The 109,128-nt window shown below is 49.0% G+C and overlaps 2 protein-coding genes across 2 annotated transcripts; one reads left to right on the top strand and one right to left on the bottom strand.

The window, feature by feature from the left end:
• Positions 1 to 4,495: 4,495 nt before the first annotated feature.
• CAPN14 (calpain 14) lies at positions 4,496 to 28,490 on the bottom strand. Its single transcript, XM_054728520.1, has 21 exons — positions 28,269 to 28,490; positions 26,843 to 26,912; positions 25,588 to 25,706; positions 25,317 to 25,453; positions 24,657 to 24,831; positions 24,011 to 24,076; positions 21,992 to 22,077; positions 19,488 to 19,562; positions 18,268 to 18,431; positions 17,076 to 17,239; positions 16,561 to 16,569; positions 14,421 to 14,626; positions 13,428 to 13,464; positions 12,877 to 12,933; positions 11,245 to 11,302; positions 8,332 to 8,396; positions 6,978 to 7,046; positions 6,256 to 6,334; positions 5,528 to 5,644; positions 5,124 to 5,179; positions 4,496 to 4,621 (listed from the first exon to the last, which is right to left on the bottom strand). Exons 1-21 carry the CDS (start codon positions 28,488 to 28,490, stop codon positions 4,496 to 4,498), a joined length of 2,157 nt encoding a protein of 718 aa, XP_054584495.1.
• Positions 28,491 to 44,570: 16,080 nt separating this feature from the next.
• Positions 44,571 to 69,831, top strand: EHD3 (EH domain containing 3). Its single transcript, XM_008162264.3, has 6 exons — positions 44,571 to 44,797; positions 54,593 to 54,769; positions 58,627 to 58,724; positions 65,604 to 66,016; positions 66,690 to 66,854; positions 69,304 to 69,831. The coding sequence occupies exons 1-6, from the start codon at positions 44,571 to 44,573 to the stop codon at positions 69,829 to 69,831; spliced, it is 1,608 nt and encodes a 535-aa protein (XP_008160486.1).
• The last annotated feature ends 39,297 nt before the right edge of the window (positions 69,832 to 109,128 follow it).

A 109,128-nucleotide genomic window follows, 5' to 3' on the forward strand; every position in this document is an offset into this window, starting at 1 on the left:
ACTAGGACAGCCCTCCTGAGGTCACACTTCAAGGAGTGGCTTGATTTGTCCAGAGAGGATACCTGGAGGAAGAAGAGGAAAGTCAAAATGGAGTATGAAACTGTGTGTGTCCCAGAAATGCAGTTCCTAGGAGTGACCATGCTCTTTAAAACAAGTTGTTTAAAAATACTATGCTGCCCAGTTGAGTGCCTACAACATATTGGCATTATTTAACCTTCACAGTAACCCAGTGATGTGGGCTCCATTTTACAAATGGGTAAACTGAGGTCCAATGTCACACGGCTAGGATGTTCCTTCCCAACCTCTCCTCACTTCCATTCCTGTTGGATTTTGTAACAGGAAGTCCTCAGGACCCTGGAAAAGAGGTGGTAACTCAGGACTGGGCCAGCGACCCTGAGGGCCATCTTCCCAGAGCTCCCGGAGATGGACACACGGTTGTTCCAAGCCAGGCTGAGCTGGCCCGTGGTTACCTGCCCATAACTCACCCAACTCACTTCCTCCTCTTTCCCATTATAAATATAAACACATCTGTTTCGTTGGGGAAACATCGGATTGAAAATCCCGGAGGCTAAAATCATTTCTCTAACCCAGCGTGACAGCGGCAGGAAAGCAAGCGGTGCCATTTGCAGTCAGCGGCTGACTGCCCTGCCCCGGGCCCCACCTAGAATCTGGAAGGCTCTCTTTTGGTGACTGACTTTTTATACAAAACAGGAAAGAAGAAAAACATTAAAACCGGGGCTGAAGGAAGGACAGGTATTTTAGCCCCTCGTAGGATTCTTTCCCCTTCCCCTGAGCTTTTGAAAACCTAGGCCCGAGCTCGCCCTGGTGTGCTCTGCCTGTTGGGCTGGACTGTGGTCGACCCAGCCTCCTGGACTCCCTGACTTCGCCTGTGTCGGTGCCTGAGGGCTGATTCCTCGCTCCTCCTTCACTGGGCTTCTGGTGTGCACACTTCCCACTTGTCTTGGTCATGAAAAACTTGGCTTTCCACTTCCGGGAATTGCTGATGTCCAGCACTCAGACCTTAAGCATGACTTCATCCTGACCCTGACCCTTCTATCCTGTCCCAGATATTTACTTGTCTCCCCCCTCCCCCCATGACCTGGAGTGACAAAAGAAGGGACAGGTATATTGGGGTGGGGAGATGGCTTTGCCCCTGCTCACCAGGACTCAGTGTAGAGAGTGTTGGAGGGAATCGTGGGTGGAGGTTCCTGAGTCGCCACAGTGATACATAGACTCGGGGTGCCACACGAGTGGCATAGGAGGGCAGTTCCGAACACCAAGAAGTCAGACTTCACTTGGATGCAGATCCCATCTGCACCAAGCAACACCTTCACCCTGTAGTCCAAGTATCATGAATGGACTAATGGTCCCACCTCCCCAACACCCCCAGACCCCGAAAAATCCAAGATTGGATCAAAATAGTAGCTATTTAATGAAAACAACCATTTACAGTGGTAGAATCTAAAAACAGAGATACCAATAAAAAAAATGGACTTTAAAATCTTTTAAAGACTATAAATACATGATTATCATTTATAAAATCAGTAATATCTCATGTATCTAACACTTGAGGGCAAACCATTTTGCATTTTATCATTTGGAAGAAATAAAGATTTCTCTAAATAAAATACTTTTCTATCTCTTTAGCCAGGTGTGGAAAGTGCTCCCTCCTCCTACAGCGGCCATCTATCAGGCTGTGAAATTTGCTTTAGTTCTGTCAATGGACACGTTTTATCTCATTCTTCAGCCTTTTCCTTTAGTCTGCTAAGGACTTGGAAACCAGATAGCCATGTTTGTTAGGATAGTTTGTAAATTAAGAAAATTTAATGAATGGCTGGAAGGTGCTAACCTATGAGTAAAATGCATGGGCCTTGGGAAATGGCCTTTGATCTGGTTTTCCACTGGGGTTCTGGATTGGTAGGGATGCTATGAAAGTGAGGTGTCACTATAGTTTAAAAAATCAGATATACCGGCCATCCACTGATTAACCCTATGATGCAGCATGGATTTGTATTCTTTGAAGTAGGTACATGAAGGATTTCTGGACTGATTTGAAATGGATCTGATAGTCCAGAAGTCAAGTAAACAGACTGACACCTGTCACATACAGGAAGACCTTTGAGAATTCAGGTGTTTTAAATCCCTGGTCTTTCCCCTCTACTCCCAAATCCAGTCATCTGGAGATATTGTCAGAAGACCACCCAGTGACCTGAGATTCCAAAGCCAGCCCATTCCACCTGGACCCTGCCAATTTGGTTATTTTCTGTGTTCTTGAAATCTCAACATATCCCCAACCCCATACCCAAACAGTTGAAACGTAGCCCGTGCCTCCACCAGTTTGTAAATGCTGGTACAGTTTGTCTAAGGACATAGCATTTCCTCTTCAGATCTTGAAACGCAGACTATTACCCCAAATGTGATGACACTTCTAAGGTCATTTAAATTGGACAGCCACGGGGGCAGTGTTGTATAGAGGTTAAGACACCAACTCTGGAATCACATTGCTTAGGCCACATCAGGTAGCATCTCTGCGTGTGACAAGGTTGTAGCCATAGGGAACAAGAGCTGGTCTTTACAAGTCCAAGGCAGTCTTTGCTACCTCCCTTCCCTTTCTGTACACTGGCCATCCGAAGGGGAGATCTACAGAAGAGAAGTCTTCCCAGTGGAGGCATGGTCCGGAAGAACAGAAAGTGAGTAGAGCATCGGTGTTGCCTCCCGTGGGCCATATGGAGAGTCCTCAGTGAGGGCAGGTGACGCTCCAGCCTTCTCAGCAGTACAGAGTCATCATCTGCCACTGGACGTGATGGGGAAGCAAATTACCGTCAGTGCAGCCCGGCCTCTGACCTTCCGTTAAAGGTGCTTCGTTTCTCAGCCTGACACAGAACTTGGGCTTCCTCCCCCTCACTCATGAGAAGCCATGGAGACAGGACATTAATGAATGGTTTAGCCAGAGGGACCACACCATCTGGTAATAAGTATAAATCAACCTGAAACATAATCAACCTTGACTTCTCATGGTGCCTGTGAATGATGATAGCCGAGATACAGGCTGATTCTGTATTCAGTTCTCAATGCCGCCCCCCCGCTCCCCCACCCCCATGAACTCAATTTGGCATGCTCGTGACAGCTGTGTGTGCAGGTGTGTGGACTGACCGGGTAGCAGAAATCCATTAGAGCACATTCTACATGTTTACATTTATAGGCCCATTTGTCTGACAGCTTTATGTGGGTGTGATGAATGGCGCCTCTAATTCACATAGAGGGGACTTCTGGAGAAACCACTCCACGGGCCAATTACATCCGGATGATAATGCTGCTGCTGGTGATGATGAAGATGATGATGGTGAAGTAAGTTACCAATGGTGTCAAAGAAAACCCCAGAGTGAAATTCCAACCAGTTGGCTGCCACTCCCTGGAGGACTCCTTGGATGGCCCTGAGGATCTCCTCCTCATGAAACCAGAAATGGTCAGAGCCGGAGAGGTTCTTAGGGAGCACCTAGCCTAGCCCACTCATTACTCACACAGGGAAGCAGAGGCCCAGAGATTTAACAAGCTTTGCTAGTTACAAGGGTGCTGTGAGTTCAACCAGGTCTCAGCCCAGTCTTCCTTCCATTGTAGCACCTGGCATTGCTAGCCTGCTCAGGCTGTGGGCTGTTTCAATGGCCCACTCATGCTGTCTCATTCTCCCAGCTCAGAGCCTGCGCTGTGGAAGCACTGCTTGGGATCAGGAAGTGACCTTGCGGATCATAGGTGGGGACGGGCTCATAGGAGTCTAACCATTGCCCCTCAGCTGAATCCCACCTTCACACTTGAACATGGGAGTGATTGAGGGGAAACACATGCTGAGGGTCCCTTTATCCTGAAAAGATATTCCACAAAATGGACATGTGAGGTCAAAGAAGAAGCCCCAGCTTTTAGTAGGCCCTTCCTAAGCAGCTCAAACAGGATGTGTTTTCGAAAGGAAGAGCAGACTCCAGACTGCAATGTCTTTGCAGCAAACTCCACCGAGCACCACATCTGGCACATAGCAGGTGCTCAGTAAACCCATGCAGTTTGAATGATCAAGGAAGACAATCGGTGTCAGGCACAGATGTGTCTTCTCCTCAGCATATCACCTCATTCACTCAACGAACATTTGTCAAGTACCTACTATGTGCAAAGCACTGCATGAGATTCGAGATAAGGGCTCAGAGACTAAGTTAGCATCTCTTCCCATATGGGGAAGGCTAAACCAACTCCTGGAATGAGGTTTATTTCTGGCTTGTATGTCCTGATCATTTCAGACTCACAGATTCCTCATATGCTCTACATTCTAGCCAGGATTGTACTCGCCGTTCCTTCTGGCCTGGGCCTTTCCTGCTCTCCACTCTGGCTGCCCTGGCTCTTTCTCATCTTTGAGGTTTCAACTTCAATGCCACCTCTGCCTGAAAGGCCTTTGTGGAACATGCTACCTAGACCGGCTCTCCTGTGACTCAAGCTCATTGCTGGCCCAGGCTCATTGCTGGTCCAGGTCTTCACCCTCTGGGTCCATGCCCTCTGCAAGTGACTCTGAAGTTCCTCCCATGACAGAGGAGAAGGCCAGTTCCCCATCTTTTGGAAGTGGGCTTGGCCACGTGACTTGCTTTAGACAACAGAATGAGCTGCAAGGCATGTTGTCCCCGGGTGTGGAGACCTTGCATATTTCAACTCACTCCCCTTTGATACTGTCATTGTCCTGAGAAAGGCAAGCCTTCCTCAGTGAAGGTGCCAGAAAAGCCCCCGCTCACCCACAATCACTAGCCAGATAGCTGAGTCCCACTGACTCCCAGCATGGGACTGGGGAGCTAAATAAGTGCTGTCATCACCACTGAAGTTGTGTGGATTTGTCACATGGCATGATCATGATCATAGTCATTGGGTACACTGAGTCAGTCTCTTGTTCCCTTCATATGTGTGAAGCACAGAGTGTGTGCTCAGTACATATTTGATGAATTAATTAATTCAGTGCCACATCCTGAACTCAGTAGAATAACGCCCCCCCCCCCCCCCCCCCGCCAAACCCCCTTTTCCTTCACAGGAACCTGGCCCTGCAGTGGCCTCTCTACCTTAGATGATGTGATTCAACCCCATAGAGAAAGTCTTACCTCTGACTTCTGGAGGTATATCCCTTTGCCATCTTGGGTTAAGTTTTGGAAGACACCTGTGAAAATGCAGAAGAAAGAAACACAGCTAATATGTTTTGAAAATGTTATGAACTCGTTACCCCTATAGGTCCCCTCACCTGGGAACCCAATTGTGGAACCACATGTGGCCACACTTATTATAAGTGAGCTGCCTCAAACCTCCGCCTCTGGAGAAGGCAGGGTGCAAGTGAGTGTGGGTAGATGCAGCTGGGACTGGCAGGCACGTAGCCAGTGTCCCTCCCGGCTCCCTGGCCTGCTGTTTCTGCACTGGCAGCTGTCCTCCCTCCTGCCTGAACTGGGGGCAGGGGGGCAATCCAGGAGCAGTGCAGAGGAAGCCCCGCCCTCCCTGCTTCCCAGCAGCTCACTCTCGGTCTTCTCCGCTCGCAGCATCAAGAGGACGAAGCTGACAAAGTCCATCTGGAGCTTGGGGCCGCCGTAGCGGATAAGCATCAGCAGGCAGATGTCATCGCTGAGCACGATTCCTGCAGTGAACACAGACTCCTGCCCTCGGTGCCGGGGACCTCACACCCAGCTCCCCTCCTATTTGAGACCCTTTATTTAAATTGTCCCTTCTCTCCTGGGCCCTGAATCCTGAAAGCATGGGGATCTTCCTTTATGGGCTTCATTGTGAATTGTTTAATTATTTAGTCCATTCATTTTATCTCCACTCCCCATTCCTGCTCCCCTTGGGCAACCAGCACGAGGATCTTTTTATCCAGAGGGTCACTGGCCTTCAAGGCAGGGGGGCAGTCTGTCAGGGTCAAGACCCTCTGCTTTGGTGCCTGGTGGTCCCCTATTTAAACCCCAGGCAGTTATCTAACTTCCCTGAGCTTCACTGTTTTTCTTCTGTGAAGTGGGGGTGAGAACAGGGCATTGTTGAAGATTAAATGAGAGCGTGGATGGGCCACCCCTCAATAATTGTTAGCAGTGGATTATAGTGATAGTAACAAATGTTTCTGCTGTTTGTAGGTCCACGTGTTTGGATCTCTGGACTCAGGGAGTAACTGTGCATTAGAATTACTCCAGAATGCCATGCACTCTGCCCGCCCCCCTCCTGTGTATGCCCTCCAGCACCAGGTGCCCTCAGGCCTACCTGCACCCTTCATGGCAGCCCGCAGCTGGGAACAGTTCAGGCATCCTGACTGGTTACTGTCTTGCTTGTGGAAAACCGCCTACGAAGAACCGAATGTTGAGGGAGCCAGGCATTTCCAAGCACCACCCGAGAGCCCCTCTGTGCCAACAGTGTCTACACTGCAGACACAGTTGGGAGTGTAGGCTCCATCGGCAGGGCCTGCTGCCAGGATAAGAACACGGTGGAGGGTCCATCCAGGATCCCACCACCTCTCCCATCTCTTCTTAAGCCTCTGAGAAAGGGAGCGGTCTTTTGGTCACAGGGGATAGACAGTCTGGGTATGCATAAAGGTGTTTAATCTCAGCCCAATATCCAAACTTTGAAGGGCTTCCAACTTTATGACTCAGGAGACAGGGGGGAGAGTTGTGAGCAATGATTGGAAAAGTAGGAAGGAGCCAGTTTATGAAGGACTTCAATGCCACGCTAAGGAGTGTGGACTTCCTCTGAGGGCCACGGGAAGTCATATGATCTCCTGTGGGCTTTAGAGAGTCAGGGGACTAGTGCAACAGGCTTTCCGCGGTTGCCAGGGAGAAGGAGGGCTCACTGGAGACAGAGTAGAGAGGATAGGGTGAGTAGTTGGGTGTAAAGGGCTGAAAGGGAGAGAAGTAAGTACCTTACAGACTTCGCAGGATTGCCTTTTCTGCAGCATCCTGCAAGGAGGTGTGGTCAAGACGTGTTCTTACCTGATAGAGCATCAGCTGCTTCCACAGGTCCCTGAATTCCTGGATGCTCACGGTGCCTGATGCATTAAGCTGGCAGCAGGGTTAAGGTCAAAGCTGCGAGGGGAGTTTCACCTATGCCTCTGGAAGCAGGGATTGGCCCTCCGTACAGCAGTGTGCAAGGTATGGACAGCCCTGTTCAAGGTCAGCTATCTCTAGTGGCCTCCCCTTGCCAGAGAGTCCAGCCTAGGGCTCCTGGCCCTTGCTAGAAAGGACAGAAGGAGCTGGAACACAGCAGCAAGGGAAGAAGTGCTGATGGTAGTGGCAACGGTGGCAATGACAACAGCTACCATGTATTTAGTGAAGCCGGATGTTTTGACATGGCCAATTTGAGGTGATTTAAATTTTAAAAGCACATCGTGACATTTTTGCATTATTGCTAAAACCACGTTATGGAAGGAATCAGGTGGCTCAGGATGCTTCCTATATTCAGTCATTTTATGAAAAGTTAACAGCTTAGTGGATGGCCTTGTCATGGTGTCCTGATACCCTGGCATTAGGGAGACAGGCTCCTTTGTTGGTGGGACTCCTTTTTCAACTGGCAGGTGAGACAGGTGTCCACTGGCCCCTGTGACAGACGATCAAAGCGTCTGATTGCATCCAAGTTCCTGCAGCTGGAGACAAGGCTGGGATCTGCTGCAATGCTGGGACACCTGACCTTCATCCCACTCTGTCCACTCCCTTTGCAAAGTTTCTGCAAAGACTGTGCTTTGTATTTGCAACATTCCCCACCCCCCTCCCACACACACATCCATCCTATGTGCCTATCTGTAGTACGGACAGCCAAACTTTGCTTAAAGTGTCCCCTTAGATAGGCAGAAGGTTTGCTAGGAAAACCGCAGGGCTGAGAACCAGGAGAGCTGAGTTCCAGCAAGTTGTTGAACTTTCTGAGCTCCAGGCTTCTGACCTGTCAATGGGGGCAGCCACTGCCTGGTCACCAAACAGAAAACTTAGGATCCTGAACTCTTATTAAATATCCTATAAATCAGGAAACTAACCACCACCCTGCAGCTGCCTCATCGGCACTATCAGACTATTGTTATCAATAGTTTATGTTGATCACTTTTTTGAAGACAGACCTGCCCCCAAGCACTTCACAAAGCTTGTCCCATTTGCATGCTCACACTGACCCCTACCGACCAGGCTTGAATCCATCTCACGCTGTAGATGTGGACTTGCAGGCACTCTGAGGCTGAGTGACTTGCCCAAGATGACCCAGCTGGTACGCACTGGGGTTGGGATTCACACCCAGGCAGCCTGGCTCAGGGTGGAGCTCTCAACCAGCAGCGTGTTTTCTCCCACAGACCAGTAAGGATACGTCCAGTAGGGCCAGGATGCCCTGGCAGGCATCGAGGCTGAAGAGGGGCTGTGAGCTCCCCAGACCTGGAGAGGAACAGGAAGAGCACATGGGGGCTGGCCAGGATGGCATGACATGGCCGTTTTCTAATGGGACCAGACAGTGCTGCCTAGGCCAGCCACAGGTTCCGGTAACCATCATTGATGTGGGAAGGGAAGAGACAAAGAGCCATGGAGAGAGGGGACGCTTGGTGGTGATCCTTGCACCCAAGTTGCATGTAAATCCCTGTGGAGAACTAATCGTAGCCCGGCGTTGCTTACACAGTGGGGCAGAAGAACTCACCCCATGCACCCAGCAGGGGCCAGCATCAGAGAGCTATGGAGAGAGATCTGAGAGATCAACTTGTTCAAGCTCCCACCTAAATTAGGGCTGCTTTCCTCAGATGTCTTGACGATGGTTAGTCAATTATGGGTGCTCACATGGATGGCTAGTTCCATTCAGGAGACACTTCCTAAGTTAATTCCAAAGGAAGCTCCTACGCATTCCACTCACTAGTCCTCATTCTGCCTCCAGAAAAGCATAAATGGGTATTTGTCTCCTCTCCACATTTCTCCAATGGTTCTCCGGACCATATAGTTTCTAAACTCTCATCACCTTCTTCTAGACCTAGTGAATGGAGGCCTTTCCTAGGAAAGGGCCAGCATTTCTCTAAAATATGGTACCAAGCCTGGATCGCACCCTTCAGGTGCAACTTGGTTAAGCTGAGTATATATGAAAATGGGTCTATCACTTACAAATTTTTCAGTCTGCATTTTCCAAATTATGTTTCCAAGGAAGATTTTCTGCACACAAAGAGCTTTGAGTTCAAATTTGAAATAATTTGTATCTATAGGTGCTTTTCTCCATTCACTGGACACCTTAGTACATGATACATACTGAGGGGCCAACACTGAAATTTTGATTGACACAGAATTTCCCAAGAGCGATTGACCACAGAACCTACTCCCTTCTCTTTCATGGAACACTTACTAAAACCTCTTGGTTTCTAATGTTTCTTGGAACACAATTTCAAACACACAAATCTAAATGCTTCCATTAGATACAGCCTAAATCTGAATTAGCGCATTTAATGGCAAGAATTTAAAACTACCAGCTCATGTTAAGCTCGAGGTCACCCAAATTAACCAGATATGGTTCCCATCAATTGCCACAAAATGAGGTCTCTTCTGTAAGGAACGTGTGCAAATTTATTTTTTTTTAAATAATTTTTTTAAAAGTAACAAAACTGTAGTTTTGAATGATCATCCTGACTTCATTTCATCTTTTGGGTTAGGGCACAGCTTGTAGTGAATGCTCTGAATTTCAATTCTGCTGTCTACGATAACGATTCCTCCCAGCACTGTGCCAGCTGCACAGCTGGTCCACCTGCCTTCCACGTCTGCCTCCCAACCACTAATAAAAGTTGAGGAAGTGAAAGCAGGGGTGGGGTGGGGCGAGGGGGTTGAGGGGGAGGGTAAGGGCAGAATCCAAAGATTTCCCTCTAAACATCTAGATACTCAGCTGTAACCGAGAATGATCCCTCTGGTTTTATATTTATACAACTTAGGGGACTGGTGCTAAAACTTGTGAAATACATCTCATATTGCAACTTTCAAAGCCACACGTCATCCTTTATTGTGGGAGACATTACCAAATACTTCACCAAAGTTCACAGTAGTTCCCTGACCTATCAAGCCAGAACCTTCTCAGAGGAATGAATGGAAGCAATCTGTCTGTATATTCCTTGGAAAATCAATTTGCATACTTGTGATCAAGGCATTTGAACCATTTTTTAAAAAATTTTATTTCAGAGAGGAAGGGAGGGGAGAGAAAGATAGAAACATCAATGATGAAAGAGAATCATTGATCAGCTGCCTCCTGCACACTCCCTGTTGGGGATCGAGCCCGCAACCCAGGCATGTGCCCTTGACCAGAATTAAACCTGGGACCCTTCAGTCCACAGGCCAACACTCTATCCACTGAGCCAAACCAGCGAAGGCAGCACTTGAAACATTTTTAAAGTGCATTCTTCTAGGTAATTTCCCTGGAATTTTTTTTCCAAGTGGGGCAGAGGGAGAACTCTTGTATCCTATCATTTCTAGAGTCTCTTCTTCTGGCTCTTGTACCCTAAGTACACTTTGAGAAACCATCTGGAAGTTATTTCAAGCCCTGGGTTATACAATACCCTGGCCTGTAACTTGTTTGGGTTTGAAGTCTTGTTTTCATATAAAGAAGAAGCAATCACAGATGTGAGGTAGAAAATAACCTTTAATTTTTTGGCTTACTGTTTTTTCATTTTGAAGTTTATTTTCCTCCCTGGAGAAATCACGTTAGTCTCACTCAAAATATACTTATAAATTGCTTTTATATGAACTTTAAGCTTTCCTAATGATGTATCCCAGGCTTCACCTAATGGCCTCCTTACCACCTGTTTGTAGCCCTCCTAGGTGATGTGCTTCCTCCTTACAGGTTGAGCCACTTAAATATGAATTCATCAGAGCGCCCCCTAGTGGACTTGTCAATATTTAATATTTATTTGCCCTGTTGAGGAAGTGGGCATAGTTTTTCCACATTGAATTTATATGCCAAGAAGGAAGTACTCAGCTATTCTTCTCAAACTAGGAACATAGCAGAAATCTTCATTTTCACTGCCATTCCTCTCCTCACTCATACTCAGCAAAACAAACAAACAAAAAAGAAAACTAGTTTCCAAGCTGCATAAATTCACTTACTGCTCTATCGGACCACAGGACCCTTCCTGGTGTAAGACACAGCTGCTCAGGGGACCCGCACACAGCAGTTCCCACATCCCACCAGCGGAAAGGGACACAGACCCAGAGTTCAGAATGGTGGTGTCCCTGAGTCCTGCAGGAGGCATGGCTCCAAAGTACTCACCTGACCAGGTCAGCTGGTTCAGGATCCTCTGCAGTTGAGCTGCATTTATTTCCGGACACTGGAGTGAAAACGGAGGGACGGGAGAAAAATCATCATTATGGGAGGCTCCCTAGATGCAGAGGGGCCCAGCTCACAGGGGCTGGGGCGTCCTCTCCAGCATCCGCTCAGCGTGGCACAGATGCCATTTCTGGGCGGAATAAGTGACACCATGATGTTGCCCATAAGGAATGTGACTAGTCATGGAATTGGATCTGGAATTTCGTAAGAACTTTTACAATAGTTTTTAACTGGGTGCCAAGCCCAGAGCACCCCAGCCGGGCAGGACTCTTAAGAAATAGCCTAAGAGAGCAGTGGCTTTCCATCTGGGTTCTATAGAGATGCTTCATGAGCTGAGCAAACAATTTGGTTTAAATTTCACTCCTAATAAAATATCTTCAGCCAAGATTCCAGATTTTAATTTTAGATTCGTCAGAAGCAATTCTTTACATTAGCATTTAACTTGAACTTATGTTAACAAAATACAAAGATCACAAATTTAAACTTATCAAATGGATACATATTCATAATATACAATTTTTAAAAATGTTTAAAGTATGTTCTTATTGATTTTAGAGAAAGAGGAAGGGAGAGGGAGAGAGAGAGAGAAACATCAATAGACTGCCTTCTGCACGCCCCCCACGGGGGATCAAGTTTCACAACCGAGGAACAGAACCAGCAACCTCTTGGTGTATGGGACAAGGCTCAAACAACTGAGCCACACTGTCCTAGGCAATAATATATAACTTTAATCCATTTCAGATATATTGGTATTCCCTATGAGATTTCATTACATAAAAGGGCGGCAGCAGAAAATATTTGGAAACCCCTGGCATAGAGAAAAACTTTTATAAACAACACACGTTAAATTTTGACATACCGCCTCTGGCTACATTAGCAAAGCACCAGGGGTGAATGTGAGAGAAGATGGGAGGGCAGGAAAGATATTAATTAAATCCACAGTGTTACTAACATGCTCTTCCATTTTTAATGAAATCGTGCAGATGTCAGACCCCAGATTTCCAATGTATTTCTCGCCCCATTTCCAAGTAGATTTAGTGTCCTGCAGGTTAGGGACAGACAGGCCTCTAGAGCCCTCCACACTCCCCGCTTCCTCTGGATCTGGATCAGCCCAGGGAAAAAAACTCAAGGAGACCAGGTGTGTAGCCCTGGGCCCTCCACCTTCATAAGGTCCTCTTACCAGGCCCACCCCCTCTACAAAAAACCACCCAAGAGGTCTTTCTCTCGGGGCTCCCCTTAATGTCCCTCCCCAGGCCCCCAAGGCTTGTCATTGCCATGCCTCCCCACTCGCACTACTGAGTTCTGACTCTGCTATATTCCATTTTCCCCTACAACTAATTAGTGTAGCTTCCAAGAACAGATAGACATTCTACAGGAGCCTTCGGGAGATAGCAGCTCCATGCATTTGTCTAAAGACTGAGGACTTGAATAGAAAGTGGCAGCTTGGAGAACAGGTCACCGTAAATCACAGTTCATACACAAAGTCAGGCAGATGCAAACACAAAGCCATGCAGTTATCTGCTCCTCTTTGCCCCTGCTCTGCCCACTTCTGGCTACCACACCTCTTCAACTTGCCTTTTCAAAGAGTTTGGTGAAGACTTCATCATACCCTTCAGTTTGGTCTACTATTTCCTACAGGAACAGACACATAGAAAGATGTAATTATTCACCCGGATACACGCGCTCTCGTACACATAACTCATGTCTCACAGCTCCCAGGCTTCTGAGATCCAGAAGTTTGACCTTGAGCACTGTCTTAAATTTTCTACCACAGCATTCACACAGCCCTCATTTCTCCAATTCTTGCTGCCTTTGGGGAAGTAGCAAACAGTGAAATGGGCAAAAGAAACACCAGGTAGAGAGAAGCAGAAGGTAAAGGTATAACTCATGCCCCTGGGGCTCTGGGCCCTTGAAGACAGGACCTGACCAGAAGGGCAGTTCTCTTGGTGCAAAAACAGCAGAACCTGGGTACTCTTAGGGAACAATAGATGATGTATCCTACGTGCCACAGAGTAGGGTCTGAAAGATCTGAGGACTTCCTCCCCAGCCCTGAACATGAGGGGAGAAACCCAGCACCCTGACTTGGTAAACAGTCCCAGCCATGCGGAACTCCACAGACTACTTACCTTAGAGAAGACAACTCCGGTATTGCTGCCAATTTCACTGAGGGAAAACAAAAGAAAGAATTTCTTCTTGGGGATCATCTTGGGAACCTTTTGGCCAATCTTCTCCCTCCCCCGGGGAACTCTTCCCAGATCTTTAGCTGATGCATCATGTGGTCCTGTCCAGCTCTCACACCTCACCTCCCACTTCTCCATGAAGTGTAGGTCCAGACACACAGCATGCACACTGCTTACATCTCCCCACATGCCTGGAGCTGTTTCTCATCTCATGCCTTTGCTCACGCCAAGCCCTCTGCCCAGCACACCCTTTACTCCCCCTACCCTCATCTAATGATTCCTACTCATATTTTAGATGCTTGAGATCAAGTCAAACTATCAATGGTCAAAACATAAAGAAAAAAACTGGATTCTAAGCATCAAAGGGTTGTCATGTCAAAACAATCATAGGCCAAATACTAAGTTTGGCTGGGATGTGTACATATTGGTTTACCTGCACACACCCATGGTGTCTGGGCCTGCCGGATAATGACAGCCTCCCCTCATCTCAGCCATCCCTGTCATCCCTTAGGAATTACCACCTCCTGAAAGCCACCCCTGCTTTCCCCAGGATCATGGAAGGTTAGCTGATGCTCCTTCTTCATGCTCTTCTAACACCTGTGCAGATAAATGCTTCCACTGGACACAGGATAACAAAAATAACTGCTCTTGTGACTGTGTCCTTTCCAGACCTTGAGCTTCTGGAGGACAAGGGCCATGCGTGTGCCTGTTCTGTCTTTTTCTCTGTAATGTCTAGCAGTGTTCATGTGTTAGTAGGAAGAGAGTGGAAGGAAGAAGGGAAGGATGTCCTCCATGTAGAGAGCTGCCCTGCTCTCCTGATCTCCCGATCTCTCTTCTGTATTGGCCACAGAGACCCCCATCTGCTGCCTCCCCACCTCACGCTCCTGATCGTCCCCAGCCCGAATGGGCCCGACCTCCGGGAGAGGCCTGTGCCCTTACTAGAAGATGTGCTTCCTGGAGAAGACTCTGAGGACGAACTCCGACTCCTGCCAGGCCTCCGATGTGCAGGGCACAATGAGGTATGTCCCCGGCTCCAGCCACAGCTCCTGACTCACTTCTTTTTCTGGGAGAAATGCCTCAGGAAAACTCAGGGGGTTATTTTGCAAGAAGAACTCAGGGGGCAGTTTCTTCTGGTCATCATAGAACTGTAGATGGAAGACAGAGGGCACCAGTTGAAGAGATTACCCCAGGCTTGTGGCCAGAAGCCAGGAGTAAGGTGGCCTCTTATCTGCCAAATCCCACCTGCCCCAGTGGAGGATGGGATGAAAGAGTGAGCAGCTTGGAGATGAAGACAGAACATATCGGGAGTGGGCACCTTTGCTGGAACCCTCTGTGCGGCGGAATGAACACCTACCAATTGATTTGCTATAACAGTGAAAACAACATCCTACACAAAATAAAGTGAGCAATGTCACTGTGCCTGCACTTTCCAAGTTCAGTCATCTGGCCAAAGCCACCCAGTTGGTAAGAGTCCCAACACCCATGTTCTGTACACTTCCTGAGACTGCATTCGTGCATGTGATGCAAGTTCAAGGTTGTTTATGGTCACAGATGCAGATGCATCACCTATCATCTTCCCACCATCATAACAGCTACATACAAATAAACTGGACTTTCACATCATCTCAGTGAAAATTGCCTCAAGGGAAAGGAGGACTGGACAGGAGCTCACAAGATCTGAATCAGGGCTCTGGTTCTGACATTGCCTGGATGTGTGTTTTGTTTTTATCTTATATTCATATTCTCTCTCTCTCTCTCTCTCTCTCTCTCTCTCTCTCTCTCTCTCTCCCACACACACACACACCCCTCCACCCTCCCTCTTTTATTTATCCCTTTTTCTCTATTTTTCCTATCTTGCTCCCTCTTCACTTTGCTCCCGCTCAGGGCTGTGGAGGAAGAGGAGGTCCATATGGGGCATCCTTTACAGCTGTTAACAAAGACACTATCCATCCAAGCCAAGACATATTTCACAGATTGCACTCAGGGCTGGGGACACAAATGTCTCTCCTGATGGCATACGCTTTCTTTTATCAGACAATGAGAACTACAGAATCATCCTGTTGCCATCTTGGCCTTGGCTGCTAGGAATCACAGAACTAAATTTTATAATTAGCCATACTAGCTGTCCTAAGTTTCATTTTCCTGATAGAATCAACTGCTTACTTATCCTTCATTTATTTATTACTTTTTTCTTGCCTTTTAAGTTCTTAAGTGGCTCACAGTTTTGTTCTATTTGCAGTTTTATTGTAGTTGACCCAAATTCTGTTTAGAAATAGTCCTGGTAGAAACATTTTTTTTCTTTTTAGATGAATAGGCAACTTAGGGATCACTCAGTGTTCCCACAGGAGGAAACACACACACACACACACACACACACACACACACACACACACACAAAACTGACCCAAGACACCCAATGCAAAATGGTTTCTTTATAAAAATCCTTTTACATTGTTTAGTCCAGTCTGAGAAAATTGCGGTTTTCACTCCTGTGTTCTTTGGGAACCAAAATAATCGCTGCCACCCTGCAGAGGCTGGGCGGGGTGGCCCATGCCTCCTTCACGGAGCCCTCCAGGCTGTCACTGCACCTGAAATGCAGAGTTGTTGTCCTCTGCTCACATTTCTGTCCCATTTTCCAATCCTTTGTCCCTTGTCCCCAAGGAGGTGGGCCGCATGGCCTCCTCATGTCTCATATGTTATAGATCTATTTTACTGTGGGTTTCATAACTCAGGCAAGGCTGTGATTTATCAGCTTTCCTGTGCTGTGACAGTCTTTGATATTGGCCCTAGGTATTTATGTAGGGATTTAATAAATTCTAAGATTTATGGGTTCTGCACCAGCTCAGAGACCTCCCTGTAGGGGCATAAGGAGTTCTTGGGGCCCTTGGATAGGAAAGAACAGCAGAAGCTCATCACCCCACCCCCACCCCGACCCCTACACAGAGGCAGTTGCCATCCTTGTCAGACGTTCTCAGAGCTCCTTGGAAAAGGCTGCTCCGGTCAAACCAAACCTCACAATGGCTGGGCCACAGGTGGCATCACTCCAAACCAGGGCCAGCTGGTCAAGTGTGGAACTCACCCTGCTCATCTGAAAAACAAACAAAGGAGGCCTCGTTTGTCAGTGAATCCAGCTCTTCGCCAGCACAGACTCGAATGGAAGCTGATATATAAGAAGACTCTACCCAGAGACCCCTTCCCTCCCGCGAGGCCTTCTGTTCCAATGACATTTTAGCCCACCATCGGAATTCTGGAAAAGGCCGAGGGAAGGCAACCCTGGCTTTTTCAGAGACAAAAAGGAAACCAGTATCGATTGTAAACTATGTGCCGGACACAAGGAGAAGGACTGCCACGTGGTCTTTTATTCTGCTCTTTGCATAAATATCATTGTCCCCATTTTACAGATGAAGAAACTGATGCTCAGTGCAAGAACATGACTTGTCCTGGATCACATAGTCATTGCTGAGGGACAGAGCCAGGATGTGTGCCCAGGTCTGTGGGTAGACAGACACGGATAGTGAAGAGGAAGGGAAGCAGGAAGAAAGGACGACAGCCGGAGACCCCATGCAAGGCCGCGTGCCCCAGCATCCCACTTACCCTGAAGAGGTAGAAGCCGATGGCGAGGTGAGGCTTCCGGTTGCGGTGCCTGTGCCTGGGCTTCTGGAGCAGGGACACCAGCACGCTGCAGGGCATCAGGAACATCCTGCTCTCCTGGGGCCTCCAGACGGACAGCAGGAACTGCGGGTTCCTCCAAAATGTGTCTCGGGCTGAAAACAGCAAGTGAGACAAGTCCTCAGCTCCGCCAGCATGTGGCTCCCCCAACACTGAGAGGTGCATAGATCCAGGCATCTGCCCCAGGATTCCCACCCGGAGGTTCATCTGGATAGAGTCGGGGTCTCCTCAGCCTCAGTTATATCCACCCTCCCATCTCACTGCTACCACCCAGTTCTTCTACAGACACACGGGCTGAGAGTTATTCTCACGGTGCCAAGCACAGGCTTCCTGTCCCATAAGCAGCTGCAGCCTGAGTAAGTGACTCTTCAACTAACTGGGGAGAGCGTGCCATGGCCCCCAGGGCATCTGCATTCTAAGGGAACCAGGCCTTAGCTTGAGGGCAGCTTCAGCTCGGGGGGACCACTCTGGTGGGAGGGGGACACCAGAGTTCAGGCCTCCACAGCCCGCTGAGGTCATACTCTACAGGTCCTTCCTTCCAAAGGGATCACTCACCACCTCCATTGGGGAGAACGGGACAGGGGTCCCCAAAGCTTCCATTTTGAGAATTTAGATGTGCTTGTCTCCTGTCATTGAGGACCTAGAAATCTTGATCCCTACCAAATTCTAGGTCAGGTGGGCCGGATGCAGATGACATAATTACTAGACCCACCCTTCCTGTTAAGGGGTGGTTACTTCAACCTATCAATCACCTTGACCTAAAACCAAAACAAGATGCAGCCCACCCTTTTACCATGTGTGCGTGCCTGTGGCCTCCTGACGCTAATTAGGAAAAGGCCCCTCTGGAAACGCAGCCCCAACGGGCTGGCAGCTTGACTGAGATTTCCGCGCCCTTGTGCAAATTAGGACCAAAGGTGCCCCATCTTCCCAGGGACACAGCCCAGGGCCAGAGCAGTCAGCTTGGCCAGCAGACCCCCTCGCCCCTTAGCCAGATGCCCTCTGCAGGGCACAAGCTGCACAGCCGTCCACAGTGGCTCTGTCCCCCCTCTCCCCCTTGCCTGGGAAAGCTACCACTTTAGACCCAAGAACCCTGGCCAGCTCCTGAGCACACACTCACCGTGGTGCAACTTTATGGGGCCCCCAGCTGTGGTCCCCTTCTCCCATCTCCCCTCCTGCGCGGTGTACGACCACTTCTGGCCCACCTCGTGACTCAGCAGGCCTGGGGTCAGTTTACAGATGACCAGAAGCTTGAAATGTACTTTAAAGTCCTGAAATGTCATCCTGGAGAGGAAGAGGGAACCGCACAAAGACACATGAGATGATGTCTAGTTATCAGGACCAACGGGGAGGCTGGAACAAAGCAGCGGCATCCCAGGTCTCTCCCATCCTCCATGCCCCTGTGCAGAGCCCAGCAGGCCTTGGACAGGGGAGTGGGGCTGGCTAGACCAGTGTGAGGGTCCATCACATGTTGCTGGAGCTACCGAGAAACCCCTTCCTGTGGCAGGAAACAGCCTCATACGACGGCTCCCGGAGCAGAATGTTGCTGTTTTGCTGGTTGCCCTGATAAAGCTGAATTGAGGCATTTATAACCAGTCAATTGACTTATAGATGTTCAGCAACCTGTTCTCAATCATTAATGGATAAAAATCTTTGCTCCTATTCTCTGCTTTGCAATCAAGGCATGCTAACTGAGCTGTCTGATGCTCAGTTCACTTATCTGGAGTTGGAAGTAACAGTATTTGCAGGGATCTTGAGTTCAGTGACTACTTCAAAAGAGAGAGAGGGTGGCAGCCAGCTGGAAAGGACGGGCAAGAGGACTCCTGGGAACAGAGCGGATGTTAATAGGAAGGGTGAAAAGCAAAGGCAAAGGGGAACAGAAGAGTCTCATGTCAGACAGCCAGAAGCAGCATCAGCTCAGGGCATTTGGGTGACCCTTCATAATAAGAGGTGAGTGGCCTTGGAGTCAGTGGGAGTAGTGCAATTTGGCTCTGGAGGGCACAGATGAGGTGGCTTATAGTTTAGCAAGACTTTGCAGTCCCTTCTTTTCTCATTTCCTTTCTAGGGCAGGAAAGGCATAACCTTGAGATAGAGTGTACTGAGTGACACAAGAGCAGAGCACCCGCTGAGCTCCGGGCCAGTGGTCACTGCTCTTGTCACAGAGATTGTGACTGTGTGTTTGCAGGGGCTGTTTGCCCTGCTAGACTGTGAGCCCCACAATGATCTTTTTAGTCTCTGTATAGGAGATGCCTGGCATACGTGGGGTACCCCACAAATATTTGCTGGATGGGTGACCAAATGTCAGCCAGAGCATTTGTCCTTGGTCCTTGAGTCAAATACCAAAATTCTCCATCATCTTTTTTTCTCAGCAGCACCATCTTCTCCTTGGGGCTCAGTAGTTCCCATGTACTTGAGCTGAAAAACAGAAAAGAAATATTTTCATGGGGAATGAAAGGATTGTGGAGGACATGCGAGAAATTCTTCAGTAAATGTTCTATTTGCTGAAGGGTTGTCATTTATCCTCATCTTCATGCTGCCTTTGCAGACAACTAAGTCTCACATCCTACATTATAAAAGCAATATGTAACATTAATGGAATGGATTATTCACTATGAGCCAATTTCTGGGCTAGGCTCTTGACGTGCTTTATTTCAGTCAAGGCTAACAACCTTACAAGGTAGGGGTTCTTATTGCCAATTTAGAGATCAGGATACTGAGGTTAAGAGATTAAATCACTTGCTTGAAGCCACAAGGCTATTACATGTCACAAAGCTATTTGAACCTATATTGGAATTATTTCTTTTCAAAGCCCATCATTTTGGACTTCTATTTCTGGCCATGAAGGATAAGGCTCTCCTGTATCACTTTCATACCATAAACAACTAAAACAAAATATAAGGAACAGCTGTTTCCAAACATTAGATGGCAGGCAGCACAGGATCGGGACCCCAAGAGGAAGGGAACAAAGGAGGTGAGTCCTAACATTGCCTAGACTTCCCTGGGCAGTGATGCAGAAAAGTGGACCCCAAAAGGAACACAGCAGTGTTGCTGAGTGTAGGAGACAGAGTCCAGTGTTCAGAAAGGCCAAGACAGCTATATTTTGCTGGGCAAAGTGCCTGAGAGAAGGGGACTACGTAAGGAAGTAGCTCCAGAGAACTTCATAGGGGCTCCCTGGAGTCTTTGGCTGAAATCAAATTTGTGCATTCATAAAGAAATCCTCCATGAGACTGGACTATACACAGAAGAATTTCCAGAGCTGACACAAGGCTGGGAATCATTTAAAGTCCCACCAGCCAGAGTTGAAAGACCTTGTTGACTATATGGGGTCTTTAGTAGAGATCCCAGAGGGTCAACACCTTAATAGTGGGGTCAGATTATCCCTGAAATAAAGATTTCTCTAACTCTGCCTTAAAAGTGCTTTAAAATAAAACTTCAAATTATCCCTAAGCAATTTTAAGTACCTGCCAGAAAAATAACTAACATCCTTTAAAGGAATGCAATAAAATTCAGCACTCAGAAACTTAAATTTACAATGTCCAGCATCCAGTAAAAAATTACTAGGCATATAAAAAAAGCAGAAAATGTGATCCATGACCAGGAATAAAACAGGACAAACAGACCTATAAATGAGAGAGATAATGGAATTAGCAAATAAAGACATTAAAACCCATTCCATATTCTCCAGGTTGTAATGGAAACTATGGACATAATGATGAGAGAAGTGGGAGATATTCTCAAATGGAATCTCTAGAATTAGAAAATGCAGTATCTCAAATGAAAATATACACTGGATGGGATTAACAGCAGATTAAACTCTATGAAATAAAATCCCATCATTTTATTTAATCCTCACCATACCTCTGGCTCAGAGAAATGAAAAGCTTGTCCAAGATCACACAACTAACAAAAGTAAATTAATTCATCACCCATCTCTAATGTATGTACTTGTTCTTCTGTGAGACAGACTAAAACCATTGTCATGATGCTATATTTTGGTAACACTTTAAAATTTATATATCTTTGTGTACCATTTTCCACATAGACCAGCTCCTCTGACAATTCTCTTTACTTGTGCATAAGGAATCAAGTGCAGCTCATTCTATGAGGAGTGGAATTCAACTTATTTTTCTGAACCTTCATTTCTTCATCTATAAAAATGATTAAGTGACAATGGGTATGTGGGCATGTTTCTGTCCTTTAAAGTGTTATACATGGTCAGGTATTATAAATCTTCATAGCAAGAGGGGGAAGGACTTTATCACTGGTCTCCCTTTCTGCCTGTGCCCTATAGCCAGTCTGTAGTCTGTAAAGCCCCCATCCCTGTAGAGTTGTCTTTGGGCAGAAACAACCTAAGGTCACTAAATAGGACCAGAACATAGAGCCCAATTCGGATCTGTCCACCTCTGACTCAACAAGCCCAGTAGTGCATTGAACCATGCCAGGGAAAGAACACTGTACTAGACAGCAAAGATCTTGATTGTGTCATGCTCTGAGACCTTAAATAATCCACTTAGTCTAAGCATCAGTTTCTTCATCCATAAAAGCAGCTAAAAATACCTACCTTATAATAGCATTATTTGGAGGATTAAATGAGATAAAAATTCAAAGGACTTAGCACAGCGCTGGCCAGTTCTTAATAAACATTTAACCTTAATTACTATATAAATGAGAAAGCAATCTAGATATCATTAAACCTTTTATAAATGTGAGAGATTGACCTTCACAATCTGAAAACTTTCCTGATCCAAGGGAAGAACACCTTGGAATTTGTGTGCAGATGGCAACCTCCTTTGTAGGCTTCACCTACCCCTTCCTCACCCTCCCAGCCCATCTCAGAAGTTCACCTGTCACTCCAGTCTCCTTTCCATTCCACCATCCCCCAGGGGTTCCTCAGCTTGACTAGATATTCAGGCTTGTGGTGGCAGGTCACCTGCACAAAATGAGAAGTGGTTTAGGGGGCTGGTCTGAGTGCCAAAGGCAAGTGCTACAGATATCTGGGTGAGATTCACACCTGCAAAGGAGACTGAAATGGAAGATCAGAGTCCCCTGAGAGTTGGCAGAGGCGAAAATGGCTGTGCTACATATTGGCTATGAGACGTAGGGCAAGTTACTTAACCTCTCCATGACTGTTTCCTTATCTGTAAAATGAAGCTAAGAGTCACATCTGTTATAAAAGATTGAATGGTGGCCCCCAAAAGAAGTGTCTACCCAGAACCTACCAATGTGACCTATATGAAAAAAGGGCCTTTGCAAGTGCAATTAAGTTAAGATTCTTGATATGAAATCATTGCCTTAGCCAGTTTGGCTCAGTGTATAGAGCATTGGCCTGTGAACTGAAAGGTCCCAGGTTCGATTCTGATCAAGGGCACATGCTCAGGTTGTGGGCTCAATCCCCAGTGGGGTGCTTGCAGGAGACAGTCGGTCAATGATTCTCTCTCATCATTGATGTTTCTATCTCTTTCTCCCTCTTCCTTCCTCTCTGAAATCAATAAAAATAAATAAATAAATCACCGTGGATCCAGGTGGGTCCTAAAGCCAATGACAAAATAAAAAAGGGGGGCTGGAGGGAGAAGACACAGAGGAGAAGGCCATGGAAGGCCACACAAAGATGGAAGCAGAGCTTGGAGCTATGCTTCCCAAGCAAAGGAAGGCTGAGAGCCACCCCTCACTCTGAGAGGCAGGAAGACTTCTCCCCTAGAGTCTTTGGGGGGAGTGTGGCCCTAGTGATGCCTTGATTTCAGACTCTGGCCCTTAGATCTGTGAAAGAATACATTGCTGTTGTTTTAAGCCCCCACGTGTGATTAGTTATGGCAACCCTGGGACACTAATACCTACTCTCAGGGATGTTGTGAAGACAGTGAATTAACATTTGTGAAGCAGTTAGGACAGTATTTAGCACATAGTATGTGCTAAGTTTTGTCAAGTATTGTTAAATAAATCTAAAACAAAATATTAAAATAAACATACAAATGTTAACGAAAAATAAATTTTGCTAAATAAATATGAAAATAATGTCAAGTTCTTGGTACACACACACACAAATGATTGGTGGATATCTAGGAGGAAGGAGAATTCAGGCATGAGTTGAGTTTGAGAAATTTGAAACAGAATTAAAGGAAATTGGGGGACTTTTAGTAAGTGAGCCTTTCTAGGGAATATCAGAGGTTCTTTAAGATTGAACCCACTGATTGCTTATCTCCACACTTTGCTCATGCTGTTCCCTCAGCCAGGAATGCCCTTTGCTCATATAAATCCACCATCTTTCAGGGACTATTTCAGTGTCACCTCCTCTGGAAAGCCTTTGAATGTCTTCTCTCCTAGCTTCTGCACCTCTAAAACCTTTCACCTATGCTTTCTGCTCTTAGTTTCCATGTTCTTCCTTATCATTTTCAGATATGGTTTGTCTCCATACTTGACTGTAAGTTCTCTGTAGGCGGGGTCCCTGTCTGATTCCTTCTTCAATGCTTAGTAGAACTCAAAAGGTAGATAGCCATGGGAGGAAACTGGGAGACTGCCGAAAAGGAGCAAGTAAGAAAAAAGCAGGAATCTGGAGTGAAGTGAAGTTCAAGGAGGGTTGTGAGGCACAGCAGGGATGGATGACCAATTGACTGGGGCTTCCCCATGGAATGGGACGTTGGGATGGTGCAGTGATGATGGCAAAGCCTAGACCTAACACTTGACCCCAGAAAATAGGTACAGAGGTACGGGGAATCCCACTGGCTTTGGCAGGCACTGGAGGACCCACCAGAGAATTCACCCCAGATTAAACACAGATAATAAGATGACCCCAGGTTTTGGAAAGAAGCCCTAGGAGAGAAAGGGGCGCTGAAGGGAAACAGGGGCAGGGGCGTGGTTCTACCCACCTTCCTGATTCCTATGAAAGTGTAGGCATGCCCATCCACCAGCCCGTTCTCCAGCACCCTCTCGTTCTGTAGAAACAAGAGAGCACTGTCAGTCCTGCTTACCCAGGGACCTGTTTGGCTGGAGCAAGCGTTAGGAGGAGGGGGTGGGAGAGACCCACGCTGCCCTCTGTTACCTTACAGTTTTCATAGCTCTTCAGCACCCACAGTCTTGTTCAAGCCTGCAAGTCAGGGTACCACTCTGCAGGGATTGTAACCACTTTACAGAGGATGAGCTCAGATTCAAAGCCACTAACTTAGTGCGTAAAGTGACACACGGTCGCTGGTGGAGGCACAGCTGAACCCAGGGATCCCTGCCTCACCTCCACGTTCTTGGTTGTTATTAAATTAGACAGTAAGAACCAGCTATGCTAATAGAATACCTCACATGTGGTCAACACTTAACTGTCAACTCCCTTTTCTGCACACTGCCTGTGCTCTATGGTGGCCTTGCCTGCCCTAAGGTGCTCAAGGTGAACATCAGGATGGTAGGTGCAGGGGTTGGCGAAAGTCTTGGGGCTCCCACCGAGGTGAGAAAACAGAAACTGGTGGCTGAAGAGGGTGGCAGCAGAGAAGGAGGACACCCTGCTGGCTCACAGCCGAGTCTCACCCCTGAGTGGGTCTGGCAGCCGATGAGGGTTCTGCCATAGGTGGCTCGGGTTAGGATGTCCCAAAGGTTTCCAGGCGCTTCTGCCAGTTTGATGGTCACTGTCACCCCACCGGTGAAGTCCAAAAGGGCATCAGACACCTGTCCACGCTGCAAGTCCTCATAGGAGCCACAGAGCCTGTCCGGGAGGAGAAAACATAGGCAGAGAAGGAAAGGGGCATTTATGCTGCAACTTGGGATGGTCCAAAGGAGCCTTGCTTGGTTATTCCCTGAGCATGCATCTGCTAACCCTTCCCCCAACCCCAGGGCAAAGGAGGAAATATATGCTCAGAATTCTTATCCTGTGAGCAACTCTACCCATTAGTGAAGGCAAATTCCTGAACATTTGTTCAGATGGGGTTACCCCTACATAAAAGGCTTTGGATATGTCACATATATTCACTGAGTCAAGTATCTCACTTCATAAATTTTACCTGCCTCGTCTTGCCTTCCCTCAACATTGATGAGAGAGACAGAGAGAGGGAGAGGGGAAGGGAAGGGAAGGAAGGGAAGGGAAGGGAAGGGAAGGAAGGGAAGGGAAGGGAAGGGAAGGGAAGGGAAGGGAAGGGAAGGGAAGGGAAGGGAAGGGAAGAGAAGGGAAAAGGTTTCCCATGGTTGTCTTACTTAGCATAGGCCTTTTCCAGAAGAGCTCCCCAGAACAAGTTCTTGAAGATGGAAGAGACGAAGACCAGCTGGCCAGCTTCATTCACGGGCAGTCGGTCATCTATTACCACAGGAACCCACCTCCCAAAGTGCCAGAACTAGAAGGAGAGAGTGCCCACTGGTGAGTGAAGATTATGGTGGAACATGGTAAGCCCAGGAGACAAGGACACGCCTTTTCCAAGAACCTTCTTTCCTATGTCCCACCCGACTGGGGCACCAGGAGGACACTCACCCGGAACTGGAAGATGCCAGCATAGTTCTCGGTGAAACTCTGATTCAGCGGGACGACCTGGCTCAGGATGTCCTGGTGCAAAGTCAGAGCTTGCAAAGCAGCCAAGAACCAGCAGTCACCTAAGCCAGACAGCACACGGTATCTGCATAGATGCACTGCACAGGCATGCCCACTCTCCAGGTGTCTGCATGGATGTACTGCACATGCATGTATATGCTACAGGTGTCTGCATGAATCTACTGAGGATTTGTTACATGCAAGAAATGCCTGGTCCAAATTGCTATCCTTTCTGGACTTGTAGCCTAATTTAGAAGGGAATTATGTACTGGGGAGGAAGAGGGTGATTGAGAAAGTGTGGTGCGGCAGGGGGGCGGTGGGGGGGGGCATTGTCTGGAACCCAGACTTGACAACAAGAATTGAGCCATATTCCTGGACGAGCTTTTAGCCTCTCAAATGTTCCATCCTCAGGAACATGGACCCCAAAACAACCAAACTTTCTGTCTCTGTAACTGATTTATATTCTTCTGGGAAAGCCTCAACCCTCTGGACTCCATTTCCCTGTCTGTAACATGGGTATCACTACACATGTGCCTTCTCTCATGGCCAAGGGTTGTTTCTATTACTCTAAAAAGAAGCTTGGCTTGAGAACAGGCCTTCCTGGACCCTATTCTGGGGCATCTAGTGACAGGTGTGCCAAGAAGGAATCATTACAGGGACTAAAGTAGAGTGAGCACATCTTCCCAAGACAAGACTTTAGACCTGTAAACTCATAATGAAGATTATCATCTGGCAGGGTTTTTTTGTTGTTGTTGTTGTTTTTAATCCTCACTCGAGGATATTTTTCCATTGATTTTTAGAGAGTGGAAGGGAGGGGAGAGACAGAGAGAGAAATGTTGATGTAAGAGAGACACACCAACTGGCTGCCTCCCACACATGCCCCTACCAGGGCCAGGGATCAAGCCTGCAACCAAGGTACTTGCCCTTGATGGGAATTGAACCCTGGACCTTTCAGTCTGCAGGCCAACACTCTATCCACTGAGCCAAACCAGCTAGGGCTATGATTAGGCAGGTTTTGACATTCGCATGCATCCTGGTAGGACCAGTTGTTACCATCTTCCCAGCAAAGGACACAGCATGTCGAGGTAGAGTTCGGGTGGCCATTTCCCCCATTAGAATCTCTTGATTCTCCTCTTCCCCTTAGCCAGGCCAGGCTCCCAGCTACTAAGTGTGTGAATCAAGGGCTGTGCAGACTTACCTAACAACCCCTGGCACAGATCCAGCCTTTTGGCCGTGGCAGAATAGAAGTGGGGGTTGACGTGCAGTTCCTGCAGAGACAGATGGAATTGTCCTTCTGACCAGAAGAAGCTCCTGGAGCCACAGTGACCATTGGGTCCCCTATGCCCAAACTGGACATATGGGGACATCAATATGGAATATATATATACATACACACATACATATACACACACATATACATATATATATATATATCATGGCTGTCCCAGAAAATCTGGCATACAGATTCTGTCCATTGTACCTCTCATTCCTTCTTAAAGCTCATGTAAGTCAGGTCCTGAAGAACTCTGTGTGGATATTGAGAAATAGCACTTGTGCCAAAAATACCTTTTCTTGGAGTTTCTATTAAAAATGTGAGTACCTCTTAGAGGGGGTATTCTGTTTTCCTAGAGATCTTCTCATTCTTTTTCTCCTACTTCTTCCTGCCCCTCATCCCACAAATAATTGCCTCTTGGGCTTTCTGTGCTGAGATGTGGCCTGGGATGGGGTGAGGGATTTAGTGCTCCGGGACCTGCACTCAATCCCTCGGTCTTTGTGGACACAGCCCACTCAAGGTCAGTTGCATGACAAACTCTGTATCAGCAGTTCCCAAGATTTTCAGGGAGAAGTAGAATCATGACTGCCCTCCAGGAGGTGCACTGGGAATCTTACACATAGTAGGGATTTAATAAGTCTGGCTTTGATGGCGATGGCTGATTAGGGAAGAGAAAAGAGGAGAGTTTGTTGTACAGGTTGATTTCACTAAATGTGCTCTGGGACTTACATGTAAATCAAGTCTGGGGGAGATTAATTGCTTTTGAACACATTGAAAAGTTGCCTTTTAAAGAAATTGTTGAAGCATTTATAAACTGAAGAATACTTTTGTATTGATTAATAGCTTCTTTATTCTTTTCTAATTTTATCTTTATTGTTTAAAGTATTACAGATGTTGCCCTTTTTTTCCATTGACCACCACTCTCATTGCCTCCCCAGGCCTTCACCCCACTATTGTCCGTGTCCATGGTTTTAATTTAGATGTCTCATGAGGCTGATTTGGGGGGAGTGGCGTGTGAAATGTTAAAATGTGTCCCTCTGGCAGATGGCACTGGCTGTGACTCAGGATGCCTGGCCATCTCAGAGGAAGCTAACCAGTACCACCTTACTGTATTTGGCTGCAGTTGCTCTTCCTATTTCTGGCCTGAGGGGGGGCTACATCTTAGACCCCTCCCAAGATCACCCCTGTTTTTTTCCCCCGGAAAATGGGTGTGTGGGGACTTACCCAGTTCCCATCTCATGGGGGTCAATGGCAGTAAGACCGGGTATCCGGAAGCCCTGAGCCCTCAGAAGGAAGGTCTGGGTTGACACATTTTGTGTGTTTGTTTGGCAGTCCCCTCCCCATCCCTTACCGTTGGCCTCCTCCACTGCAGGTGCCCTGGCAGCTTCTGCAGCAGGTGCCCGCTGCCGATGGAGCTCAGGGTGGCTGGGAAGGTGTCATCTTCAAAGAGGCAGCCGTCCCTCAGGCACCTTTCCTTCAGCGCCTCATAGTCCTGTCTGGGGAGCTGGGAAGAGGCCCCCACCGTGTCCTGCCCTAGCTTCCAGCTCCGTTGGGAAGATGACCACAGAGGCATAGCCAGGTGTGGATAGGAACCTAAAGGATCTTCCTGGATGGTCTCTGTTGCTCCTGAAACAGAAAGCAGATGTTCCATTTACTTACTTCCTGTTAATGCTTTGTCATCCCCACAGAGAGGAGGAGGAAGATGGAGAGAATGAGAGAAAGAGAAATTAGCCTGTGAGAAAGAAACAAAATGTAGATGCACTAGAAGCAGCCTGGAAACATGTCTGTACCAAGACATACTCCTATATATTGTAGGGGTGACCCAAGGGTCCTCTCCATTTGTCAAGATTTTGCTTATCCTCCAAAACCCACCTTGAGCCCCTCCTGCAGGAAACCTTCCTTGGGTGCCTGGCCTTCAATGATTCCCCCTTATCCTGACTGTCTATGGCCTCACCATTTACCGCATAGAATACTGCCCTCTAAGGTGCTTCTCAAATTATCACTAGTGAAGGGCCTGTATTCTTTTATTTCCAATTTGTCACAAAAATTTAACGAAAATGAATTCATAGAAAAATGAAATTTATAAAAGGTATACAAAATACAAGCCCTCCTTATTTTAAAAAAATCAGATTCAATAGAAGTAAACTTACTGCATCTCATGACAAGCCGTGGTGCCTTGTGGGGCTCATCACAGGACCAAATTTCAGAATGAGGCCACACACACAAATATCTTCCTTTTATAAGTATTCCTAAGTCACCTTAAGGAGGGTCTAGACCCAGATGTGGACAGTGGACAGTTCTTACAAGTCTTCTGTATGTTACAAGCTGGGGGTGAAATTGGCTCACTCCCAGATTGCCACAGCTCTCTGCAAAGGACCAGATGGCTCTTGGTCATATTTGGAAATTCATTTGAACTGTTATACGTGAACCGCATGGAGCAGGCCCATAAAAATAAGACTATGCAAATGAATAGGGGAAAGCTAACTGTGGCACAAGATATTAGAGTGTGTCGCCTGAAGGCACGCTGCCTGTGCCTAAGAGTTCTTTCCTTGCCCTCCACCCCCCACCCCCCGAGGGTGTGAAGACTCTTCGGTCATGTTCTTCACATCAGGATCCATTTGCACTCAGCAAAGAGAAGGGCAGAGACTCGATCTTCACTTTTTCTGTATTGGCTATGCTTGTCTTGTGTACAGTGTTAGGTGCTAGGGAGAGCTTTGTGGTGGTGAGAAAAGAGGGTATCCCTGGTACTCATGATCCAGAGGAGGCCTTTGAGTGCTAACCAGCTGGTAAGACACCTGAGTCTGTTCCATGCCTTGAGTCCTTGCCCTGATGTTCGGTTCATTCAGATATTTACTGAGCACCTACTACGTGATAGATACTGTCCATGCTAGACATATACATCTGGCCCTTGGTGCACCTAATAAGGATAGAGTGTGGAAAGGAAACAAAAGACATAAGAACCATGTCCCTGCTCACAGGTGCTATGAATATGTAGCATTCTCCTAGGGATGGCTGATTTCTAGAGAATTCTGGTATCTTGCCACACACCACTAAGTTGTCTGAGGTGAAATTGGAACAGAAAACTAGACTCCTAGCGCAATGGCTCTGTCTGCATGATAAAAAGCATCGGATAGAAAACGTGATCAATTCCACCTTCTTGACAGTTGGAACAAAAGAGCAAGACTAACTATGGGCCCTGCCTGATTTATCTCGGTTACAGATTGCACGTCTTCTGTGTAATAGATGGTGCTCGGTGGGCATGGAATGCTAGAGTTAGAACTAGAAAGCCCAGGAGATGATCAGGTTTGCCACCTCTTACCTGTGTGGCTGTAAGCAGGCCCTTTACCCTCTCTAAACTGGTTTCTTTGCCTGTAAATTGAAGATGACACATACTGTGTCTACTCTCAGGACTCAAAAGAGGTAACAATGTGAAGTGACTTGCAAAAACTTTAAAGCAGGATTGGCAAACTATGGTCCCTGGGCCAAATCTGGCCCACCCCTAGATTTTGTAAATAAAATGTTATTGAACCATAACCATAGTTACCTGTTCATGTACTACCTATGGCTGCTTTTGCAATACACAGCAGCAGAGTTGGATAGATGCATCAGAGGTCATTGCCCATAAGCCTAAATATTTACTGGCTGGCCCTTTGCAGACAAGTTTGCTAAAAGCACTCTCTAACTCAGGTAGATGGCTGTCGCATGGTGCTAGGCAGAGGGGTAAGCTCCAAGTAGGAATGCACAAAATAAAATGTGGTTAACTGCAGCCATCATTAAGAACTTATTTTATTGCAACAGAATTTTATCTCTAATTGATTCATTGATTTTTTTTTTTTTACAGATGCTTCACATTCGCATGTTACTTTCGTGTCACAAATAGTCTTGAAGGCGTGAGCTGCTTTTTCTCTCTACAATCTCCTATTCATGTTTTAGATGTGATGACAGCAGACCTTCCTGGGCAGAATTTCAGTGGTTTCGTGGCTGCCGATTATGAATAGGAATTCCCCCCACCCATCTCTAAGTACAGACCATGACCGGTTCATAAAAGAGGAAATGATTTTGCCAAATTAATGGTTTAAAAGGACCTCGAACATTTTTACTACTTAAATATTTGTCTACATTTGATTTCATTTTTAACAGAAGACCCAAAGCACTGATCCTCATTTGTTAGAACAGACATTTGCCTTTCAGGAAACAATGAAGAATGTGGCCCGACTATGAGCTATCAAAGGCAAGACTATTTTTCGTTGATTTTTTTTTTCCCCCCGAATTCTCAGAGCCCGGCACTGTATCATGAATTAAACAGAAGCTTGATAAATGTTTGCTGACTGGCTGACTAAACAAATAAATAGATGGGTGTTTCGTCATTTGTGAAATGTGAAGAATGATAAAGCCTGCCTGCCTGCCCCTCCTGACACGAAGCTGAAATGAGATAAAAGATGTCCACCATTTGGCACCTCTCTATTGTTCTGATTATGTCCCTGAGCACTGATTTAGGTTGAGGCTTGTGTTCAGAGGCCTCCTTAACATCCCGCCCCCCTTCTGATCCAGACTTGTTTTGGGGCTCCTTTCTGGGAGAGGAAGTTCTGTGGGGTCCAAGGCAAAGAGCCTGGTTGAAAAAAGTAAAATCAAGGTCAGCCTTCAGGGAGGGAGTCTCCAAAGAGAACATGCTCCTTGGGAGAGGACTAGGAAGGTAAGAGGCAGGAAGCCCCTTGCCTTGGCGGGTGATGCTGGGGGGTCCTCCGGGCTGACTGAATGCATATTTGGATATAAAACCTTGGCTGAGGGAGCTCCCTACCCACTCTCAATTGCCCTGTCTTCCATCTGACTCCATGAGACACTGCGCAGCCACAAATCTCTATAGAAGCGCATACACCTTGACACTCCCAGAGCCTGTGTGCGCCTCGAGTTGCCACGTAGAGAAGACAGTTTGCCTTGAGCTTAGGAACATTCACTTGGCCTTGTGTGGAAGCCAGACCTGGCGTCACTCCTTGCAGGTAAACCTCAGATCAGGCTAGAAGGAACTTGGTGGTCACTGTATTCAGTGCCCCTCTGTACAGGGAAGACCTCTGCGCAGGCCCAGTGAGCTCCTGGCTAGCTCAGTAAGACCAAGGTGAGCCCTGGGCATCTCTTTGGCATATCCTCTTCTTTTCTTACCTACCGGCTCCTCTAGCAGCACCTCGATGGGGTCACTCTGTTCCCCTCAAGCCTGCTTCTGTCTACAGTCGTCCCCACCCAGGAGACACCAGCACCCTAGAAAACAAGGGCCCCTACCTTTATTTCTCTATCACCTTCCACACTTTTAAAGGACCAACCTTTTGATTTTTCTCCTTTCTAAACATTTCAAAACACATTTGGATAGGAAAGAGTTTTAAAACAGATGTAAATTCATTCCTCTTGTTTTTCAGGAGTATTTGCATCTTAAAGGGTCGGACATTGAGCTGCCTTACTAGTCAGACTGAGGGAGCTTTCCTCCTGTTCCTAATTTACCATCTGAGTGGCCCTGTCACATCACTCCCCTCAGATCCCACAGCTCATGGCCTCAAACCCAAATGGTCAGGGTCTCAGTGTTCTGGCCCCTTTCTGTATAAACGACCTACAGCTCTAACCCGAGGTCCCTTTTACCTGCACACAAACAAGACATTTCTTGCTCCCACTGGTTTGAATTGCATCCATCCTTCAGAGCTCAGTTCAAGTTTCCCCTCCTCCCCAGAGCCTTCTCTGGCCCTCCAGCCCACTTTCTCTTCTCCTCACAGCCAAGGTATCTCACTGATATACAGATGTTTGCATCTCAAAAAAGGTATTCTAAGGGCCTCTGAGCTTGTGTGACTGTCAGAAAGACAGAACCAAGCGGCCAGGAAAGAGCAATCCCGAATCAGTTATGACTTAGCACTTGCCCTTTGTTCAAGTGCGTGAACTAGGGAGAAAGTGCAAGGTAACAGTGCACCCTCCACTGACCCCCCTCCTACTCCCAAAGCTCAGTCCAGGACTTGAGGAATGGATGGCCTTGCATCTTAGGCTATGATTTATGCTACTCCAGAATATCAACCTATGCAGTTAGAAACCCAGGCAAGGCTTTTCAAAAGGTAAGTCAATCAAAAACATCGTTTAGGAAAAACTATTTGGTAGTAAATACTAAAGCTAAGCATATATGTCTAGATCTAGATCTAGATATACATCTGATATATATATCCCATGACACAATAATTCCATTACTGGGTATTACCCAATAGAAATGCTTAAATTTATGCACCAAAAGACATGTACAAGAATATTTATAATAGCATTATTCAAAGTAGCCCCAAACTGAAAACTACCCACAGTCCATGAACATGGATTATATATTGGGGTACAGTCACACAATAGAATACTCTACAGCATCAAGAATGAACAAACAAGAACTTCATGCTACAATATGGATGGAATTCACAAACATAGTACTGAGTGAAAAAGTCTAGACACAGAAACTCTATGATTCTCTTTACATAATTTTTAAAGAAAAGCAAAACCATGTGTTAGAAATCAGCCTAGGATGACCCTTGGGGTGGAGAGATTTATCACAAAACCAATTATACCACTAACAGTTAAATCAATTCTATTATTCTCTATTGATTGTTTTGATGGTCAGGAGAGGGGTTTAGAAGGGAACTGGTAGATCCAGTTCATTTGAACAAGGCTTTGTTGAGTGCTCCCCAAGGGCCAGGTGCTGCCCTAGAGGGGAGGGGTACATGATGAACTAGAATTTCTGCCTTCAAGAGTCACAGGCCAACAGCTGGACTCTCACTCTAGAGAGAGCCCTCTTCTCTTCACGGCCAAGTGCACACTCTGTTGAATGGCCGGTTCTCAACCCATCCAAGAATCATTTCTAGACTTTTCTAGAGTAGACTAGAAAGTCAAAGATACTCTCACCCTGTTGATTCTGGGAGATCTCCCCAGACCCCAAAACCTAGGTCCACCCACTAGCTCAACTAAGAATACAGTTCCAGCCCGAGCTCCGTATCTGACTATATTTGACTTTTCTGGAACAGAAATGTTAAACACATATCTAGCCTGAATCCCACCTTAACAAGCAATGCCTCCCTCTGTCTACAGGAGAGGACTTGTTCTAAGCTGAGCAGACTGCTTCCTCCAGAGTCATCCGGAGCTTCAATTAGTGGTTTCAGTTGCCCAGAGGCCAGCAAACTGCTCAAACCAGGGTGATTTCTAGCTTTCTCATCTAAGCAAGGGCCCCTTCAGCCCCCAGCCCCACAATGATAAGTATTATGTGAGGGACCATTTCGCTCTCAACTTCTCATCATTGTCATCTTCACATCTGATTTCACAGAGGAAGTCAAACCAGCCTCACTGCCCATTAACACTCAAAGAGCAACCTTTCTCCTGGAATATTAGGATCCTACAAGGCTCAGGCCACCTCCAGACCCCTTCCAAAATTGAGGAGGCTCAGAAGACTCCTGGCAGGGTCTGAGCTCTAGGAAATGACAATACCTGGCATTATCAGTAACGCCACCAAATGACCATTTAATAGAAACCAGAGTTGACGGGACCTCAGGGATCACTTAGGCCAGTGGTCAACAAACTCATTCATCAACAGAGGCAAATATCAACAGTACAACGATTGAAATTTGAGAGCCAAATTTTTAAACTTAAACTTCTTCTAATGCCACTTCTTCAAAATAGACTCGCCCAGGCCGTGGTATTTTGTGAAAGAGCCACACTCAAGGGGCCAAAGAGTCGCATGTGGCTCGTGAGCCGCAGTTTGCCAACTACAGACTTAGGCCACCACCACCACCAATCTCCCTTATGTACTGAGAAGACTGAGCCCAAAGGCCTGAAGTCTATCCCTTCGGATCACACTGATAAGCAATAGCGAAGCCGAGAACAAAAGTCACATCTCCAGACTCCAGGGCTTTTTTCAAAAATACTGTGACCTGCAAAGTTCAAACCAGGGCCAGTGACTACTTTTCTCTCACCTCCTGAACCCAGATTCTGCAGAGACCCCTGGGGGCTCTGGGCTGCATTGGACACACCCTCAGAGCTAAAGAAATTTACCTGCACAGGTGATCTTGCTTCTTTAAGCAACTGGACAGGCTCTAGTCCCAATGCAGTCAAAAGCACACTGCCACAGACCACCCTTATATATATGGTCCTTCTATGCACAAGGGCTTAGCCAAGAGTCTGAGTTCCAGCCTCCAGAGCTTTGGTTCCTTCCCACTGTGTGTTCTCTGGAAGGGAGGGGAGCCCTGGGGCTTTGTGATGGCATCATACAAATCTAATGATTTCCTTAGAATAATAGCCAAACAGAGCTTGTGCCAGTAATGCCTTAACAAAAATAGAGTTAGTCACCTTCAACTTTCTGTTATGACATTCTATGACTCCGTTTGGGACCTGCCTTGAGCAAACATTTGAAAGTCAAGTTTGTCTCTGGCTTCTTGACCCACTTCGGGGATGAGTGTCCCACTTCCTGGTACATACCTTTCAGAGTCCAAGTGCCCTACTGAAGCCTGCCCTCCCCACAAACCTAGGTCACTCACTAAATATCTCCTTTCTTTCCCTCCAATCACAATTCTCATTCATCGGGGCACTGAAAAGCAATTTGAACTAGTTCTCAAGAATGTGTGAGTTGCTCACAAATCCCTAACCTTAGCATAGGCATTCGCACCTTTTAAAATAAGACTCACCCAAATGAATCCCCGATTATTGAAATTTCAGGCAGTGAAACAATAAGTGAAAAAGTCCAGTTGAGAAATATGTTAGGTGCCAAGTATATTAAGTAGTAACTGCTCACAAGTGTCCATTTACGCTCACAAGCGTCCTCTGTGTTATTTCATTAGACTCACAATAAAAATCAACTAAAACTGTTATGTGTCCAACCCAACTGTAAATGGGGGAAGCTACTGAAATACTGTGGGTAAGCTCCGAATACTCATGCATTGATTCCATGTTTTGCAGATATAAGACTAAACAAGAAAATCATGAGATATTACAGCTCTGGCAAGGGTTACCTCTGGCCACTCTATAGGTAGGGACGTGCAGTCCTGGTGGCTATGGCAGCACCAAAGCTTCATAAAATCCATTGGCAGGTTCTACTCTTCTCTGATGTTTTGTCCCCACTTGATTTTTGTTCAGTTGACTGTATGTTTTCAAAACTAGGATCCAACAAGGTAAAGAGAAGGGATTTGATTTGTGAATGGGAGAAAGGATAACACCAAGTTCAGCTGAATGAAAGAAAAAAATGGTTGTTCCATATATAACTTTCAAGCATTAAAAATTGATCCTCAAACCAAGATAATAAAAAGAGGCTTTGTGGGCTAGCTCATAATAAAAGTCGCTTCCAAGGTTCCAAAGTAAATTCTAAGACCTAAGTTATTAATTCCTTCACATTCAAAATATTTTCAGAGTATCCTGAGAAAAATAATCTTTAAGAAATTCACTACGGCCCTAGCTGGTTTGGCTCAGCGGATAGAGCGTCAGCCTGCGGACTGAAGGTCTCAGGTTCGATCCCTGTCAAGGGCGCATGCCTGGGTTGTGGGTTCAATCCCCAGAAGAGGGCATGCAGGAGGCAGCTAATCAATGATTCTCACTCATCATTGATGCTTCTCTCTCTCTCTCTCTCTCTCTCTCTCTCTCTCTCTCTCTCTCTCTCTTTCTCCCCCTCCCTCCCTCTCCCTTCCACTCTGAAATCAATAAAAATATATTTTAAAAAATAAAGAAATTCACTATGAAGTTTGGAACTATAAACAGAGAAGCTATTTTTTTTCACAGGAGGATGTTTTCCTCTTATCAGAATTAGAATTCAAGGACATTTATTTCTAATCTGTAACCCAAGTGAACTCATATTGACACAGTATGTTATATCTGAGAAGGGCTCAGAGATTCACTGAAAGCCACACCATCGCAAACGCAGGGCAGGCCTCAGGACACGGTGGTCTGGGTGAATGTGAAAAATGCAGAAATACACCAGATCAAGCTTCAGGCAGGCCTGCAGGCAGCATCAGAGAGGGTCCAAAACCACATATCTGGATTCCTGGAAAAGTGGCAGAGGTAGGGCTGACCTCAGCCTCATAGGAACGGGAGTCCTAGACAAAGAGCCCATAGTGGTGTTAGGATGCAAGGGAAGAGCTTGGTCATAGAAAACCAAACAAGTAAAGAGCAAACTTATTGAAACAGACTTCAAGGGCTCATTAACTACTTAAATTGGGTCCTGGGTATTTCCCCAGACTTGCCCACTAAATCTTGGTTGGAGAGAGTTGAATGGAAGCAGAGCAGGGTCTTCCTCCATCATCCTCCCTCCTGAATATTGTCTTCTCTGGTCTCTTGGCCAGGGGAGCAGGTTTGTACAGCACTTGGAGTCTTGCTGGGGCAATCCCTGGGACACATCACAGGTGCATAACATGTCAGTTAGGGGAGTGGTACATTTTGGTATTTCTCTAGCAGGTTCATGAAATGTCCATTAATCTGGCACTCTCACCACCCCCTTTTTTAACCTCTTTTCTCCCATGATCATTGGCAAGTATCTGTTCACCGCATATATGAAAAGATTAATAACAGTTTAATTGTCAAGTGTCATTGATTCAATTACAAAATATGGAACTGGAAGCATAGAACTTCATTTATTAACAATAAGCCACAGGATTGGGGTGGGGAAGATCCTTCTGGCATGATGAGCCCTCTGGGTATGCCCAGAAATCACATAATTATGAAGTTATGGACTATTCCCTCACACAAAGACTGACCAAAGTGAAAAAAAAAAGAAAAAAAAAAAAGGTCTACAGTATGGGGTTTTTTTTGTTTCTTTTTTAGTTCCTAGTCTGGTTTCTGACAGATAAACATGGTGTCTAGACGTTATTTCTTTCAGAGTCTCATAGTGTACATCTCTTGTTTTTAGCCTCTATCCTTAATTGTGTTCTTGGCATTATTAAACTTGTTCAAATCAATATGCAATTCCAAAATGTATTTGTCACCATTCCTCTTCCTGACCCTTCCTTTGTCCCTGACATCATTTCCCCCTGAGTGTCTTCCAGTTCTACCTCTATTTATCTGTCTGGCTTTTTGGTTTGTTTGTTTACCTTGTGACCTGACCTGCCTTTCTTGGCAGGAAGTTTGCCGTTAGGATACTCATGTCAGGGAAAAGTGACTGCTGGGAAGAGCAGCGTGGTTTTCATGTTTCCTTCCAAGAGGTGATGGCAAGATTTCTGTTAGGAAAGAAATCCCAACAAAAAAGGAAAGAAAGAAAGAAAGAAAGAAATGAAAAAAGTTCTGGTGGTAAATAAACCATAACTAATCCCAGGGGAACAAAAATAAGAAAGCCATGGTGCCTGATACCTCAAAGATCAAGCAAGGATCTGAATAGCGTCCTAAGTCAGCAGCATCCCAGCTAGGATGCTGACTCCAGTAGTATCTCCCGCTCCTGAGTTGACTCATGCAAAACCATCTAATGTGATGTCTCTGTCAGGGTCGCCATCAAAGGAATCCCTCACATTAACAATCACATCTATCAGCCATCCTCACCTCGCAATCTCCTCACATAAGGCACTTCTCTATCCAAATAACAACAGGCTTTCATGGAGAAGTTGTGTGGGCTAAAGCTTTCAACAGGAACATGACCGATTCATGCTGAAACATGTTTTCCTGCTACAGTTCCGTGGAAGAGGCCGTGTGTGCCTTTCAAAACATAAGCGATTGAATATCCCTTTTACTGAAAGCATAAGTTCTGACAAGCTTTTGGGTCTAGGCTCTCGGGAATGAAATAGCAGCTCTAAAAGCATTAGTCACCGAGAGGACCTCGTATCTGGCTTCCCACGTGCACGGTGGGTTTTGCCTTGATCGGCCCTTTCTGGAATTGGTTGCATTTGTGTTCTAGAAAGAGCTTACCTTTGGAGCCAGATAAACCTGGGGTTTGAACCCAACCTCACCACGTATTTGTTGGAGAGCCTTGAGTCATTAATGTACCTCGAAGGCCCTCGTTTTTTAATATCTACAATATAGGAATCATAGCTACTTCGCAAGATTAGTGGAAGAGTTCAACTATCTACATTGTAATGAATACAAAACATTTAGTCCAGTGGATGGTACATAATGAGCACTCAAAACTCATTTTGTTAAAAGAATAATAATGATTATTTTATAATGATAGCCCGGAGACAGGAATGTTTAAGATTATGGACCGGAGGATGGTAATTGAAATCTTGCACATGGATAATGTCACAGTAGATATAGGGTGCGTGAGTAATAGATGGATTGCTTTTGGCTCATTCCATATCCGTAGTTTTTGCCCTCCCGTGTGACAGCCCTTCGAATATAACTTTGAAGATTTTAGTTCCTTTAATTACTCACAACGCAACATAGTAACTGTTGTCCTCTGCCACATCAAGCCATATCTGGGGTATATGAATCAGTACAAGACCTTACACTTCTTAAAAATGGTGGTCCATCCCCCGCTCTGCCTCATTTTTGCTACTAAGCTTCGGTTTCTCTATCTGGGAGAATAATGGCACTTTGCACTGTCGCTGTGAAAATGAAATGAGTAATCTATGTGAGAACACCCAGCGTAATGCCTCTCATATAACAAGCTCTCAGCCAGCATTGATAGTCGTCATTTCCTATGCTGTCCTCATGCAGCTGGCACCTCATAATTATTTTGGGCAACTACATCTCAGTGTTGACTCACATTGAGTTTGCTGTATATTAAATCTCATGTCTCTTTAACATGTGAATTCTGTCCCATCCTGTAAAGGAAGCAATTTTCAACTGCTGAGCCACAAGAATTTTTAAAACATGTACTACCTGACTATTTAGTCAGGGACACTGGCGTCTTTTCCCTTAGATTGTCAAATTTAAAAAAATGACAGCCGTCAACACAACAATTTGTCCTGTGTGAATGTCCTGTCTTGAATCATAAATATGTCATGTAATAGACTTGGGTCTTATTGGTCACATCACATAATAAGGTTGCATCTGATTGGTTAATTCTTGGCACCAGAAATCCTCATATACAAGTATAGGCACCTGATTTTTTAAGAACATGATCTCACTCATGTGTGGAATACATATCTATCAATAATTACTTTAAATGCAAATGGATTAAATGCTCCAACCAAAAGACATATGGAGGTTGAATGGATAACAAAACGAGACCCATACATATGCTGTCTACAAGAGACTCGCTTCAGATTGAAAGACACACACAGGAATGAAAAAAGATATTTCATGAAAATGGAAATGGGAAAAAAAAAATCTGAGTAGCAATACTTAGAGCAGACAAAGTAGACTTTAAAACAAAGGCTATAACAAGAGACAACAAAGGACCCAGCAATTCCACTTCTGTGTATTTATCTGAAGAAACTCAAAACACTAAATCAAAAAGACATATACATCCATATGTTTATTGCAGCATTACTTACAATAGCCAAGATATAAAGCAGTGTTCATAAGTGGATAAAGAAGTGGTGCATATATACAATGGAATATGATCCAGCCATCAAAATTAAAAAAAAAAAAGTGAAATCTTGTCATCTGCAACTACATGAATGAATCTATAAGGTTTTGTGTTTAGTGAAATAAGACAGAGAATACCATTTGATTTCATTTATATGTGAAATCTAAAAATCAAAATAAACAATCAAGCAGACACAGAGAGCATTTTGACAGTTGCCAGATGGGAGGGGCTTGGGAGAATGAGTGAAAAAGATGAAGGAATTAAGAAGTACAAATTGGTAGTTACAGAATAGTCATGGGGATGTAAAGTACAACATAGGGAATATAGTCAACAAGATTGTAATAATTATATATGGTGTCAGATGGGTACTAGATTTATCATGGTGATTACAGTAAGTGATATACATGTCTAATCACTGGGTTGTACACCTAAAACTAATATAATATTGTATGTCAACTGTTATTGAAAAATAAAAAATATTATTTAAAAAATATCTAATTCTTATTGCTAGTATACAGAAATGCTGCATTATTACTTGGCTCCTTTTTTTAAAAGATATATTTCCAACTCTACAGGATCGAGAGCTTGATGTGTCACTGGGCACTCAATAAATTAGCTATTCAGGGCTGATGTTCATTGGTGTACAATATCATGGCTGTACTGGTTACTAAAATATTGAAACATTTCTACAGTGGAACCCCCTTTCTTTCCCTCTGGTACCTTGGCCATCCTGGACTTTCCCTCCAGACTAACCCACACCTCCCCAGTTCCAGTCACTAGTAATGAGGTTTAATATATTTTCTTATGTTTATAGGACATCCATGTTGCATCTTTTATACAAGTATTGTTTTTGTCTTTGCCAAATTTTTTTTGTTGGAATGTTTTTTTCTTATGAATGTATAGGCATTTATTATATACTAGAGGCCTGGTGCACGAAATTAGTGCACAGGGGTGTGTGTCCTTCAGCCCAGCCTGCACACTCTCCAATCTGGGACATCCCTCTCACAATCCAGGACTGCTGGCTCCCAACCGCTCGCCTGCCTGCCTTCCTGATTGCCCCTAACCGCTTCTGCCTGCCAACCTGATCACCCCCTAACCACTCCCCTGCCAGCCTGATTGATGCCTAACTGCTCCCCTGCCACCTGATTGCCCCTAACTGCCCTCCTCTGCAGGACTGGTCACCCCTAACTGCCCTCCCCTGAAGGCCTGGTCACCCCTAACTGCCCTCCCTTGTAGGCCTGGTCACCCCTAACTGCTCTCCCCTGCAGGCCTGGTCCCCCCCAACTGCTCTCCCCTGCAGGCCTGGTCCCCCCCAACTGCCCTCCCCTGCTGGCCATCTTGTGGCGGCCATCTTGTGTCTACATTGGGGCAGCCATCTTTGACCACATGGGGGCAGCCATCTTGTGTGTTGGAGTGATGGTCAATTTGCATATTACTCTATTATTAGATAGGATTTTAGAAGCTCTTTTGTTGGTTTTATGCATTGCAATATGTTTTCACTGTCTTTTGTACTTCTATACCCAACTCAGCCGGGGCCTTAAGCCCTGTTCCACTGGAAAGGTAGGTGTCTATTGTGCTTGTTCTATTCCCATCCATGTGAGTTATTAAATATTTTTAATATTATCTCTTATGCTTGTATACCAATGCTAACATAAACACCAAGGGTAAGTTATTAACCCAAGTGGTGTGTTTTTTTTAATATTTTTATTGATTTCCTAGAGGAAGGGAGAAAGAGATAGAAATATCAATGATGAGAGAGAATCATTGATTGGCTGCCTCCTGCATGCCCCCTACTGGGGACCGAGCATGCAATCTGAGCGTGTGCTCTTGACTGGAATCGAACTCAGGACCCTTCAGTCCACAGGCCGATGCTCCATCCACTGAGCCAAACCAGCTAGGGCTCCAAGTGGTTTCTTACCCAGAGGTGCAGAGAGCTCAGAAGGAGATGATCAGCTCTGGGGTTCCAGGAGGAAGCAGGAGATCTGAACTGTAACTAAGGAGATTCTAGCTAGCACCCATCTCTGATAATTCCTGCCCAAATCCCTGTAGCTTCACCAAGTCTACTCCTCCACTTGGAGTTCCCACAGGCACCTCAACCACACATGTTTCAGGCTGAACACATCATCTTTCAATGCTAAATCTGCTCTCCTCCTGACTCCCCTAATTGGTGGAAGAGTGTCTGCAACTATCTTCTCCCTCACAGTAGAAAATTCAGAATCATCTGAGACTCCGACTTATCCTCATTTCCTCTCTATTATTGCTCACCACGATCTGTCATTTCTATGCCATAAAAATCTCTTGAATATGACCTCTTCCCCAATCCCGATTACTGCTGTCTCCTAAATTTTTGAATAGTTTTCTAGCCTGTCTCTTGGCCTCCAGCCTCGTTTGCTCCTCCAGTCCCTCCCCCACACTGCTACCAGCATTAGCAGTCCCACCTGGCCCATTAGCCTACTGTTTCTTCATCTATGGAAGGGAGTGTGTGGGAGCCATCTGCCTTGGCATGGAGGAGGGTGAGAATGGAGCTAATATAAAGCAGAAAGACTTCGAGTTGGTTTTATTATTGCATTGAAGCTCTCTATAGACAAGTGTTCCTTTTGCCTACACTGGCCTACAACTGTTCCCACCCCCATTCTTGTTGGTATGCTGCTGTAGATAATAGGATCTGTCCCACAGAGCTGCCCTGAAGGTCAACGCAACAGTGCTTACTGAGAACTTAGCCCAGGCCCTTGCACGGGGTGAGCACTTAGTTAATGCAAACGATGATTAGTAAAAACATTACTCCTGGTTCCTTATCCCCTATATGATTCCTGTTTGGGCAGGCAAAGCCTTTCTGGCCTCGGATACTCCCTTCCACCCTCCCTGCACCCTATTCTCTAGCAAAACTGTTTATTCTGCCTTCACCAAACCAAGTTCTTCCGTGTTTCCATGCCTTCGCAGACGCCCTTTACTCTGCCTGGATGTCTTCCCTCTTCTCTGCAGATTCATCATTTAAGATCCAGGTCACAGTCATGCTTTCTGTGAAGCCTTCCTCAAATTATCCAGACAAAAGGAATCCCTGCTCCCTCCCCTGAGCCCATGGCTCCCCGCTCATTTCTCCTCTGTGAAGGGAGCGTCTGTATGTGCTCATCAGCCTCGTATCCAGTCACCAACACTGGTGAGCCCATATTACCGGCTCAGCATTGACAGGGATTTCGCTTTGTTTGTTTTATTAGAAGGAATGAACGTGAACGGTTTTGACTTCATCCTAGACCTAGCAAAAAGTTTGGGTAGCTACAGTTTGGGTCATTTTGTAGAACCTGGTATTGGACTCTTCTTTCCATGCCCCAAGAAAACTATTCCCGTCTAGGGTACCTGTCATCTTAAGGAATGGAACTCAGTACCCGAGGAAAGCCCTTTTGCTAGTAAAAGCAGGGAGGGTGCTGAGCAGGTCAGCTCTGTCTTCGCAGCTGCCCCTGAGAGGGCGCTGTTCCCAAAGTAACCTTCCCAGGCCTGGACTGAAATACCGGCGCCTTCCCCCAGGATTCAGCATCCCCGGCTTCCCAGGCAGCAGCCGCGGGTCCCCAGCGGAGCATCTGCCCACAAACATGGCTGCGCCCTGCTCAGCTTCCCCTCGCCGGGACCCGCCGGCCGGGCCGGCCTTGCCAGTACTCGGGGACTTCCTCCGGGAGCCGGCTTCCTGCACCGCTGGCATTTAAACCGGCGCCTCGGGCTGCGGACGCCGAGCTGACCGCGCGGGCTGGAGCACCGCCGCCTCCCCCGAGCGACTGGGCTGGGCAGGAGCGAAGCCGGAGCATCCCCTAGCTGGACCCGGGTCCGAGCTGGAGCGGTCTGGGGGGAGAACCCCGGACCCCGGCATCTGGCAGTTCAATCGCAGGTTTGACTTTAATCGGACAAGATCGCGACCCTCCCGCCCAGCCCCGACCTTTCTTCCCGCCCTCCGGCCTCGGTTGCTGGACGAAGCTGGGGCTGGGCTTGGTCCCAGGAGCTTGGAAAGAGCGCGTTCTCCGCCCCGCGGCGTCGCTCCGGGGACCTCCGAGCCGCGCGCCCCGGTCATGGTGCAGCTGAGCCCCGCGCTCGGGTGAGGCGGCGGCGCGGTTCCGAGCCCAGCGGGCCCGCCCTGCGGGGCATTTCCCCCCGAGGAGCCAAGGGCACCGGACGCGGGGCTCCGCGCCCTCCTGCTGGGCTGCGCGCGGGGGGCGAGCCGCCGCCGCCGCGATGTTCAGCTGGCTGGGTACCGACGACCGCCGGAGGAAGGACCCCGAGGTCTTCCAGACGGTGAGCGAGGGGCTCAAGAAACTCTACAAGAGCAAGCTGCTGCCCCTGGAAGAGCATTACCGCTTCCACGAGTTCCACTCGCCCGCCCTGGAGGATGCCGATTTTGACAACAAGCCCATGGTGTTACTGGTGGGCCAGTACTCCACTGGGAAGACCACTTTCATCAGGTGAGCCAGTCCAGGGCCCCCGCAGCCCCACCCTGCCTCCCAGCGCTTAAGCCTTCCCTTCACTCCGGGTGCCCCCTCCAGGCTGGGCGCTGACTTCTCTCCAGGACTCTGAAGAAATCTTTGCGTGGACGCGTGTCCAAAGCTTACCCCACAATGTCACTGCTGGTCCCCCACCCCATCCTACCTTAAGGCCTCTCCACTGTGCTTAGAGCCTTGGCTCAAGGGGTCAGTGTGAAATGTTAAAAATCAGAGCCATCCTCTTCTTCCCATTTTATGGATGGTGAAACCAAGGCCCAGGAGGCACGAGTGGGAAATCCCTTATCCCAAGAGTCCCGTGTGGGAATATCTGACGCCCTCACTTTTTAGGGACATGCCCTTTACGGCCCCTTCCATTTCCCTTGCCTTGTAAAGGCTTCAGCCATTCACGTGGGGGCTTTAGAGTTACAGCTGAAGAGAGGTGGGCTGGGGACCCTGCGGCTCCCCTGCCTGGCAGTGCCACCTGTCCTTTTATCATTTTCCTTCGCGGAGCAGAGCTCCGACGTGTTATCTCTTGGAGACTGGACAGAAGCAGTAACCAGAAAGAGCATGTTGTTTTTTTAAAATCTTTTCCCCTTGTTTGATCGTAATGGCTCGGTAATAATATTAAAGTCTTTTAGAGGCGGAAGGGATATTGACGATTGTCTCATCCAGCTTAGCGGGTGAGGTAACTGAGGCATGGAGAGGTTAGCTGCACTGCCCAGCGTCATCTCACTTGGGGGGGGGGGAGGCCAACGTGGGATGCTGGTCCTTGACCCTTGGAAGGAGATGCTTGGCTAAATGCCTGTGACTTTGAGGGTGAGTCATCCATTCCCTTGAATGACAGAGTCCTTGGGCTGGAGAGATCCTCCAGAAGTCAACGTGTCCACCCTGCATTCAGAGAGGTCCGCATGTGGGCCAGTAGGGGGCTGAGACTCCTTCTTATCTTTAGGCGACAGGCTTCTCTCCGGTCCTCAGGCCACACAGCCTTCAAGGCCAGCCATTTTCCTCGGCCTCATCTACAGCCCTTGCCAAGCTCTTGGTGCTTATGGTGCTCTATGGTGAGAGGCAGGCTCCTACAGCGTAGCGATGGGTTCCGTGGCCTCCAAAAGTCTACGGTGCTCATCTCTTGCCGGTTTGAAAGCGGGGTGCTCTTGTTTCCATTCCTTCACTGAGCACCTGCCACACTCAGCACCAGTCTTTGATTGGCAAGAAAAAAGCAGCAACGGGAACAGTCTGGTTACTGATTTTCTAGATACAAATGTTCTCTTAACGGTAAACTTTCATCACACACACTTTCTGCAAGCTGCGCATGCCCCACACTAACATGTTGTGTCTGGACAGACCACCAGATCAAGTTCGCCCTTGGGTCGGCGGATAGCCTTGGGCTCAGCAGCTTGGAGAGACTGATTTCTGAAGAAGTTTGGTACCCGGGTCGGGGAGGGGGAGAGGTGGATGGGCCGGTTGGCTTTCGGATCTCTTATGCTGTTGGAACTACAAGGACCCTTCGCTATGAACTGAACCCATTGCTTCTTAACTTTTTAAAAGGTAGTCCCTCCTTTGAAAATCTGATGGAAGCTGGACTTATCTTTAGAAGAAAATTCACATACATCACAAATTTATATACAATCTTGTGGGCCCGAGGGCCACCATGGACTTTAGGGCGAGGGCTCTGATCTAACCCATCTCCTTTACTTCATTAAATGCCCATTGCTGCCAAGCACACTCTAGAGATCCCTGGGTTCTGTGCACGATTCCTTTGTAACCTGTGTCCTTTCTCTGGCCTGTACTATGCCCCCACGGGAAGTCCTGGCCATTTACAGATGGCTCCTGCCTCTGCAGAGCCTTCTCTGGCCCTCTGGACACACCTTGGTTCTTTCGAGCTTCTCTTTCCTGTAACAGCAGCACATATAACGGTGCCTCAGCTCCTGGGGCCTCGCCTGGGGTCTCAGCCACGGGAGGTTCCCAGTATACGTTTGCAGAATGGGAGGCAACGTGGGGAAAGGCAGGTGTCCCTAGGGTGCTGGATCTCCAAGCAGCAGGCAGGTGTAAGTGCCTCTGTCTGAGACTCTCTCCTGGTTTTGCCTGAGTCATGCTGGCTGTTAACTGGGTCTAGGAAAGTGGCCGGGTCAAGCTGCCATAGATTATTCGTTATCTGAGGGAAACAGGAAGGCCGGGAGGGGCAGATCCCTCCTCTTTCTTATCCTCCAAGTACAAGAGTTCTCTCTCCCCACTCATGTCAGTAACTGAATTTAGCTCATGCATCAAAAGCCGCCTCCCCTTGAGGGAGAGTGGGCCAGCAGGGTAGGAGGGCTTACAGCACAGGGACGCCTTCCCAAACCAAATTGCATGTTTTCCTGCCTTGTCATTAAATCCACTGCACAGTTATTTTCTTTAAGTTGGAAAACGCGGAGAATGAATGTACGGAAGAAGAAAGAAGGTCACCCATAATCCCACAACTCGAGGGAAACCATTTTAAATCATTCACGTGTATATAAATATATACATATTGCCAGTGTGGTTAGCTATTTTATCACACGGTTAAGATCATTCATAATGTAATTTTGTATGCTGAGTTGTTTCGCTTACAGCACGAGCATTTCTCATGTAAGTTTAAAAATCTTTGTAAGCGTTCTTTTTAAGAGCCTCCTGCTATTTCGCTGTATGTATACGCAATTATTCATGGCACCAGTCTAGTTCTTTTGAATGTTTTAGGATGTTTCAGACTTTTCTGCTATGGCAGTATCACTGTGAATATCTTTGTGGGTAATGTTTTTCCACACACGGACTGTTTTCTCAGAGATTCCCAGAAGCGAAATCACTAGGCCGAAGGTTATGCAGAGTTGTTTCTATTTATTTATTTTATTTATTTATTCTTTTACTTTCAATTTCGGTGTTCAGGGTCCTATTTCTGAACTGCTCTCCAAGAGGGTACGTTGGTACAGCACCCCTCTCCCAGGCTGCACTGGGGTAGGAAGGTGCGCGGGGCGTAGATTCTCAGGGTGCCCTGGCCTCTCCGTCCTCCCCATCCCTGCTTCCTGCCTTGGACACCATGCTTCTCCCCTCCATCCCAGGCTGAGCCTGTGAGGGACCTTTCTCTCCGGAATAGAGACTTGCCTCTTCATTCCCAGCCCTGGGCCTTTGCCGCCGGAGTGCCCACCCACTTTCAGTTATATGTACTTGCCGCAGGGTTTATTTCTTTTCTCAGGAAGAACACGCAGAAAAGGGCATTCTTCTAATAACTAATTAATGTGCTATGATCTCTGCCTGAAATAACTTCTCTGGCCTAAGGCCCAGCAACCCAGAGTAATAAAATAAACAATAAATGGGCCTGGTGGCTGCTCCCTCCAACACAGGCTGCCTGCTCGGAGTACAGTAGCTCTGTGTCCCTCGGGCCTGGCAGCCTTTCCCTGCCTCTGCTGTTTTTCTCCCTTCACTCTTCCTTCCCCTGGCACGCAGCCTCGAATCCCTCCTCCCGTGCCCCATTTGGCCCCCTGGTCGCAGAGGTGACTAGCCGGCTGGCCCAAGGGCTGCGGAAAGCCCAGCGCTCTCAGGGGCCATAAGGGGGGCCAAATAGAGGCCTGGGGGTGGGGGGGTCAGGCCTGGGGCTGCCAGGGAGGTCTGGGCTGATCTCAAGGCTCAGGTGGCCCCTCTACAGCATGACTTGGACTCTGAAGTATGAGCACACAGTGGGAGCTGCTACTAGCGGGCCCTTTCAGCCTCTCCCACTTCTTCAGGGGGATGTTTGAATCCTCCCCAAAAGTGACTCAGCCTTTACCTGTGGCTGCTCCATCCCCACCGCCTAGGCCTCACCCCGTACATTACAGCATCACCATCCCATCCGCTTCCAGGTAGACCCACTGGCCGCTGCCAGGTCTATCCCACCAGGCACAGTCCCTGCAACACCTCTGTCCTGTCCACCCTGCGCTCAGTGGACATCCTTTTCCTGTCAGGGCTCGTGTCTGCTGGGCCCTAAGTGAGGCTGGGTCCGCCTGCCCAGGTCCAGCTTAAGATCCGCCTTGGAAGTCAGGTGTGTGGAGGGCGTCAGGAGCAGCGCTGCCTGGGAGGAGAAGGGCCCTGGAGAAAGGGCTCCACCCCGTCAGCACTGGCAGTGAGGCCAGGCCGTGGATAGAACACGGCCTGCTGCTCAGCAGAATCCGGGCTCCAGCGGACACCAACAAGAGGCCTTGTTAGCAAGATCCACCCCTCCTGTTGCCTCACCTCTATCCTGTGAATCGTAACAACTGCCTCCGAGGGTTCCTCGGGATTAGAAGGGGGAAGGACCAATGTAGCTCCAGTGCCTTTGCAGGCACTCTGCTTGGGGGCTTTATCGTTCCCTCTCCTCTTTCTAGCAGATTCTCTAACCAGAGGCTTAGAGGCTGGCCCTCAGGCGGTAGGGGAAGCCCTTGTGGGCCCCTCCCACAGCCAGGGTGAGGGGGCTGGATCGTGTGCAGGGAGAGTTGGAAGAGGGGCCTGAGCCACAGTGCTGGGGAGTGGGCAGGCAAGGGGAGGGGAGCGGGAGGCTTGGCAGTGTGGCCGCCCGTCTTGGTGCTGGGGTCACCTCATAAGGTGGCAGAGGCTGCTGTGCCCCAGGGACAGTGGTGGCTGCTCTGCTCTGAGGAGCACAGAGCTGACTCCGACCTCAACTGCACCATCAGGGGTCTCCCCCACCTACTCCCTCATTTTGTGTCTCTGGGGTGCTTTACAGTCTCCCTAAAACCCCCTGAGGCTGACAGGGCAAGTATGATTGTTGGGACTCCGTTTAATTTTACTTTTCGTTTTAATTTTTTAAAAAATCTTTAAGAGTAAAATGTTTGAGAGTTTTACAGATGTCCCCCCTTTCCCCCCCATTGCCCCCCTCCACCCAGTTCCCACCCCATCCCAGACCTTCACCACCCTATTATCTGTGTCCATAGATAAGATAGACCAAAGATTCAGATCTATAACACGAATACCTATGATACAAGGCAAAAGTGATATGTGCCTTTAGAGTCTACTAAAGATACGCCAATTAAGAGCTCTGTGATTTTCTGGGAAGAGTGTAAGTCAGGTTTGGGATGACGGAATGAATCAGTTAAGGCCTCACTGGGGCGGCATCGGGACTGGATTTGGAAATTCTGTAGAAATGCGCTGAGTACTTACAGGCAACAACGAGGTGTTTGTTTCCTCTAATTATTGTCTCTTCCCATATGAGCAAGTGTCTGGTGTAGCCTTAGTTTTTCCCAAACTCATGGATGTCATATCAAAACCTTCAGTCTGTCCCTTTGGCTAGTTAGAAACCAAGGTCTATCCCCTTTTTATAAACCAGAGAAACTGAGCCACTGGGCTGCTGGGTGATATGTCCAAGGTCCTATCTGTGATGGAGGAGCCTCCCAGGAAGCTGCATTCTGGGCTGAGCCGAGGCAGAGGGCCCAGCCCAGGGCGGCGTGTTTGCGGAGCCCGCCCCTCTGTTCCCTGCCCTGGCTCCGCCCCAGCAGCAGCCGAGGTCTGGCCCACTGCTGCGGAGAGGGGTACTTTGGAAGCAGACTAAGTTAAGAGTCTTGGCTCCATGCCTTTCCCTGGGTGCTTAGGTCACCACTAAAGCAGACCGCATGCTTAGACGGCCAGGCAAGCAGGACACACACACACACACACACACACACACACACACACACACACACACAAATGAGGAAAATGCCATGAAATAATTTACTGAAGAAAAATGTACAGAAAAGTGGTTCTCACAGAAAAAAATCAGCCTTGTGTAGGACTTCCATACACCTATTTTATGGTTTTAGTATGTACTTGTTTTTCACTAGATGGCGGGGGACGGCGTGGTGGGGGGCACAACGCACCAAAATCTTAGCTCTTCACGTTCCTAAATATTTTCATTTGGCCATGAACTTGGGCAACCTACATCTCAATGTACTCCACTGCAAAACTGAAATAATGCCGCCATCCCACGGTGCTTGTAGGATCGATTCAGTGGAATAACTTGGGTAAAGGTCCCAGAACAGCACCTGCCCCTCAGCAGCCCCTCCTTACCCTTGCACGTCCTGGTCTCAGCCGTTCCCACCCAGGCTTGCATTCACTTGGCTTTGTGTCTGCTGCCGTGGGAATGGTTGCGCCTGGCAACAGAGGCGATCTGTATCACTTCCCACAGAGCAGCAGTGAGGAGATCCCTCAATAGGTTGTCCTTTCCCGACACAGTGGAGGCTTTGTGAAGGGGGCACTCGGTGCTGCAAGCCATCCCCAAATGTCCCTGAGAATTCACCCAGCTCCGGTTCTCTGCCTGGCCCCCCTGTGTCCCTGGATGTGCTGGTGGCTTTTCTGGACTCTGTGTTCCTCCAGGCCCACGTGTGGTCAGCAAGTTTGGGCTCATGTGGGTTTTGCCACAAGGGCAGGACAGCCGGCCCAGCCTCCAGGCCCTTGCTCAGACAGACTCAGGCTGTGGCTCCGGCACATCCCGGGAAGCGGCCCTGTCATGCTGGGAAGTCAACCTTTGATCATCTGATCTCACAGCATGTCTCTCAGGGACGGAATCTGAGCCGCCTGGGTCAGCAGGATACTCCATCACTGCCATTTGGCCCTGTTCAGTCTGAGTGTTCTCAAAGCTGCCTCAGAATTGCTTCTTCCCACTTCTGTCTATGTCAGCTTCCCTCAAGCCTTTGGTCATATCCACCAGCCCCTCCTGCCTCAGAACTCACACTGGCCACCCCACTACCGGGCTCCGCTTAGGGCTTCTCACCCATGTGTTCACGGGGCAGGGGCTCCTGGCACACAGACAGAATGGATGGGCTTCCCCTGGCATGGTGTTAGGTTCTCATGAAACTTCTTCGCAGGGAAATCTGGCTTTACTATTTTTAAGTCCCAAGAATGTCCTTTGAGAGCCAGTGGGCCTGGGGCCTGCTCTGGTCACTTGATGGCAACAGCTTTTGCATGCCCTGCGTCACTCATTGAGGCCTCGCTGAGAACCCCTAGGACAGGCGTGTATGGAGATGAGTACATTGCTGGGTTTGTGGGACCCAGAGCCTACCTTTCTCCCAAGGCCTGGGCTCTGGACAGCCTCCTGCCAAGCCATATTCCTTCGTGACCTTCTTGTCCCATTCCTCATTCTAGTCCCATGTGGGGCTCAGCCGTTTCGCATTTCCTGATCAAGAGGAGACCTACGGCAGGAAAGGAGGTAGTAACGGTAGTGGTTAGGAACGTAAATTCTCAAATCCAAGTGACAGGTTCAAATCCTAGCTCAGCTATGTACCGATTGCATGACCTGAGGCAAACTGTCTAACCCCTGCCTCCCCCTCTTTAAACTGGAATGATAAATCTGGGTGCCAGGCACTGGTTTAAGTGCTGAAGGGCTGTAACTAGTTTAACCCTCAGAACACCCTAAGGGGTGGGCTTTCTTATTAGGCCTGTTTGACAATAAGGATCATAGTACTCACCTCAGAGTAGATGTAAAGATGAAATGAGATAATCCATAGAAAAATCTAGAACAGTGCTTGGCACATCACAGGTGCTTGATAATTACCTCCCGTGTTATAGAGGAAGGTACTGAGGTCCATAGAGGCCCAGTGCCTTCTGAAAGGCATATCCCTCCTGGTTAAAAAACCAGGCCCGCTGGCCCCGGGCTGCTGAGATTCCCTGCCTCTCCCGTGAGGGCCTGAAGGAGGAGGCACATTGAGAAAGCAGGAAGCACTCTCCAAGTGTGCAGCTGTTGGACGTCTCCTCATTCATAGCCCCAGTGCCAGAATTCACAATGGTCCTCTGATGGAGGAAATCCTGCTTCACACCCAGATTGTCGGGCTGGGATGCTGGAGGGAGATGAAGGGCTTCCCCAGGCCACCTAAACCCTCCTGTGTGTGCTGGGGGGGGGGGGGGGGGGCAGGTGTGGAAGGGGAGCCTTCTGGGCACCAGCTTCTCTGTTGGCTCCCTGGGGAGGACCCATAGCAACCGGCTTAAACTGCCTGAACCACAGAGTCATGTAACAGCTCCGAACCCTTCTCGGAGGCACAGGCAGGTGACCCATGAGCCGAAAGAAACCCCAGTGTGTCTCCCTGGCCACCACCCTGTGAGCAGAGCAGGACCACGGCGGCAGGCCCACCTGGGGGAGGCATGGGATGGGCAGAGCACTTGGGCCCTGGAGACATGGCCTCTGGTCCCAGCTCTGCCCTGACCTTCGGTGGGGCCTGGATCAGCTCTCTCTGCAGTGACTTCCTCAGGGTAGAAGGCAGTTGAAGAGCAAAGGATTTGGTGTTTGATTTCGGTCTGGGTTTCAGCTCTTACTATTAGCTATTTAACTTGGAGAAAGTCACATACCCCTCCCAGACCTCTGTTTCTTCAATCCCTACCTAGAGGGCTGCAGTGAGACCTGAAGGAGATAATGTTCCCAAAATGATTGGTGTGATGCCTGGCATGTGGAAACGCTATGGAGTGTCCGTGGTCTTATCAGTAAAATGGGAGTGCTGTTAACCCCAGCTGCACATTAGGGTCACCTGGGGGAGTTCCTACAAAGCAGCAGTGGCCAGGGCCCTGCCTCTAAGTGAATGGGTCAGAACCTCCGGAGGTGGGGACCAGGCACCTTAGCTAGAGCTCCGAGGTAGCTCAGCTGTGAAGCCGGGGTGAGGACCACTGGTCCAGGAGGTCTCCATGTTCCCCTCCCAACTAACAGTCTCTGATTCGACCTCTCTTCTCCTGGGGGCCCTCGAAGTTCAGGAGGTTCTCTGCACAGTGAGGGCTCACCCCAGGGTCTGTGTTTGTTGGTCAGTACGCCCTTAGCTCCTCGTCCATCGTGGTCTTGGAAGATGCCCCTGGGACTCTCCTCTGCTCAGTCCCAACCAGAGGCAGTTCTGGGCTCCTCCCCTGAATCCAGCCTCATGCTATTTGGGCCCAACGCTGTTCTGAGCTTCTTCTAAAGGACTCGGTTGTCCTTAGGAGCTGTTCTCTTTGTTCTCTGGCTCATCATGTGCCTTTGCTTTTGACTTCCAAAGGGGGCTGTGCAGAGGGGCATGGCCTTGGGCTGTCACTGCTCTGGCCAGGAGAAGAGCGAAGAAAGGTACCTGGCACCTAGAGAGTGGACCAGAAGTCTAGAGGGATTGTAGATCCACTTATCATAATGTAGCTATCATACTGGCTATATATTTTTTTAACTGATTTCAGAGGGGAAAGGAGAAGAAGAGAGAAATAGAATCATCAATGATGAGAGAGAGTCATTGATCAGCTGCCTCCTGCACGCCCCCCACCGGGGATCAAGCCCACAACCTGGGCATGTTCCCCTGAACCAGGAATTGAACAGCGACGTCCTGGTTCATAGGTTGATGCTCTACCGCTGAGCCACGCTGGTCAGGCACACTGGCTGTATTTTTGTCTCATGTATGAGCTAGTTTTCTATTAAAGGACTGACTAGCCAGATAAATAAATAATGACCTGTGGAAAGCTGGCAGAGTCCATGGATGCTCTAATTCTAACCAAGTCTTTATGCAGATCCGTCAGCAGTTGTAAAGTCTGCAATACTCTGTGCAGCAATCACTGTCAACCCGTGCTCCAGCCCCGAGCCCAAACCTTGCATTTCCCCCCTTACTGATTCAGGGAGAGGAAAAGGTAAGAACCAAGAAGAACAGATTTGGTATTTTAGGTTCAGTTGTAATCCCACCTCCTCCACCACGTCTTTTAAACCCTGCCCGGCAGTCATCTCTCCCTGCCGAGAAATCCCGTGGCTCTGCCCTTCTGTCCTGCCTTGTGGTATATGCTCAGGGTTGATCTACCAGCAGAATCCCAGCTTTATGACTGTGCTCCCTCTGCCAGGTACCTGCTGGAACAGGATTTTCCAGGCATGAGGATTGGGCCTGAGCCGACCACCGACTCCTTCATTGCAGTGATGCAGGGTGAGGTGGAGGGGACCATCCCTGGGAACGCTCTGGTGGTGGATCCTAAGAAACCCTTCCGGAAACTCAACGCCTTTGGCAATGCCTTCTTGAACAGGTGAGTGCAGAGGGAACATACACCCTGACTTTTCTTCTTCTTGGAGTATGAGAAGGGAAAACACAGGGCTGGGTCTTGGGAGGCGTGGTGCCTTTCCCATACCTAAAGTCTGTCTGGATTGTCCCTTCCTTGCTCAGAATGTAGCTGAGCCAGTCACTATAGAGTAGGGATGTGGGAGCTGCAAACGATAGGCTGCCTCCTCCTGATCAAGGACCAGGGAAGGGTACCTCAAGGTGAATCACACCCCCCCCCCCCATCTCTGCACCTCCTGCCAATAAGAGCAGAGAGCACTCGCAGCCTTTGCCTGTGCTACCAAGGGGATTTGCATCCAAATGGAACGAGGCAGAGGAAGGTTTTTCTCTGTCCCTGGACATGGTTTTCACTTGGTGGAACGAACCCTGGACTTAAGGTGGAAGTCCTGAGTTTGAGCCCTGACTCTCCTCCTTGTGTGGCCTTGGAGGGGTCACAAGTAAAAGCCTCAGACACCAGAGTCGTTGTGATGATTTGAGTGGAAAAGCTATAGGGAATGCTTGGTAGGCTGATCCAGGTCTTCCTGTTTCTGCTTAACGAAAATGCAGGTGACCCCCTGATTGCACTTTTTCTATAAACCCATCCCATACTTTTGCATGAGTATTGCACTGAACATTTTTAAACTACTTTCCCTAATTGGAGGGATTTAGAGGAGAGGGAAAGGCTATGGGCTTTGGCTTCAGGCAGACCTAGGTTCAAATCCTGCCAAGTAGCACCATGGATCTCAGACAAATTGCCTAACTTCTCTGTGTCTCACTTTTCCCGTCTGTGAAAGAGGTTAATACTAATATCCTCCTTCGAGGCAAGAGCACTGAGATGGTCTTGTGGGAAGTTGGCATTTGACATGGGTGATAAGGATGAGTGAGGTAACACTGAAAGTGTAAAAAAAAACACCAAAAAAACAACAACCCAGCATTCCAGGCAAACAACATTTCACCCAGAGGGGAATGAAAGAATGTGGCTTAGTGCAGGAACCCTGTGACCAGAACTGGGGAAGCTTCGTGCTTTTCTGACCATGGTCTGGGGATCTGCCAGGCATGTCCATTGCAAGGGCCATGGGTAAAGGGGGCAGGTTCACTGCAGCCACTCACAGGAGGCTGCACCTCAGACATCGGGTGCCCATCTCTGTGCCCCTCAGCTAGCCGACAGCAGCCTACACCATGTCCCTCGTCAAATCCCTGCCCTTCTCCAATCACCACACCTCCTTCTTATGGCATTCGGCCTCCCTTCCCTTCTAGAGAGAATGGGAACCAGTGTCCACTGATCCATCTCGTTGTTTGTTCAATCTGCCCGTAAACAAGTTCATCTGCCTTTGTCCTCACTTCCTCCACGGGGGCGTAGAGAGCTGTGGCTTCCCTTGTCCTCACAAGGTCTAACTCCTGCCTCATCGTGTCCTGGGCTACGGGGCATCTTCTCAGGGACCCTCTCCATTGGTCACTGCTTCTCCTTCTGACCACTTCACCCTCCCTTGGCTCCTTCTCTTCACACGAAAATCTCCTCTTGAAAACCCGAAAGCAGGTCCTGCTAACTTTCACTCTCTCTCTCTTCTCATAGCCAAGTTTCTTGGCTTCATCTCCTCGTTTCTTCCTGTCCCCCAGCCTGTGGAATGTAGCTTCACCCTACCACAGCTGCCTGTGTGAAGGTCACCATGACCTCTTAGTGATCATAAGCAGGGCCTCTTTCCACCCTTACATTACCTCCTTGGTATTTGTCTCTCTTGACCACCATCCCCTCTCCTCCTGCCTTCCTGGCCAGGCCCTCTCTGCATCCAGTCTCCTCTGTGTCCCCTTTTTCTCTGGCCCCCATGACCTGCTGTCACCATTAGTTGACCCATCATCACCCCCTGCCCTTTTTACTCCATATGCTTGGCCTGGGTTTGGCCTCAGTCACAACCCTGGCCCCAAATACCAAATGACAGAAACCCAGCTCAAACTAGCTTCAGCAAGATGGGGGATGTATTGTAGAACACTGGGGTGTGCCATAGATCCTCAGGAGCAGAATGTGGCTGGGTCTCAGGTGTAATGGACACCATGGGTTTCGACAGGACAGGGGCTGTGTCACTCACTGTTCTACTCCTCTCATCTGGGCTAGTGCCAGGCATGTAGCAGGCCCGCCATAAATATTTGTGGAACTGAACTGGACATGCTGACAACCATCATATCGGATCATGTCATTCTTTGGCTTAAAGCATTCTGATGGGTTTCTACTGCCTTCAGTATAAAATTTTAATGTGACTTTCAAGGCCCTTGTGATCTGGCCTCCCGCCTCCTCCCTGTCTAGCTTCATCTTCATCTCTGGCCACTCCAGCCTTCCTGTCCTTGCCTTAGTGATGTGTACCTACAGGAATGGTGCACGCTCTCTCTCATTTCTGTGTTGCGTTTGCACCTACTTCTATTAGTTGCCCGGGGCTGCCACTCGGTGCCTTAAAGCAAACAGAAATTTGTTATCTCATAGTTCTGGAGGCCAGAGCTGAAACCAAGGTATGGCAGGGCCATGCTCCCTCGAAGATTCTAGAGGAGCATCCTCTCTTGCTTCTTCCCTCTCCTGGTTGCCCAGGTGTTCTTGGTAGTAGAAGCATGATTCCAACCTCTGCCTCCTGCTTTACGTGGCGTCTTCCCTCTGGGCATGTCTGTCTTCACATGTGTTCTCTTATCTTATAGACTGTTGTTTTATAGAATTGTACACCTGAGATCTACATAAGGTTATTAACCAGTGTTGCCCTAACTTAATTTTTAAAAGGACACCAGTTTTATTGGATTAGGGGCCTACCCTACTCTAGTATGATCTCACCTTAACTAATTACATCTACAGAGACCCTATTTCCAAATAAGGTCACATTCTAGACCCCCTGGGGGTTAGGACTTCAGCAGATCTCCTTGGGGGACAAAATTCAACCCATAACACTGCTCTTTCACTGCTACCTCTTATCTCAGTCTGGAATACTGTCTTCTCTCCACTACCCATCCACTGATACACACATGCCCGCGCACGCAGACACACACACACACACACACACACACACACACACACAGGCTTCGTGCCTGCATTCTTATCTGCCTGGCAAATGCTGATTATCTTTTGAAATCTTAGTTCAAGTTCGGCCTCCTCTGTGAAGCCCTTCCCCCCGCATTTCCCCCATGTTTCCTGCATCTCTGCCATTTCACATAATATACCTGGGAGAGTAAGACACCTTTTTACCTTCTACCAAAAATGGCATATGAGAGTGAAGGCTGAAGTAAGAAGGATCTAAGTTAGGTTTACCAGTATGTAGTTGAGACTTCAGGATGTAACACTATAAATTTTTCCTTGAATAAGGCTTGACTGCTATCCTAATAGCAAAGTTTGATATTTGGATAGCCCTTTGAGGCCCAAAGAGATGTTTCTGGGTGGTGTGACCCCTTCATCAAGGCCAGTTCTACTGCCACTTCCTCCAGGAAGCCATCCTGGACTCCATCGCTCCACCTTGGATCTCCCGAACCCTTCGCCTGGCCTCCCTCGGGTTGGCCACGTGCATGCCTCCTCTCCTCACCAGACTGGGTTCCCTGGCAGCAGGGCTCGAGTTCTGGACATCTTGGTGCTCTTCCCAGCAGGGGTCCCAGTGTAGGACCCTGGCTGCCCAGGTTCCCCCGGGAGCTTCCTCAGCATATCGGTCTTGGGCCCAGCATTGGGGCTAAGTCTGACCTGGAGCTGGGTGTCTGCATGGGAAGGCAGCCATGTTTCTGAAACTCTGCCCCCGGGCAGGGAAGGCAGGCATGCAGCTGAAACAAGGGTGTTTGAGAGGCAATGAGAGGACAGTGGCTCACCTCGGACTCCTGTCATCCATGCAGGTTCGTGTGTGCCCAGCTGCCCAACCCCGTGCTGGAGAGCATCAGCATCATCGACACGCCAGGCATCCTCTCTGGGGAAAAGCAGAGGATCAGCCGAGGTAGGGTCGGCGGGCTCTGTGCTCTGTTCTTCCTGGTATGTTCTCTCGCTTCCATACCAGGAGCGAGGCCTCCAGGGCCTTGCTGTCCCCTGATGAGCCGGTGCTGCCCTGTGTGCTGTATGGGATGGTCCGAGGCAGTGGCCAGGGGACGAGGGTGGGTCTACTGTGGCTCAGGAGACAGCTGGCCTCTGTCTTCTCTGTAAAAGGGAGACATCAGTGTCTGCCTTTCCTCCCTCATCGAGGTTATTCATGCTCCAAGCGACACCTAATGCGGGCCGGCCCCTGGTTGCTTCTGAAGTCCCTGCAGTCTCCGCCCCGGAGCTTGCAGCTCTGCAGGGGCGGCGGGCGAGACAGAGAACTTCAGCTCCACAACGTGAGGACAGCATGCTCTGGGCCTGGGGACGGGAGCTGGGATGTGAGAGCACTTTGAACACTGCTCACTCCGGACAGAAAGGGGGTAACCGCGGTCGCCCCCAGGGTGGTTAGGAGCTGGAACTCGAGCCAGACTGCCAGGGTTCCAAGCCTGCCTCTGCCACTTCCTGGCGGCGTGAACTGGGGCAGGTTTGTTTGCTCTGGTTGGTTCATCTGTAAAGTAGGGAGAAATAATTCTATCTACCGGATAGGTTGTTTGAGGATTAAAAGAAATAATATAGATTAAAAGCCTTCTGCCTGGCACATAGCAGTGCCCATTAAGCATGAGGTGTTATAGATCTTCACCATCATCATCACTGCTTTTTACTGCTAGACTGATGCTGTTTAAAGCTAAAGCAACTGCTCCCGGCTCCTCACCCCCAGCCGCCCCTACCACAGCGTGCTGTGTGCCTTGGGTGATGCCCCCTACCCTTTCTGTGTCCTGTATCTCTGGCAAGAAAAGCAGATGAGGCACACCCGTCCGGTAGTGGAGCTGGGAGCTGAGCTAGAGCCAAATCAGCACTCGGAAGTCAGCATCCGGGAAGGAACGGCTTCGGCCTGGCAAGAGCTCCCTGGGCAGCGGCTGGAACTCTCGCCTCGCCTGAACCCTTAGCTGGCTGTCCGCTTCCCTCGGCCCCTGTGCTCTGTGACCCAGACAGACAGACAGACAGACAGGTGTGTTCTGCAGGCTGTCTTGCTGCAGCAGGAGGCGCGGACACCCCTCCGCCAGGGGCACGGCCTGCCAGGGCCAGCACCTGCTCCCTCAGGCTGCGCTCTTTCCCACGGGCAGCCTCTCCTCGGGGTGGCTCCGGAGAGCCAGACCTCAATCCCTCAAGGTGGGTGGCGCCCGCACCTCCAAGGCCAGTGCAGCCTGACAGGGGGGTCTGGAGGTTTCCAAGGAGGCTGGACTCAAGTTCAGAGATGGGGGTTTAGAACCTGCGTGGCTCTCAGCAGGTCACATTTTCCCCCTGAGCCTCGCTGTTCCCGTGTGTAACGAGGAGTAACGACCCATCATATGACCTTGTCCGGTCCACGGATGGTAATGAAAACGTGGGCATCAGCTCTGGGTCTGGATCTCAGAGCGCTCCCTCCTTTCCCCTGACCTGCCAGCCAGACCACCCGCTCTGCAGCCCCAGGGTCATCTGTGTGCATGGCCTGCCTGCAGCTGTGGGTGCACAGCCTGTGCAGCGGTGTGTGGCCGCCCTGCTTCGGGGACCCCTGCCTTCCTCAGCTCCTGTCCTATTCCATTCTTCCTCTACCCCTCTGCCTTCTCGCCTGCCTTCCTCTCTAGGCCTCAGCGGCTGCCCTATGCAGATTGGGTGCTTGGCCATCTTGCTGCCCTTCCTATCCTTTCCCATCTCACGTGACTAAGCCCCACCTTTGGGAGAAGTGATGCCCCAGGAGTGCTACCCAGGCCAGTTTGTTCGCTGCCCTCCTGCGTCCAGACTACAAGTGCAGCTGCCAGCAAAGCAGCCTGTGGTGGAAACCGGAGCTGGGAGCTGGGCCGCAGCACTGCATCGTCAGCCCGGGCAGTGCTGACCTCAGCTCTCCAGGAAATCGGGAGGGAGGATCACACTCTCCCAGATGTCAGGGCACCCCAAATGAGGAGGGTTTCCAGTATACAGAGTCCCTCCTCTTCCTTCCTCACAGAGCTGTAGAAGCTGGAGGCTCCAGCTTATACCTACACACATAAACACCCACACTCATGTACACATCCACACACATATACATCCACACTCATATACTACACCCACAGTCATATATACCCACACACATAAACACCCACACTCATCTACACACATCCACACACATATCCATCCACACTCATATACACCCACACTCATATATACCCACACACATAAACACCCACACTCATCTACACATATCCATACACATATCCATCCACACTCATATACACCCACACTCATATATACCCACACTCATATATACCCATACACATAAACACCCATACACATATACACCCACACAAACATACACCCACATTCATTCATACATACACACACATATACACCCATACACATATACATCCACATTCATACGTACATACACACACATATACACCCATACACATATACACCCACACTCATACATACATCCACACACATAAACACCCACACTCATATACACACATCCACACACATATACACCCACACTCATATATACCCACACTTATATACACTCATACATACATACATCCATACAAACACCCACACTCATACTGTATATACCCACACTCATAAACACCCACACTCATATACACCCATACACATAAACACCCACACTCATATATACCCACACTCATATACACCCCCACACATAAACACCCACTCATATGCACCCACTCATATACACCCACACACATAAACACCGACACTCATATACAACCACACTCATACATACATCCACACACATATACACCCACACTCATATACACCCACACTTATATACACTCACACTCATACATACATACAAACACCCACACTCATACTGTATATACCCACACTCATAAACACCCACACTCATATATACCCATACACATAAACACCCACACTCATATACATCCACTCATATACACCCCCACACATAAACACCCACTCATATGCACCCACTCATATACACCCACACACATAAACACCCACTCATATGCACCCACTCATATACACCCCCACACATAAACACCCACTCATATGCACCCACTCATATACACCCACACACATATACACCCACACTCATATACACCCACTCATATACACCCACACACATAAACACCAACACTCATATACAACCACACTCATACATACATCCACACACATATACACCCACACTCATATACACCCACACTTATATACACTCACACTCATACATACATACATACAAACACCCACACTCATACTGTATATACCCACACTCATAAACACCCACACTCATATATACCCATACACATAAACACCCATACACATAAACACCCACACTCATACATCCACACTCATACATACATCCACACTCATATATACCCACACTCATATACACCCACACACATAAACACCCACACTCATATACACCCACACTCATACATACATACATACACACACATATACATCCACACTCATATACACCCACACATAAATACCCATGCTCATATACACATGTGCACACACACATCCACACCTCCTTCCACACACACACCCCACCCAAGTGTGTACATAGGACCAAACGCACCTTATCTGGCTGTGGTCTGGGGCCCTCAGAGCTCCAGGTTTGGTCACAGGGCAGAGAGGCACTTCTTCCCTCCTTTCAGCCAGCCCAGGGCAGGGCCGGACCCCCAACCCTGCACAGGGGTGTGGGGAGCCTGAAATCCAGGCCACATTCTGCTGCGCCCAAGCCTCGTGCCTGGCACAGGGCTGTGTCTCCCCGAAAAAAGGCACCATCGTGACATTTGCGGAGCCTCCTCTGGGCCATGGGGCCCCGTGGGAAAGTGAGCTGCTCCCGAGGGCTCCCCAGGCCTCAGGCTTCACAGGAAGGAGGACTCAGACCCCAGGCCAGGCTGGACAAAGTGTGGTCTTGCTCAGGGTGTGGCCCCATTGCCCAGGCCGGGGTGGTTATCCTGCGGGGGGGGGAGAAAGCGGGGGACACCCCAGAACCTGGGCCTGGGAGGCCCTGAGCAGCAGTTGTCTCTGGATGGAGATGCACTGGGTGGGCAGCAGAGGGGCAGGGAGGCATTCCGGGAAGTGACAGGATGTGCCCGGCCCAGGACTCATTACTGGGAAGGAGCAAGGAAGCAACAGAAGTGGGTGGGTCCCGGAAGCCTGAGTGTCCTCTCCCTGGGGAGCCGCATTTCCCGGCTGCTCTCAGCTAGAAATCCCCACCGGCCCCACCCTGGAAAAGCACCCCCGGACGGGGAGCTCACATCCCTCTCAGCAAGCCCTTCCTGCACAGGTGAGCTCAGCAGCTCTACAGCAGGTGAACCCCTTGCCCAGGTCTCAGCGCTGCGATGGGAGCTCCGGCCTCCTGACTCCCAGTCTAGTGGCTTCCCAGCACGTTTTCATGGAGGTGGGGAGTAGGCATGAGGGCAATCTCATCCCCTGGGGAACCTTGGAGGGTCTGGGCTGACTCCACAGCCCTGGCCCGTCCCTGGCACCCTTGCTGGAGCAGGGCCGGCACTCAGGGGCCGCCTGGGCCTCACACTGGGACAGCAGGAGAGTCCCGATGCCCTTCCCCAGGGCTTGCTGACAGCCTGCAGACTCCTTCTGGAAGGCACGTCGTGTGGCATTGGTTCCCCGTAGTCATCTCAATCCTGCCCACGTTTTGGAAACCGATGCCTTGTTATTATTTTATTTTATTTTAAATCTTGAAAGAGATTTGGGGGGAGGCAGAGCAGGATCCTAAGTAACTGCCTGTTCTGAGGGCTCAGGCCTCTGGGCTCAGCCTGGCACGTGGCTATGAGCACGAAGGGAAGGTGGACAAGAGTCAAGGATCTGGGTTCTAGTCCCAAGTTTGCCACCACCTAGCTGTGTGGGCCTGGGCCAGCCCCTTAACCTCTCTGTTCCCTCTCCCTTCCCTGTAAAATGTGTATGCCCTGTTTACCCCGGCATCAGCAGCGTTATGAGGATCAATGAGATTGTGTGGCTGAACATGCAGAGACGTGTGCTGCCTTATCCCCTGCATTTCTCTTTAGACTTCGAAGGAAGCCAGTGGGTCATTAAGGAGCTGCCTTGCTTATTGGGTTTGTCTCATTGATTTCCTGCTGCCTGGCATTACTTAGAAATACGCTCTTTCCAGCCGGCTGGAGCCTGGGGGCCGTGGGGAGTCCAGATCTCTTGGAGCCAGCGGACTTGCCGTAAGCAATTCCAGGAAGGCCAGCTTCGCCCTCCGCCTCTTGGGGCTCGAATCTCCCTACCCATGGCCATATCTTATGTCACGAGCCCTCAGGCTGCTGCAGGTGCTCTAGAGCTCTTGTTATGGGTCTGAGAGCCATTCCTGGGACCAGTGAGGGAAAGGGGACCTGTCACTGATGTCCTGTCCACCCCAAGCCCTGGGGCAGAGGCTCCAGACTCAGTGCAGCCCCTCCCTCTATAGTCGGATCCTGTTGCCATAGTTCTGCCACTGAGCCCTCATTAGTCAGTTGTTGTTATCCCCATTTTACAGCTGAGAAAATTGAGGTTCAGACTTGCCCAAGGCCACACAGTGAATACCTGGGAGAGCCAGTCCCATGCCCTTTTCCTTAGTGGCTCCAGCACACGCCTTTCAGCTGCTCCCACTCCTGGTTGTACATAAGCCGAGTCTAGGGCACAATTAACCAGTTAACTGCCATACGTCCAAAAGGGAAACCATCCCCACACTCCACGATATTTTGAATTTAATTGTGTCTATAGATGCTTATGGCATACAAATGGTTCAATCCCCATCCTGGAGGTTGCCCTGACTTTCTGAGCCCTCTGCCCCCTTCCTGCCCACAGTTCTGAAGGACTGCCTTTGGGAGGTGAGAGCAGCCAGTCTACTGGGCTATGCCAAAGGGACGATTAGAAATGGCCAGGAGCAATCCCTGGGGTGGCGCAGGCAGGGGAGCAGGTGCTGGCCGCAGGCTACAGGCCTGCCTGGAACGGGAATGCACAGGCCTCCCAGGCTCTGTGGGAGCTGCTGGCTGGGCCTGTGCAGTGAGCAGGGCAGGGCAGGGTAGAGCAGGTAGACAGGGATGTGGCCAGGTGCTAGACTGCTGTCCTCGTGGCATGTGCAGGGAGCACAGGGACCCATTGGCCAGGTGCAGTCCTGGCCCCACCCTTTGCCTGCTGTTTAACTCTCACCTCATCTCTGAACCTGTTTCGTCCTCTGGAAAGTGGGAATGATACTCCTCACCCCACCTACCTCAGAGGGTGTTGTGAGGGTGAAATGAAGTTGTGCTGTAACCATCTTGCCAGCCAGAGCAAGCACTGGATCTGGGGTTAGAGAGCTATGTACCGCGCCCCACCACTGTCTCCTACAAGCGGGGTGGTCCTGGGTGAGTCACTGGGTGACTGCTTCTAGGTGGCACTGACAATGTCCCTGCCTGGTCACTGGGCAGAGCCTGGCCCCCAAAGCACTTTCCTAGGCCCTGCTCCTTAAGGGAGAGGGCCGGTTTCCCTGGATCAAAAGACTAAATAGGACTAATGGTGCTAATAATAATTCGCATTTATTGAGCAGCTACTGTATGCTGGGCTTTCAGTATATTTAGTCCTTATAGTTCTCTTAATGAGGTACTATCAGTGAGCCCATTGATAGATGAAAACGCTCTGACTTGGAGACACAGAGTAACTTGCTCAAGGCCAAATAGTGGAAACAGTGGAAGAAACAGAATTTGAACCCAGATCTGACTCCCAAGATGGTATTATTTCTACTGCACCTGGTGCATCTCCCCAAACCCCTAGCCTGTGCCCCAAATGCCCCGCGCCCTGACTGTCCCTCTGCCGGCAGGGTATGACTTCGCTGCTGTCCTCGAGTGGTTCGCCGAGCGGGTTGACCGCATCATCCTGCTCTTTGACGCCCACAAGCTGGACATCTCTGATGAGTTCTCAGAAGTCATCAAGGCCCTCAAGAACCACGAGGACAAGATGCGGGTGGTGCTGAACAAAGCCGACCAGATCGAGACCCAGCAGCTGATGCGGGTGTACGGGGCTCTCATGTGGTCCCTGGGGAAGATAGTGAACACCCCGGAGGTGATCCGGGTCTACATCGGCTCCTTCTGGTCCCACCCCCTTCTCATCCCTGACAACCGGAAGCTCTTTGAGGCCGAGGAGCAGGACCTGTTCAAGGACATTCAGAGTCTGCCCCGAAACGCTGCCCTGCGCAAGCTCAATGACCTCATCAAGAGAGCCAGGCTGGCCAAGGTGAGGCTGCCCTTAGGGGGATGGGCAGCATGGGTGGCACCAAGTGTTTGGGGAAGTGGGGTTCAGCTGCAAGAGATACCTGCAACCTTGAGCATTGCCTGTCCATGTGAGCATGTCCTGTAGCTACTACGTCATGAGCTTCAGCCATGCCCACACCAGCAGCCGGGGGCAGGATACGGGGGTTGATATGATCACAAGCCCTGGGGTCAGATGGCCAGATTGGAGCTCCACTCCACTGTTTACAAACTGTGATCCCACCCCCAGCAAGGCCCTCAGTCTCTCTGTGCCTGTTCCCTCACCTGTGAAATGAAAGGGTTGGAGGATAGATTAGAATCAGAATGTAAAACCCTTTATTGCCATGCCGGTGTCCTCAAAAGCGCTCAGTAAATGTTGGCTGTTGTTATTGTCTTCCTCATCAGCATCATCTCCAGTATTACCGTCCCTGCTATTGCCTTGACCTTAACCTCCCCGCAATCTCGCCTTTCCCCTGAGATCTAGAAAAACAGCTCAGTGCTGCAAGAAGTGAGAGAGCAAGAGCATGGACAGAAATTATTTCGGAAGTAGGAGCAGGAGGAGGAGGGATTTATGGGAAGAGATGGATGAGAGCCACCAAGAAGAAAGGAATGGATCGAGGTCTTGATCAGAAACCCATTTCTCTCTGCCCATTTCTCAGGTCCATGCCTACATCATCAGCTCTCTGAAGAAGGAGATGCCCTCCGTGTTCGGGAAGGACAACAAGAAGAAGGAGCTGGTGAACAACCTGGCTGAGATTTACGGCCGGATCGAGCGGGAGCACCAGATCTCGCCTGGGGACTTTCCCAACCTGAAGAGGATGCAGGTAACCAGGGTCTGGGGCTCCAGGACAAAGGACAGTGAGCAGCCTGAGTATGGAGGTGGCCACGCAGGGAGATGCCCTAGGTCTGTCCTTGCTGGTGTTGTCACCAGCCTAGCAGGTGTCATATCTGGGTCTGGAGAGAAATCCTAGTAGGACAGGGGTGTCCCCTGATGTTTGGGGTCTGTACCTCCAGTTCCCTAGTCACAGCCACCACGTCATGTGAAATAGGACAAGTCACCTAATGAAGGTTCTCCAGGCCCTCAAGTACGTAGGAGTGGCTGGGGACATAGGCCATGGGGAAGAAGTCTGCACAGGACTGTGCCATCTTTGGAGCCCACTACAGGCCCCTCTCTTGAGCCAGGGACCATCACACATGGTGACTCATGTCATTCCCCAAATCAGCCCTCTGCAGAAGGCCTTTTCATCCTTTCCCTTTTCATCATCTTTGGGAAGATGATGTTTGAAAGAGACCATATAACCCCTTTTTTAATGTGAAAGACTCTTTCAAAACATAAATGAGTTCATCTCCTGCTATTAGGTATGCTGATGGATTAGCAAATTGCAGTTTACAAAGATAATTAACCTTCACAGTTAACTGCCTGCAGTTTTCTGAGTGTAGTATTCCTATGGCCTACTAATAGAAAAACCAGGAGCTGCCCCCACGGTCCAAGCAAGAAACTACCTCCCCATACCAGCTGAATCCTCTCTGAGCCTCTGTCTGTTCATCTGTAAATCAAGGCCCCAGACATACTCAGCTATGGATGCTGTGAGCATCCGTGAGATAGTATTTATAAGGTACTAGTACAGAGCCTGGCACAGACTCGCCCTTGAAATGATGTCAGAAGCTGGATGATGTGCAAAAGGGACTTACCTATCCATGTAATTTTTGCAACTTCTCATGGTGTTGCTGTATTATATCAAAATACGGTGTTTTAAAAATCAGAGAATTAGAGTAAACATAGCCGCAGATGTAGCAGTGATACTGCTTTTGCTCTTATTGCTGACTTCGATCTGAAGCTTGAGAACCATTGTTCCAGCTCAAGACTGGGGTTTCAGAACTCCCTAGAGTCTCAAATAGACACTTTGAGTTTCCTATCTGATTAAAAAAAATAGACATTCAAAATATACATTTGTCCATGTTTCCATTCATGCCTATAACCACCTACCACAAGCCAGTCACTAACTTCAGAAATTACTTTAACGTTACTTGTGTCTCAATCGACTGTGCCCTGGAACGTGGTCAACTTGTAGTTTCTCTTTCCATTAAGAATTTCATGATCTGTAATCAAACATTTGGGAAGATGATGTTTGAAAAGGACCATATAACCCCTTTTTTAATGTGAAAGACTCTTTCACAACATGAATGAGTTCATCTCCTGCTATTAGGTATGCTGATCAATAACGTAAGTGGCTGTCCTTTGGGGGAATGTATGGGGGGGAAGAAGGGGGGCACAGAAGATATTGGGAACCCACCTAGCTGTGGACAGAGACCGGAGGGACTTGAGAGGTCATGCCCTGAGGGCAGGAAAACAGCTGGTCTGCCCCTGCCCTCCTCCCCTCCCAGCCTCACCGCCCTGGTTCAGCCTGTCCTTGAAGGGAGGTGAGAAACGCCCAAGCTAACACTGGCTCTTGGAATGTAGCTGTGGGTGTTGGTGGAATTTTTCTGCAGTGAACTCGAGGTGCTTGTCCCCAGCCTGTCCCCTGTGCACTGGCCTCTTCCCCGGGTCCTGAGGTTGCTGTGGCCTAGCCAGGGCGGGAGCGGAGAGCTCTCACCTCGTCACTCCTGAGGCCCAGGGGAAGCCAAGTGTTCTAGACTCAGGACCTTTCAAAAATCACAGTGATGTGCAAAGTGGAGCGTGTTTCTCTTACCGTGTGGCGGGGGTGTCGTGGGGAGGCCAAGAGGGGAGCCGTTGCAAAATCTGCGTGCCCGCTGCGTCTACTGTGTCAGGAGCTTTGAGAGGGGAACCTATCAGTAAACACTCTCCGCAGGTGATTCCGATGAGCATCCTGATTAAGAACAGCTGGGCAGGGTTGACCCTGGGCTTCTATGATTTGTTTTGAGCTGCCTGGGCCTCAGTTTTTCCTCCCTAAATGGGGATGAGATGTGATTTCCCTCCCTCAGAAGGGCACTAGAGGAGCCAATAACACCATGTAGTAAAAGCACTCTGTTTTCAAGTGTAACCTTATTAAAGGAGAGAGACCCCCATGCTCCATCTCGCTCCTTCCCAGCCCCTGAAACGGTTCTACTCTCTCCTGAAAAATCCCAGCCTCGACAGTGTGCCTTCTTTCCTCCTCCTCTCTCATATCTTTTATGATTTAATGTGGCTCAGTTTGGCTTCAGGCCAAAGGGCTGTGGGCATCCCGGCATGAGTGGAAGACAGCCTCCCCCTCAGGGGAGGGCACTCCTCCCACTGTCTTCCTGCCTCACCTCCTTTTCTCCCCCTCTCCCCAGGACCAGCTGCAGGCCCAGGACTTTAGCAAATTCCAGCCCCTGAAAAGCAAGCTGCTGGAGGTGGTGGATGACATGCTGGCCCACGACATTGCCCAGCTCATGGTGCTGGTGCGCCAGGAGGAGTCGCAGCGGCCCGCCCAGATGGTGAAGGGTGGCGCGTTCGAGGGCACCCTGCAAGGCCCCTTCGGGCACGGCTACGGGGAGGGGGCTGGGGAGGGCATCGATGATGCCGAGTGGGTCGTGGCCAGGGACAAGCCCATGTACGACGAGATCTTCTACACCCTGTCGCCGGTGGACGGCAAGATCACGGGTGCCAATGCCAAGAAGGAGATGGTGCGCTCCAAGCTGCCCAACAGCGTGCTGGGCAAGATCTGGAAGCTGGCGGACATCGACAAGGATGGCATGCTGGATGACGAGGAGTTCGCACTGGCCAACCACCTCATCAAGGTCAAGCTGGAGGGGCATGAGCTGCCCAATGAGCTGCCCGCCCACCTCCTGCCGCCATCCAAGAGGAAAGTTGCCGAGTGATGGGAGGAGGAGGTTCAGAGCTGGCAGGTGTTACAGGAGATGGGAGAGGCGGACACGGGCACACTCACACACATGCACACGCACACACACACACACACACTCACGGGCACAGATCTTGAGAACCGCACAGCAGGTGAGAGGGATCAGCCATCCCCAGGTTTCCAGGCTGGACACAAGTCCTCAGCATCGGCAGAAGCACAGGGTCCCAGCTCCCAAGCCTCCCTCTCCATCCCTCTCTCCTTTCGGTCTTCCCCCGCCCAGAGACCTGCCTTCTCCTGCAGGGAATTCACCCGCCCATATGGCCCACCCACCTCCGCATTCCCCGCACTCAGGACAGATGGAAACACTTTCCACTTAATAGGCGATTCACTTTGTTTTCTGAGCTTTCTCCCTGCGTTTGGCTTCCTAATATGAAATCTGCTCCGAGGCCGGGAGGTGTGCGGGGAGGAGAGGCGTCCCCGGGAATCAGGTCCCAGCCTTGAAGAGACATGGCCCTGAACTCCCTTCTCGCAGCCTCAGGCTCTGTCTGCCTCGGCATATCTGGCTTTGAACCCCACCGACACTCTTATTTCAAAGAATCCCAGTGAGAGGGGAGAGTGGGAAAGCCGGCGGGAAAGAAAGCAGGGGAACTGCCTTGGCATCCTCTCCTCAAAGCCAGTTGGAGGTGGTTTCATTCCGCAGATTTTGTGAGATTCGTGTTGTTTCCCCCTGGCCTCTGATGTGTGGATGCCAGACTCCCGGTTACCCAGCCCCTCCTGTATGCCAGGACCTGTGCTCGGCACTTTACAGACATCCCGTGGGGCCCTCACCACTCCCCAAGGGAGTACGCATTAGTGCCCCCATTTTTCAGATGAGCAGTCTGAGACTCAGAGTTTAAAGGACCTTCCAAAGCCCCAGAGGTCACACATGATGGAGAAGGATTCAGAGCCAGGGCCTCGCTCTTCCTTCTGCCTCGGAGATCTCAGCATCGCTAGCCCACGACCCGCCACGGAGAGCGAGCCCAGCTTGCAGGCCCCTCCGCCTCCCAGAGCCGCCTGGCGAGCGGGAAGGGCCAGCAGCACTTGGTGGGCCATCCGTCTGGCCATCTGTCACATCGCAGAAGCAAACCGTGCCTTCTGGCTCTGCGCCCCATGTTCCTAAAATTGCCGCAGTCCAACAGCGCCAGCGGGAGAGTGGGCCTGCCTGCTGGATGCTGCTCCTGCCTGTCCCTGCTCCACCTCCCACCAGAGCTGAGTCATCCCAGTGCAAATGCAGTCACTGGCCATCACGTGGGACCTCGTGCTGACTCTCAGAAAGACAGCTCAGAGGTCTGAGGTGTCCCCGGCAGGGCCGCCAGCAACTGCAGTGTCCTTGACACATCCCCCCCATTCTCGGTGCCCTGCTCCCGCCTCCATGGTCTCTCCCCTGACTTGCTTCGTGGCCACTGAACCAGTCACTTTGTATGCTATGCTCCTACTGTGATGGAAAACAAAAGCAAGTATAACTTATTTTATATCTATGTTCAGACTCTGGAGAGAACATTCTATGTATCTATGATGTGCCCACTACTGTAGTGCGTTTGTCATTAGTGTTCATGTTAATACAGCACAGTTATCCTTTGGTACCCAGCTGGCCACAGAGCTTCATTCCATGGGTGGCCAGGGGAGAGGGGCTGGGTTCTTTCCTGAGATCCCTGGTGGTGTCTTTGGCAGGGGATTGGGCTGCTGTGGCAGCATCCACATACCCCACTGGCCTGGTGACTGCCCAGGGGTTACCTAGACCGCCCTTGTGGGACCACCTCTCCCTGCCACTCTGCAGTGGGGATGGCCCTCACACCTCTGGGCTTCCTTCTGCACCCACACATTCCTCTGTCTCATGATGTGAAGGGCAAAGGAAGGTCAAGGCAAAGAGGTCTAGCCTCCTCTCGCAGAGACCATTGGTCAGCTCTGTGCCTCTCTTTGAGCTGAAGGAAAGTGGGAAGGAGACAGCAGAGGGGGGTGAAGTTTCTGTCTTTTTATTTTAGAAGGAACGGGGTGTCAGTCCCCTCGCCCCACAGCCACTTGGACACATGCACCACCTTCCTGCCCTGCCTCTCTTCCCTCCCTTCTCCAAGACTCCACCCTGGAGAGATCTAGGAGGCCTGGGATTTCTATGTTGGCACTTTTCCCATCTCCTGAGAAAGAGGAAATGGTGCTTGAGGATCCTCTCAACGGCTGAGGGACAGCTGAGGGTCACTTTCTCTGGGGCTGCCCCTCTGGCTCTTGCTGCCTTGACTTTCTGACCTCTTGCTGGCTCCGGGGTCCTGGGGAGATTGTGTGCCTCAGCTGGGAAACATGTCATAGAAAGCAGATGCATGCCATGGCGGTCTCACAGGCAAGAATCCCTACAGACCCCGCTGTGCTGTGGCTCCGTCCCCAGGCACCACTCAGCCGGGTCACAGAAGTCGTCAGATATGAGGAGCACACCCTGCACCACTGCCCCAGGAAAGCCTGCTCCTGGCATGAGGGCTACCTCCTGACCAGAGTCTAGTTGTGTTCAGGGACACTGCTGTCACGGCAGGGCCTGGGCCTCCGAGTGCAGAGGGGCGAGAGATGGCCCTACGACATCCCCACTTCCATCTGTCCCCTCTGTTCCAAGAGCTTGTGTTTGTGTGTTAGCTCATCAGAATTAGCAGAGCTATCTGGGGGGAATAGGCTTGTTTCTTTTCCCCAGGAGACATTAACTGGTCTCTGTGCGTATTTAGTTCTTTACTCTTTAATTTGCTCATCCATTCATCCATCTAGCCATCCATCCGTTCTTTCTTTCACTCAGAAGACCCTGAGAGCCTCCCGCAGAAGAGGCCCTAAGGTCAAGATAGAGATTCCTTCTTGGAGCCATTGAAAAACACATAATCAATGCCATCTGTGCAGTAGGGGTGGGTCAGACCAAGTTATTGCTCTCAAAGAGCTCACAGCCTTCCAGTTAGGGAAACATTTATACAAACATTGATAATACAAGGAGGGACCAGGACAGAACCTGGGGCCGGGGTGCAGGAAAAGAGGGGTGGGGGAGGCACATGAGAGTCAGAAATGGCTTCAAACTTACTTAGGAGAAGATGGTCAAAGAAAGCCTGGAGTGAGGGTGGGGCACATGAGATAAACCTAAGAAACCTGGGGTCTCCCTCTTATGCCTACTGGCTTCCTTTTCTAACCAAGGAAGACAGGATTTCATACAAAAGTAAACACACAGCATCCCCAGCCCACAAAATCCTGCCAGACTCAGAACCACTGATGTGCTTAAGGAAAAGCATGATTCGAATTTTGTCTCTGGAGACTGCTGGTGTTTCACAGGCCATTTTCAAGTAAAAATGTTATCAGTGTCTTTAAAGTTGAAATTCCCAGTGCCTGGAGGAAAAGAAAAATGGGGATGGGGGAATGTCAGGTATTCCGCTGGAGCATGAGGGGGAAGTGGGGATAGAAGGGGCACCACTCTCCTCTCGACCTCCCGCTGGGGTAATCAGTGCTGTTCATATGTGGGTTCTGGGGTCCTCCTGACAACGGGAGGAATCAGCTTTCTCCCCCTTGAGGTGAGGGGAGCTGTTCGGCTTGCTTTGGGCCAGTGGAATGTGAGTGCAGCAACATGCCCCTTCTTTGCAGAAATGGGTATGCATTTTGCCACATTTTGCACGTGGGAGCTAGTGTGAAGATGGAGCCTGGGCCAGCTCAAGTCCCTGAGTCACTCTGAAATCCCTGACCAGCCTGCACCGAACAGATGGCACGAATAAGACGGAAATCCTAGTTATTCTGATGTTAAGCCACTGATAGCCGTAGGCTGTTTATCACCCAGCATCACCTAGACCCATAGTCGGCAAACTGCGGCTCGTGAGCCACATGCGGCTCTTTGGCCCCCTGAGTGTGGCTCTTCCACAAAATACCACAACCTGAGCGAGTCTATTTTGAAGAAGTAGCGTTAGAAGAAGTTTAAAAAATTTGGCTCTCAAAAGAAATTTCAATCATTGTACTGTTGATATTTGGCTCTGTTGACTAATGAGTTTGCCAACCACTGACCTAGACTATCATGACCAAGAGACCTGGTCAATTCTTCCAATAGCAAGTGTAGAGGAAAGGAAGTCTAGGAGACTGAGTTCCTGCCTTCCTAAAAACCGAAGCCGCTGAAACTGAAGTCACGGGTGATTTGCACAAATCCTTTTGCATCTGAGCCACATTCTGCAATGTCCCAGACCTGGCCCCTCAGCATCACTTTTTAAACTGAATAACTTTACACTACTGCAATCAAACACTGCTGGGCCTTGTCTTCTTCTGGCAGTAATATAGATTGATTGGCTATTTGTCTATCTAGACCTGAAACAGAGATGTGTACAGGTTAGAAAGAGAAAAACTACAATTCCCAAACTCCCTTTCAGCCAGGTTCAGGATGTGATTCTAGGGCCTGCCAATCACATGCACAGAGGAAGAAGAGATGGAAGAGGGGATGTGGAGGACCTGGGAGAGCAGTTTTTACACTGCCTGAATACCTGAAAGGGGATGGGAGGCCTGGAGACTACCTGTGGGTCCCTGCAGGCCCTGGCCCACCGTGGCCCCTGCCACCTGTGTGAATGCACAGCCCTGAGTCCCCGCCTGGCCTCCAAGCCATCCTCATCCGGTGCTGACAGTGGGCTGTGAATACTCAAAGTGCACTCATCGTGGTGGGTTTGGGGCAGCGGGGGAGCGGTGACATGATTGCCTGGCTCCAATGCAGACCACCTAAGAATTTCACAGGTGATAGCAGACACTCCAATATATTGAATGCACGACCCAAATGGCAAATGTTTCTCTTCATTCACGCAGGTTCAGAATGACACTATTGTGTAAGGTGAAGTCTCCTTTTCTGCTAGCCAGCGTCTTTTCATAGCATTTTTGAATCCTTATTTTAAGACAAGGAGCTAAGGAAGCAGCAAATGCCAGATCAGTGTAGAGAGGAAATAAGCCTCAATGCATCTCACTCTCATCTGGGGAAGGAGCTGGGGTTTGGTTCACTTCTGAGAGGATCCCCCACTGGTTGGCATAATGATGACACTGGTGAAATCTGACTTCAGTCCAGGTTCACTGTTTTCACAGGCCACTTCCTCTCCCATCCCTCTTTCTCCTGTCTTCTTCCTACCTCCATCCCAGGATGCAGAGGGTCACCCCTCCCCTGACTGGGCATTCTGTCCTCTCCAGGCCAGGAATCCCGCAATGTGCATACACATGCCCACGCATGCACAGGTGCGCGCGCGCACACACACACACACACCCCAATCCTATCATCCATGTCTGCTCCAACCCATGGAGCTGGGTCTTGCTATGGAGCCATTGGCTGATCTGAGGAACCAAGATTCTGCATGTTGACCATGGGGTCAGAGGCCGATGCCATGGCTCTGGTCATAGGTAGGAGACTAGCAGGAGCCCAGTGAGAGAGATTCCTGTCAGCCCAGTAGAGAAGAAGGTGAGAGATTCATGGGCAGGCAGGTGTTGGGACATACCACCACGCAGGCACCTGCTCATACACAGGCTTCCCTGCTGGGTCTGACCTGCTTCCTGAATGCCTCCACATGTTCCTTGGCAGTACAGGGCTATTCGCCTCATTCCAGAAACTTCTGTTCCTCAGGAGCATGCCAAGGAATGAAAAGACAGAGCTCCCTGCAGGGACGTCAGCTGGTGCTTCTCGCCCCGAGCAGGGTAACGATCCAGGCCTGAGCACATGCAGCCTGTCCCCTTGATACCCTGGCATGTCCAGCGGCCACAGGAAGTGAGGCCTGAGATTAGCGGTAGCCCTGACTCTTCAGTGATATTTCCTGGAACTTCTTGAGATGAAGATAAAACAAGCAAACCACGCGGAGCTGCAGGGCATGGCCAGATGTCACTCCTCAGCCCCGGCAGTGACTGAATGTCTTGGCGTCAGGTCCCTGTAAAACACGCCCCACTTTGTGCCCACATATTTCAGTTCGGCTACCTTGACTGGTAATGACAAAAATGCTCAAGCCAGGATTTTCCAAGACCCAGTTCAAATGCTCCCCGCAAGCAAATGTGACACCTCCCCCATCACCACCCCCTCCATCTGCACATCCCCAGAGTGTCGGCTCTCCATCTGCCTGCTGCCACTGTCATTCACATGCTTGTTTAATTTCACCATCCAGATCACAAGCTCCTTAAAGGCATAGAATGTGCTCAGCACGGTGTGGTGCGGGGAAGGCCTCGCTGTGCCACCTAGATTGTCCTTGAGCGCTTATTCCCCAGCTACAGGCGATGCTGTCACTGTCCCCAGAAATTGCCCTCCACTGCAAAGATCTGCCTGGCCTAATGCTACACCTTCTTCCCAGGGCAGCTGCATCCACTGAGTAGTCAGTGAGGGAATAGAAGGCTTGTCCCCCCTGCCTGAGCCTGGAATAGTCCTGGAGGGTCATCCCGGGTCAGCTGAGCCCTGTGCCTGCATTGCAGCCCATTGCTCCCTCTGCCCACTCCTGCCTCCTTCCCTTCCCCTTTCCAGTGTTCAACCCAAGAGCACACTCTAGTAAACTTCTGCAGCTAAACTCCATCTCAGAGTCTGCTTCCCAGGGACCCAGCCTGCAGAGAGGGTCTGGCAAAGAGGAGCTGCTCAATAAACGCTGGTTGGCATAACTGAGCAGCCAATGGCTCAGCGACAAGTCCAATCATAGGACGGCTGCATGGGGGCTAGTTGACCACGCGAATAGGAGCAGTGGCCTTGCCAGAAAGTAAGTGCCCCATGGCACCAGACCCTACTTGGCAGGCCACTTTGAATTATCGGGAGAAGCTGGAGCCATGGGAGAGAAAAATATGGGGAAAGCCAAAAATGGTTTCGTAGTTACACCTCAGACAGCTGCAGCCAGAGGGCTGTTTGTGAGTGAGTAAGGAGAAGGGCCATAGGACTCTTACTCTGTGAAAATCGAGGCCATTATTCAAACCACCACCGCAAGCCACAAGTTCTTCCTTTGTTACTCAAAGCAAATCCCTCCCATTCTGGGACTTGCCACCCCTCCAGGAGAGGCAGAGATCAATAGGTGCAGGAGAAAGCATCCTTCCCTGGGTTGCAGCTCCAGCCACAGCTTTTCAAAAGGTAAATACTAGCCTGGCAGTATGGCTCAGTGGTTGAGCATCAACCTGGGAACCAGGTGGTCATGGTTCAATTCCTGGTCAGGGCACATGCCTGGGTTTCTAGCTTGATCTCTGGTGGGGGCGTGCAGGAGTTAGCTGATCAATGATTATCTCTCACTCTTGATGTTTCTATCTCCCTCTCCCTTCCTCTCTGAAATAAAATTTTTAAAAAATCAAACGGTAAATACTAGAGGGAAGGACACTTCCTCAGGAATGAAACTGGGCAGAAGGTGATGAAGAAGGTGCTGTCCTTAAAGCAGCAGCCCAGAGTCACTGCACAAGAGACGGAGGCATTCCTGCATTTGATATAAAGCCCTGGGGTTCAGGACGAGATTTGTTTTTCATTGCAGACGTGAGGGATATAAGAGATCAGTGGGTGATAAACAAATGGGGCACCAAACGCAGATTGATGGGGTTCAGGATACTCCCTGCTGCTTTCCACATCCACGTGGCCTGACAGGTAGCACCTGCCCAGAACACGGAAGAGAGGAGCCTGAGACCCAGTGTGGCTTCCTGACCAGTCAGCAAGGACTCTGCTGGCCCACAAATGGGGAACCGTGGCACACTCATCCCAGACTCAAATGTCACCAGCTCCTCAGTAAAGGGGAATCAAATGAACACCCATCATATTGTATATTACTGGTGGTTTGTTATATAAATAATGGTATACATAGTTAATCGTTCGATCATAAACCATGCAGACTCTATACCATATTTTCGATGGTTTTATCATCTTTGAAAAGTTGGGGGTGGAGGGACATATTCAACAAATAGGAGCCTGGACACAGTGAACCCCGAGATCCTGTGTAAGGAGCCTGCTGGCAGAGTGGGCAGAATGGGCCAGCAGCCACCCTAATGGAGATGCCTTCACAAGGCCTGTCCTGATTGTGTCTGGCCCAGGTTGCAGGCCTTGGCGACGAATGGGACCTTGGAAACCATCATGTCCACCTGGACTCAGGCACCCACCAATGGAGTTCTATCTCCTTACGACTGTCCCTGGCCACCCACATGTCTGGGCCAGTTTCTTCGGGACGCGGTATCTTCCAGCAGTCACTATCTAGCGACTACAACACTATGCCTCATAAACATGCACACGGAACTGCCTCTGAAAAGAAAGTAGGGTTCATAGACATTTGTCAGAACCTATAGAACAAACCCCCCAAGAGTGAACCCTAAGTAAATTATGGGCTTTGGGTGGTAATGACATGTCGATGTGGGCTCACTGATTGGGACAAATGTGCCACTCTGGAGCGAGATGGGGATAGTGGGGGAGTCTATGCATGTGTGGGAGCAGGTGGGCGTATAGGAACTCTCCGTACTTTCCACCCAGTTTTGCTGTGAACCTAAAAGTGCTCTAAAAATGAAGCTTATTAAATACAAACAAACAATTAAATAAATCGGGGCCCTCTCTGTGCGGGGAGCTCAGTATCTGTGCAGCAGGAGGGGAAATGCTGTCCGGTGTGAGTTCTGGGGTCAACAGGCATGCGTCCTTCCCCATCTCACTCAGACAAAATCAGTGACCGCTGTGGACCGTGAGGAGGTGTTTGAGCTTTAAGTTGGAGGAATTTGGGTCTAGAAAAGAAAGAAGATTTTAAAAGATCACCATTTAATTAATTGTCCTCATCTTTGCAACTGCACCTGACCTTGAGAACACTTGGTTTCGCTTCTAGGCACCCCACTCAGCTCTCTTTGTGGGGCGGGGGGGGAGGGTTGGCTGCCTCCCACCACAGCCAGGCTTCCAGATCATCTTGTCTCATCATTTCCCTTTGTTATTGGTCTCATTTGATTCATGCATGGAAAAAAATAACCCAAGATGACTTATTGTTGCAAGAAAAGGAGATAAGTCACGAGAAGGGAAATACTTTTTTTTCTTTGCTGTTCAGGAAATGCAACTCTCTAGATAAGTTTGAGGGGAAAATGGACTCTTTAAGTTTATTCCAATGAAACAATAAAAATTTCCTTCAAAATCAAATGTGTCATTCATGTGTCCCAAACCAGACAGTCATTGTTTTTTTAAAATAAAACAGGCAGATCTGAGGTGGGGGAAGGGGTAAGAGATCAATTTCAGCCCACCCCCTTTCTCTGTGAGCATTCATTAAACAAGGATGAAAAGTAAAATAATCCTTCAATGACCTTCCCCTGACTCTTCCCTCTGCCACAGAGGTTTCACACAAAGCTATTCCAGCTATTCTAGTTTCTGGCCCCAATCCAGCATTTTTGGGAAAGCATGTAGTAGGACACTGCAGTGTCTCCAGGCCTCAGCATGTGTGTGCACATGCCTGTATTAGTTACTTGTATGTGTGTGCTTGTGTTTGTGTTGATAATTGTTTTTGTCCCGTTCCTCTAGTAGTACAACGGTTTTAGAGAGTTCCTGAGAACCACTTTGCACACCTTCCAGAACCTTCCCATCCTGCTTCCATTCAGCAACTCCAGCTCTGGAAATGGAATGAAAAGTGCCTCCAGCTGAACAACTTGAAGATTCAGGACAATGTTTACGCAACATTAAACAGCCAGCTCTCAGGGCCACTGCTCCCATCACCAGCACCTCACCTGGGCAGATAACTGAACCTTCTTTGAACCCCATCTGTCAAACACAGATAATGAAGCCGCTGCCCCAGGGTTCCCATGGGATGAAAGAAGACAATGTCTGTAAGGAACCTAGCACAGCAGAGGTGTGCAATCAGCAACAACTACCTTCCTCTCGCCCACCCCTCCGTGGCGTGGCGCTCAGGCAAGGGCCTGGCTCTGCGCCCCGTCCTCCTGGTGCTGCCTGTCAACTTGCAGCTAGGAAATGAGCCCCCTCTGATGTTCACCACGCCCCCCCTTTCAGCCTTGGTCGTAAGTCCGCAGGGACTCTTCCTTTCCTGCCCTGATTGCATCACAAAGTCAGCACCTGGTGACGTGAGACTGGGCTGCTTCTTAAGGGTGCCAAGTGTCATTATTTTGTCCGCTAACCAGACTGTAAGCTACCAGAGGACAGGCTTGCATTTCCTATTCCTGCAGTTTCCTCTCAAACTGCCTGGAGCCGTGGTCGGCAAACTGCGGCTCGCGAGCCACATGCGGCTCTTTGGCCCCTTGAGTGTGGGCTCTTCCACAAAATACCACGTGTGGGCGCGCACGTACAGTGCGATTGAAACTTCGTGGCCCATGCGCAGAAGTCGGTTTTCGGCTCTCAAAAGAAATTTCAATCGCTGTCCTGTTGATATTTGGCTCTGTTGACTCATGAGTTTGCCGACCACTGGCCTTGAGGAACCTCAGAGACCTGTTGGCATATGGTGGTGGACAAATTGGCACAGGGAATGGAGTCCCGTGAGGGCCACGGCCAGGGGAGCTGCACTGCAGCCTTGCACGGACGTGTGTCACACACCAGCGGTGGGAACCCAGGTCCCGTCTGGCCAGCAGAGCCTTTAAAAACACCAAAAAATGAATGAAGGATTTTTTTTTTTTTAAATCAGAGAGCACAAACCCTTTAGGAAAATAAAAAGAATGAGAATATAAGAAATTTGAGATTATTCGCATACAGCCCCACTAGAGCCCAGATGAATAGACAACTTATTCTTCAAAGTCCTTTCTAGACTTACAACACTAGATACTAAAAATAGCTTAAATATTCAAGCTGTTGACCTTGTTCATGTCGGTCATTTCTTGTGACCTGTCTGTTCATTGGTTGCTGACCATCTTGCTCTCACTATGTTGCCACACTCTGCCTGTTCATTTCAATGGAAAGATGAAATAAGCCAGTGATGAGTGAAAAGACTTTTATCAGCTGGGAGAATCTTTCCACACTAATAATGTTCCCAGGACTTGGCTAGCTGGTTCTCACTCGTCCCCTTCAAGGTCCTGACTGCACTGTGACAGCCTTGTGATCAGGGACGTGTCGATTACCTGCGTGGGAAGAGAGAGGGTATAAAGTCAGGTGAGGAGAAGCCTTTTCATCCCAATGTGAGGCCAAGAACTCCCCTCCCAAGTCAAGGATGGGATGTTTCCAAAAACTCTGAGAAATGAATTCTTTAGGTGAAAATATTCCATTTCTAGGTTGGTTCACGTGACCTACTATAAATTTACTTCATGGAACAGCTGGGCTCCAAAAGTGCATGCAAACCAAGGTACCCAACTCTTTTGAAAACCTGCTAAAGCAGAAAACCGCTCTAGATGGGGCACATACACTCTGGTTCTCTCCATCCTCGTTAAGCCTGCCTGTCCTGTTGTATTACCTGTCTCACTCTTGTAGTCATTTGTGCAGATGAGTGAGGGCACAGGACCAAGACCTGAGCTTTGAGGGGTGTCAAATGGGCACAGAGAGCGGAGGGAGCACTCACTCCCTAGATCTGAGAAAGAGAAGCCGCCACGCAGAGCTGGAAGGAGAAAATGTGACCCCAGAACCCAGTGGCTATCAAGAAGTAGGGCTGGTGAATCTTGAAAGGAGAAGGTTCAGGAGTCACCTGGAAGGTGAGGGGACTTAGTAAGATGATGGACTACATGAGGAAGAAGTGCAGCAGTTCACGGATGAAAAGGGTGGACTGGGAGCTCAAGGGGAAGCAGAGCGGATTAACAAGGAAGAGTCACGAAATGTCCTCAGGTTGGGAGGGACTCGGTGGAGAGAAAGCTCTGTAGGGGGACCTGCCGTCCTGGTTTGCCCTCAATGAAGAGAGTTACTGGCATGTGGGAACTTTGGAGCTAAAACTGATCAAGTCCCAGGCAAACCCGGAGTTGGTCATCCTACAAAATGAGAAGGTAACACTGTGAGTATGGAGTGAGGTAATAATGACCCTAGAGGAGGTGGAGAGGCTAACTTGGAAAGGGAGACAGATGCATTCTAGACACCATTGTATTGGTGCATTGTATTCCCCTATCTTGGTGCACAAAGAACACTTCGGTTTATGAATTAAAGAAACACACTCTCGGTTGCTCAGTCAGCTTGGCACAGGGCTAATGTCTTGGTGTCTCTCATTTCATGCTTCCAGTTAGCTCACTCCAGGTACCAAGAGCCGTCTGGTCATTGACCTTCCAGCTTTCGGCTCTCCAACTCAAAGTCCAGCTTTCACTCTTTTAGCCCTCAGCCTCTGACAAATAAAGCCCCATAGCCAAGGCCCCAGACCTGGTCTCTGTTTTGGATCAAAACATTCTCCCAAATGCTGCCTGGGAAGGAAGTGCTCAGTATGTGCTTGCGTTTGCTAGAATGTCCCCCAACCTTTTCCCGCTCCCATCTGGCCACATCCTCAAATCCCTCTGACACTTCATCTTACCCAGCCTCCCCCATCCTGGGTCCACTTCTGTTAACAGTGGTTTCACAGGACCATGGTTCAGACACATAATTCCTTTTTAGTGCATCTTCGAATTTAGGAAATTCTCCAAAGCTGACAAACCTCTCCCCTTTATATTTGTGAGGAGTTAGAAACAAACAGGGTGTCTTGAAAAGACAGAACCATTCTCTCATCTGTAAAATGGGTATATGATGCTTACCTCCCTGTGTCACCCTACTTAAATTAGAAGGATAAAGAAAAAAAAAGTTTGTAAATTTTTAGATACACTATAAATAAGCTAGCAGCACCAGAAGTAACAAGTTAAAAAGACATCCTGGAGTGCCCCCCCACCCCCGGTGTGGCTCAGTGGTTGAGCATGGACCTATGAACCAGGAGGTCACAGTTCAATTCCCAGTCAGGGCACATGGCCAGGTTGGGGGCTTGATTCCCAGTAGAGGGCATGCAGGAGGCAGCCAATCAATGATTCTCACCATTGATGTTTCTATCTCTCTCTCTCTCTCCCTCACTTCCTCTCTGAAATCAATAAAAATATATATTTTTAAAAAAGACATACTGGAAAGCCAGCAATATTTGTTAGATGAATGAATAAATGAATGGGTGAATATGGAAATGCTAAGGTCAGTGAGAACTGTGGAGACCCAAAAAAACCAGTCAATGCCAACCTCGGCATAAAAACAAGGGTGAGCGGTTCCACGTTCATGGAGGTGGAAGTGTGAAGTGAGTTGGAGGCGTGCATGCGAGCTGGCAGGACACCAGGTGCAAACCACCAGCCGCAAAGGAGGCCTCACAGTGGAGGAGAAGGCCCCGACTGGGAGAAGCCTCATAAACACAAGGCCAAGTGCAGGGCACGCCGCAGGCCGAACTGTGCTGGAATCACACGCACAGAGGCTGCTGGAGCTGGGACAGGTTCAGACTCGAATGTGAACCAGCGAAGCAGGCAGGTGTAAGACAATAGGCGAGCTGGCTGCTGCTGAAGTGAGAACACATGTCCTTTGAAATGGCAGCATTTAAAAATCAGTTAAAAACAAAACCTGTGCCAGCTAAACAAACACAGATGAAGAAACGGCTCAGAGAGTGGAGAGCCTACCAGTGTATGACAGCCCTGTTACTGCGACTCACATCTAGCCAAGGCGGATCACCTCTTCTTATAAGGACACCAGTCATATCGAACAAGGCTCAACCCTGATGACCTCCTGCGAGCAATACCTCATCAGGACTTTAGGGGAGAGAAGAGCGTTTGTTTGAACACAGATCTTCTGCTCATGGTCCTCAGCTCAAGGTGAGCGCCACACCACAGCACCGGCCTTGTCCCGATGCAGATTCAGAGGTAAGAATGCCATAAGGAAAGCATGAGGAGCCGCATGAGGATGTGATGCTCAGTAGGGGATGAGCCACAGAGAGGCCAGCAGTTTAATTTGCAAGGGCTGTCATAGTAAAGTACCGTGGACTGGGCAGCCTACACAACGGAAATGTATACCCTCGCCGTCCTGGAGGTTAGAAGTCCAAGATCAAGGGGTCAGCGGGGTTGGTTTCTCCCAGGGCATCTCTCTTTGGCTCCGCCTCTCCATGCATCCTCACATGGTCTTCCCTCTCTGTCTTGTTACCTACTGCACGTGTCTGTGTCCTGACTGCCTCTTCTTTTTTTAATTTTTTATTAATCTTCACCCAAGGATATTTTTTCTATTGAATATTTTTCCATTGATTTTTTAGAGAGAGAGAGAGTGGAAGGGAGGGAGGAGAAGAGAGAGAAACATCAACTTGAAAGAGACACATCGAATGGTTGCCTCCCACATGTACCCAGGCTGGGGCTGGGGATCGAACCTGCAACTCAGGTACATGCCCTTGACCAGGAATCATACCCCCAATCCTTTGGTCCATAGGCCGACACTCTAATCACTGAGCCAAACTGGCCAAGGCTGATTACCTCTTCTTATAAGGACACCAGTCATATGAATAAGGCTCGCCCTAATGACCTCCCTCTTTAAAATGGTATCTCCAATATTCTGAAGTACCGGAGGTTAGTTAGGACATCAATATATCAATCTTGGGGTCAGGACACCATTAAACTCATAACACGAGCTCTTGGTAAAAATCAACAATCCTTCAACATTTTACTGAGATTTATCCTCTTTGGCCCTGTGTATACTAGAAATAATTAAAAAAAAAAAAACCCTTATTGGAACAGAACAAAGGGGCCTAGTCATGTGAGGTGGCAGCAAATCTCAGATGATCAGCCTCCCCATCCCCCACACACCTTAATTCTTTCATTCAAGAACTCGTTTTGGGGTTGAACTTAATATATTTCAGGCACTCTGCCCATGCTGGGGACACAGTGGTGAGCAAAGCGGACCTGGCCTGGGCTCTCAGGTAACGCAGAGACTATTGAAAACATTATTTCTTCTGGTTCCAGCCTTTATTCTTTATGAGGTTGCTTCCCGCAGTGAGCCTCAGCTTTCACATCTGTGAGATGAAGAAAGTAATACCCATCATGAGAGAAGTTAACATGGCACATGAAGGGTCTCCCAGAATTTGTGGAACGCATGCATCCTCAATCAACATGAATCTTCTTCCCTAAGTCTTGCTACCCAAGATTTCACATAAAATAATACATGGTAAAAAATTAAGCTTTTCCAGTTTAAAACGGAACATCTTTATTTTGCTTAAATATGCTACTTCCCATTCCAGGGCAAGACAAAAACAGTTCCATAACTTATTAGTGGAGACAATGAATATGTTATCAACAGAAATGCACATTCCAAGATAGCACAGGTCCTGCTTCCCAGGGCTCAGGGCATCCCTCCCTCTCTGACGCGGTGGGTTGAGGAAGGACTGGCGCCATCTTGGATCATAAATCATTTCCAGACAGTTCCTGGAGGGCACAGACCCCAGAGCAGTACCTTCCACACAGCTCAAGAATTTCCTGACCAAACGGATAAGAATTTCCTGTTTTGCTTTTCATTATTACTTTAAATAATCATATTCAGAGGCTTGGAGGATCGTAAGCAGCAGGAGCTGGGAGGGTGCGTCCACATCTTCTCTAGATTAGCTCAAAACGATTGCAGACGCTTTAAAAATGCAAGTTCAGCTTGGCCGGCGTGGCTCAGTAGTTGAGCATCAACCTATGAACCAGGAGGTCACAGTTCAATTCCCGGTCAGGGCACATGCCCGGGTTGTGGGCTCCATCCCCAGTGTGGGGCGTGCAGGAGGTAGCTGATCAATGATTCTCTTTCATCGTTGATGCTTCTATCTCTCTCCCTCTCCCTTCTTCTCTAAAATAAATTTTAAAATATATATTTTTAAATGCAATTTCAGATCTGGACAAAGTGACCCGTCGGGAATGAGAACAAGGACAGCTGACACATGGAGACCCCTGTTATTTGGCATTGAACTTTACCTGCACCTTGGACCATGACCTCAGACTAGGCAGGAGTGTCCTCCCTGTCACTGGGCCTGATGCTCACCTTAGAGTTCTGGAGGGAGCCCCACAAGCCCTCATGGTTATCAGCTTTCTCTCCCAAGAAGGTCCCCAGGTGCCCTTCGAAGCATGGACCTCAGGGGCAGCTCCAGCAACTGCCAACCAAATCGCACCTGCCCCTCTGGGGCACCTGCGCATGCTCAGAGAACACAGGCTGGACAGCTCAATGGTCCTCTCTGGGACACTGACTTGAAACCTCACACCAGGAGGACTGCTTCACCGAACTGCACATCCACAACCATTCTCCCCTCCCTACATGCTCCCTCGCCCCGAGACAGGAACAGAGACTCCCCCTTATCTCTAGAACTGAGTGCACCTCACACCTCCCTCACTCCGAACTAACGACGACGCATCCTGACTCCCTCTTTCTGTAGATGCCATGCTGTCCAGGCATCTGAACTCAAAACTTTCTGCTTATCTTTATTTCTCCCTCTTTCTCCTTATACATCACCGACCGTCACCAAATGTAAGCCACTTGGGTAGGGTGCCCAAGCCTGTGCTAGCTTCTTTCACATGTAGTCTCCCTTGATTTGTCCTGATTCTTCCCCCAAATTAAGCCTCAGGGCATTAAGGCCTCGCCACCTCCAGCCCCAAGGAGAGCAGAGGCCTCCACCTCATGTCCCCCACTCCCATGCTATTCTAATCACCCCTTCTCTAGAGCTGCATCCACACACGGCTTCACGGGTTCCCAAACCTGCTCAGAAATGACAGGGCCCAGCAAATAAGGCACAGGCCCCCTCTCCTGGCACTCACAGCCCTGCCTGGTCTGCTCTCAGATTTCTCTTCTTATTCCTCCCCTCGTGCACCCACACTTCAGCCAAATAGGCAGTTCCCCACTTAGCATTTCTCGTCCTTTGCCATTCCCCCGGTTCTGCTCCTGCCACGCCTTTCCACAGTGTTTTCTACTCTCTGCCTCTGAGTGCAGCCTTCTCCATGAAGTCTTCCCATCAAGTCCACTCAGGGCGGGTGCTCCTCACCCCCCTGCCCCACTCAGCTCTGTACTGTTTTGCCACCATGTGACACCATATGGGTGGAAAGACTGTTGTCAAATATTTTGAGTCTCTCCTTCTGGCCATACGGTGGATGACCTTGTCACTTGCTTTGGCCAGGAAAATGTAAGTGAAAGTGACATGTGCCACTTTGTGCCAGAAGCTTTAAAAGCCAGAATATGCTTTACCGCATTTTCTTCCCCATGAAACATGGGTTGAGGTGGAGCCTCCATCAGCCAGAATCCCTGCTATAATCACCTGGTGTGAGTGAGAAACAAGGCTTTGCTTCTTCAGCCATTGAGATGTGGGGGTTGTTTGTTATCACGGCCATGTCTAGTTTATCCTGACTACTTGAATAAGAGACCACGTAGTCCCATCCCCTTTACGGATGAGGTAACTAAGGCTTAGGGAAGTGAAATGACTTGTCCAAGGTCACATCATTAGTAGTGACTCAAGTAGAACCAAGGTCCCCTAAGGTCTGGTCCAATATTTCTTTCATGACACCCTCTTCAGGATCCTTGAGACAAGGACCTAACATCAGGAGTCTGAGATCTTTGCCCTGCCTTTCACTACTTACCTATGTAATCCTGGGTCATCACTCCAACTCACAGGCCTCAGTTTCCCCTCTTCTAGAATGAGACTATGGAATAAACAAAAATCCCTTCTGTCCTGTCTATGTTCCCGTCTGTGTGTATTCTCTTCCCCACAGTGCTCATCACATGCCTTGCAGAGTGGGTTTTCAGGTACTGAGGCTCGCATATCAGTCCCATGGGCATATCCCATCTTCCCTGCAGGAATAAGCCACGCTGCCTTCTCCAGGTGGCAAAGGCCAGACTAAGTGCACTGACCCACCCTTGATTCACCTTTCACATTTCCCAGTTCCTCACACAATTGCCCAACAGGTACAAGTTCATGCTTGACTCTCGCCTTCTTCATTCCGCCTTTCACTGTTAGTCACTGAGTTAACATTCACAGTCCTTAACTGACTCCACGCAAGTGCCTAGCTTTTGGCAACAGAGTGTAACCCTACAAAGAGAGGTGTGGGCTTGTTTTGGCGTGTGTTTGTTTGTTTTTGTTGTGTCTTATCACACCCCAATTCTTGAGTATTCTAAAAGCTGTCAGCCCCTTAACCAGGTCACTGGGTTTCTGTCCAGGACACACTCTAATTCCTTTTTCTCTGACTTTATTTCCTTTTCTTAGGTTACCTCTGTGTGAAAAGAACCAATTCTTTGGAAGTTGGGACATGTATCAAGGTTTTAAAATGCACCAGACCATCCCTTACTCCTGGACATAGTGTCCAAAGTTGAAGCTGCCCCTCAGCCATTAGCCACAGGCTTTTTCATGAGGGGGCGTCAACTGCAGAGCAAGAAGGATCTTGGAGTCTGGGTGACCTCTTCCTCACACCATGGCAGAGAGGGCGGACCATGACCCGATGCAGCTCCTTCCAGAATACGCACGTTGCCACATTCACTGGGTCACAAGGTCACTGACAGCTATGGACTTCCCCTCCCGCTTTGGGACAGCTCTGTGAGGGACATTTGAGAAAATGGATGAGGAGCAGCCAGAGGTGAGAGTCCCTGAAGCCACCAAATGAGAGTCTTCCCTGGACAAGTGAACTGGCCAGACCAAAACCGGAGAGGAACCCAAAATGACTAGGCCAACCTGTCCATGGGAAAGAATACAAATCATATATATTTTTAAATGTTCTAATAACCACCTTAGTATAAAGAAATAGGCAGGTAAATTTGAATTTACTAATTTATCTTATTTAACCCAATATATCCAAAATATTATCATTTCAGCATATAAGCAACATCATTATTATTAATGAGAAGGTTTCATTCTGTTTTCTGATCCGTCTTTGAAACCCAGTGTACATTTTACACTTACAGCACATCCCAATGTGGACCAGTCTCTTTCAAGTGCTCAACAGCCACCTGTGACCAGCGGCCTCTGCACTGAAAACACGGGTCTCGTTAAGCCTCTTGCTACTAGAGATGAGGAAACTGAGGCCCCGGGATGAGAAGCAAATTACATCAAGATCCCACCTTCAGAGGCAGGGTGAGAGCCCAAGTATTTTTTATCGTACTACTAAAAAAAAAAAAAAAAAGAACAAAACAAAAATACCACTCAGCAAGCAAATCAGGTATCAGTTTATACTAGCGATTTTCAACTGGCGTGTCCCAAGAATTTTTAAAATATGCAATACCTGGCCATTTAGTCAGGGGCACTGACCTCTTTTCCCTTAGATCATTGGTTCTCAACCTTTTTAATGCCGCAACCCTTTAATACAGTTCCTCATGTTGTGGTGACCCCCAACCATAAAATTACTTTCGTTGCTACTTCATAACTGTAATGTTGCTCCTGTTAATGAATCGTAATATAAATATCTGTGTTTTCCAATGGTCTTAGGCGACCCTGCTAGCGGTTCTCAACCTGTGGGTCGCGACCCACAGGTTGAGAACCGCTGCTGTAGAGGCCTAAGACCATCGGAAAACACAGATATTTACATCAGCTTTCCTGACCCACCGGGACGTGCAAGGAACATTGTCCTCCTCCAGTCATCGGTCTTCAAAACTCAGTGTGTACACTACACTTACAGCTACCTGTGACCAGTAGCCTCGACACCTCTTGCTACTAGAGATGAAGAAACTGAGGCCCTGGGATCCTCCTGGCAAAGTTGCTGCCCGGGGTGAGAAAGAAAAACATGTGGGGATGCACAGCGCTCTGTCACCCATGCCATCCAGGCCAGTCTCCCAGGGAGCAAGCCCTGAGCGCAGCCGTTTTGGAAGAGAGTGCCTCAGTGGGGGATAAATTTAGTGCCCGGCTTGGACATGGAAGTTCCTCTCTGGTATTTTTAATTCTAACATCAAGTAAAAATAGAATTTCCTGTTGATCTGATAAGAAATTCCTGTTTTTCCAGGGAGCGTGGCAGCCTATATTGGGGGCATGGACAGCGGGGGTTGCCAACCACTTCCGAGATGGATGATTAAAGACAAGAGGGGCCCAGTGGGCCTCAGTCCACATTCATTTATTTTTAAAGTGTGAAGACAGCTCATGCCCAGAAGAATGGCAATGAACAATTTCCCCCACACACACACACTGAGGACCTGGCTGGCTTTGGGAAAGCCCCGGCGGCTGGTCCCCGGGAGCCTGGATATTTTCTGTTGCCAGTTGGCTCCAGGCTTCTCGCTGGGCTGTTGCACCTCACCATGGAGCATGGCATTTAAGGGCACACCTTGCAGGGGCTGTGCAGGTGACAGGTCCCAACATTTACTCCAAATCTCTAGTTACCCCAAACTGTGCTCTGCTGCTAGGGCAACCCCACAGCCCCTGGCTCAGCAGGGCCTGCTGTGCTTGCTTCTGCATAGTCAGCTCAAGGAGTTTGTCTCTAGTCGACATTTGAGGCTTTGGAGCCTCCCAGCCACCACTTCTTCCTTCTGTTAACAGGTCCTCCATTTTCATCTGGGGAATCACCTCTTCCCCATCTCCCACCCCCCCCCCCCGCCCCCGCCGCAACCCCACCAGAGTACAGGCCTGGTGGAACTGTCAATCAAGGATTCTTGCCCGCCCCTAGGGCCCCATCAATCAGACCCTCTCCAGGGATTTGGAACCCTGCTCCAGGGACCCCCAGACTTTGTCTGGCCCCTGCCCTTTTGAGCCCGATTATTCATTTCTCTGATTCTGTGAGCTACCCAGTAGCCTTCTGAAGAATTCCATGTTTGAATACTTGCAAATAAATAATCCTATATAATAAAGAGGTAATAATGCAAATTGACAGTCACGCCCTCACAAGATGGCTGCCTGTGACCAGGCCAGCAGGGGGGTTAATGAGGGATGACAAAACGACTGAACAAGCAGGCTGCATGGGGCAACCAGGCTGGCAGGGGGGTTAGTGAGGGACAACCAAACAACTGAACAGCAGGCTGCGTGGGGTGACCAGGCCAGCAGGGGGGTTAGTGAGGGACAACCAAATGACTGAACAGCAGGCTGCATGGGGTGACCAGGCTGGTGGGAGGGGCGTGAGGGGTGACCAGGCTGGCAGGGGGGCAGTTAGGGGCGACCAGGCCTGTGGGGGGTGTGCAGTTGAGGGGGACCAGGCAGGGGGGCAGTTGGGGTGATTAGGCTGGCATGGGGGGCCATGAGGGGTGACCAGGCTGGTGGGGGGGCAGTTGGGGGTGACAAGGCCAGTAGGGGGGGAAGTTAGGGGCAACCAGGCTGGCAGAGGGGGGCAGTTGAAGGTGACCAGGCCAGCAGGGGGGGCAGTTAGGGGTGACCAGGCAGGCAGGCAGGTGAGCAATTAGGAGCCAGTGGTCCAGGATTGTGAGAGAAATGTCTGACTGCCGGTTTAGGCCCAATCCCTGGGATTAGGCCTAAACCAGCAGTCGGACATCCCCTGAGGGGTCCCGGATTGGAGAGGGTACAGGCTGGGCTGAGGGGATCCCCACCCCATGCACGAATTTCGTGCACCAGGCCTCTAGTAATAAATAATGCAGTGACGAACACAAACCCATACTGATGGTGAGTCAGAATTGTCACCTTGCGTGTCTTCTACTTGAGAAATAATTATCATGGCACAAATGTGTGATCCATGATTACTTGAGAAGCACCCCGCCTAGGACAGCTCCGTCATCCTTCCAACAGCTCTGTGAGAAAGACGAGCGGTGATCACAGCACCTTTTGAGAAATGAGGAGCCCGAGGCTCTGAGACCTACCCAGCTCCTCCACGGCCTGGAAGCAGCAGAGCCATTACTTCAACAGGGGTCAGTCTTCTGACTCAACCCAGGACGGTCTCCTCCAGCCTCCTGAGCAGAACTGGTGCTGCTTCTCCAGGATGGGGCTAACAGGTCCTGGCTGCCCAGGAACTGAAATTGGGACCCTCACCTCAGAAATATATTTCATGAAGTCCTGCCACAGCATCAAAGCAGAGGACACATAAAGACACATCTTCAAAGTCATCCTTAAAATGGCATCAGGACTGTGTGTGTGTGTTTCTATTGACTACTCACAACAGCTCAGTGCTCATGAATGAATGAATGGATTAAAAATTGGAATATTATTCAGCCATTAGAATGAATAAAGTACTGCTGCTGCATGAAGTACTAGAATGTGGATGAATCTCGAAAACCTGCTCAGTGAAAGGAGCCAGACAAAAAGGGTCACATGTATAATCCTATTTATGTGCAGTGTCCAGAAGAGATAAACCCATAGAGTCAGAAGAGAGCTTGGTGGTCACCAGGGGCTGGAGGGAGGGGGAATGGGGGAAACTGACTAATAGGTCCAGGATTTACTTTGGAGGAATGGAAATGTGTTTTGGTAACTAGATAAAGGTGGTGGTTGCACAACATTATGAATGTACTAAATGTCACTGGATCACTCACTTCAAAATGGTTAAGTTGATATTGGGTATAGTTCACCTCAATAAGTTATAAAAACCTTAAGTTGATAAATAATAATAAAACTAATTTGAACAAAATAAAACAAAAAGGTCATCGGGACGTATCCTTTTGTTGTTGTTCATATTAGTCTCCCTGACTCATTTTCCCTTCTTCGGTGAAGCATTCAGACCTACCTGTCACCCCCGGCCTTCCTTGACACCACTTTTAATCACGATGCTTGCTCTCCCAACAATGATCAATGACAGTCCAGGGACTGCAGATGAAGGCTCGGTTGATTGTTCAAAATTTTCCAGTCTCTACATCTAAGCTGCCAAGCATCCCTCTGCTTGGCCTGTGCTCCTCCTGACCCATCTCTCCTAACCTCACAGGAGAGAAGATATCCATGAACCTTTGTCGTTTCTAAAGATGGGTGATGATGTCCTAGCCGGTTTGGCTCAGTGGATGGAGCATCAGCCTGCGGACTGAAGGGTCCCCAGTTCGACTCTGGTCAAGGGCACATGCCTGGGTTGCGGGCTCAATCCCTAGTGCGGAGGAGTGCAAGAGGCAGCCGATCAATGATTCTCTCTTATCATTGATGCTTCTTTCTCTCTCTCTCCTTCTCCCTTCCTCTCTGAGATCAATAAAAGTATTTTTAATAAATAAATAAAGGTGGGTGATGATAATGATGATGGTGGTGGCAGTGGTGGCGATGATGTTACTAAAGCACTTCCATTTGTTCAAAACCGTGTGTGCCCAGCTCTCCCAGGTGTTTTATATCAGGAGGGGATGCTTCCCATAAGAGCCAAGACAGTGTTCTGAGCTAGTGCCCTGCTCATGGGGGCTCTGGTATTAATGGTATTAACTCTGCTCCGGTGACTACTTCACCCCCTTCCCTTCTGCACTGGACAGGGTGCAGCCTTCTCCGACTCGCATTTCTACCGTGATAACCTCTACTCTCTTTTGTTTGCCGTTTCCCCTTACCCTCTCCCCTAGTGGATATGTAGGATTTATGTGGTTTGGGGATTTGTGTGACCTGCTGAGGCTGGACAATGGCACTGGAGCCAAGGGATCAGGACAGTCGCCTCTGTCAGGAACCTTCCTGTGAGGTGCGTGCGAACAGGCCACGGGGTCCTGAGAAGAAGATAAAGTGAGGTCTCCTGAGAACAAACATCTGACTTGAGGGCAAAGGACCCACGGGCGGGCTGGCCTCCCCTGTCCACTGCTGGGTGGAGGATGGGGCTTAACCCTTTGCACTCACTTGCTTTTTTCTCGATTCCTTTATTCTAATGCTAACCATGTCGAGTCACACTCGACATCCGAGTGCAAAAGGTTAATCAGAGAGGAGCTTAATCAATGTTTGTTGAGTGAATAAATGAAAAGGACGAGCACCTTGGGGACATGGCAGCGTCGCTGCCCCGTGCGACCCCATCCTGGCTGCAGGCTCCTGCTGGCAGCACCGAGCTTATCTGAGCACAACGCTCAGGCCTAGGGCAACACTGAGCCGGAGGAATTGCCCCGACTGACTGGCCTGGCATTACTGTTCATATTAGCGGTGGCCCGTCAACCCCCTACTTAAAGGGCACATGTTTGCTCTTGTTCCACAGACAGACCCACTATTAGGAGCTCTCCAGACCCAACCCCAGCCGCTCTGAAAAGCAGTAATTAAATCAGCAGACTGAGATGTCTGCTTTCTGTTCTTTTCGCACCTGTCTGCCAATGGCAGGGTGACTGGGTAAAAGATCTTGGCTGTGTCCAGACGGGTGAGCACCCTGTGAAAATACCCAGGAGGCCTGGGGCCAGCTATGGGGGAGGTGGTGGTCAGTCACGTGCAGACCAGCGTCTAGGACCCACACTGCAACCCGTGGACATTGCTTTGGGGACTGCCCTGAGGCCTGGGGGAGCTGGTGGTGGGGCTGGAATGAAAGTTTGCACTCAGAGCCGGCAATAGGCAGTTGACATCAGCCTGATACCTGTGCACTTCATGAGCAGTTATTGGGGCTCCCACGTGCCAGGGCTGTGCGGCACCCCTGCCTCTTGGTTCCCTCCTTGCGCTGCCAGAGGTTAGCCATTGCCCGGGGTGAAGACAGCACAGCGTGCCCACAGAGACATTCTGGAAATACCTGCAGGGTGGGCAGGGGTAGGGGTGGGTGGCAGCCGAGACGGGAAGCCAGGGCTGCAACAGGCTTGGCTGCTGAGTTCCCTCCCCTCCTTGCACAGCTCAGGGACTCCCCCCCCACAATGTCCTGAGTTTGAGGCAACAGGCTCCGAGGATGGAAAGGAGCTGCCTCCAGGCTCCCAGGGGCCCCTGAGAATGCAGGTCGTCATGTCACTTTCCTCTCCCAGGACCCCCCACGGTCTCCCATAAACACACACAGCCTGGAATTCCTGACAATCCCAGCTGACTGTTCAGGAAAAAGAAGAAAACAACCACGGAGCCCCCACTGAGCCCTGCCCCCTTCCAGGTTCCACAAAGACTCGATGTTTAAAAATACCTAAAGCCCTTAAAGGGACGCCTTACTCACCAGAGCCCGAGGATGGGGCCACAGGCCCTGGGCAGCAAGCGCAGCCCCTCACAGACACCGCCGAGCCTGCGTGCCTTTGTGCTGGGGGCTTGGCGCAAGAAAGCGGAAGAGGACGTGCCCAGGAGCCTGGGGGCCCTAGAGGAAAAGTCTGCAAGGGGCCTGCTGGTTCTCGGAGAACCCATTAAGGCCCGTGTGTTTTCCTTGCAGCTGAAAGGAATAATGCAATCAACTGCAAGACGCTGTTGTAATCACCAAGTGGGAAAAGCTGCTGCACTTTCTTCTCCAATGGCCCCTGCATGACTCTAACTGCCAGGCAATCCTTGCCTCCTCGGCCCCAGAGGAAAGGCCTGGGTGTGTGCAAAGTGGCGATGCCCTCGAGAGGGCTGAGGTGCAGAGGAAGGTTTCTACCCAAGGGAGCAGCCCGAGCTCCAAGTCTGTCCCCCACTGCTGGTGTGTGTGTGTGTGTGTGTGTGTGTGTGCGCGCGCGTGTGTGTATGTGTGAGTATGTTTTGTTTTGTTGTTTTGTTTTGTTCTGTGAAGGTCAATGAGAATATGTATGTAGTAGCATTTGGGGATGGATAAATAGAGGCCAAGAGACTTATAAAGTTCTAACCTCTTGTAACTGGAGAACTTAGTTTGACTCCAGGACCTTGACTCCAAAGCTTAGCCTCTTTCCACACTGAGTCAAGCAAGTAGTATCTAGGAATAAGAAGAACCACAGTAATGCTGATTACAGTGATCACCCATGGCCTTCAAAATAGCTCAAGTCACTCTGGCCGGTTGGCTCAGTTGGTTGGAGCGTCATCCCATACACCAAAAGGTTGCAGGTTCTATTCCTGGTCGGGTCACATACCCAGGTTATTGGTTAGATTCCTGGCCGGAGCATATATGAAAGGCAACAGATCAATGTTTCTCACATTGATCTCTCTCTCTCTCTCTTCCTCTCTCTAAAATCAATAACATATCCTTGGGTGAGGATTTTTAAAAAGTAACTCTTCTGTGTTCATTAGAGATGTCCCTTTGGATAAGATGTCCCTTTGGATAACAGCTTGGTGAGAAGAGCAAGGTCTCTATTTCAGACCCCACTTACTCCTCTGCCAGGCACCCTTGGGCAGTGCCCAACCTGCCCAACTCCACGTTGGCAGCCCCCATGGTTATCACCTTCAGTTTTCAGTTGTTTTTCTGCAGCGGGGTAATGTGTGGTCAACATTTGACTAACTCTCAGGTTGGTTCCTCACAGAACAGCAAAAGCAGTGAGCCAGATTGTAGACTTTGGCCAAGAAAGACAAGTGCCAACCTAACAGACAGACAGACAAACAGACAGGGAGGGGCAGCACCCTCCATCTCTTCTTTTCCTAGAGACTAGGGAAGAAAGTATAGCCTAAAAGCAAAGGGAAGAAAGGGTATTGGAAGGAGACGGGAGACAAGCATGTGAGCAGGATTTCAGTCAGGCAAGTTCTCAGCTCAGAGGGGAGAGGGCGGCATTGTCACAATTGCCTTTAGAGAAGGGACACAGACTGAAGGGAGTGTTGAATGTTCCCAGTATTCCCAGAGGGTCTCCTCCATTGCTGATGCTAGTTTTCCCTCCACAACTGGGAGGCCTGGCCACCCATGTAGCAGCCCAGACTCCCATGACCTTAGCGGGAAGAAGAGCTGAGCCTTCTTGGGTTGGGCTTGCATCTCAGTTTCCCAGCACACTAGCCCAGTTTCTTCCCTGGCCCCTTCTCTCTCCGTGAATCTCTCCACACCCATTAATTCTGGGTAGGGACCAATGGCAAAGCTTGTTTTCATGCATCTTGCTTTGGTGGAGACATGACCCACATCCTTGGGTACACAGGACTCCATCCACTGCTAGCAGTTGATGGACTAACTTAACATCTAAAGAAAGTCACGTAGTAGCTGGTCGGGGAAGGCAGTCAGCTGGACAATACTCTGTGTGTGTTTCTGGGTCAGATGCATTTCTGCGTCAGAGAAGTCAGTGGGTTACCAGATAAAAGCACAGTTTCAAGTCAACTGACCTAGATTCAAGTTCTGACTCAGTTACTCACCCACCGGGTTCGTGACCTGAGTGAGTTAGCTAACCTCTCTGAGCCAATTTCCTTATCAGAAAATAGAATTAATGCCCACGTCATGTTATCACTGTGAATTAAAGCCATAAATTTCTTTAAAAATATGTGACTGATGAAAGACTACAGTGAAGTGTGAAATAAAGGACATGGTATTTGGGATTAAGGAGCCCTGCATTTGGGTTCCAGTTCCACTGTTTACTCTGCTGGGACCTTGGATAGGCACTGAAACCTTTAAAAAACACATAGGCTTTATGTTTTAGATCAGTCCTAGTTTCATAACAACATCGGGCAGAAATTATAGACGCTTCCATATACCCCACCTCCCCACCTCCACAGCCTTCCCTACTATCTACACTCTGCACAAGAGTTACATCTGTTATAACCAATAAACCTACATTGTCACCCAAAATCTCTATCACCCAAAGTCTATAGTTGACATTAGGGTTCACTCTTGGTGTTGTACATTCTGTGTGTTGTGACAAATGTATAATGACCTGTATCCATCATAGCATCAGACAGAGTTGTTTCACTGCCCTAAAAATCCTCTGTGCTCCACTTATTCATCCATTCCCTCCCCCACTCCCCAACCCTGGCAACCACTGAACTTTTTACTAGCTTCATAATTTTGTCCTTTCCAGAATGTCATACAGTTGGAATCATACAGCATGTATCCTTTTCAGATCGGCTTCTTTCACTTCATATAAGCATTTAAGGCTCCTCCATGTCTCCTAAGGATTTGAATAACTCATTTCTTTTTAGCACTGAGTAATATTCCATTGTATAGATGTACAGGAGTTTATGTACCCATTAATTTACTAAAGGGCATCTTGGTTGCTTCCAAGTTTGGGCAATTATAAATAAATCTGCTATAAACATCCATGCTCAGGTTTCTGTATGGACGTAAGTTTTCAATTCATTTGAGGAAATACCGAAGAGCACGATTCTGGATCACCTGGTTCCTATCATTTTTCTGAGCCTCAACTTCTTCATTGGTAAACTGGAGACACATAGCCCCATAGGGGTTGTGATGTTTAATTGGGCTAACGCACACGAAGCTCTCAGCACAGGCAGTGGTAGCTGTGCTTATCACCTCCTCAAACATTAGTGACAACACTTATGTGAAGGATGTGAGTCCCAGCATAGACTGAGGAAGGTGACGAATGGGTCTGTCATGGTCATGGGTCATCTGTCCATGAAGGCACAAGGCAACGAGAAAGTCCTGAAGGCTATCAGAGTACCACTGGCTCCATGGAAGAGAAATGTGGTGGCCTACCCAGTAGTCTGAGCTGAGCGAGGGCAACTGGAGATGAACCCACAGTCCCATAGGAAAGTCTGTCCCAGGTTCAGCAAGTCAGGATCTTGGGGGGGATCATGTGCCCTTAGACTGTTGTCCTCTCCTTCCCAAGCCTGCTCCTTAGGCAGCTTCCCAGCCCCCTTCCCCACCTGACCTCATCTGAAGTTAAGCCGTGCCCATAACCAGAAGCTCAGAGGGGACAAAAACTAGGCTTTTTTCTGTTTTCACCTACTTCCTGTGAACTCACTTCATTGTTCCCAGAATTACCAGGTCACCAGGAAGCATTGCTAGCTCAGGGATTTCTTTTTGTTTATTTGTTTTTCTTTCTGCTTCTCTGGAATCAGGGCCTATTTGGGATCTGGATGTGTGTGTAACGTGTGAGCCCATGGTGTTTCTTTGGAACCCACTTCCTCCGTATGTCTTTGGAGAGTCTGATGAGGGCATGTGACTGAGTGACAAAATGAGGCACCCTGCCTGGTGGGTGGTTTTCAGAAGGCAGTGCATTCTTTCCTGCAGAAGCGACTGAAGACACATTCTCTGAGCCTCCAGCGCTGGGCCATGTTAGCTGGAAACAACAATGGTGATTGTTATTGTTTATATCCCACCCTTCCTTCTCCAGGCTGCGGTGGAATTATGAAGTGGTCTGAGTCAGAATCGGGCCGCGTCTTCCCGGAGCCTTTGCTTACTCAGTCACTGCCAGTAGCTCCTTAGTTTAGCCTTCTGTTAAATGGGGTCATCACGCCTTCCGTGTGGCCTTCGCCTCTCCCACCCCACTCCCTCATGGACAAAAGCTTGGGGAGAAGCAAGAACGGCTCTACCCTTTCCTTCTGGAAGCAAAGCCCTCGGAAAGCTGGTGTTTCTGCCAATGACGCTTACAAAGTGCCTCCATGAAGGAGGCTGCCAGCCGAGAACCAGGTGTAGGTCCCACTCCCGAGGCATCACTTGAGCGTCCTCCAGCACGTCACCTCTAAAGTGAGGGCGTTGGACTTGAGACCTCTTTGACCTCTTCTATACCCATGTTATAATACCTTTCCAAGAGATCTTAGCACTAGCCAGTAGAAGTTTCTGTGATGATGGAAATATTCACTAAAGCTAGGCTACCAAAAACTGGCAGCCACTAGCCCATGTGGCCATTGAGCACTTGAATGTGCCCATTGCAGACAAACAACATTCTCTAATTCATTCCCATTTAAGTAGCCACAAGAGGCTAGTGGCTACCATATTAGACAACACAGGTCTAGGGAGCAGAATCCCACCTTTAAAAACATATGTTCTCTCGATTCTACCTGAAAATGCTGTCACAAGTCTGTCCCCTTCTCATTGCCATGGTGAGAACCACCACCATCTCTTCTCGCCTGGTTTCTCTTCTCACACCTTCACCCCTATGGTCCTTTTCCCATGGCACACAGCGATCTTCTTAAAACATAAAATTAACCAAGCTGCTCCTCTTCTCAAAACCCTTCCCACAGGACCAAGCCCTCCTGTGGACTTCCGGGGGCGTGTCCACAAGCATCACTGAAAGTCCTCACAGACATGCAGAAGGACTCACTGTCATCAGAGCATCATCAGTGTTATCTTGGGTTGGTCATGGTTTTATTTTACTTTTTTCTCTTTCTTTCTTTCTTTCTTTCTTTCTTTCTTTCTTTCTTTCTTTCTTTCTTTCTTTTGTCATGATTTTAAATGGCTGACCTTTTTGGACCTTAATGAAAACTTGCAGTTGGTTCATCATTGTCAATTTATGTTATTATGGGTAGTACCCTTATAGTATATAGGGATGCAGACTGGCATTAACACAAGTGGGACCTATACATTCCTAATACTTGCTATTCAAATAAGAATAATCTTAAAGCTAAAGCATATACATATACATCCTCCAAAACTTGCTTTAGAATGATACTTTATTGTTATCAGGTTTGTTTTCTACATGATGGTGTGGACTGCAGGCAGTCATTTAACCAGCCTGCCATTGTTACTCTTCCGTGTTATTGCTGGTGGGCAGGAAGAAACCAATCTTTGCACCCAGCCCCACCTCCCTCAGTCAGAACTGCCACGACCTCAGGCACTGCCTCGCCATCTTGCAGAGTTTTTCTCCACTTACCACTTTCCTCAGGCCCACCCTGGAAAGGCACACTGCCAGCCCTCGGTTGGGTTTCTCTGGCCCTCAAAAGTAGCAGCTAGAAGCACCCCAGGCCCTATCTCTTTTCCCTCTTCCCAGGGCTCCTTAACGCTTCAGCACCTCACACGGGAAATCACAGAGCCCAGCAGCAGCCCAGAGCCGGCTGCAGATCACCCTGGGAAAGGTCCCCTGGGTTCAGCAATGTGTCAGGATGATGCTGGGCTGTTACATACGAGACCTTTAACCTTCACCATGGCACAAGTTTGCAAAGTCAGGTTAATGTCTGTCTGTTTTGTGCAGATGAGAGAACTGGGGTGGGAGCTGAGCCTCCCACTGGGCACCCCTCCTTCACGACCCCTCACCAGAGGTCAGCACCCGGACAGCCCTTCCTATGCCTTATCCCATTGAGGTTAGCTTGCTCAAAAAACAGCAAGATTCTGCTGATTTGCAATGCAGAACACAGGTTTTTTAAATATTGAGCATCATTTATCTATAGGGAAATGCGTAGTTCTTAAGTGGGTTTTGATAGATGCTTCACCCACACCCCATTCAACAAACACAATGCTTCCACCGCCCAGAAAGCCTCTCCTGTTCTTTCCCAGTCAGTCCCCACCCTCCAGCGGAAACCGCGGAGGGACATGTTTAGTTTTAAGATCTTCCAGTTTGTTAAAGCAACTGGAAGCAGCGGAGGGAGCACTGGGGAGAGAGCAGAGAAGCAGCCCAAAGATTGTCACTGTCCTGGCCGCAGCCTGTAGCAATAGAGTGCCCATTCTCCCTTCCTCCCATGGAAGCAACATGTCCTTAGCTGTTTCCTCCCCTTCCTTCCAAAGGAAACAACTTCCAAGAGTGGGTCCCAGGAAGCTCAGGCTTGTTCCCTGTTGGCTGCTCCCTGGTAGGACTCGGAGCCTACCCAGGCCCCACCCTGAGACTGAGCCCCAGCTGAGCCCCCACTGTCCTCCCTGGCTCTCAGCCACTGCTCTTCTGCCCCCTCCCCATGCTGCAGCTTCAGGGTCCCAACGGGGGTGCAGCAAGATCAAGTTTGCTACAGAGCAATCCGCAGGGGTACAGCCGACGGGCCCAGATGAAGAAACTGCGCAAGGGGCCGGTCCCCCTCACAGCTGTGACTGCACCCGGGCCCCCCTCCGCATTCCTGCTGCGACTTGGATGACATCCTGTTCAACATGTCTGTAAAAACAACCCTTGTTATGTTCATCTCGGCGCTGTTTACGGTAGTAAAACAGCTTGGGAACAGGCCAGATGTCAACACTGGCAGATTCGTTCAAGAATACATGGTGCCATCCATACAATAGAGAAGTACGTGTCCATTCAAAATAACATGGAGGAAGAGCATTAATAGACACGGAAAGCTGGGTGGATATATTGGTAGGTTCTAAAGGCATCCCACAAAACAACAAAGCCTTCACCGCTGCTCTGAGCGTCAGGATTGTGGGTGATCGTTACATTCCTCTGATCTGCCAGCGCTTTGTGCGATGAATATGCCCTGTTAAATAGAAGTTGCTTATTGAAGGTTCTCAGAATGACACCGTTAAATCCCGAGGAAGACAGCAGGCACAGGAAGCGCAGAAATGTGACCGCAGCCATTTCACTTGCAGAACTGAGGCCAGTGGCACCGCGCTTCCCCCGCCCCTCAGGTCCGGAGCCTGTGGCTGCCTCACTCCTATCCAGAGGCTGTCCTCTACCCAGGAGTCTGCACACGCATCTCATGGTTCAGAAGAAACTTGTCCGGTCACACCCTGGGAAAGGCTGGCTGTTCTCACTGCTCTTTGCACGAGGTCTCCTGCCTCTGGTTTGTTCTTCCCATTCTCTCTCCCTAAAGAGCTCTGGCGTGGCTCAGTATATGTACTAGGAAATTCTACCCATAGGTGGTAGGCAGGGTGATGGCTCTCCCAAGATGTTCGTGTCCTCATCCCTGGATCCTGTCCGTTTGTTAGTGTGCATGGCAAAAGGGACTTTGCAGATGTAATTTAGGTTATAGACATGGAAAAGGGAGATAAGCCTGGATTATCAGCAGGGGAGAGGGGGCAGGAGGGTGGATGGGATGCGCAGTCTAATCACAAGAGCCCTTAAAAGCAGAGAACTTTCTCCAGCTGGGATCAGAGAGGTGGCAGAAGGAGAAGTCAGAGAGATTCAAAGCCCGAGAGAGGCTCCACCCCACTGCTGCAGGGGCAGCATGGAGAGCATGAGGAGGAATGTGGGTGGCCTCTTGGAGCAAAGACAGGCCCCCAGCTGAGAGCCGCCCGGAACAGGGCCTCAGTCCTGCCACCGCAAGGAACTGAGTCCAGCCAACAACCTGAATAAGTGCAGAAGCAGATGCATCCCCAGAGCCTCCGGAAGGAATGCAGCTCTGCCTTGATTTTGACCTTGTGGAACTAAGCAGAAGACCCAGCAGAGCCGCACTGTGGGACAGTAACTCTCTTAACAATTTTCAAGTATGCAAAACAGTATCACCAACTGTAGTCACCAGGATGTACATTACAAAGTGTTATTTTAATGCACTAACCCGTGGTGCTTTGTTAAGGCAGCAACAGGAAATTAACACACCAACCACCCTTCAGCACCAGTACAGAATGCCCCTTCCATGAAGCCTTCTCTAGTCCCTCCATCTGCAGGTGCGTGTCCCCTCTGAATTCCCAGAGCGCTCTGCCCCAGGGTTTCTTCAGCCATTACACCTGGCATTAGGGTTATTTCTATACCCATCATATCACTCCTTCTAGACGCTGCGCTACTCAAGGAAGTATTGGAGGCTCAACAAAGAACTGTTAACTAAACATAGGCTTTTCTAAACTAAGAATGCATGTTAGAAATTTAACAATTACCTCTAAAAGAGCAGAAAGAGAAAATAAAACTTCCAAACTAGTGGAGAGAACAGGAGGGGGAGGGGAAAAAAAAAGCTTGATTAAACCAATGGAAGACAATGAGAATAAGAGAAATAAAGAATATAGTCTGTAGAAAAACACCCAGTTAGATGACGTAAGTCAAAATATATTGTTAGTCACAATTGCTGTAAACACATTATTTTGCCAGTTAAAAGAAAAACATTCCCAAATTGCATTTAAACACACGCATATACACACACATACTATTTATAAGAGACCCAACTAAAACATGACATGGACAGTTGAAAACAAAGGAGCAGAGAAGAGATGCCCAGAAATGCCAATTTAGGGTATGAGCCTTAGACAAAAATTCTCAGACATTGCAGAAGCAGGGGTGTTCAAGGATATGATTATAATAATAAAAGATTGGAAACAGCATAAACATCCATTAGTATGGAGATGAAAAAGTAAAGTTTGGCATATACATATAATAAAATGATGTAATAGTTGTGGCTGGTGAGGCTCAGTTGGTTGAGCATCGTCCTGTGCACCAAAAGGTTGCTGGTTCAATTCCAGTCGGGGCACATGCCTGGGTTGCAGTTCAATCCCCGGTAGGGGGTGTGCAGGAGGCAGTTGGTCAATGTTTTGCTCTCTTGCCAATATTTCTCTCTCTCGCTCCCTCTCACTTCCTCTTTCTCTTAAAAAAAAAAATCAGTGAAAAATATTAAAAACATTAACAAAAACCAACAATGATATAACAGATAAATGAACTAGATCAAATGAGCTAAGGTGGATACATTTTAAAAACATACTGTTGAATGGAAAAACAACTTGTTGAAGGATATCATCACATGAGATCATGGATGTAGGTTTTTTCCAAAGGAAACTATTGCAGAATAATCTAAACACATAAAAACATACAAATCATACAGACCAGCTCAATGAATGGTCACAAAGTGACATGTCCTTGAAACCAGCACCCTGATAAAGAGATCAAACCTTACCAAGCATCCCAGAAGGCCTCTTTGCGCTCTTCCAGGTACTACATCCCTCCAGAGGTAACGATTATTGTAACCTCTAACCCTATAGATTGGTTTTACCTATTTTTGAAATGTATATACATGGGATAAAAGTGTGTCCTCATTTGGTGTCTGTCTTCTTTGGATTCCTGTTATGTTTTTGAGATATGTTATGTTCCCATTGAAGCATGTAGCTATGTTTGTTCATTCCCTTTGCTCTGCTGGGTCCCATTGTATGCATCTGCCACGACTCATTTATGCACTCTATGGGTCATCTGCATTTGGGATTTTTTTAGTTTGGGGCTATTACAGGCAGTGCTGCTATGATCCATTTTGAACTTTTCTTCTGGTGCATCTGTGCATGCATTTCTCTTGGGTATACTCTCAGCAGTGGCTGGGTCAGAAGTATGCATATTTGCATAGAGACTCCCAACTAGTTCTCCAAATTGGTTTTACCAAATTACTTCCCTAGAAGTGTCTGAGAGTTCCAGTTACCCTGTATCTTATTTACATTTTTTTTTTTTAGTCTTTCTAATTTCAGTCATTCTCATGGTTGATGGGAGTGAATTTTAAAACACACTCACACATAAGTAGTATATATCCTGTGGATATATACATAGTAAAGATATAAAAACATGAATCGAGAGGATATAAGCCAACCTTGAATTACTGATTACCTCAAGGCCTAGAGGAGAATCTGAGGATGGAAGGATAAAATGGAAGGCTTCAGCTATACCTTCAACATTCGTTTTTAAACTCAGGAAGCAAATATGGGCAAGCAAATGTTTTTAGAACTGGGTGGAGAGTACATATGTGTCTTTTCTTTTTCTCCAAATTACTTAAGTTTGATGCATAGTGTAATTAATATGTTTTAGCTAAGGAAAAGTTCTTAAGGGAAAAAGTATACCCTCCACATGGAAGCAAAGAAAATTATAATGCATCTGATTATAAACAATATTCAAAACATGACTCATAGACCAGACATTCCACTTGTGGGTATAATCTCAATACATAGAAATGTTTTAAGAAACGGTACTACAAAATAAATAATTATGTGGGCCTGAAAAAGGATTCAAAGCAAATGTCAAAGTTGAGTATCACCATTGATAATTTTTCTGCATGGGGGCTAATTCACTATGCAGGGGTGGCTACCTCGTGAGCATCCATGTAGAAATAAGAAATTTTAGATATATACCTAATCTAGGAGAGATTTCTATTCTACAGAGAGATGGTTATCACACACCTGCTGCGTAGGACTGATACCATGATGACATAGTGAGACAGCAAGATCAGGAGAAAGAACCAGATGGGTTTTAATTCTGCCCCGGCCGCCCCCAGAGTCCTCCATGGCTTCCCTGACGTCAGGATGGTAGGAGAGACCAGGGTTTCTCAACCTCAGCACTGCTGATGTTGGGCTGACTAATTCTTTGCTTCGTAGGTCCTTTCATTTCACATTGCAACACTGACTTTCCTTTTTTTATAAAGGAGGAAACTGGGGCTCATAAGGCCGGTAATTTACCCAAAGAAAGAGAGCTCATACCTGTCCACGAGGGCAGAGCCCTCACTTGCAGCCCATGCTCTTTCCAGCACAGCCCTGAGCAGAGCCTGGCACCTGCCCTTCAGGAGCACATGGCATGTGAAATTGAGGAAGGAGAGTGCCTGGCTGTGGGACTTAGGGACCTGAGGACTGAGCCACTTGAGAGCCAGGGTCCTCATCAACTGAGGTTCACAAATTACCAGCAACTCTACACAGCCCCCTCTGGCCTCGGGGACAGAGTAGAGGTCAGGGATGGGGAAGGGAGGCTGTTGCCCGGTTAGGATAGCTCATAGGAAAGCCTAGACCCACCCCAGAGCCACCAGCTACCATGGGGCCAGAGCCACCAACCCCTAAGGGTCTATGAAGGACGCAGGAGTCTGGCAAGAAGCCCTGAGCCCACTTCTAAGAGCACAGAGATCACTTCCATGTGACTTTTCCTGAGACCCCTGGGTGTCCAGGAGGAAGAAGAAATGGGGCAAGACCACATACTTATGTTCAGTCATACAAACAACCTACCTGGGCCTCCCTCCTAAGATTAAGGGCCCCAGTGGGTGTGGAGGAAGTGGCCCTGGGGCAGTTTCCTTTCTCCCCCCCTGAGGCCACTCAGCATGCCTCTGGTCCTGAAGGGGCTCTTCTGGGTTTGGAAAGAGAGGGACGGGGTCTTCCTTCTGTGGAAGGTATCTTCCTTCTGACAACAAGCCAGGCCCCGCTCTTTGCCTTGGATTCAAAGCTGGTATAGAGGACAGTAAGAAGAGGGGTGTGTGTGTGTGTGTGTGTGTGTGTGTGTGTGTGCATTTTCTGATGCTTGCCATTCTCCCTACAACTCATAGAAGAACTATCATTATGCACATTTCACAGTTGAGAAAGTAGAAGTGCAAAGATTTAAGTAATTTATGCAACAACTAAGTGAGAGACTAAAGACTGGAACTCATGTCTTCGTTTCACAGTTACTGCTCTTGACTGCACCATCACCTTCTGCCCCAGAGCCTCTGTTTGCTCATCCATAAAATGGGTGTGATTGCAAAACATACCTCATAGGTTCATTGCAAGAGTTACGTGAAACAATGCAAAGTGAAGTGCCTGGCATGAGACTGTCAGTTGCTGTCATTCCAAGACAAGATTAAACGTTGCGTCGCGGGTAACAAAAGGGAGGGACCATCTCCTTCCAGGCTTGTGGATAAAGACCAGGAAGACAGCTGGGTGAGATTAGGCTCTGTTCCCCAATCTCACTTAGTCAGCCACGGGGAGCTGAGAGCCAGCCCTCCTCCTACCCAGTGTGCTGGGAAAATCACATTGGTGTGAGAAGCTGAGACATGCTAATCCATCACTTTTGTCATTGTGCTAAAATATAATAAGATGAGCTGGTCTTACCTGGTTTAAGACCACAGCCCTGTGTGTGTGCCGCCAGTTCCCTATCATCCCACGTCTCATTACAGTCCATCGAGGGTTTGGCTCATTCTTGCATCTTCCTTCACACCTGTGTTTTGGTCAAAGACATGGAAATGACAGCGGTGCACTCTTCGAAGTGCTTTTAAGCCTCTCTCTCTCTCTCTCTCTCTCTCCTCACAACAGGTGGGTATGATTATCCAGGCCTATTTTACAGATGAAAAGACTGAGGTTCAGAGGAGCTAAGCGACTTGCCCAAGAGAGAAGAAGAGAAAAGAGGAGCAGAGGGCTTGGCCAGCCCCTCCCTGGTACACTGAGTTCCTAAATAACCAGGCGTGGGCTGGGCAGGTTGCCTGCCACTGCCCCCGGGCAGGAACTCAGGCCAGCCTTGGTGGGAAGCAGGGAAAGCCTTCCTCCTGGAGTGGGGGGTGGAGGGGTGGGGAAGCTGGAACAGAGGACACAGGGCAAGGATGTGTGACTACTTCTCATGGGCCACACTGAGAAAGCTGACCTAAGGCTATTTGGATCCCTGGGCACAAGATGATCCTCTCTCTATTGGGGTTATATGACCACCCGCCCCCCCCCCTCCAGGCAGTCCTCCTGGGTGGCATAGTCTAGTGTAGCCACACTGGTATCCTTGCCCTGACACTGCTCCTTTCCTGTCCTGCTGCCTCAGGCTGAGCCAACCACAGCTTCTCAAGCTGCTCTCATGGTTTGGGCTTCTGAGTGGCCCACTCGAAGCTCTCTCTCTTCCCCCCCACCCCTGCCCTCTTTGGTAAGGAGGATGTACAGCTTGCTATTTTCAAAGAAATCCTCTCTCCAATCTCCCAAACTCTATATTTCAATCCCTTATTCCTTGAGGTAGGGGATGAGCTGAAGGTGGCAAAAGCATTTCCAGCCACCCCCTCCACAAGTCTTGCAAAGATGGCTTAGCACCTCAATTTGGAAAGAGGGGATGTTTTGCACTTATGGTTTTGTGCCCACCTGTGAGGCTTAAGAAAGAATCCCACTTGAGCTTCCTGTCCTAGCAGCTTAGGCAGCTGTAAGGTCTCTGGCCCTCCTGCCACAGTGTTCATCTTGGGCCCCAAGCTCTCCATGTCTTCTTCCCAGCCAGTGTAACTCGATTTCTATGGTATCCCCCAGCCATCCGACCCAAATGCACATGAAAAGGTGCGAGTTGATATACTGATCTAGTTTAAAGAGTCTGGACCAGCAGTCAGACAGCCTTGCTGTAGGCCTGTCTCTCTCACTAAAGGGCTGTGCAACCCTAAACAAGTCAGTTACCCTCTCTGGGCTTACATTTTGCAGCTCTAAAACAAAGAGCTTGAACTTGATGGTTCCCGAGGTCCTTCCAACTCTGGGATGCTGAGTGGTCTGGGGATTGTGCAAGGCCAGAGCCAGGCCAGTTCAAGGGCAGAGATGATGCCAAAACCCTTCAGGCGGTGCCTGACATTTCCACTCCTGTCAGTGGGCTGCTTTGTTTCAGGTGACAAGGTTGTCAAGGGATCTGTCTCCTGCCTTAGGGAACAAGTAGGCCCCCAGTTCAGGATAGAGACACAACAAAAGGGCAGGCCCCTGAGCCTGGGGGGCCTCGGGTGATGTCAACCTCAGCAGGTCCAGGAAGCGGCCTTATCCCAGCATCTAAAACAGGCAGCAAATGGAATGGTTTCCAGGCCCCCCCTTCAGCAAAAGATAAAAATATCATGGGCTCAGGGATGTCCCGTCATAAATCAATCAGCTGGGACTATTTCTGTCCTTATCCCTTGCCGGGGTCCCTCCTATGACCTGCACACATTCTGTCCTCTCGTCCTGGTCTCCCAGCCACCTTAGCTCTGAAGTAGGAGGCCGCTCACCCTCTGCCTTGGGACAGAGGTGCAGCAGCCTGGCCCGCCAGCGTGAGGATGCTGCCCCTGCCGCCAGGTGCACAGGGAGGCATTCAGGTGCCTCCACCAGCCTCTGTGAGCCTGCTCCGCATGAGTCCACTCTGACAGGCCGATCAAGTCCCATACACGCCAGGTTTCCTGGCCACATAGCAGTCCATGGGCTGGGGTGGTTTTCCAGGGGTAAACGTCCCTGAGGAAGCCCTCTGCCTGGCTGTGGGTAGGGCATCTCCTTCGTGTCATTACAGAGATGAAAGGCCCACCTCTTAAGGGCACTGGGAGGAATAAATGAGACTCCTTAAGTAAAGCACCAAACTCAGCACCTGGCAAGTTGCATACTCAGAAAATAAGACTGGCCCCGCCTCCCCCATTGTCAGGAGCCCAGACTTTCAGGACTGACCCATGTCCTCAGAGAGGTCTTT

The sequence above is a fragment of the Eptesicus fuscus genome, chromosome 16 (assembly GCF_027574615.1).
Source record: "Eptesicus fuscus isolate TK198812 chromosome 16, DD_ASM_mEF_20220401, whole genome shotgun sequence".
NCBI classification, from domain to species: Eukaryota; Metazoa; Chordata; class Mammalia; order Chiroptera; family Vespertilionidae; genus Eptesicus; species Eptesicus fuscus.

Bases quoted from the DNA above. Each gene is read 5' to 3' on its own strand.
- EHD3 (XM_008162264.3), top strand. From the start codon at position 44,571: ATGTTCAGCTGGCTGGGTACCGACGACCGCCGGAGGAAGGACCCCGAG. The intron at 54,770-58,626 runs GTGAGTGCAGAG...TCATCCATGCAG, and splicing joins GGCAATGCCTTCTTGAACAG to GTTCGTGTGTGCCCAGCTGC. The intron at 66,017-66,689 runs GTGAGGCTGCCC...CCCATTTCTCAG, and splicing joins AGAGAGCCAGGCTGGCCAAG to GTCCATGCCTACATCATCAG.
- CAPN14 (XM_054728520.1), bottom strand. From the start codon at position 28,490: ATGCCTCTGTGGTCATCTTCCCAACGGAGCTGGAAGCTAGGGCAGGAC. The intron at 19,563-21,991 runs GTGAACTTCTGA...TCTGTTTTTCAG, and splicing joins AAAGGAGACTGGAGTGACAG to CTCAAGTACATGGGAACTAC. The intron at 6,335-6,977 runs GTAAGAACACGT...GGTTCTTCGTAG, and splicing joins AGCAGCTGATGCTCTATCAG to GCGGTTTTCCACAAGCAAGA.